This window comes from Malaclemys terrapin, chromosome 5 (genome assembly GCF_027887155.1).
Source record: "Malaclemys terrapin pileata isolate rMalTer1 chromosome 5, rMalTer1.hap1, whole genome shotgun sequence".
Lineage (NCBI taxonomy): Eukaryota > Metazoa > Chordata > Testudines > Emydidae > Malaclemys > Malaclemys terrapin.
The window spans coordinates 17,404,880-17,549,058 of NC_071509.1; the positions used below are offsets into that span (position 1 = coordinate 17,404,880).

A 144,179-nucleotide genomic window follows, 5' to 3' on the forward strand; every position below is an offset into this window, starting at 1 on the left:
CCAGACAGATGTGTCAATAGAGGACATTTTGGAACAAATTGGTCACCAGGACCAAATGGTATTCACCCAAGAGTTGTGAAGGAACTCAGATATGAAATTGTAGAACTACTAACTGTGGTACATAACCGATCACTTAAATCAGCCTTGTACCAGATGACTGGATGATAATTACCATAACGCTGATTTAAAAAAAAAAAAAAAAAAAAACACCACACACACACCTTCCAGAGGTGATCTGGCAATTACAGGCCAGTAAACCTAACTTCAATACCAGGAAAATTGGTTGAAACTGTAGAAAAGAATAGAATGATCAGACACATAGATGAACATGATATGTTGGGGAAGAGTCAACACGGCTTTTGTAAAGGGAAATCATGCCTAACCAATCTATGAGAATTCTTTGAGGATGTCAACAAGTATGTGGACAAGGGGGATCCAGTGGATACAGGGTACTTAGGAAAGCCTTTGACAAGGTCCCACACCAAAGGCTCTTAAACAAAGTAAGCAGTTCTGGGGTAAGAGGGAAGTTCATCTCAGAGATCAGTAATTAGCTAAATGATAGGAAACAAAAAGTAAGAATTAATGGTGAATTTTCACAATGGAGAGAGGTAAATAGTGGGATCCCTCAAGGATCTGTACTGGGACCAATCCTATTCAACATATTCATAAATGATATGGAAAAAGGGAGTGAACAGTGAGGTCACAAAATTTGCAGACAATACAAAATTACTCGAAGTCCAAAGCTGACTGTGAGGAGTTACAAAGAGATCTCACAAAACTGGCTGACGGGGCAACAAGATGGCAGATGAAATTCAATGTTGATCAATGCAAAGTAACGCACACTGGAAAACATAATCCCAACTATACACACAAAATGATGGGGTCTAAATTCACTGTTACCACTCAAGAAAGATCTTGGAGTCACTGTGGATAGTTCTCTGAAAATTCAATGTGCAGCCGCAGTGACAAAAGCTATCAATGTTAGGAACCATTAGGAAAGGGACAGATAATAAGATAGAAAGTATTATAATGTCACTTTATAATTCCATGGTACGCCCAAACCTAGAATATTGGGTGCAGTTCTGCTTGCCCTATCTCAACAAAAGGTAAGTTGGAGTTGGGAAACAAACTGAGAATGGCAACAAAATGTCTAAGGGTATGGAACAGCTTCCATATAAGGAGAGATTAAAAAGACTGGGACTGTTCATCTTAGAAAAGAGAGGACTAAGGGGGGATATGATAGAGGTCTATAAAATCATGAGTGGTGTGGAAAAAACATGTTATTTACCCCATCACGTAGGGGCCTCAGGATGTATTGAAAAGCCTCTTCCACAGAAACTTAAACATACAAATTGCCCAGGATCTGTATTGCTGGACAGGAGAGCAGGGTCCTCACTTTCGCATATGGCATGATTGCAGAGCTTGTATTCTTAACACCAGGTAGTCAGGAAGGAAATGCCTTGCAGGTAGTATGCCTGAGCACTGGCATCCTTCTCTGGAGAATTCTGCCGCCACACTCATGGGCTCTTAAACATGATTGGCAAAGAATTTTTTTCAACACTAGACTTATACCTCCTTTGGTTTCTGTCTCATGTTTACAGAAGTCCTGGAAAGGTAGGGGTGTGCGTGTGTGGGTGTGGGTGAATACAATTTCTTTTGGTCTTTTTCTGACAAAGGGGACTGGTGCTACTCGCAGACACAGCATACCCTCTTCCTGAATTTGTCACCCCATTGTCTTGCCCAAACTAAAACAACACTTTTATATTTCAGCCAGGCCGCACCCAAATCCAGAACTGTCAGGGTTTCCTCCCCACTCTGAACTCTGGGATACAGATGTGGGAACCTGCATGAAAGACTTCCTAAGCTTATTTCTAGCAGCTTAGGTTAAAAACTTCCCCAAAACACAAATCCTTTCCTTGTCCTTGGACGGTATTGCTGCTACCACCAAGTGATTTAGACAAAAATTCAGGGAAAGGGTCACTTGGAGTCCCTATTCCCCCAAAATATCCCCCTAAGCCCCTTCACCCTCTTTCCTGGGGAGGCTTGAGAATATACTAACCAATTGGTTACAATGTGAGCACAGACCAAACCCCTTGTTTTTTAGGGCACTGAAAATCAATCAGGTTCTTAAAAGAAGAATTTTATTTATAAAAAAGTAAGAGAATCACACTTGCAAAATCAAGATGGAAGGTAACTTTACAGGGTAAATAAGAAGATTTAAAACACAGAGGATTCCCCTCTGACTCTGCTTCCCAGTTATAAAACAGGAATGAAAATTACCTCTTAGCATAGGGAAAATTCACAAGCTAAAACAAAAGATAATCTAATGCATTTCCTTGCCCTTACTTACAATTTTTGTAATTTTATATGGATCATTTCAGGTATGTTTTCAGGAGATGTTTTACCTGCCTGGTCTCTCTCTCCATCCAGAAAGGGAACAAAGAGAGCGCAAACAAAACCTCTCTACCCCCCCATCCCAGATTTGAAAGTCTTTTCTTTCCTTATTGGTCCTTTTGGTCAGGTGCCAACCAATTTATTTGAGCTTCTTAACCCCTTACAGATAAAGATTCAGTACAGCTACCCAGGAGGGATTTTATGCTACCCTTATCTGTATGTATATGACAAGAACATAAATCAAAAATCAGGAGACAGACACACAGCATAGTGAAGGTAGCTTAAACTGGCAGAGGATGAAAATGGTGCAATATGAGTCCATTAACTTTGCACTCAACCTGCGTTCTGACCATTTGTACCAACACCATGATTCTTTTGGTGTGTGGATTATTTTAAAATAGAACCTTTCTCGGCACAGTGAAAGGATTTTCTGACAACAAACATTTTTGATGAGCGTGGAGGTGATACAACATTTTTGCTTTCAACAAATTTACAAACTTTGTGTTTACAGCATTGGGTGGGCTGATGGTAAGTTAAGGCAAATGGCAAGCCCCATCCAGAGACATCCATCATACAGTTTGCAGCTCTACAAGTAGCACTGCGAATAAGGAGTCTGAAGTTACAAAGCACAGCTTAATATTTCAGTCGGTAGCCCAGCTGGCTTCCTGTCTCACCACACATTTGCATAATTATCATTGGAGGAAAGAGTAGAGTGGGGAATTGAGCAGCCTCCTAATGGAACAGTTGGCCATTCTGAAAATGGATTATATAATTCTATTGTCCTGATGTCTGGCTTGCTTAGTTTGCATATTAAAGATTTCCCCACCCAGGCTTGTAGTTTGCTATAGAGCAGCAATGCCACTTGCATCTCTCACATTTAAGGCTGTCTTAAGCCATTCAGTTTGCTCTTGACACTTGGTATACAAACCCCTGGGTTGTGAAAAACAACAACAAATCAATCAGGGCAGAGACCTTAACCTGATGGAGATTAAAAGGAATGTGTGAAAGTTCAGCTTGATATTATCATTTGCAAATGAATTTAAGAACAGGCATCATGATGAATATTGAAGCATGTCACAACCTGGCAGCATACAAAAATCAGTGAAAAGACCCATTCCTTTCCCCTCTGGCTGTGTGTGTTATTACAGCCTATTCTACAGTTTTTTATAGTTAATGTGTGAGATACACACACACCTGGAGGATTTCAAATCTAGATAACTGCAAATGATTTTGTGTATGTGTACAAATCAGATCAAGCCCACAAATCTTTCCCCCATAAAGTTAAAATCACGTTCCTTTCCCCAAGAGTAACAATTTTTTTTTTTTTTAAGATTATGCTGAGTATTAAGGATAGAACCTCATGATCATCCCAGTCAGATCCAGACTTGCACAAGTGTGAACCTTATCAATAGTTATTTTTCATGTTTGCAAGAACTTCAAGGTGTCACCTTATGTTTGCCATAGCTCCCACATTGTACTAGGTGCTTTCCATTCTAACTAAAGAGAGCATACAAGGGATTTACTCATTAGAATTTCTCTCTCTCTCTCTCTCTCTATTGCTTTCTTCACAGTCTGTCTAGATTTGCTTCTGCTTCCCCTCCTCGTTTGCCCTAAACACACTGCAAATTCAACACTTGCATCTGAAGAAATGAGGTTCTTACCCACAAAAGCTTATGCTCCCAATACTTCTGTTAGTCTTAAAGGTGCCACAGGACTCTCTGTTGCTTTTTACAGATTCAGACTAACACGGCTACCCCTCTGATACTTGCAAATTCAATGACATTTGAACTCATGGATTTGTTATTAGACTTAGCAAGTTTGTCAATTCCATTACACATCATATTAGGCAATGAAGGTAGCACTGCCTATAGTTAAGGTTACCCACCACTTTCCATTATAAGACCTTGTTTTCAATGGCTTATAACTTTGCCAAACAAATCATTCAGGCTGTAATTTTCTAATGCCGATTGTTTGCCACTGCCTCCCACCCACCTGTTGTAAAGGAAATTTTTGGCTAAAACAATTCAATCATCTCTCAAAATGAGGTTCGGGGGAAAAATACATGGTTTTACCCATGTTAAACAAAAACCTCTTACAACTATTTTAGTTGAGAAGTTTTAGCATCTGCATGCTTTGTAGCAGATACTTGCCCTGGGGTCAGCTATGTGCCTTTTGCTGTCCCTGTGAAATCACATCTAAATTTGCCCATGTCTTAAGACTCTGGAAAAAAAAAAATCTCAGATTACACATGCTCAGTAGAGACTTTTGAGAGTTTAGCAAGCTAAATTCTCTGAAGACTCCATCTGCCCTGCGCAGGTGCCAGGCCCCCCTCACAGCTTCAAGGTGCCAACCAGATTGCAACTACACCATGCCCACATAGCAACTGAGCATGTTCCAGATCGGGGCAGGATTTGCTCTTCAATTGATGGATGCTCTTAGGGAGCATTGTGGCCTGGAGGAGGAGGGAGCAGCCTGCCTGGAATTTAGAGGAGTGAGGAACATGTGGGGAGCAGAAAGTTGGGGTGGGGGAGATTAGGAATTAGCTGCCAGAGGGGTTAGCAGCACGGGAGGGTACAGAGGCAAAAGGGCCTGTAACCACTATAGGGCCTGCCCTTACAGAACCTGCCATTGAACCCACCAGAAGTGGGCAAACTACGGCCCACAGGCCACATCCGGCCTGCGGGACCGTCCTGCCTGGCCCCTGAGCTCCCGGCCGGGGAGGCTAGCCCCCAACCCCTCCCCTGCAGCCTCAGCTCTCCTTGCCACTGGGCTGTGAGCTTCTGCCCGGCAGCATGGCTGCAGGAGCCGCCGGGGTGTTGTGTATTAAATTGCTGCCATAGGAATATGTTACTTATGGAGCACCAGGACTGGCAGCCATAAGTAGAACACCGTAAGTAGCACATTCCTACGGGGAGCAATTTAATACACTACACCCGGTAGGGAAGCCTGGCCCCCATCCCCTCCCACATCCTGCCCCCTGACTGTCCCCCTCAAAACCTCCAACCCATCCAACCCCCCCTTCTTGTCCTCTGACTGCCCCCTCCCGGGAACCCCCCTCCCCTCCGGGATCCCCCACCCCATCCCATCCAACCACCCCCCCCCGCTCCCTGTCCCCCGACTGCCCCACCCCCTCTCCACATCCCTGCCCCCTGACAGGCCCCCTGGCACGCCCACACCTATCTAGGGTGACCAGATGAGAGGAAGAAAATATCAGGACACATGGGGGGGGGGGGGGGTCATCACCGGCAGAGCAAAAAAAAAAAAAAAAAGCAGACTGCCCCCGTGAAATATCGGGACAAATTGTGTCCCAACCAAACATTGATCGGGACACAGGACAAACGTCCAGATATCGGGACGGCCCCCCCTACCAGGGCTGGCAGCAGTAAGTACTACAGCGTAAGTAGCACATTCGTACGGGGAGCAATTTAATACACTACCCCCCCTAGCCCTCCATACAGTTTCGGAACCCCAATGTGGCCCTCAGGCCAAAAAGTTTGCCTCCACGGTCTAAACATTCCATATTGTCTACCAAGTAGTTGTGAATGCCACTGTCAAAGTGTGTCTCATTCCCTTTCTAGTAGCAAATTCATATAGAAGATAACAGCTTACAACTGCTACTAGTTACTTCATTAGCAAAAGTGATAGAGGACTGTACTGTGGCTCTAAAGGCCCCGACCCTGCTGCTGCTATGTGCGTGCTTGAGGCGGGGATGTTCAATATGTTCCACATCACGAAAATTGATAAAACAAATGTTTTTAATGTAGAAAATTACTATAAAAACTGCATTAAAAGAATATTAAGTTTGCAAAGTCACGTACTTAGAAGTTAAGAAATGCCAGATGTATACGCAACCTGAATGGAGCCCCCTTGTGCATATGTAATTACAAGATCACATTTTAATCACATACTATGTATTTCAATGAGACCCCTGCCACACACGGTGCCTGGGATGTACCTGCTCTGGGAATGAATTAGGGCTGTGCAATGAATGAGGTTGTTGTCTGCAGTATATCTGCGTCATTTAGTGCAAAAGCTGGAAGGTGGGTGGTGAATGAAGCAGGGATCTGGGGAACTGCAGAAAGAGAATGGATGCTTGTCATTAAGGCTGCTGAACATCATCCTGGAAAACTGAATTCTATCCCTGCCTCTGCCACAGAGTTCCTTTGTGATACTGGGCATGTCACTTAAACCATTTTCACAGGTAATCAGTGTATGCCTTATCATCTGATTTGCAGAAGTACTGAGCACTTGCAACTGTGGTCACTGGGAGCTGTGATCTAAACATATAAAGTGCTGTAAAATGCTAAGTACTCTGAAAAAAAAAAAATCAGGCCCTAGGCTTCTTAAATTGGGAACCTAATATAGCGGATACTGTGGACAATTTTGTTTTTAATCTCTGTGTCTTGATTCCCCATGGGTAAAATGGTCATAATACCCTCTCTCGTCACAAGGGGGTTGTGAAGATGAATTCATTTATGCTTGTAAAGAACTAAGATGATAGGGCACCATAGATTAATTTCATCATGAGCTTTTCTATCTGCATTTATTTGAATAGTCTGCTGTAAGTAATGTCTGGGGCCACATGCTGAAAGAGGATAAAGAAATATTGCATAGTTACCCATTCAGTGAGCACGCTCCATCCTTTGCACTGAATGAGGCAGGGGTCCTGGGGAAAAATAGTATGAGATTACATAACTAAAGATTGTTCCCCTTGTGCAAATTCATTTTGACAAATCTTGCATGGGCAATCTTAAGTCTGGCATTTCCTAACTTTTGAATGCTTGACTTTGCAACTTTACAGTTCTTTTAACATAATTTGAGAGGTTATACGTACTGTGACAAAGTTCCTCCTCTACCTTGGTGAGTCCTGCGCTTATTGGTGGATTTGCTGTCTTCACAGATTCACCCTGTGGGTCAGGAAACAGTCCAGAGACCTTCCCCTCTGGTAGAAGCTATAGTCCAGGTCAATTCCTCCTATGTTTGATCAGGAGTTGGGAGGTATGGGGGGGAACCCAGGCTCACCCTCTACTCCGGGTTCCAGCCCAGGGCCCTGTGGACTGCAGCTGTTTAGAGTACCTCCTGGTACAGTTGCACGACACCTACAACTCTCTAGGCTACTTCCCCATGGTCTCCTCCCAACACCTTCTTTGTCCTCATCACCAGACCTTCCTCCTGATGTCTGATAACGCTTGTACTTCTCAGTCCTCCAGCAGTACACCTACTCACTCTCAGCTCCTTACACACCTCTTGCTCCCAGTTCCTCACACCCACACTTCCTCTCCTTAGCTCCCCCTGGCTTGACTGGAGTGAGCCCTTTTATAGCATCAGAGGGGCCTTAATTAGAGTCAGGTGCTTAATTGCCTCACCTGACTCTTAGCGGGTTAATTGGAGTCAGGTGGTCTATTAGCCTTGCTCTGGTCACTCAGGGGACAGAAAACTACTTATCCAGTGGCCAGTATATCTCCCTTCTGCTACTCTGCTGTTCCCAGCTGGTCTGGGTCTATCACAATACTGTTACAAACATGTACACATACATGTCACACCACATTTGTATTTCTATGGATTTATCCTTTTTGAATGAAATATTCTAAAAATATATATAATAAAAGAATCGCTTGTTTGAAAAATTTTAAACTTGATTGTAAGAGTATATAGGTCTATGACAATTGTTTAAAGTAGCTTGACCGAATTAATTTTTTTAAAAAATAATTTCAATGGATAATCATGTATATTTTGATCAATTAAAATTTTCACAAGTGCACAAAATTATGGGCTTTAAGCAGGTTTTGTTAGATTTTTTTATCCATTTGATTCTTCACAGTTGTGGGAAATTATGAGTGGGATGGTCAGAATATTTATTTAACAGCAGCAGACATTCAGAAAGTAAAAACTTTGTAACCGTTAAAACACAAATGATCAAAATCTCATGTCAAAATATAAGAAGTAACTATCTTTAAATCAGACTCTAAGAAGTTCTCAAGCAGCATTTTTCTTACTTTGCCTATGTGTAAATTTCAATCATCAATTGAAATGCACTTTTTCATCAATGTGCATTTACGGGGAAATCAAAGTTTACCAACATTTGCCGATAAAAATTTAATCCTTCCAAGCCTATTTATAACCCATGAACACTACATTATGCTTAATCATTCCCTACACAATTTTAGCACTTTCAGAGAGACCACAGTGACCAGATGAACCTAGCAAGTGAAGACAGTAAGAGATGCACCTGGAGGCCAAAAGGACTTGTGTCAAAACCCACTTGAAAAATGTGTCAGAACAGGCTATTGGACTATAAATGCTTCTTTGACAGTTCATTTTCGGTTTGCAGTGTTGTTGGTCCCAGGATATTAGGGAGAGAAGGTGGATGAGGTAATATCTTTTATTGGACCGACTTCTGCTGGTGCAAGAGAAACTTTCAAGCTGCACAGAACTCTTCTTCAGGTCATTTTCAGTGCATTTTAGTCCATCAGCTACACACCTGCTATTCAACTAAAATATGTTGAAAGCTCAATGATGCTGCCAAGCAGAAGACCCAGGGGCAGATTTTCAACCGGTGTAAGTTGTCATAGCTCCATTCAATGGAGCTATGACAATTTACACTAGCTGAGGATCTGACCCTGGATAATAGAGAGGCCTTTGGGTTCTCACTCTTCAGTCAGTGCAGCTTTGGTACATCACAGTGGTAACTTAAGGGTCTGATGGGGGGGGGGGGGGGATTTGAGTGATCGTGTTGCACGAGGCAGATTAGGAAGTTATAATCACCAGAGGATGAAAAGGCTTTTGTCTAGCAAAGTGCAGTTCTGTCCTGGGTCTCCTCTTACCTTACTGGGTGCTCCTTCAAGGTCTCATTCAGGAGCTACTTCTCTCCCGGGATGCATTTTGCAGCTTCTCTCTCTCTCTCTCTCTCTCACACACACACACACACACACACACACCCCTCTCCCTCCTGTGGCAATCTTAGCTGCCATGAGTAGAGAAACCAAAAAAATCATGTTAAAAGATTGTAAGATTGGGATTGTTTACCTTAGAAAGGAGAAGAACACTGCTATATACAATACAAATGGTCTAGAGAAGGTAGATCAAAAGCTTCTGTTCCCTGGGTCTCCAAACACAAGAGCAAGGAGACGTGCAAGGGAACTAAAAAATGGACAGCTCAAAACTCAAGGAAGCACTCGTTCACGCAGAGCGTTCATTGACAGGGATGTTGCTGAGGCCAAGAGCTCACCAAGATTCAAAGGGGGATCAGGTACAGACCCATTTCCATGGCTATGCTCTTAGAGAACACAGTAGCTGTCAGTATCTGGCTTTGCTATCTAACGATATAGATAGCGGACGTTTGCTGTTGTTAACCAAACAGTTTGTATTCAGTGCCAGAAACACATATCCACCAACCCTTTAACTGCAGATTAAACCCCAACGGTTCCAAAATCATGACATTGGTCCCCAAATCATGAGGTTTTTCCTAATTAAAAATACATTATATAGGTGTTTGTCCAGATTTTTGAACTCCCCCTGCCCCACCACTCCTCAACGTTGGAGACAATTAGTGCTGCTGAATCTCTCAAATTTATTAAGGTGATCTTGGCCACCACTGCAGGAGCTCTCCCCACCACATCTGCCCATCTCTTTGCTCAGTAATTAATTCTGCATGCCTCCGGCCCTCCACCTGCCACCTCCCAATCCCCCATCAGTTCTGTCTCCCCAGCTCCCACTGGACCAGGTCCATATGCATGAGGAATATAGAAGTCCAAACTGTCCTCAACTCTAGACTGCAGAGGGGGAGACTCTACGACCTCTAGATTGGAAAGGTTATGGTCCCAAAGTGTGCTCCTGGGAACCTGCTGCCCACGCCCCTGACTTGGTTTCATGAAGACAAACCAGGCCTGGTGCCAACCCAGAGGAAAGGTGCCCTTGACGGGGATGTAACGTAAGAAGCTGCAGAACTAGAACCCAGGTCTGTACAGCTTGGGGCAGCAAATGCTCCCACATTGCCAGTGGAAGGCCACATGTAGCCACATCAAAGGAGTCCTGTGGAGATTGGGTGCTACTTCCCGCAGTGCCTAAAGTGGCTAGTGCGACAGCACCCCGCAGCCTTGCACGGGCCCACCGCTTACTATTTAACCCTGAAAGATGCCGCAGAAGGTCATCTGGGCAACCACATAAGACTTCTGGCTTGCTGTGGCTCCAGACCTCACCTTGTTTTGCTCTGATCCTAGACTGACTTCAACCCTGACTCCCAACTCCAGCCTGGTAACTACTGAAATTCGATCTCTGACCCTGACCCTTGGCTACTGATTTTGGCTCCTGCAACTACCCAGATTCCTGCTCGCCAACCACTGCCTAGGGGCTGCCCCTTATCTCCATGACACCAGCCTAGCAGTAACCACGCTGTCTTGATTAAACCTTCTTTTATTATAAGTGCTCACAAGTTCACTGTGGCTTACAGGAGCGGTGGTTTAAGATAAAACTGGGGTACACTACACTTCTGGGGCACAAAGGATGGGGAATTAGCCCAACTCAGAGGCTGAGTATCAAAGGGGATTGATTCAAAAGGACTCAGGGATTGGGGTGCATTGTTAACCTACAAAGCAACATAAGGGTTGGTATGTCCCAGAGGAGAGTGCTTATGTGGTTGAAAGGCTGGTGGTGTTAGAGAGCAGACACCCAGCCAGGCACAGGCAAGACTCCCTCACCTTGGAGACAAGAGGCAACTCTCAGTCCTGGGCTCCCCAGGAACTGTCAACAGTGCACAAGTGTGGAAGTCAGACAATCAAATCCCATAATTTGGGGGGGAGGGAAGTTGCAAAAGCTGGCAACATCAACTGTTTTTTCAGGCTGTATCTATAATTTGGGTGCATACCAGAGCCCCATGGAACCTCCTGGCAACAGCAGAGTGAGAACCCAGTTGATTGTTTTGTCTTTACCTTGGACCGCATAACAGCAGCTTACCTGGTCTGCCATAAGGACAGATCATCTGCCTCAGTTTCCCAATGGGACAGTTGATGATTTAATGTTTGGGTCTTTCACAACACAGACCTTTCCTTTTGGGGTAAAGAAAGTACAAAATACCCTGATCACTCCTTCATCAGCCCTCTCCAGACTCAACAGCCCTTTTTGCCCTGGTGCCAGGGTTTCCTCACCATCTTTCTAGCTGTTACTACCCCGAAGTCTGGACCCTCCTCTTACTATGGAGCTCTGCCCTCAAGTTGCGGCCACATACTTCCCTAAACCCAAGGCTGCCCTTCTCAATGGTTTCCCAAAGCCATGTCTGTGGTGGCTGTTGCTATTAGGGCTTTCTTCTCTGGCTCCCCAGAGTACTTCTCTAGCCTAGCTCCAGGCCTCCTCTGGTCCTTTCCTAGCTTCTTCCATCCAGGGTTCTTTCACTGGCTCTCTGGCAGAAGGGAAGCACAGCCAAACTTTCATCTTATTCTGTTCCTACCAGCTCTTCCTCCTACAGAGGACAGGTTACTTTATATCTCTCCCAGAAGACCTGGGTCTCGGCCTGGGACCAAGCACAGCTGAGAGCTGAAATCTGAACCCTCTAAAGGGCGTAGCTCAGCTTGTGATAGACTGCAGCTAGTTGGCCTACAATGCTGTATGACTTCCTTTTTGAAAACTCCCTATTACACTTGTCCACTGCAGGTTATTAGGGACATTTCCCTGTTCACCTGGAGCACTTGAATGTAATACATAAATGTGGCAAGTTCATTATCTAATAAGCTCTTTTGGGGCAGGCACTATAATTTTGTGCATTATACAATGGCAGGATCACTGTCTGAAGTGACCATAAAATTGCAATAATTCCTTTAATTCCTAGCTTTCACATGGGATTATATTAGTCTGTAGACGTAAGTACACATGTTCCTCTTTCAACAGATTTCATTTGCCCATGATTTTGCAATTTTTCTAGCACAGCTGTTCAACTCATTTTCTTGGTCACCCTCTAATAAAAACCCACGCTGAAAAGTAGGTGGTTACTACGACATTTATTTTTCCATGAAATTTGTTGTTCTTTATCCAAGAGTGGCCCTAACTGCTTCTGGTACTCTCTTAAATAAAGACTGTTCAGCACTTCTACGGCGCTTCCTGTCCTCACAGCTCTGCATGTTCCCTAGTCACAGCACACCTGTGAGGGGGGAATTAATTGTTTGGGGGAAACTGAGGCACATAATATTGACTTGCTCAGACCACGGATCTGGATTAGAAATCTGGAGTTCCTGGTGTACAGTCCTCTGCTTGGAGCAGGTCTTTCAAACTTTGTTTCTCTAATAAATGTAAGGGTTTTTTTTTATTATTATTATTTTTAAAACACATCTATAATTTATTCACAAATTAAAGTTTTTTCCTTGCTGAGTCTCTCCCCTGAACTCCCTCTGTATACATGCCTCGAAAGACATTTCTCCTTTTATTTTAATTTCTTCTGTGCTCTCCTCTTATTGGTTAAGAGCCCCTGCTGTCACCACACCAATCTTCTCAAAACTATAAAACTTCAGGAAAAGAGAAGTGTGTGTTAAAATGGAAAGATTAGATTTTAAGTGATTCCAGCCATCCTACTGCCCTTGGCTATCACTCTGCATCATTAAGTTCATTCAAAATTTACTTGCCTTTATTGCTCCATTTAAAAAAAAAAGTGGAGAACATGGTTGTACTGCAACCACTAGTACCTGATTTTCAACCAAGGCACCTCTGGGACCCTCACTGTGGCTTACTATTCCACTGGCACATCCTCTACATTTCCAGGGAGATTGGATGCACTTAAGGCATTGTATCCTTGCACTTCAAAAACAACCATTACTTCGGAGTAGCTGTGTGTATTTACTTTGAAATGGTGTGCATGTGTGGATCCCTCCATCGTGTGCAAGATTTCATTGTCTTTGTACAATGATGTGCACAAACTGGTCTCTCTTGTATACATTATACCTTTCTAAACCTGTATTTGTTTTATTATTATTATTATTTTTTACACTGCCACATTTGCTAGAGCAGCAAGGTTGTCATTTGGCATACATTGTGTATACGAAGTGACTTTCACTTCTTGATTACCCATGCTTCTTTCATTTTGTATAGACACCCTAGACATCTCCATGGGTTAGCTATTTGGAACCCAATCCTGTGAAGTGCTGTGGCACTCAATGACACAGGATTAGGCTCTGTGTCAATGTTCTTTCCCCCACCACATTCACTGATGTACTCATTTCCCCCTATACCACTAAGGCAGCTTAAAATGAGCTCTAGCAGAGGGGACTGAAATCTCCATCGCAATGCACTGGCACTCCTGCAGAAACTGCAGTGGATTCAGCTTTATTTAACCAGTCTTACACAATCCACTACCTGAACGATTCCACAATTAAATTAGATGGAGTTGGGGAAGGTAGAAATTAAGTGTCCCCAAACTAATCCTCATTTGAGGAAAATTCCTTCACTTTAACAACATTAATAATGGTGTGTTGTAATGGTCAGCAACAATACAGTATTACATTTTAAAGAGTGGTGAATATACACTTAATTACCCTGTGAAACCCGCAAAAATATTCTCGATAATCTAAAACTACGACCCCTGTGTTAAAGAGAGATGCCACGCTACAGTATCTGCCAAAGACTTCATAGATCACTCAATAAAATTCATAAACACATGCAAATGCAAAGCAAAATGTCATTTTATTTAATTCAAGGACTAGTTTCCTTCTAGTATTGCTGAAGGGATCACCTCCTGGGGAATTGATCATTACAAAGTCCCTGTTTAAAAGTTCAAGTGCTCTTGTACATTCTTTTGAACCACAGAAAACATAATAATGACCAAGAAGGTGGGCAGCTACTTGCAGTTTCATCCCACCTAAATCAGCATTGCTTCTGGCTGGAAAACAATTCAAGTAGTAAAATCATGGAAAGTGTTAACCTTTAAGGTCACTACTATATTTTGCTCAAAAAGTCTTGAATGTATGAAAAACCATTTGTACATGTTCTGAAGTTTTATAACCACTCACTGTATAAGGAGACAGTTAAGTATTTTGGACCAGTTGTCAACCAGATACTTAAGCGTTCAGATCTCCAGATATCCAATGGTTTATTACCAATTTAATTATGCAACTCACTTTTCACATTAAGCTCTTTAACAAATGGAACATATACCCGCACCAGAATCACTGTAGACAGATTTTGTTTTATAGAATGCCCTTCTGAAAATTCATTTCAAAATAGAGATCCTTTCTCCAGAACTGTAAAAGCCATAAAAATGCAAAATATCTGTTAGGAAATTTGTAATCAAAGTTACTTCTTAATGTTCAAAATAACATTTAACCTCCAGTTGTCTTTTGCTGTTGTTCATATACTGATCAATAGACTATAAACAGGTAACAATGGTTCTTTTCCCCCCCCCCACCTGAAACATTTCTTCTAACACAGGCCCAAGATAGGCAATACAGAGATTCAGGGACATGGATTATGCATTGCAAAGGTAATCCACTAATCATTTTAATTTAGAACAACTCTGATTCTAGTATACAACTTTGTGCCTCAGTTGTTTTCAATCTGCTCTAGATCCAAGTCCCCGCAGTCTAGCGGAAAGATGCCCTCTTCAGTGCTGTCACAATCACTTGTGTCCTCGTCACTTTCACACACTGCAGCTGCCTTCTTATAATCCCTTACACTGAAGCCAACTTGGCATGGCCCATGATGCCTTACTTCATCCAGTTGCTCTTTCACTGGACTGGAACCAGGGGTGGTGATGTTCATAAAGTCATGTGAATCACATGGGGATGACACAATTGTCTTCATTTGTGTGTCGTCGTCGTCATCATCATCTTCTTCATAATCAAGGGAGCAAAGACTTTTTGAATTTTTTAAAGTCTGTAATTAAAAAAAATATATTAACCAAAAGCAACAGAAAAGACATCATACATCCTGCCCACCCACCCCTTCAAACATTTAGGGAAAGTGGTTAAGGAGGGAATTTACAGCAACTCTGCAAATGGGATCCATTTGGGAAATAAAGAAGTTATTTATTGTGCAATAACTGCAGTTTTCAGCTGTTTTGTCCAGGTCATCTCACTTACAAAGACTAGCTAGCAGTTTCCAGCTTAATACGAGTCTGACGTCCTAGCTACAGCTAGCCAAATAAGGATTTCTGAACCACTGTTCCCAATTTGGTATCTGATCTAGTCACCAAATCCAGGACATGATGTTTGGTAAAGGTATGAGCTGAGCTCCAAGTGGCTGCCCTGCAGATGACCCATACAGAAATATTTCTTAGGCCTTGGCTACACTGGCAATTCACAGCGCTGCACTTGCTGCGCTCAGGGGTGTGAAAAAGCACCCCCCCCCCCCCCCGAGTGCAGCGAGTGCAGCGTTGTAAAGCGCCAGTGAAATCAGCGCTCGCAGCGCTGCAAGCTATTCCCCTCGGAGAGGTGGAGTCCGCGGCAGCGCTGTGAATCTGCGAGTGTAGCCAAGGCCTTAGACATGCTGAAGACATTGCCTGGTCTCTAGCTGGGTGGGCCCGGATGACTGAGGGAAGGCCATATCTACTAGTTGGTAGAAGACTAAACGTATTGAGTGATCCATTTGAATCTCCAGGAAGAGATGATCTGATCGTTTCCCTAATGTCCCAAACAGGGTTGATTTCCTGAATGGCTTTATTCTACCTAAATAATAAAGAAAGGCTCTGGAAATATCTAAACTAAGGAACTTGATTTATCCCAGGCTTAAGTGATGCTTGGGGGGAAGAGAATAAGAGGTTAATTATTTGGTTTAAGTAAAAATCAGCAGCACACTGCTCCCCCCCCCCCCCCCCCCCCCCAGAGAGTAGACACTGATTTCCCCTCCTCAGTTAAAAGAGTGAAAGGCCTGACTTGAACCTGGAGGGGTTTAGTCTGGCCTTTAGGTGGAAAGGCACCTCAGCACCAAGTGGAAGAAAGAATACATTTTAAAGAAGGAGCAGCAAATAAAGTTGTTAGTAAGCTAAGCAAAGTAACTGAATGATTCTAAATTGACTCTGAAGGGTACTTTGGGGGATAGCACACAGCCCCATATGCCCTCATGTAGGGGGAGGGAGGCAGAACAGGGGAGAGGGGGAATGCGCACTGAGATATGCAGGGCACAGGCATGGCCCCAAAGGACACTGGTGTCAAAAGGTTCTGCTCTCCCATGCATGAGGTGCTCACACACCGTAAATTGGATCCACATGCACAAAAAGACGAAGGACCCCTCTAATTTTCTGTGTTTTTACAGTTGAGCTTTCATTCTTCATTAAAAACCTGGTTTTTAAAACACATCAATTATCAATATCATACAGTATATGCTAATTCCTCATTGAGAATTTTATACAATTTCCTTTCTCACTGCACACACAGTCATTATGTTACCAGTGTCTGGCACAGGAGGCCTTTTAGAAAGAACTGTACATATTTAAAGAGCTTTGCAGACATTTACTAACCAGCCCTCGCAACGCCACTGAGGAAGGAAGGTTGATATTCTTTCCCCTTTTTACAAGCAGGGAAAGAGGCACAGAGGTGAAGTGACTTTCCCAAGACCATATAAATCACTGAACTTGGGTGCTCCTCTCACATTCAACCCCCTGCTCACTACTACAAATCCGGTCACTTCCTAGGTGTGCATAACTTGAATCCAGCAACCTGCACCAAATCATATTCTATTTGGGGGGGGAGGGGGGGAGGAGAGAGGGGGGAATCATATAATGTGTGAGATGTTAGAATGATTTTACAGAGCAACTTGGATGAAAGTTAGCAGATTATAGTACTACTAAGATGAACATGCTTCACTGACTTGGTACTCTTAGAAAGGACTTCAATGAGATTTTGCTGCACAGTAGAGACCACTGAACTTCTATTGCTGTATCTCACGGCAACCTGCACCAAATCATATTGCTACAGTGGAACAAAACTTCAAGAGTAGGCTTCTGATTGCTACCATTATTTATACAGTGGGCTTGAGTCATTTTTCTCTGGCGGTAGTAAGTCTGCAGCAGTCAACAGCATTACACGGATTCTCTCTCCACATTGTTATATAGACTCACAGGTTTTAAAGCCAGAAGGGACCATTGTGATCTTTTAGTCTGACCTCTTCCATAACACAGCTAATAGGAATTCCATTAATTAATTTCTGCTTCAAGTCCAATAGCTGTGGCCGAACGAGAGCATCTCTCGGAAAAACATCCAATTTTTATTTAAAGATTTCCAGTGATGATGACGACGACGACGACAACAACTAGGCTCTTATCTAGCGCTTTTCATTGGTAGATTGAGAATCCATCATAACTGTTGATAAATTGCTCCAGAGGTTAATTACCATCACTGTTGCAAAGTTCTCTTATTTCTAGTACGAATTGGTCTAGCTTCAACTTCCAGCCCTCAGATCTTATCTTTGTCTGCGAGGCTGAAGAGTTCTCATCAAATTTCTGTTCCCTTTGTTGATACTTAGAGGCAGACCATGTGTATTTTTACATATCTGTATGAAATTTCCGTGAGCCACCCTCAGGTCTTTAATGGATCCATAGCAATCTGTATACAGAGTTACTGAAAACAAACATTTTTCTATCCTGTATACGAAGAGGGACTATGGGGTTCATTCCTATTTACACCGGATTTTAAAACAGTGAATTTCAATAATGCAATACAGCAGGGGCTCTCAACCTTTTTCTTTCTGAGGCTCCCAACAGGCTATAAAAACTCAATGGCCCACCTGTGCCACAATAACTGGTTTTCTGCCTATACAAGCCAGGGCCGGCGTTAGCGGGTAGCAAGCCGGGCAACTGCCTGAGGCCCCATGTCACAGGGGCCCTGCGAAGCTACATTGCTTAGGCTTTAGCCCCAGGTGGCAGGACTCAGGGCCCTGGGTTCAGCTTTCTACCGCGGGCGCCAGCAAATCTAATGCTGGCCCTGCTTGGCGGCCCTCCTGAAACCTGCTCGCAGCCCCCACAGGGGGCCCTGGGTTGAGAACTGCTGCAATACAGCAAGGAAATGGTGTTAAGGACACTTGAATCCTAGTTGTAGCCTACTGCTTTGAAATGGTGAAAACATTTCCTGCTATCTGTCTCCAGACAGAGAAAAAAAGTATTTTCTAGGTAGCCCTTTAAGTCTTATGGTAGATACTGGTTACTGCTCCTGTTCAAACAAGGAAACAAACTTATTTATGCTTTTGGAAAGGGATTCTTGAACCCCCGAATTGTCCTCCAGTCAGCTTTATTCAAGTTACTACTGCAGAGTAATCAAAACTAAGCACAGCTGTCTTTTTAGGGTTGTGTACATAAAACAGAAAATTGCCAGTTAGCTATACTGCACTGAAACCACTTGAATGGGAACTTTTGGCTGGTTTCAACACAACAGCAAGTGCATTCAGCTAGTTCTTTGTTCACCCACTTGTCACAACCACACCAAACTAAAAATAGGTGGATTTATTATCTCAAGCACAATCCCACTACTTTTCACAAAGCAAAAAAGGTAGACACTGAAATGCATTCAAAACCCGCTAACTAAAGCTTTACATGTTACACCAGTACAGTACCACACCTTTCAAGCACAATCATGCTCGGTGGGGAGTCAGTGAGTACTTGCTCAATGGTTCTCATTTTATAAAGGATGCTGGACTAACAAAACAAAAGAACCCACAGTTGGCAATGTATGGAACTCAATCAGCCAAAAGTATTCTTTTGTGTAAAGAAAGAAAGAAAAGAAGCTCAAAGGAGTTTTAGAAGGAATAGGGTTATAAAATGTTTGAATATTAAAACTCTGTGTAGGAAACAATGTTGGGGGAAGGAAATAAAAGAAAATATCCCTAGACCCTTGCTTTCAAATCAAATAAGCAAGTGAGGCCCACAGGAATTTGAAAACAAGCTGATGTGTGCGCGCTCTTCTGAATCTCTGGTTCAGAAATTTCACAGTAAATCATTATACACTTCTGAAGTTTTTTGTTTTATTAAAAGTGATTTCACTGGCCGTTTTGCTACATGAATTTACACAACACATTCAATTTAGCCATGTCCTTAGCGGTGTTTAAAAACCCCAGAGTGTGTATTAGAAATGTGTTTGTTACAGTCAATTCTCTCTGAAAGGCTAAATATAGTTTTCTCACAAATCCCACATGTGTACTTAGTGTCGCCAGTTCTCACCACTATCTTGCAGGTTTTGCAAGATGTGGTGCTTTTCTTAAGCCTCCTGCTCCTGGAGCACAGCACATATACTAAAATTGGAACGATACAGAGAAGATTAGCATGGTCCCTGCGCAAAGATGACATGCATATTCGTGATTACATGAGAATCTCAAACTTTCATTTTGAAGAAAAAAAAAAAAAAAGGTAGCTGGTTTCTAGCTCTGATTGATATGGATGGAAGCTTGAAAACAAACTCTAAAGGCTCAAAAACTAAGACGCCCCCTCACTCTTCCCAAATTATTTTTTAATCTCATGGTATTTTGTGGCCTGATTTGATTTTTGAATGCTTGGGATTGGCAATGCTGCTTTTTCCAAGCTATCCTCTCCTCTCTATGAAAGGCACCATTTTAACAAATTATTCTAGAAATTACTTATACAGCACTTAGACAATATCATTGTGGCCCCAGAAAGCTCACAATTTAAGTTTAGCCATAAAGTCTACACACCACCCACCAGGCTTGTTGTGCTCAACTGCACAGATCTCATCTTGCAAGGACTGTGGAAAAAGGTGTTCTTAAGGAAAGGTTGACAAATAAAGAACAAATGTCCACAGGGAAGCAAAGTGAGCCTGAATCCCACCACCATTACAGCATACCTTTTAATAAATATTTCCACCGAGTCACCACAGAAGGAATCCAGCATCTCTTTAAAAATCGAGCTTCAGTCGGGAAAGTGTTCCACTTTCATGAAGTCGTTTATGCCCCTAATTACAATTAGGGCAATTACTAATAAATGCACCTAAGATGCCTATAAATTATTGTAAGCCATCTTTATCATACATTTCACATTACCACAAAACTTGTTCTTTAAAAAGTTTCCATTTAAAAATCGAGATCAGATATGCACAAGTATTAGTAATTTATGTTGTGGTAGCACCCAGAGACCTCCATCATGTGGGGGCTCTGTACCAGTTTGTCTCTATTATGACAGACAAAACATAGTAGGTTGCAGTCTGTGCCCCAAAGTGTTTACAAAGATCTCTGAATTTTCCAAGGATTTCAGACATTTCAAGAAATATTTGATCCCATGTCATTCCATCACTGCAGCTTCTACTTTATACACAGTAGCAGCAATTTTTGCTCACACCACATAAAAGCAGATACACTAATTTAACAGCTATGCCACATTGCAAAGAATGATCGTGCAAAAACCGTATGCACACAGGTGGCCTGATTCTCCACTCTTACACCTGCATACTTATTGAAGCATATGAGGTTGCACTAGCATAACTGTGGAGAATAAGGCCTTTGATGTTTGACTCAAACGTAATGTCATCATCATCAGTGATGCACTCACAAAATGCTTGGCTCTGTGCAAAACAAATACAAGAGGCATTCTTGATCCTACAATCCGGCAGAAAGGTGGAACCATTTACATAAAGTGCAGAAAACAAGAAGAGGAAAAAATACAAACAAAACAATATTATCCATTGCAGTGTTGAATGTTTGGACCCTACTAACATTTGTTACAGATGCTCCCTGACTTACACCTTGCGTAACTCGAATTTTAAGTAAGTCGGAAACGTATTTCCAACCATTACGCAAAAAAACCCCAAACCCCTCCTATTTCTAGCTTACGGAACTTTTTCCATAAGCTCTGGATTTGCCTACGTTGGGTTTACGTAACTCGGGGAGCATCTGTAATTTAAAATTCCAAGAAAGTGATTTATAGCATCTGAAGATTCACTACAGGCTCAAAAGTTAAAATTAAAAACTTGAGAAAATGCATTTTCTCAAGTTTAAAACTTGTAAGACTGTTTTGGGCATAAAACTGCCACTTTGATTTGTAAGGCAAAGTTAGTTACTTATTAGTAACTTGAGATTCTTCAAGATGCGCGGTCCCTATCTGTATTCCACTGCGGTCAGGCATGCACTCCATGAGGAGATAGAAGGCAGGGTAGATCGACCGCCTTTCCAGTTCCTTCATCACAAGTCAGAGAAGATCTGAAGCAGACGAGAAGGAGGGCAGGTAGTGGAATACAGATCGGGACCACACATCTCAAATAACCTCCAGTTATTACCAGGTAAGTAACTTTCTCTTTTGCTTCAAGTGCTGGTCCCTATCTGCATTCCACTGTGGATGACTGGACAAGTAGTACTCAAGTAGGAGGAGGGTGCAAGGTCATAGATGGCAGAGCCAAAGGACTGCTGTTCCAAAAGATGCACTGGCAGGGGAGTACGGCACCATGGCATAGTGTCTAGCAAATGTGTGGATTGAGCGCCACATAGCTGCCTTACAAATATCAATTAGAGGCACCTTTTGAAGCAATCCATAGATGTTGCTTGTGCTCTTATAGAAAGAGCTCTTATCCAATGAATATGGGAAGGTTAGACAGCTGATAGCAGAGCAAAACAGAGCCAGAGATGCATTTCGAGATTATTTGAGAGGATATAGGCTGACCTCTGACCCTTTCCATTATGGCAACAAATAGTCTAGGGGATTTCCTGATTGTTTTTGTTCTCTGTAGGTAAAAGGCTAAAGGGTCACCAAACATCGAGAGAATGGAGCCTCTTTTTCTGAGCAGGTGTGAGGTTTTGGGAAGAACACAGGTAAGTGAATACACTGGTTCAGGTAAAAATCAGACGACTTTGGGGGTGAATTTAGGGTGTCAATGTACCATAAGCATAAAAAGTTTTGTAATCTAGTGTAAGGAGGATCTGCCATCAACACTTCAAGCTCACCAACCCTGCTGGCTGAGATGATGGCTATCAGGAATGCGACCTTCTTAGATAGGAGAAACATGGAGCAAGAAGCTAAATGTTCAAAAGGATGCTTAGTATGGAGAGAACAAAGTTCGAGTCCCACTGAGGAGCAGGGTTTTTTTTTAAATTTTTATTATAAATAAGTGGAAAGTTTCTGATTAGGCCTTTCCTGAATCTGTTAGTCAAAAGATGTATGAAGATCAAGAAGCCCTGGGAAGGTGGGTGGTATGCACTGATGGTCAGTTCCTTACGGGTCCACTTGGCAATAGAGAAATCTGCGGTCTTCAAGTCCAGAATGAGAGGAATATATCTGTGGCTTCTGGAGAAATCCATCTGATGTGCCCACACTGAGAAACTCCTCCACTTGGCTAGGTAACATTTCCTAGTGGAATCCTTCCTACTATTAGAAAGGATGTTCTGTACAGCTTCAGAACACGACTGCTTTAAGGACAATGCCAATCCAAAAACCAGGCTCTGAGATGAAGCAGCTATGGGTTGGGATGCCTGATGATCTTGCCATTCCCCTGAGTCAGGCGATTGGGAAACGTAGGAATAATGATCAGTGCCCAAAATGACATGTGAAGGAGGTTCAGGAACCAAAACTATCTGGGGCAGTGAGAATGACTCATGCCCTGTCCTGAGGAATCTTATGCAAAACTAGAGGCAGGAGTGGTAGGGGAGGGAAGGCATAGATCAGATGATCTGACCATGGAAGGAGTAGAGCGATGACCTGTGAGTGGTGACCCCGGGCTCCTCTGGAACAGAATGTTACACTTTGTTTGAGAAGTGAACAGGTGCCTGGTTGGGGTCCCCTATAGAGCGAAAATATTGTTTACCACAGAGTCAAAGCTCCCACTCACAATCAACTGCAAAGCACCTGATGAGGCAGTCTGCTAGCACATTCTGCTTTTCTGGGAGGTAGACAGCCGCCAGCGTAATCTGGTTGCCAATGCACCAGTTCCACAGATTGACCTTTCTGCACACAGGGGGACAGATGTCGCTCCTCTCTGTTTGTTGATGTAGAAAACAGTCATGATGGTGTCTGACAGTGGTTTGAGCATTGGCCTGCTAAACCCAGGGTTGTGAGTTCAATCCTTGAGGGGGGCACTTCGGGACCTGGGGCAAAATCAGTACTTGGTCCTGCTAGTGAAGGCAGGGGGCTGGAGTCAATGTCCTTTCAAGGTCCCTTCCAGTTCTAGGAGATAGTAAAGTAAAATGAATGGAGATATCCTTAGGGTCTAGTGACCTTGAATGAAAGGGAGAAAGGTTTCACAAGCCCTTCAAACTGCTTGTAGTTCTAGAACATTGATGTGCAACCTGTACTCTCAAGATGTCCAGGTGCCTTATGCTGTATGGTTGTCCAGGTGAGCTCCAAAACACAACAGGCATGCATTAATAATGATTGTTCTTTCTGGTGCGGAGGCGATGAAGGGAATGCTGATGCAAGCCTGATGGGGATTTTTCCATCATGACAGGGATATGGTACTACTTTGGTGGGAACACTCACTATGGTTCTCGTGGATTGTTGGTTTGGCAAGTACACAGTTTGAAGCTACAATCATAGGCAATGAAGGTGGAGTCTTGCAAAAGGCGTGACATAAATGCATGAGGACACATGGCTTAGGAGAGAAAGATTTTGAAAGGCATTCTGGGGTTGGTTATGATCTAGTCTAGGGTAACGTTCATAGCCTGAAACCTGACTCTTGGCAGGTAAGCCCTTGCCATGAAAGGTATTGCCGGACATTTGCAGCTCCAGTAGTGCTTGGGGGGCCAAACAGAAAAAGGATTAATAGACTCTGGATGTTCCTACAGCCTCATCCGTGAGACCCTACTGGATCTGGAAGAGTTGCAAGATGACCCAATGCACGTGTCCCCACTCATACCTACCCTATGGCCTGGGTGCATTTGAATATAGGGAACCAGGCTAGAACTCTTCGAATTGGAGTAATCCCCAATTTGCCATGGGAAATAATCTAAAGGGACTGAGAACACTTCTCCTAGCTACTATTGCGTCACCCGGGTACTGTTCCAGTCTGACTGTCTGACATCTTTCCAATTGCCATATGGGACCTTTGTGATGGCCCACTGCAACCCAAGACGACTTGGAAACAGGAACAAGCAGCCAGGAAGGCCTGGCAACGAGCAGCCGGCAAGCTGGATAGCTGGTAGCTCAACAGAACCACCTTGGGACAACACTTCTTGACACTGAATCAATGGTACCACCAGCTAGGACCTTTGATTTGGTTCAGGAAAATCACCATTAGAGAGGCACACAATTGGCATGTGGTGATTAACAGAATCATTGCATAGGAGGGTCAGGACTCCCAATTTCCCCACTTGGGACTACAAAATTATTTACTTTGCAACGTGGAGAAGAATTTCCAGACAGGTGAGATACATCACCGGTTGGGATGCTGGAAACCCACCATCTCTGGTATCTCATAGGAAGTGGCTGGGTACAACCCCTACAGGACAAGACAAAGGCCCTGAGGAAGACCCAGTTATCACCAAAAAGCAGGTGTGGGCTTTCCTGGGTCTAGCCAAGTAGTGCCAAAGGTTCATGCCCCACTTCATGACTCTTGCTGACTGACTTCAAGAAGGCCAATGCATCTCAAGCAGTCCAGGGGACAATTCAGGGTAACAAGGCCTCTACCAAGATAAGGATATTCTCAGACAACAGCCTGTGCGACAGTATTTGGGACTTCTCACTCATGTTTATATTACAAATGGATACTTCCACAGTTGGATCGGGAGCAATACTGTCCAAAAACATTCAGGGGGTGGAATATTCAATACTATGTATAACCCGGAAGCTGCAGCCACAGGAGAGCAGATACTCCACCATCAAGAATGTGCCGGGACATCAAATGGACTGTAGGGGCCTTACAATATTATCTTTTAGGGCCATGCACCCCTTTAAATGGTTGCAAGAGAGGAAGGGCACTATTACATTACTCAGTGGTATCGGTCATCACAACCATACGTCTTTTGTGTATGACACCGGCCAAGTTCACAGCTCTAGAATGTGGACTTCTTTTCCTGGGACTAACATTCTTGCAGAGGGGAAGAGATCAGAGTCCTGGGCTGTTCTAAGGGGAGGTGTGTGACTGAGTAAGTCAGGCCTTCTCTACCCCTCAGCTCTCTGCCCAAGGAAAATTCACTCAAACTGGACCATCACCGAGACAGTCCTCCAGAGGCCTGGAAGGGCCAAGAAAAAAAAAATACTGACCAATCAAGAACCAGCAGGCCAGTTAAGAAGGCAGGCCTGCTGTTGCTCAGGGATAGAGCTGGGTGAGACTGGACCAGAGCTCCTCAGGGCTAACCCAGACTCATACCAGGGCCTTGCCCTAAGCATGGTAATTAAGTGCTTGCCTTTTGCTGTCCCACCCCCTCCCCACCGTCTAAACGGGCACACGGCCAAGTCTTGAGTTGCCATTTTGTCTTTTGATTGTTGAGAGACTGACACCAAGCTTATGGCACAGAATACTCTGCTCCAAGCAGGTGGCCAAACCTTGCAGACTAAGATGGGGAGTGTCCACAGAACCATCTGTGGCCCAGAAGAGGGCAACGCAGAGCAGCCCCACTTCCCACCGTGGCCCAGGATAGCCACTGCTAATTTTTACCGCTCCCGACCTGACCAAAGAGTCCACCATCTGCAGAGCTCCTAAAATGATGGACAAGCCAAAAAGCTGGAATGTTATTAAACTATCTATACTGGGGACTGGGGCCTAACTACGTTGGGTGCTGTACAAACTTAGAAATGAGCCAGCCCTTCCCCTGATGGGCTCTGACAGAGGGTAAATGGCTTTTTTCTTTTAAAGGTTTCTGCTGCAAACAAATATAAGCATCTTTGCATAAAGGAAAATTATGCAGTCATTTGCTCAGTCACAAAAATCACATACGAAAAACTGTTCATATCCCACCACAGTGCCCTTCTAAGTTTATAGAGGGTTCCCCCTCTCCCATCTGATTTAGTAATTCACATCTTTCACTTCAAGTGTGAGAGCTTTCGCATTTATCATTTAAGACACTAACTTATGAAGATCATATTTCCAGTTTCACAGATGCAAAGAAAGCGTTTGTAGTGCTTCCTATTGTTAGCATTACACTTACATGTCTCTTTAAAATTCATATAAATTGACCTCTCTCCAGTCTATCTGCATTTCGTTTTTTTCTTTTTTTTTTTTGAATGGGTATCTTGACACAAAGGAGTATATTCACATTGGTTTGCATGAGGGAGTTATGCTAACAAGTCCCTCTACACAGAGAAGAGAATACACTACGGTTGCTCAGGTTGACATTTCTGAACAGTATATGGACAGTGATCAACAAGAGAATGACTGCTTGTAGCAGTAGTGACTAACAGTATTGGTCTTTAGGATCCAAAACCAATGCTGCCATAGTTTTTCACTGGTGCTGTATTTGTATGTTTTTGGCTCCCTATTCAGAAAGATAAAACTTTCAAACAATGTACAACACATTCCCCCTCATCCCCAGGCCTCAGAGTGCAGTACATTTCAGTGAATATAACTTAGCACATAATATAAGAATAGCTAACTCACTGAGAGAAAACTTGCAATGACGTAGTATTTTACTGGACACTAATGAATCATCTTTAACTGAAACTATTTCTAAATAAAAGGACAAAAAATTATAAACTTACAAATACTTTGTCAAAACTTTTTTTCATGTTCATACTGAACATTGTGTCAGATTTGGACCTCATTTAGCACTGATGTAAATCCACTGCCTTTGTCCTCTGACATGAGGACAGAATTTGATCCTTTATGTCTATGAAACATTGCCAGATGGTATTATTTCTTACCACTTACATTTGTCATCTTGACTTTTATGCAGGACTATGCATCTTCTACGATACCTGACACATTTAGCAACACTAATGGTCCCATGCACTCATAGCTGCAGCCATCCCATTCCTGCTCAGATGTCCATAGACTCACATCCCTATGCCTTATTAAAACTATCATTTTGTACTTTTTTGCAGAGTTTACTGAAGGGTGAGGTATAGAACAGACCAGTAAAGCTAGTTGTGTTGTGAATATTAAAGTGACATGTATCTGTTAGAAAGATTTAAACCAGATTACAAAAGTAAACGTTGAATTTTAAACTTTGAACTGCACTCATTACTGACAGATGTCAACCTCACCTACATTATTAGGTTGTGTTGGCATTCTATTATAACCAGCATTTTAAGGGGTTTTATAATTAGGCCATAAAATTCACTCCCAGTTGTGTGGGGGAGGAAGGGGGGGGGAGAGAAGGTCTCAGTCTGGAAGCAATTTCATCCCCTTTACTTATTATTATTATTATTTACACAAAAAAGAAAATCAGATTTATATATTCTTGATAAATAAGCATTAAAAAGCAAAGATGCTAGGAATATTTTGCTCACTTTAACTTAAAAAAAGTACGTTTTACAATGAATTCTTATCGGGTGTTAATCCAAACTACAGGTGCACCAGGGCCATTGATTATTTCCAGAGGACAGCTAAACTGAGCAAATTACATTTGTATGCGTAAAGGAAAAAATGCCCAATAGTCATGTCTAGTATGTTCGCTATATCTAGCGCCTATAAACTAAAATACAATAGCTGTTATATCTAATATTAATGCTTTCTGACAAGGGCTGTTTTGAGACAACTTAGTTAACATGAAGCCACAAAGAGACTGGCGTTTCAGTATCAGGTCAACCTGTTCTTTTTAAAGAAGTTTAGAACAACATTGTTTGGAAATATCCTTTCTTGGTTCAGAAGTCACAGGGTGCTGAGGGCGCTTGGCACCTCACAGAGAGGGATGTTTGGATACAGATTCCCTGGACAAGGTTCACAAATCAAGGCAAGTGGTCATTTATCCTTTGTGTTAGACAAATGGATACCATACTTGTTCATGGTGGGCAGGGAAAAGGAGGAAGGCAGGCAGGCTCTACAATAAAGATCCTGCCTATTTTGAGTGAACATTAGAATTCCTATGGCATTTCTCTTAATGGCAAGAGTTTGTCTCAGTTCCCTACTGAAGTGCAGGGTGCTGTGCACCAGCTGTCCAACTCCATGATTCCTCCCTCTGGATTGTAAAGCACTCTCGGAGCCTTTGGATGAACGGTTTTATGTAAAATGATAAATATATCACATATTTCATGTTTTTAAAAGGCTGTAAATAGTCCATGCTACCTACCAACTTTCATGCATTACTATTGGAAATGTCTTTACATTCTTTTATTGTGGAAAACAATGTAACATGAAAGAATATTTTACTGATTTCATCATTATCCTAACTTAAACAAAAGGAAACTAAATTTTATTAGTAAAAGCAAACTTATTTAAAAGTAGGAAGTAAGTCACATATTTGAAAGCCAGTTTTTCACCATACCAGTTTGCAACATATGACTGCAAACAGAATTCTCTACCAATCACCCTCAGAAATATAAATAGCTCATTCTGTTTATTCTCAAATACTTTGATATATCTGATTAAGGCCAATGCCAATGCTTAGAGAGTTATTTTTTGAAATAGCTAGGTTACTTTCAAATAGTAAAATTTGACTATATCAATGGGTTACATTTATTTAAAAGGAGTCGGTTTTATTAGTGTAAAAAAGTGTTTTTCAGGTTTGTACATTTTGAAGAAAAGGAATGTATAATCAGGAATAAACCAGTATTTCCCATTCTAAAAATCCAGTGGATGAAATCAAAATGTAATAAAGGCAGCTGGCATACTCAGCTTAATTTAGCCCATCTTCCAGTACATTTGAGACATCTGTTTACCTATGTGCCAGTATCTGTGTACAACAGAAAATGGTTTGTGCAATGCAAGTCTAGCAGAAAGACAGACTAAGTGACAGTTAAACTGATTCAGCTGAGGTATTTCCCTACAGGAAATATTTTTATAATCACTCCAGGCTTTGCAAAGCTTGTGTTTTATTTTTTTTGCACTTTCCGAAGACATTGCTCAGACAGTGACTTCAGTCAAAAACAAGTAAAGTACACCTCCTACAGTACAGTTTTACACTGAATACCTTCTAATGTATAAAAAAGACAACCTGATTTCAAAATGAAAAAAGCTCTTTCATTCTAGAACTAAATAACTGCAACACCACACCTCACCCAATACTTCATTCATAAACTGCAGAATTATTTAAAGAATTCCACTGAATTATTAACTGAATAAGTGGTACAATTAACTCATTTCTCTTGAATTTCTAAGGATCTTAATACTTGACCTTCATTCTGGCCAAATTACTTTTAGAAATCAGAAAGTGGTTTTCCACATTAATGATGGAAACTTGCTGAATAACTTCTTTACGTCCCAGACTCTGAGAGGGGGGGGGGGGGGGGGAAAGAAAAAAAAAAAAACAGTAATTCTCTCTGCCACCTCCTTAGCCCCAGATGGACTGAACCAGGACCATCAACATAGCCCTTTGGGTACAAGCTTGGAAACCAACAGAAAATCTCATAGCTGGCATATTGTACCACGATTCTTAACTTGATACTCAATAGTTATATTATAATATTAAGGATCAACAACAGGTTTGGCATGAACTTGTGTATCACTGACTAATTTAAAAAGCCCACAGCTGCCTGCAAGCTTACATGGGAGTTTATGGATAGCCCCTTTTCACATAAGGTCAGATGCAGCTGGTCTGGTCCTCATTAGCTATTTCAACAATGAATTCTTACTTGTACTTAAGCAACTTGCCAAAGAGGAACAGTAAATCTGCATCGGATATTAAGCTTCATCCTCTTATGAGCACACTTCCAGAACAAAGTACTGTAAGTTTAAGTACTGCTTTTCAGGGCTGGCAGAGGGCTACGTGGTGTTGAACACTTATGAGAAAGCCAGCTATCTGTAAGACATTTGTTATACAAGTGACATTTGTAAAAGGAAAAACAGTAACCTTAATGAGATTTCCTTTCCTTGCCGTCCCCAGATCATACACTATTGGGCTGTCCTTTGCAGTCAGAGCACAGGGAGGCCCGCAACACAGAGGCTTCACTTCATTAAATGCCATTTTGGGCCTAATTTCACATTGTGATCCACTCTGCTGATGCAAAGAAAGCAAAGCGCCAGATGCTCTCTGTGCCTGCCACCTCAGTAGTGCTTCATTCACGATTGCAAAAAACTTCAAGCCCCCATTCAAAACTAAGTACCCCCAGCCTGGTCTCTCCTGTCAGAGGACAAAGTGCTGGCTTGTCTTCAGCTCACTTTTGATGCTTGATTATCATCTCCTAGCCTGGCCTTCCGCTATCTCCTTTCCTTCTTCCCAAGCCTGCTGGAATTTGAACTTTAAATGGATGTCCTCCCTGGTAACAATAGATAAAAAGGGGGCCTTTGATTGTTCATGCGTTGCTGAAAAGAAAGACCCGAGCTTCATCCTGGCTGCAACCTAGCAGGATCTCATCAAGCACAGCTCCCATTCCATTCCAATGGGACGCTTTAGCCGTAGCTACTCATTCAAGCTCACCGTGTCTATGTTTCCATTCAAAAAGGATGAATTCTTCAGGTTTCCCATTAAGAAATTAAATGTTGATCCTGTGAATGAAGGGCAACACCAAGCCTGGAAAGCAGCCAAAAGGCTTTAACAACACTCAGTAGTTTGGAGTTAATTCAGGACTTACTGATTTTCAGCAGGATTTATAGTTGCATTATTTTTAAAGAAAAAAATTACATAATCATGTTTGGGGCTTGGTAATAAACTATTTTTGGCGCCATCTGTTTTTCTAGTTGCTTGTTCCCCAGTTAGTAGAATTTACTTTTATATGGCTCCTTATGACTGACCTACTTAACTTGCTCCAGTTACCAGAACTGAGAGCAAGGTGCAGGTTTGCATCGCATATTCTGTGGATAGCTATCAAATCTTTCCCAATCACCTTTTCGAAAATACCACTTAAAAGAAAAGCAGACTGGAGAGCATTCTGAGTTGGTGCAAACCGGACTGTCTTCAGTTAAAAAAATCTGCACAAGTTTGTAAGTAACAACGGGCAATACATTTCATACAAAGAATGTTACTATCTGGAAAGTAATAAATGCTCATTAACTGCGTTAAACCATCTGAAAAATGTTTACTCCTGGCAGTGTTTTTCTGGGAGATAGTTGCCAAGTTTCAACCTCATTAAACCCATAGATATTTTGTAACAAGTACATTCTGTCAGGCCACACTACCGTTATAGAGAGGGAAATGGAAAGTGGAAGCAGCTGCTGCAGGCAACTTGCCCCAGCAGAGATGAGATGGTTCAAACAGCAGCTGCCACCCAGGCAAGAGCCCCCCCAAACCCACCAAATTAACTCTTCAAATTCACATTTATATTCTGCTCTTAGCGTGGGACACAACACTGGTGGCCTCCTCAGCATGACAAGAGGGATAAGAGTGAAGGGGTTGCTGATTTCTCGAATTCTGATTCAAGTAATGCTTTGGATACTTGCATACTGATTAAGTTCTCAGAAACACATTGAGTAGGAGCATATGACACATCCAAGTTTCCTTTTTAACCAAAATAGCAGCAAAAATATTTAAAGGCTTTGCTCTTAATTATGTCAGATTTAAAAAATTCTACTTAAAGCGAGGGAGAAAAAATGTTGTTAGTATTGAACAAATGTTCTTCTTACCCTTTGTGTGGGGCAGCAGTGTTAAAGGTTATCAGGTTTACTGGACTTGCAGCATAGCTATGGGTGATGTTCCTAGAAAATAGGGGTTATGCTGCAAAAGCAAAGAAATGATCGCTATTATGCAATATTTAACTCACTTATGTACTTGGAACACATGATATAATCACATGTATGGCCACGTGTGCACGCACACACGATCTCTTTAGTAAACTCTAGACCTATAAATAAAATTCTACGGATTTCAAACCAACTCTTCAAGCAATCCATATTATTGAAATCAAATTCAATTGGTCCTGACAGTTGGGTTTTAGTCGCTTTCTGGAAGACAGCACAACTAGCATACATTGAGTGAACTTGGGGGGGGCGGGGGAGGGGGGGAGAGAAAAAGTTTAAACACTCCAACAGGAATAAGTTTTGTATGTCACTTAGTAGCCAATTAAAGGTATGCCTGGCAACCACAATTTTTTATTTTTTTTTTTTAGTAAAACTCAGCAATTGGCAACATGAATTATAACTCCCAAAGGCTGCTGCATGATCTGCACATGCATTTACAGAATGTGAATTACTGAAGAATGTGATGGCTGATGAAGGTTCTTGCCTGCAACCAGAGGGTTTGAGACTCACTGCTTTTATTAGCAAATTGTGTTATAGTTTCCAAACTTCAAGTGGCTGAGGAAACTTTACCTCCAACTTTCTGCCCAACACACCTAACCCCTGTAATCTGGTGTAACCACACACTTATTTATGGATTTTTAAGGACACTCACAGATTACTACAGGAACATGCCCCATCAGGGAAAAGTGGAGGAAACAAGTTAACAAATACAGCAGAACCTCAGAGTTACGAACACCTCAGGAATGGAGGTTGTTTGTGACTTTGAAATGTATAACTCTGAACAAAACGTTATGGTTGTTCTTTCAAAAGTTTACACCTGAATATTGACTTAATACAGCGTTGAAACTTTACTATGCAGAAGAAAAAAATGCTTCTTTTAACCATCTTAATTTAAATGCAACAAGCAGAGAAACAGTTTCTTTATCTTGTCAAATCTTTTTTTAATGTTTTCCTTTTTTTTTTTAGTAGTTTACATTTAACACAGTACTGTATTGTATTCGCTTGTTTGGTCTCGGCTGCTGCCGGATTGCATACTTCCGGTTCCCAATGAGGTGTAGAGTTGACTGGTCAGTTCGTAACTCTGGTGTTCATAAGTGAGGTTCTACTGTACCTGTGCCATAAAGCTTGAGAGTGTTTTGAAGTAGACAGGACTACTCGGACACAGAAGAACTGTAGGTTCCCAGAAAGCAATTGGGAAAAGGTGACTACGAGAAAGCCCAAATGAAACTCAATAAAGGAGCTAGCTGTCCTCTGACTGGCTGGCAGGCAGCCAGCTGACCCTTGTACAGGGCTAAAATACCTGGTTCGGAACAGATGGCCAGTGGAAAGGAAAGCCTGTCTGAAGGAAAGGCATTCTGAGATTGAGGGCCTGACTCCTCTATCCAGACTTTAGTAAGGCTGGAACTCTGGTATAAAGAAAGTCAGAAAAAGAAGTCTGTGCAAATAGCACTCAAGTGTGATTTTGGTTTGTTTTTTTTGTGGGGGCAAAAGGAGGGGAGTAGAGGAGAATAGACAGTATTCTACGGAATCAATCTGATCTACACATCAAGCACTGTGAACCATTTTCAGCCAATACCCATGAAACAGTAACTACTGTGTCAAAACGGCCCAAGTTCTGCTACAGCTACACAACCTTGCACATTGCCTTTCATCCCAAAAGATAATGAAGTACTTCACAAAAGCTACATACATGTATCTTTCCACCCTGCAGTGGGAGTGTAGGTGCAGCACCTGTAGGGGGGTGCAAAGGAACGTTCAAGAGGGCACAGTGGGACTGGGGCCAGCCCCCACGGCAGGGCGGAGAGGGAGTACCACCCACCCACTTCACTTCCAGCTCTGCTCTAGCCCTGCCCCCAGCCACGGTCCCAGCTCCATCCCCTGACCGCAGCTCCACACCCAATCCCAGCCCCGCCTCCAGCCTTGGCCCCACTCCTGGCCCCAACCCTAGCCTCAATCCCCTTACCTCTGTCCACATCCCCCATGCCCAGCCCTGGGGTGGGGGAGGGGGGTGCAGACAGAAGTAAGGGGAGGTGCAACACTGAAAAATTTGGGGACCACTGAATTAGAGGGAGGGGGCAAACCTTACACCGAGACATGAGGTCAGTGTCCACATAACAGGCAGAAGTTCTCTTTCTAAGGTCAAAAGACCCACTCAGTAGGAGTGCATGAAACTCAATCTTATTCTGCCAGTGTTCATCCTGTTGGGAGGTAAATCTTTGTAACAAGCAACTATGAGTGGTGAGTAGGGGAGGAGGGAGAGTGTAAAGTTATTATAGACTAGTTACTAGTACACTTATGAAGTCTAACTCTCACTAGCTACCTGACCAGGATAAATAACCTACCAAATTTATAAATTGCAGCTTGTTTTTTAGGTTTAAAAAAAAAAAATTATAGAAAGGACCAAATCACATGCACTTCTGTAACTATTACAACTATTTATCTTAGAAATCTTTTTAGCCAAAAATAGGATGTTTCATAATGCTCATTATCATGAACAATTGTTAATGCACTGTGACTCTATTTCCCCCCGCTAAACACTATAACAATATGCTGTTGGCAAAAACTATTTTACTGGGGGGGGGGGGGTTAGAGGGGGGAGAGACAGACATGGGTCAGAAAAGTGTGTAATTTAATTTTTGTAAACACATTCGTACCATCCTGGGATTAATTGTTAGACTGAGCATAACCAGACTTAGCCCCCTGCATCAAATTGGAGTTTAAAGTATGGTCACCTATTTTGATTTGTTCAGTGTTTAATAACTTCTCATTTGGATGTGTGTCAGCATTCATTAAAGCAGCAACTGATACTAGACACTGGGAAATTGATAGTCATGATGTATGAACAGCTCCACAGTTAAGTGGGGATTTTAAGGGCTCTTCTACACTTTAATATTACTGTATTTTACACCTGCCATGTTCTTGATGTCTTACGTTAGAGACATTTTAGCAGCTTCATAGTTAAATTTGCATTTAGTTTCAGTCAAAGCAGGGTTAAAATCCCTTAGATGAAAATAAGATGTGCACATCAGTTATACCGCTTACTTTTAAGGTTTTACTTACACATAAGTTTAAGTGCAACAACAAAGCTAAGTTAGATCTAAATTTACACAAGTCTCAAACAACTTAAATTTTTACCCAAAACTATTTTATACCAGAGAACCAAATGAAATTGTTTTAAGTCTTCAGGTAAGCCTACGTGAGATCTCATTACCCTGCAGAGTTCTTGATTCCAGCCTCCACAGATTTAGGAACTCTTGCAAGGCAGTATGAATTTTGCAGGGACAGGGTGGTAGCTTGGTAGTAGCCCAGGCACACTGGGGAGATTAGTGTGTTTCTTCAGAGCACTGGAATCTATTGCGCTCCTTACAGTTTTCTTGTTAAGCCACTTAAGCAAGAAGACAGTTTGCTGGTAGAAGCAAGAAATCTTAAACAGCTCAATAGTAACAAAAGAACTTGGGCTCAAGGAAGATGCTGCTACTTCTCTATGGAGTTTCCCAGCTGTACAGGAGGTATGTCTGGTGTTTATCAGAGGGAATGTGGGAAAGGGGCTTTCAATTCTGCTTTAAAACATCAAGGCACTTTGAGTGGCTCGGGAGATTCCAGGATTTAAAAATTAAAAATTCCACACTCCAGCAGAGGTCAGGTATCTTGTGCTCATTATATATTTATTAAATTCTACTCCACCCACCACAAACCCTCCAAACCATGCCCATATGTAGTACCTTCCATCACTCCAACTCCAGACTTCTCTCGCCCTTTGACTCAAGAGTCGGGCACCACACAAAGTTGTCAGGTGCACAGTTTTATGCACAAACTATTATAAACTTAACATATACAACAAACTTTATGCACCCAGTGCATAAGGTATGGGGTTCTAGTTTTAGGAGACGTGCGCGCGCACACACAGGAAATTCCCACTTCAGCGCCATCAGGTCAGCTCCTATCATGAATGTAACATTACAGTTAAACCTAAGCTTTAAAAAATTTGGAAGGTGAGTTTTCAACCATGAGCTATATAAAAATTCTTAACTGGTGTTCTGGTTCAGACTTTGGGGTGTGTCAAAATTCCCTCCTACTCATTACACATGCTAATAATATTAAACAATGCTAATAAATGCAAAGATAATGGAATATAGCTTTTTATACACAAAAGCTACCTTGGCTAATTATTTCCATAATTCTTGGTGTTTACGGTTGGAGTTCTCTTTTTAAATTATAACCTTGATACACTACATTTAAAATATAATATCAGCCACTTGTGACATCTTAAGTTTGTATGATAATAAATAAGAATTTTTAATTTCTATTTAGACATGCTGTACAGTTGGATCAACACCAACAAGCACATCCTGATTTAAAAAAAGAATGGGGAAACTAGTTTACGCATAGACATATAAAACACGAGAGAAAAGTCTGTGAAGTAGCACAAGACGGTTAAGCCACAAGACACCTGTGACACCAATATTGTGATACTTTCCAAATATGTACCGAAGACCCCAATTTTCGGATTGTGCTACAGCTCTCCTAGAATAAGAGAGCTGAAAAAAATGGAAAAAAATTCACTTTCTACCTCTACCCCAACCCTACCTAATCTAAAAAAAAGTCTTAAACAGCTTCTACTCTTTTATAATGTAATTGGCACTAAAGAAAAATGGTATGTTTTTAAAAGGTTAAAACCTATGTTTTTCATGAAACAAAAAGTTAGGTCACAAATACTATTTTTATTTAACTTAGTGTCTAGTATTTCTTATCAATATTTCATGCCCTAGAGCTCTTGTCCTCTTACTGCAATGATCTTCCACCTTTACCGTCAATAGGTGTCAAAGAAGGGTGGCAGGGTGCATAGTGATCAATGTAAAACAAGAAATTAACTTTGATATTCGTTTAATGAGAAATAGTTAAGGAAAAATAAAGCCATGTACTAGATCAATGATCTAGAATAGAAAGTAACTGGCTCTAAACGCTTTCCCAAAACATGGCTACACTACAGAGACTATACTGGGTTAGCAATCCAGCATAGCCCAGTAATATAGCTGCAACCTATACCACCTCCCTGAATGAAGTTAGCTATGGCAACAGAAGTTTGCTTCCATTGATAGTGGCATCTACGCTGGAGGTTGCGTCAGCACAGCTGTGTCAGTCCTGGGTATGTTTTACAATTCCCGTCCCCCCCCGCACACACACCCCTTGACCGACATAGCTATGCTGATATAACTTTTCAGTGTAGACCCAGCCTAAGTCTTCTTTAGAGGAAAGAGAATGAACAAGTTATAGACAATTCTCAACTTCATTAAATTCTGTCCAAGTAAGGGCAGCATAATCCGGTCCCACAGCATAATCACCTCTGAATTTCTTTAGCCTACAGAGCTTAACACTTTTACGTCTTGTAGGAAAGAAAATTCACGTGAGAGAGAAGAGGAATTAGGTCAATTTTTACAGCTGTACTGAGTCAACAAGAAAGATGGGCTGAATTCTACAAAATAAACATTTAGCACAGATGGCAGACAGTATTCCAATGCTGTACAAATACTTAAACAGTATACTACTTGTATATCTTAAACAGACCAAGAGGGTTTTATTTCTTAAAAGTATTACAATTTACATATAAACGCCAAACAGGAATATAGTCATTTGGATACTGGAAGCAAAGCAAATCCCCAATAGTGGAAAAAATTAAGGGTTTGAAACCCTTCCAGGATCTCAGAGAACACTTTCAACTGTGCTTGCAATTCAAGAAATATACATTTCTGATTACTGTTTCTACTGGACCAGTATCATAATCACCATTTGTCATTATCAAAGCTTGCAGACATTAATGAGTTTTGGAAACTAATTCCAAAGCTCCTGAAATGCTCTTCCACTTCTTGGATTCCAAAATTATGAGCGTTATTCAGCTATGCTGATACTGTACAGGTGGAATGAATGTTTGATTAAGTGCTTCTGAGGGTCTCTTGCACACTCCTACATTAGTATGTGTGACTCTTTCCTACACAACACATTCTTAAGGGATCAGGATTTCAACACCTCAACACAACTGGCAGTAATAAGAAACAACGAGCACCCAGCATACCCAAGTACTGGAAAAGCCTTAACTGAATTTATTTGCTTGCATAATTTTCAGTCAGACTCTTGGATACTGGAGACCAGAGAAAGGAGTGTTCAACATTTCTAGTCTTTCATTTCACTCCCTATCCCTCACCACATCTACTAGGGGTATATTGAACAGATCAATCCTTCTAGCCAATGACACGTCCTCCTTAATTTGTAGGATTTTAATCAAAGTGGTCCAAAGTAACATGTTCTGCACAAGCCCTTAGGAGGGAAGCTTTCCCTTTACCCCCCATTTTTCTTCTATCAGGGAGAACGGAGATAACTAAGTTTGTTTACATGGCCAAGCTGATCAGAATAGTTATTCCAGAATAGGCCCCCAGGTGGAGGCTCTTATTATAGAGTAAGAAAGTCCACACTGGGAACTGTTCCATAATAGCTACTGTGCTTTAAATTCACACCCTACCTTTTTATGGAATAACTTCTCCATGTAGACAAGCTCTAACTCATTCTTCCAAATTATATGTGGTGCCCCGTTAAGACTTGTCTGCTTAAAACAGGAGGTTTTCAAAGTCTGAATGTGAATAAGGGAAATGAAGAAAAAAAAAAAGAAAAGAGGATTTAAGTCTTATTTAACCGTATTGCAAAATCTTCCATGAGAAAGAATGCTAATGCTGTTTTTAACAATCACAACTGAGGGAGTTTCCCTTTGAGTGAGAGAGGCTTGATAGAGCAAACCAACAAAAGGTACCTTGCATTTAATTAGATTCTGTTTAATTAATGTAAGTCTGGTTCAGAGGAGCTCAACAGCATCCCCCAGGTAGAATCAAGGATGCTTCAAGTCCAAGAGAGAGAGGGAGATAGGGACACAAGGGTGCAAAAGAGCAACACGAGTTGCTTTTGCTTCACTAGGGTAAGAACTAGTATTGGCTTGGTATGTTTATTTTACAAAAAGGAATGGTCTGGTATATTTAGGTTTCTAGAACAAAATTCATGTGCACTGACAAAGGGATATAGCAATTTAAGTCCAGGCAATTTCCATCAGCAATTTAAATTACTGGTAGTTTTGAAAAGCCCCAACCTAATGAAAATTTGTAGTATTGAAATGTAGATTAAAATGTAAATTGAAATTAAAATTAAAAACAGACACTAATTCAGTTCAACTGTCCCATTTCAGTGTCATTACTAGTACGGTATCTTATTTAACGTCTGCAAAATTGTTGTTGGCAACGAACAAAAAAAAATATTAAAAATGAAGGCCTCAGTCCTTTTTTTTAAATATAGCTAAATTGCTGCAGGTAGGAACCCAATTCCATCTCCTACAAGCTTAAAAAAATCTGTGCTCTATCTTTTCGATGCCAAAAAAGGAGACTTTAAAAAACCCTTTTAATGAATCTGAGATTCAAGGTACTATTGAGGGGACGCTTAGGCAAAGAGGCAAGTTTTACATTTCGCTCTGCATGTGGCAAGTTTAGTGGCCATGCTTTTTTCTTCTAGTAGCAAGTTCCAAATTCTTGGTCCACTCTAACAAAACCTTTTTGTAAGTGTCAGAATATTAGCATAGCAACTTTTAAAAAATGTTTAACGGGAGTTTATAGTGGAAAGTCTGACTTAACTGTAATAGCTATTGAGATTATAAAACCATACGTTTGAGGCAGTGTCAAAATCTTAGCTGTGAATAAAAAAATGTCTTCTGTATTGTTCAGTTTTACAATTAAAAAGCAAATGCCAGTTCCCTCAGTAAAATCAGGATGCAAACATAAGCACACTTCCAAACAAACCAAGACAACTGACACAGAACAATGACACTGAATAATACACTTTATATGTAAAATCATCTGTTCAGTTTAACTAACTAGAAATTAAATTTCAGCTCAGACTGCTTTGTATCACACTACAGAGAATTAAGAGTTGTGCCATTCAGGAGCTGTGTTTTGGTTTCAACTACACTGTTATGGTTACAGACTTTACATTCAAGGTCCCTGGTGTCTGATTATACTAACAGACATCTTGTTTCATCTGTGTTGGCTAATACAAATATTTACTAGAGCTATTTTGTTTTGATACATTAAAGATAGACTGGTAGACAGGTGAAGCCTTAGTATTCAGACTTCTTTCTGAAAGTTAGGTAAACTACATAACAGCTGTTTGCATGGCACAGCAAACCTAAAAACTTAATGGTGTAGCCTCCAACACTTGAAACACTGCAAAGCAGCAGCAAGATGGACAAAGGATAGGGGGAAACCAAGGCAGAGAAGTTAACTGATTTGCTCAAGGTCAATGGCTGAGCTGGAAAGAGAACTCAATTTTTCTGACTCCCTAATCCATCATCCTAAAAGCAATATTTAGACAGACACATCCGGGTCATATTGTTTTAATTAATTGTATTACAGTGATGGCTATGGGCCCTGGCCAGGATCACGGCCCATGTGCTAGGCACTGTACAAACACAGACAGTCCTTGACTTGTAAGGCAGATTCCTCATAGCCTGATTTTAGAAATCTTCTGCCTGCTGCACCATGATTCACTGACCTCTCAAAGAAATTGTTCCTATGACAGAATGCACGTTTCCTGTAAGCTAACAACTACGCTCTTAATTTAAATTATCTAAACCCTGATCAATAAGGAAGTTAGCTGAAGGCCTCATACTGTTTTGGCTTCTGTATCATCTCTATGGGCTGTGTTACATACCTTGAAAGATCCTGTTTAAGATACTATATAAGTTCTAGAGAACAGAGAAAGACAAGGACCCAAAGACCTGAAGAAAAGCTGTATTTCAGGCTAACTTTGGGTCCCTGCTGTCACATCAAGACAGAGCTCCACCATCTAGCTACAGAACACAAAGTATCAATGTTAAAATGTTGTAATTTCATTTACTCTTCTTGACTTTTTACGAGCTTTATGTCTGCTGTGAAGAAAGATCCCTGTAAGTCCATTCCTGTATACAGCGTTGTTGAAACCGTGTTGGTCCCAGTATTTTAGAGACAAGGTGGGAAAGGCAATATCTTTCATTGGACCCAACTTCTGTTGGTGACAGAGACTAGCTTTCGAGCTTACTCATATCTGAAGAAGAGCTCTGTGTAAGCTCAAAAGCTTGTCTCTCTCACCAATAGAAATTGGTCCAATAAAAGATATCACCTCACTCACCTTGTCCCTGTAAGTCCAGCATTTTGTCCAGGTATTATCTGAAGAAAAGATCTTATAAGAACCCTGCTCATTTGACTCATTTGTTTGGTTAATGAAAAGAAGCCATGCTTCCAGAATAACTAACTTAATAAAATAATAATAAATAATAATGATGATGATGAATTGGTTAAGAACCAACTTTGTGCTCAGTGCTGTTAACACCCACGCCCTGCCCATGCTCTGATGTACTTCAAATCTAAATAGACAAAGATCAAAGAGATGGACTGGGAAGGCCAGAAAATTAACCAAAAAAGATTTTTACCCCAGTTTGATCATTATGGAAGAAGGGGGGTGGGGAAAAGAGGGAGAGAAGAGACATCATTTCATATAGTTAAGTATGCAACTAAGTTTCCATTATAAGCCTGATGTTTGTCACTCTAAAGAAATCCATAGAAAAGTAAATTCATCCAAGATTGGTACGTTACTTGTGGAGCAGAGAGAGAATTTTTCTACTAAATTTTAAGTGAATTAAACTGGGCTTCCCAAGTTGTGACACCCTACAGGACAGACATATTCAGAGGTCAAGTCACCACCACCATCAAAAGATACTGATTTAGTTTGCTCCCAGCTGAGATGTAGCACCCAGGACCATCAGGGCTTCCCTACCTTCTCCACCCAATGAACCTCCTGCAAGGTAAACTTGCGTAGAGTCAGACTTGAGAATGAGTAACGTAATACAATGGGGATAAAGGAACAGCCAAGTAATTATCTAAAATTAGTACATTACTGACTAAATACAAAACTAATTTAATTTCTATGCAATGATTAAACTAAATACAAAACAAAAAATACAGCAGCTCAAGAGACAAATTCAACTCTGACGCAACAATCGCTGTAGTTGAAATAGTTGTGTGGATCATGGGGGAGCACGGGCCGTTACAGTAGGGATAAGGGAGAGAAGAGAACACAAGGGGAAATCAAATTAGTATCTTAGATGTCTGTATACTAATCTGAGAAATATGGGGAATAAGCAGGAAGAATTTGAAATGCTAGTTAATAAACACTATGACATAGTTGGCATCACAATTGGGATAATATGCATGACTGGAATATTGGTATAGAAGGGTACAGCTTGCTCAGGAAGGACAGGCAGAGAAAAAGGGAAGAGGTGTTGTCTTATTAATAATGTACCCACTTGGACCGAGGTTGAGACGGAAATAAGAGACAGACTTGTTGAAAGTCTCTGGGTAAGGATAAAAGGGGTAAAAAACAAGGGTGATGTCATGGTAGGGTCTATTACAGACCACCTAACCAGGAAGAAGAGGTGGATGAGACTTTTTTTTATACAATTAACAAAATCATCCAAAGCAAACAAAACCGTCCAAAGCAAACTCATCCAAAGCAAAGTGGTGATGGGGGACTTCAACTACACAGACATCTGTTGGGAAATAATATGACAGGGCACAGATTATCCAACAAATTCCAGGAATGTATTGGAGACAATTTTTTATTTCAGAAGGTGGAGAAAGCTATTAGGGGAGAAGCCCTTCTAGATTTGATTTTGAGAAATATGGAGGAACTGGTTAAGAATTGAAAGTGGAAGACGTCTTAGGTGAAGGTGATCATGAAATGGTAGAGTTCATGATTCTAAGGACTGGTAGGAGGGGAAAACAGCACAACAAACAGAAGATTTCAAGGAGGCAGACTTTAGCAAGCTCACTGAGTTGGTAGGTAAGACCCCATGAGAACCAAGTCTAAAGTGAAAAATAGTTCAAGAGAGTTGGTAGTCTTTCAAAGAGACAATATTAAGGGCATAAGAGCAAACCATCTCACTGCGTAGGAAAGATAGGAAGACCAAGGACAGCGTAGGCCCGTCAATTGGGGGGAGGAGGGGGGGGGACTGAAAGAGTGGAAATGGCAGAAGTGCTAAATGACATTTTTGTTTCAGTTTTCACAAAAAGGTTAGTAGCAACTGGACGTCTAATAGTGAATGCCAGTGAAAATGAGGCAGGATCAGAGGCTAAAATAGGGAAACAAGTTAAGAATTACTTAGACAAGTTAGAGGTCTTCAAGTCAGCAGGGCCTGATGAAATACATCCTAGGATAACTCAAGGAGCTGACTGAGGAGATGAGCCATTAGCTATTATCTTTGAAAAGTCATGGAAGACCAGAGAGATTCCAGAGGACTGGAAAAGGGTAAATATAATGCCAATCTAAAAAAAGGAAAGTAAGGACAAACCAGGGAATTACAGACCAGTCATCTTAACTTCAGTACTCCCGAAAGATAATGAAGCAAATAATGAATCATTATCTTCCAGATGTTCGCAAATTAAGGTGATAAGTAACCGTCTGCATGGATTTGTCAAGAACAAATCATGTCAGAACAACCTAATAGCTTTCTTTGACAGGGTAAAAAGCCTTGTGGATAGGGGGAAGTGGTAGATGTGGTATATCTTGGCATCAGTAAAGCTTAATGTCTCGCATGACCGTCTCAAACAAACTAGGGAAATACAATCTAGATCAATGGTTCCCAAACTTTAACAACCTGTGAACACCTTTCACTAAAATGTCAAGTCTCGCAAACCCCCTCTTAAAAACGAATATTTCCAGGGATTTTCTCCTTTACTCGAGTATAAATTATAAAAGCAGTGATTTTGGAAATATAAGATTTGTTTTTATGACATGCTTATTACACACTATTAATAAATAATTATTACAGTATTTTTATTACATTCTGAAAACAGCAACACTCTTCCAAGATCTCACTTTCGTAGCTTGTATCACTTTGAATAAGCTTGTTCTAAGACAAGGCTCCTACGTTTCATCAAGGAGTATCAGATGTGAAACAGCAGGAAGATATTTAAGAAGCCAACTCAAAGAGTTCCTCCTACACAAGCATTCAGGTCTTGAGCAGTCCAGGCAAACAATGCACGTTACAACAAAGCTTAAACTGTTCTTCATAATTTTAAAAATACTAGCTGCCTATTTAATTTTAAAAACAGCAAAAAATATTCACCTCCCTTTCCATTTCTTATAAGGAGTCCTGAAGTTCAAATCTCCTCAGTGTGATAGATATGCTTGCTTTGATCTGCTTAGCTCTTGGAAATACAGGGGCTCTGGGCTGCTGGCCCCGTGCTGCCCGGGATCCCTAGGGACAGCTCTGTGCGCCATTAGGGAATTTTTTCCCCCCGACAACCCCCTATAACATTTCATGAACCCCAGTTTGGGAACCACTGATCTAGATGGAGCCACTATAAGGTGGGTGCATAACTGGTTGGAAAACCATTCCAAGAGAGTAGTTATCAGTGGTTCATAGTCAAGCTGGAAGGGCATATCAAGTAGGGTCCCACAGGGATCAGTTCTGAGTCCAGTTCTGTTCAATATATTCATCAGTGATTTAGATAATGGCATAGAGAGTACACTTATAAAGTCTGCAGATGATACCAAGCTGGGAGGGGCTGCAAGTGCTTTGGAGGATAGGATTATAATTCAAAATGATCTGGACAAACTGGAAAAATGGTCTGAAATAAATAGGATGAAATTCAATAAGGACAAATGCAAAGTACTCCACTCAGGAAGGCACAATCAATTGTATACATACAAAATGGGAAATGGCTGCGGAGTACTGCAGAAAGGAATCTGGGGGACATAGTGGGTCACAAGCTAAATATGAGTCAACAGTGTAACACTGTTGCAACAGCCAGCAAAGGAGAACAGTACACCCATGACAGCTGCAGTACGCAACACTGAAAATTCTACCTTACCCCTGAAGTTAAGGACTGCCAGATCATCACCACTATATTTTGTATGTTGTCATTTTGTTTAAAAAATTCACACTTGTTATGCACTCTATACACTCTTGCTTATAAAATACAATTGGGTCTTAGGAAAAAACTCATTGGTGGAGCCATCCAGAAAGACAGAAATGTTAACAAAGTTGTAAACTAGGATCAAACATCAAGAAATAAAGCAATATTTGAACTACAGAATAACTCATTATTCCAAGTCCTAGAATAAAACCACAAAGTCCATGTAGTGTTTTTTTTTTTAAATCTTGAGATATACAATGAGCAGCATGAATAAATAATTCTACAGCTACTATAGTTCCCTCTCGCCTTACCACTCCTATGTCTGTAACAGAATGGGACAATGCGAGTGACCTGAAAAAAAGACTCCTCCAAGCTACCTTGTTTTTTCTTTAGTTCTCTCAAGAACTCACTTCAGCTACCCTTTCACCACTTTTGCTGTCATATCTAGCCTCAATTCCAGAATGTAGATAATTTATATCAATCATAATATGGTGATGGTCCAGGAGTCCCAGTTAGGATTGGAGCCCAACTGTACTAGGCTCTGCACAAAAACATGTAAAAAGACTATTGAAACTCTTGGAGGGATTGAAGTTCCTCCATCAACCATTTGGTATTTCCGTCTTAAGTAGTACATCCAAAGAGCCACTGCATTAGGGAATGGGTGGCCTAATGAGACTCAGTTATATATTGTAATCCACGGCTACCTTCACCTTTAATACAGAATGACAGAACATAAGGATCTGTGGCATTCATGGTTCACATTTCTCCAAATTTAAGATTAGGGCAGCTACAGCAAACTGCCCCGTTTAGGTGCAGCCTTCAAGTTCCTGGTAAGTTACCAACATGGCCCTCGGTTAAGTAGAGTTTGGAGTCGATCCCAGTTTGCCTTACAAGTCTCAAATGTGGATTTACAGGATAAACTTATTTCTGCTGTTATTTATGGGTAATACAGCTATTTATTTACATATGGCAGATTCTTATTTCAAAATTGGATTTAAACACAGTTCTGAATACAGTGGTACAAGGAGATTTGAAAGAATACAGAATCTCAGTGGGATGCATAATTTTCCTGCATTACAAAGTACACAAATCCTTCTGCAATGTATCTACTGCAAATGCGGGGGGGGGGGGGACCCCATTGTGTAGGATAGTAGCTGAAACCCAAGAGTCCGTGTTCAGGAACATTAAGACAATATTTCCTGTAAGATAGACCAAAGTGAAAAAGGACTTTCATTATAATAAACACAGGCCAAATTAAAAGCACCCCAAATTGGTCACTCCGTTTGCTTGACAGACAGAATACAAGTTTGAAGCTTTTTTCCTGATTAGGTCACACTTTCTTCTGCTCTCAGACAAATTACTGTGATGTTCCATCATTACAGGAAAAGGGGAACTTTTCATTCACCATTAGTCTAGTTGGAGTACAGACATGTCAATCAGACAAGAAAGCAGAATTTAGTAATCTGACAGCTGCTTTCATTACTACCAAGGACCTTTAACAAAACCTAAAGTGGCTGGTGCTATTTCATGGATCTGTAATTAACTCCCACACTCCTCGCCCCACCATTGTAGAAGAATAAGATTCAGGATAACAAGAAAGGTCATGAGACTGCAGTTAAATAAATGATTATGCTGTAAATGGAAGCCATTTAAAACCCAGAGATGTCTTAATCATGTCAGTTTCACACTACTGTTGCTTGGAGAAATTATGAACAGAAGCAAAGGCAGGCACTGGAGTTATTCATGAGAGGACCACAAAACAATTTAAGACAAAGCCTGGGGAGGGCAAAATAGCAGAGACTTCTCCATTCCCCAATCTTCAACCTTTCATGCAGCAGCTAGCAGTCTCTGGATGGTGTAGAAGGGATATAGTACTCCTGTCCCTCTAGCTGCTTGAAAGTGTGGGAGCTTCCAGTCTGGCAGGGAAATACTACTCACAGGCTGGTAAGAAAAATGGAGTCAGCCCTCCTCTCCCCTTCTTCCTCCCCCCACTCCCTTGTACCCTCTTGCTGTCCATCAATGGGTCTCCACACCTTGCTGGTCAGATTCCTCCTCCATTGGGTCTTTCATGTTACTTTGACTAGCAGACATACCCCTCCAGGCAATGGATATATTTTGCAAGCCCTGACTAAAGTGTATCAAGGATACCACTATCCCAATTTGATTAAAAAATTCTACGGAACCTGTAATGAGGAGAGAGGTGAACCTAATCTTCCTGGAAACAGGCATAATCCACAACCAGCACTTCACATTCTGGACGATTTAAATTGAATCCACCATACTGGTACTAATTAATGAAGAAAGTTCTCCCTGTCACAGTGGAGCGAAGAATGTAAGATTTAAAGCCACTCCAAAAAATGCAAAGAAACCCAAAAAAGTGAGTAATATGCTTAGAATTCTCACTTATGCTAAAGCCATTTTACAACACTCTTGTGTCAAAGTGGCTGGTTTCTGGCCTTAACTGGCCAGTGGAAGATTCTCTGTGTACTGTATAGGGGAACTTCTCCTGTAAAGTAAAGCTAGCAGAGCAAGCTCCTGAAACAACACTACAACATAGGGCCAGTTCAGGGCAAGAAGGGACCAAGGTAGCACACAACTCTGCTCTGCCTGATCCTCCACTGGTGTAAGTCTAACTTCCAACGGGGCTAACCAGTTCAGTATCAGGGACCCACAAACAACTGCCTTCACCATCACTCCCCAGCTTCTCTAAGTGTCGCTTGGACATAGGGTGACCACACAGCGAGTGTGAAAAATCGGGACGGGGGTGGGGGGCATAATAGGAGCCCATATAAAAAAAATCCCCAAATATCGGGACTGTCCCTATAAAATCGGGACACCTGGTCACCCTACTTGGACACTACACAGAAATGAGCCCTTAAACTTTCACTGCAGTCAAACAAATGTCTGCAAGACAATGCAATGCAGCAAGGATTAACGTATATTTAAAAATAAAAATAAAAACAAAAAATAAGATTCAGAGCATTACCATCTAAGAAGCAGAACTTCTAATGGAAGAGGGAGAGGCATGTCATTTAAAATGATTTAATGCAACAACCACTCCAATCTCAGTTGACAATACAACCACTGAGTGGGAATTACTTTATGTTTTAAATCCAGATCCATTCTCTCCCTCCAAGTAGGGAAACTTTCAGCAGTAAATGCACATGCTGAATTTTTGTACTGGCATTTTGCACGTGTGCACACATGGTATGGAATTAAAGAACGACTGGAAGGAAAAAGGAATTGAATAACTATTTTTAGAATAAATGTATTGATTTAACAACGCATGCATTTCTGCACAGGTTTACCACTTTTTAAGGCGTAAAATACGTTCTTAGCTAAGTAGTACACAAGTTTCTGCCAGTCTAAGCCCAACAGTCAACATTACACAAATGTGTTGATTCACAGGAGGTAGTCTACCTCTTAGTTTAAATATTTAAATGATTTGAGACTAACACTAGAAAAGAAGTGAAGTGCCTACATTCTTTGGTCAAAAACAAAAACAAAACCTATTAATGAATTCTTTGAACATTCAAGAGCCCAATTTTTCTTTTAAAGAAGTCTTCTAATGCTTTTCACTTAACACAGAGCTGGGCCGGAAAAAAAAGTCGGTCCAAATTCAGCCATGAACATGAAGGCACAAAACTCTCCAAGTGCTCTCTATGCATACCATCCACAGACTAGCTCCCAGGCAACAGGATGTACAAAAAGGTAAGAAAAAAAATCTGTCTTTTGAAAATAACTAGGTTACAGACCACAAGGCCAATTCATAGCTAACTTTGATCTGCTCAATTGAGTAGGCTTCAGAATGCAATTGTAAGGGCTTGTCTACACATACAGAGGTTCTCCCATTACCATAGGTACTCCACTGTAGCGCTGTCTACACCAGACGTTAGATCACTACAACTGGTTGTTCGGGGTGTGCATTTTCCACACCCCTGAGCTATGTAGTTCTACCAACGTAAGTCTGACCAAGACTAGATTACATATTTCATATTGAAACACATTATTGAGAGCAAGACCAGTAAGGTATGAAATTCAGCAGGATTACAGAGGGATGAACATCTGTATCAACCTTCACAAGAAGGACTATTACACTACTAAACTGAATACAGAATACAATTCACTTCTACATCAGTACCATGAAAGCTATGACTATGGAGACCGGCCTTTTGAGGGAGAAGGAAGAAACAATTATTTGTTCTACACAGAAGGCTCAGCTTACCCAAGCTCCAGTGCACCACAGATTTTACTCAGGTGGGACTTGGGGAAACTCTAATTTTTTATTTCTTGGGGGGGGGGGGGGGGGGAGAGCCCTACGAGCTAATCCCACCATTTGGAATTTTTTTACTCTGTCCTTGAGCCTGGGGAGGTGGAGCTGCTGGAAGAAGTGCTAAAAATTCCAGCAGTGAATCTACACAGAATTTAAATATATTAAAATTATGCAGCTCTTCCAAATTGGATTTTGTTTGACCTCAAGGCAAAATAATTTTAAAAAACCCTGACAAACGGGAATCACTGACAAACTTTCAATAAATCAGGGTGTGAAATGTTTACTGACAAGCGCAACACTATAGTTGAGGGTCAACGCCCTAACATGACAAGTTGCCATCAGCCACACTGGTAGTTCTGAGCAGTAACAGTGAAATGGACTAGAGTCTTATCAGTTTTTATTATTTCTGCTTGGCAAAGCCATTGTATGAGCAGCAGAGACACTGAAGCCGTGTACGGACTCAGGAAGACAGCATTTAGTGATTGTGCTGAATGTAAACCAATTATGGGGCTAAAGATTTTTTCTCCTAAATGAAAAAGTAAGTTCTGTGATGACGTAAGCTTCTGGTGGCTGGTATGGAGGAGTTTAGTATTCACTACTGGCAAGTGGAATTTTCGAGACATGCTGAACTCACCAGTATTATTGCTAAAGTTTTGAAAATGGTTTAAAATAGGATTAAATTCAAATAATCAGACAAGTTAAATTAAATGAGTGAGGACCCATAATAAGACTAGGGTGATCCCAACTCTACTTCAGCTGACACATACCCTAACATCTCAAGTGACATTCGCTGGCTCATCGTTACAGGTTTAGAGCAATATTCAGCTATAGTGTGCTATACATATTTACCTCCATTTGGGAGACCAGTTATCAGATCTGCAGATTAGTTCATCTTGAATCCTTGCTGACTGAGAACATATGCCATTAATAAGAATTGAGAGACTAAACAGGATATCCTGTGAAAGAAATTCACATTGCCTGTAAAGTGGGACAATTTGTCATTTTAGACTTTATGTAGTTAATTCTGATTTATAATTTCATCTAACCATTTTCCTAAACCAGCCCGAAAAAACCATACCATGCAATTAATAAAGCTTAGTGGGTAGTGAGAGTAGTAATGAAAACTTATGTTCCCTCTCAGTCTTCTCTTCTCCAAACTAAACAAACCCAAATTTTTTCAATCTTTCCTCAAAGGTCATGTTTTCCAGACCTTTAATAATTTTTGTTGATCTCCTCTGGACTTTCTTCAATTTGTCCACATCCTTCCTGAAATGTAGCGCCCAGAACTGGACACAATACTCCAGTTAAGGCCTAATCAGCGCCGAGTAGAGCAGAAGAATTACTCTCGTGTTTGTTTACAACATTCCTGCTAATACATCCCAGAATGATGTTTGTTCTTTTGCAACAGTGTTATACTGTTGACTCATATTTAGCTTGTGATCCACTATGACCTCCAGATCCCTTTCCATAGTATTCCTTCCTAGTATGTGTTCAACTGATTGTTCCTTTCTATGTGGAGTACTCCGCATTTGACCTTACTGAATTTCATCCTGTGACATATTGTACCTGAAAATAGCACCCCGTAACCCGCACATGCACCACTTGTATATGGTTATGATATTTGTACAAAGAATGCCTTGTAAGGTATTTTATGAAAAGTCATGATTTATTGAAACTCACTGTTTTGTCAAAATATGTATATCATTATTGTATATGGAGTTATGAGAATGCTATATGGTTGTTACTGAAATATGTTGAGAGTCTGGGAGACGCCTGCAGCTAGCCCTAAATTGGCAACAAAGGGGGTGACCCACACCCAGACAGGTGTTAAGTGACTATCACCAGCCACCAGCAGAGGAATCGTAAACAAGAGATTTGCGATTCAGTAAGAGAGTTGCTCAAGCCCTACACAATGGGGATTGCTTAACTCCATGATTCAGTAAGATATCAGGACATTTGATGCTTGACTCCATGTTTGAGTCAGTATTTTTCCAGGCACTGGAACAGAGTATAAAATAAGGGACAGTGGAATCATGAGTCCACCTCTCTCCATCCCCAACCACTCTGAAGGCAACAAGAACGTTTGGAAGAAAAGACTTGGAACTTGGGAGATTGGTCCCAGGCTGAGCAGGGAATTCAGCCTGTGCATTAAGAATTGTGAACTACTTACAACATCTAGTGGAATGAGAAAAAACTGCTTGATTCAAAGCTTGCTTAGTCGGATAAAGTTTAGGATTTAGACTGTGATTTTACCTTTTATTTCTTATGTAACCAACTCTGACCTCTATGCCTAGCACTCATATAAATCACTTAAAATTTTATTTTATTTTAATGTTTTATCTTTACCGGTGAGTTGGTCTAAAAGCGTTTGGGGAATCTGCTTAGATTATAAAGGCGGGTGGCATGTCCACTCTCCTTTGATGAAGTGGCAAACTAATTAATGCAGTGCAAGATGGTAGATTTCTGGGCTGCAAGGCTGGGGGGGATTTGCAGTCTTCTCCCTGTGTATAGTTCAAAAGAGACAGAGCCAGCATGTAAACTTTGGGTGTGCCTTCACATGCTAGCGGCTGTGTAAGAGTGAAGCCTGAAGGGGCTGCTGGTCTCTAGTGGAGCATTGTGAAAGGAACCATAGTCCAGACTGTACCTCACCAGAGTGTCACACATCTTGTTTACAAAAATGTAATGCCTGCTTTGTACAGGGTTTGTGTTCTGAATTTTTCTTTATTCCGCTAGTCTTCATTGGAGCTGTACCAGTCTAGAGAACTTGTCATTATTTTCCATTATAAAACCTTACTTTCAGCAGTGCAAAACCACCAAAAATATTATCTATTCCCAATTTCTGGAATATTAGGTTGCAGAAAGAGCTACGGAAGACAAAATATTCTTACACTTTTTTTAAAAAAGGCATCAGCAGTTCCCTCCCCACTACCCCAATCCTAAAACTTCATATTTTGTTCAAGTCTAATGTTTTCAGCACTGGGTTTAAAAGAACAAACTGAGGCAGACTAGATGACTCACTGTTGTACATGGCGGAGCCAGAAACCAGCCACAAACAAACAAAAAAACATTGGGATGGTGGAGGACAGACAGACTCTGTTTGGGACAGAAGAACACATACCCTTCTCTTGCATCTCCAAATGGCTTGATACAGAAATGGTATTATCACTTTCAAAACAGATGACACACCATGAAACAGCTGAGGTGATATTCTGAAATTTTAAAATCTTAACTCTTGATTATGGGAGTAAAAACAAGCACATTTTGGACAGTGTATAAATAATAAATTAAGGACCTTGGACCAGCAATGAGATCTGAAGTGTCTACACTGAAAATATAAGGGCCCTTTTAACATGAACTTTAAGGGTGGAGGCGGCCTGGGGGAAAGGAAAGAATGACATTCTCTCAGTTTAAGTCAATTTGCATGGTAACTCATGAATTACTCTATTTTTAGACAACACAAACAGCAAGTACTACATTATACTTATAAAATGCCCAAGAATTTTCAGTTGTCTAGCATGATTTTCACATAAAACTAAGTTTTGGTCCTCTACTAAAGAGGAAGGACAGACAAAATGCTTAGTAGTTCTCATTACATCTGTCTTCAATGAAGTAGGTAAATAGTATCAGGCTGTTTAATAAAAACAAGTTAGAGGAAAATGCGTGAACAAGACCTCTTAGGTAATATGAATACTTTCAAACGAGGAGGAATAAACTTACATCCTCTAAAGTCCAGAATGGTTCCAACAGAAAAGCCTCATGGCATTCACAGCTGAATTACAGCCACTGTGAGAGCAAGGAGATTCTTGAGGGGGGAAGGAGAATGACTTACAAAAAAAAATGGAAATCCATCAGTACAGTTCAAAGATTTCTAGCACACCTCTAGACAAGGTTAGCAATGAAACTGAACAAAAAGTATACCTTTGTAGCAAAGTTACAAGTTATTCACAAGTACAGAAGCTTGCGTAAAAGGCCATTTGTTCTTTTCAGCTCTGGGGTCTCTTTGGCTTGTGCTCTTGGCTCATCAGTTGAAAGCAACAGAGGAGAGATACGTAGGTGTGTGGGTAGATCACAGGAGGATTATGAGCCACCAATGTGATGTGGCTGTGAAAAAGGCTAATGCAATTCTAAGATGTATTAGGGAAGGCATTTCCAGTAGAGATAGAGAAGTGTTAAAATGCCATTGTAAGATCTCATTAGCAATACTGCGTAGAGTCCTGGTCAACTACGTTCAAGAAACATGAATTTACACTGGAAAAGGTGCAGAGAAGAGCTACTAGGATGATCAAGGGAATGGAGGGCCTATATTATGACAGGTTTCAGAGTAGCAGCCGTGTTAGTCTGTATCCGCAAAAAGAAGAACAGGAGAGTACTTGTGGCACCTTAGAGACTAACAAATTATATTATGACAGGAGACTTGGAAAACTAACAAAAAGAAGGCTGAGAGAGGATATGATTGTTCTCTGTAAATACACTAGGGGATAAATACCAGGGAGAAGGAAGAGCTATTTAAGCTAAAGGACCATGTTGGCCTAATAACAAATGGAATAAACTAACCATAAACAAATTCAGGGGGAGAAATGAGAAGGCTTTTAACCATCAGAGGGGTGAGGTTCTGGAACAGCCTCCAAACAGAAGTTGTGGGGGCAAACAACTTAATTAATTTTAAGAGCTGGACAAAAATTTATGAGTGCAATTATATGGTAAGATTGCCTGTGATGGTAGAGGGATGAGCTCAGCAGTCCTGGGCTCACTCCCAGTTTCTCTCATGTTCCCAAAAATTCATGTTTCAGGATTTCCAACCGGCACCCAAAAGGGATTTTCCCCCTCCCACTAGTATTTTTTTTAAAACTCTTTCCCCTGAAGCATCAGGGGTGGCCATGGCTAGAGATGGAACATTGGAAGGGGAGGGCCATATGGTACCGAGAACATACACACTCAGTGCACAGCTGGCTGTTCTTGCTCAGATGCTTAGCGTTTACCAGATTGCCATTTGTGGGGTTGGGAAGGAATTTCCCCCATGTCAGATTGGCTGGGGGGGGGGGGGGGGGAAGAGGGCGGAGAGGAGGAGAAGAGGAGGTCATCTTCCTACAACATGTGGATGCAGGTAACTTTCCAGGATTATCTGGCTATATATCACTTCTTCATTTCCCTGCCACTGGTGCACTTCAGTTCCTCCTATTCTCTTCCTGTGACACACAAGTCTCATTTCCTATAATACTTTGGTTTCATTTCGGTTGCTGGGTTTACTGTTTGGGTGCTGGTGGCCCATGATGTTCAGGAGATCAGACAAGATGATCTGGTGGTCCCTTCTGGCCACCACTGATTTGGAGACTTCTAAAAAAAGATTCTCTTGATCTCTCAAGTTACCAGTTTTTCATTTCAGACTAAATTGTATATTGAAGTGCCATTTCCATACTATGAACGTATGAGAATGTTTATATGGGATTTACATACAACTATTCCCCCTGAGGAAATGACCTGTAGTTATTTTAATAAACTGTAGTTATTTAATAATCCTCCCTAAGGATTTTCCACAACACACTCCGAGCCCCAGAGCTCAGCATCAAGCTCAACACTTGAGCTTGGATCCCTTGCATCGTTAAACATAATAGCACTCCTGTGGTAGTTGTGGTGTTTGATTAACTTTAGGCATCCAGAGAGGCGAGGCGAGGCAAGGCATGCAAAGTTCTAAGCTACCAAACACTTCTACAAATACTGGGGCACATAACACTAAAATGAGAGGGACTGTTTTTGTACATCTTGTACAGTGCTTAAAACCTTTATCAGCAAATTTTTATCAAGTGATGCTGCTATTAAAATTGCCACACAGTATTCTCAGCTAGAACTTTAGCACTTCATATGCTAGAAATCTTCAGAAAAAATTTGCCTATGAAAATTAAAACATACCTGTTTTCAGCAACCGCAACACTATTCACAAGTAACAAGAGCTATACACATTATGGATAAGTCATTCATTTGATGTTATATTAATAGAATTACTCTTTGATACCATTAACTGTTCATTAAAGCTGTATTCTATAGTACATTTCCACCTTTCACACTACATATACGCATTCAACTTGTTCAGATTTGCCAGGGTAGAAAAAAATGCAGAAAACCTAAAAACTACAAAATCCAAGCTTATGGAACTGAGCTAGTACTGTTAGATAATAGCCCAACGCCCAATGGGAAATACAGATTTCCAACAAGGTCAAACAGCTGCTTTGAAAACTATCTGAACTATTACTTAGAAAGTACAAAAGCCTACTTCTCAAAAATAGTCTAGCATCTGCACTAGAACATTATCAGTAGTTATTTTCTTCTATAAAGGACACTGCTGTAGCTAAGGAACACAGCAGGATACAAGTTCTAGAAGATAGAAATCTTTACTGAAGAAAGTTTAAAAACAGTGTGGTTAGAGGTAGATAGGTTTTAGTTCATACGAGTTTGCAATTCAAATCATTTAAAGTTAAGTTACTTCATAAGTAACACAGCCAAACTGGAAGTGCACAAGCTCATACAAAGAAAGATAGGGTTTCCTTCCCCAAATCAGTAATCAACCTTAGCTTTTATAAGTCACGTTCCTGCTCGCAGTTTAAAAACAACCTGAAGCATGACAGGAAAATTCACCACATAACTGAACAACTCATGTTTTAAGAAACTAATACTAAGCACACTAATATTTTAGCTCATGAAAAGTGAAGTCAGCTTGATCAAGACAAGTCAAGGAACAGATCAGTTTCTTCATTTTGTATTTCTTCACAGCAGATAAGACCAATTTACTTTTACATGAAAACTTTTTACTGCTACAAGCACCTTTTACAGTGACCTGCTAAACAAAAATATTGTGTTTGCATGTGGTTTTCATTATTTTGTTTTAGACATTAGAAAGGTCTGTCTTGCCTACCTTATTTTACTGGCAGACTAGCACTAGGACTGGAGAACTAGTGACATGACATCACAAATGGCAAGAGATGAGAACCCAAGCAGTTGAGAGGGGCTGGGCAGTCTAAACTGCTTAACTCTAAAATTCCTGACAGGGTATGTCTACACAGCAACTAGACACACACGGCTTGCAGCCGACACGAGCTGTGGGGCTGTTTCATTGTTGTGTAGACTTCTGGGGTCAGGCTGGCTCCCAGGCTGTAGGACCCTGCAAGACACATACAAAGAGCCACCCACATGCACTCCATATTAGTGACCAAGTTAACATAGTACAGCTAACTTTTTTTTAATAAAGTGAACACAGGAGGCAAAAGTAGTCATAGTACACTGATTAGATATCAGTGAACTGAACAGGTTCATAGGATCCCACAAGTTAACTGGATTACATTCTGCCCTTTAGAAGAATTTGGTCTCATCTTCCATCCCTATTCGGTTTATAATCACGGATATAGCACTTTCCATACTAATCACTTCCAAAATGCATTATAAAAAGGTAGGTTAGCATTACTTTCCCCCCACCCCATTATTCAGATGGGGAGCCAAGACAGAGGTTAAGGATTTGGCTCAGAAGCCACATTTTCCAAATCCTAGCCTGGGATCCAAATCAATGCCCTTGTTCACAGCAGTTTTCTTCCATCTGCTCCCTTACTTTATTTGCAAGTGGGTTCTATATAGTTACAGTAGTTTGCAACTACCTTTGCTCTCATTTTCTTGATCAGGATCCTAGCCTGAACCAAAACAAAAAATCCACAACCTAGATATAAAAACAACAAGGAGTCTGGTGGCACCTTAAAGACTAACAGATTTATTTGGGCATGAGCTTTCGTGAGTAAAAACCTCACTTCTTCGGATGCAATAAATCTGTTAGTCTTTAAGGTGCCACCAGACTCCTTGTTGTTTTTGTAGATACAGACTAACACGGCTACCCCCTGAACCTAGATATAGACACTATAAATATGGCAAATCTTATTTTTAAATGTACAAGTTTGGCAGAGATCAAAGCAATTGTTCTTACAGACCCGCTGCACTCAGCCTTTGTAAATATAAATCCCATGTGAACAGACAAGAAACATGGAGGTCTTCTGCAAAGAAATTGATATAGTCATATTTTGGATGGAGGCTGGAAGACAAGTTGGGGTGAAAGTGGAGGAATTTATTAACCATTCAAAGCACTGCAAAATTTCACTTACAAACTTTTAGGCCCTTTGCCTCTGAATGAGCTTTGAGCACCAAGTTGTAGGCCACCACCACAGCTGATCTTTGACCTTGACTGAATGGGTGCCTTGCAAAAGTCTCAAGAATCGTCCCAGAACATCTCTTTAGCATACTTGATATGGCTCTCCATCTGGCCAGATAACTCCCCTTGCATTAGGCAAAAGGGGATGGGGACTAGCCCAACATTACATGACATCTGAAGTCCCATATCTCATATTTACACTCCCCATGTTTGAGTTTGGAGATATAATTGCACTACAGAATATTTTTTAAAGCTGCAATAGCGTATAGATTCCTGAAGTATTTTTGGGAGAAGAGGAGATAACCTGTCCATGAATTTCAATGCAATTATGGATGTATGATAGATGCGTACCACCAATATTGGCAACTTTTTGCTATTATGGATATACCTTGTGACAAGAGTTAAAAATTAAAAAAGATTCAGGACACTGTTTTAGATCTTCATTTTTGCTAAAGTAAGTAATGTAGGCCACACTACTGCTAATAATTCAACCATACATAACCCAAAGATCACAGGAAAGGACCAACATGACCTCATTTTAAGAGCCACAATGCATACCATGAGTGGAAAGTAAGGTTCAGCTAGCTGTTTAATTACTAAATACTACGCTGCTGAGCAGAGTAAGCATAGGACATTCCTCTCCCACTCTAAAAAGACAGTTCAGAAGCCAAACTGAGAAAGTTATTCATACCCCAGTGTAGTTATTATGTATGAAAGTTATTCATACGCCATTCAAAATATGTGGAGATACATTAACCTAAAATCTCTCCTAAACAATGAAGTCTCATTGGAAACAAAATGAGAAGTTATTGGGGAAAACTTAATTTACAGAAAAAAATACCATTTTTCTTACATAAACACATCTACAAGCATAGGTATACTTGGAAGAATTAGATTTTTATCAGTAAATGCCAATTTCACCATATGCACCCAAACCAACAACAAAAAATTTCCACCAATAAGTTTACAGTAGACAAAGAAAAAATGATGCTTGAGAACTTAGTTTGATTTAAGGATATTTACTTTGTATATTTTGACATTTGATGTTGACAATTTGCATTTTAACAGTCATAAAGCTTTAACTTTTTTTAATCTGAATGTCTGTCATTAAATGATTGTCTGACCCTTGCTGTCTGAACTCCCCCCGCCAAGTAGCTGACAACTGTGAAAATTCAGAATCAATTAAAATTGAAAAAGTGCTTTAAAACAAACAAACATCGATATTAGTCAAAATGATAAAGAAATACAAATCAAATTCTGCCAAGCCTAATATAGGTTTGTGCCACAAATACTATGACTATACCTCCCTCATAAGACCACCTCCTACAGCAAGGAGGCTCCTTTCCCCAACTTCCAGTCTGTTCCCTAGACAAAGGCCATTTGCTCAATGTGGTTCTGCTAATGATGCCAGACTTGATATTCCATTTGTCCCTTTCTCCAACAAGCATTTGACTTTATCCTGCCATCCCCCTATGCTTGGAAGGCCCTTCTTCCCATTTTGGTCCACCAAGCCATTACTCCCTACTCATGCAGGCCTCAATAGCAAAGCACTTAAGCACAGGCTTACTTTAAGTCTATGCTTGAGTCAAACGGACTTCATAAGGACACAAACACATTAAGTGCTTTGCTGACTTGGAGCCTTAAATGCCTTCTGAAAACTCACTTATTCCACAATAGTGTTAACATTCACTGATTATATATATATATATATATATATATTATATACATATATTTTCAGCTTTTACTTTATTGGGACTTTGTATGGGCACAGGGGTACATACTAGTAATGCCAAATGCAGTATGGGGACCATAGTTTGTTTCTTGCTTAAAAGGCTCTTATAAAACTTTGGCAAGGGACCAGAAAGCTCTTGAAATTAAAAAACTAAAAAAAAAATTGTTTTGTTTTTTTTGTTGTTGTTTAAGACCTATTATTTGAAATACATGGTCAGAAACTGGATTTTTTTCAAAGTTAAGTCATTTCCACAAATTCCAGTTGATAGTATCCCTTTTAGAGAGTTAAAAGGGCTAAACAATAACAACAAAAACCCCGCATAGTACACTATATTCAGTATCAATTCTTGAAAGAGATATCCGACCCATACCAAAAAAACCATGCAATATCTTAGTTGGAACCTATCCCAGGAAGCATATCAGCATTCCATACATACTAAAATTTAAAGCTATGGAGACAGATAAGAATACAAAGACTATTTGCATCAATCTCAAAATGCCTGCTGTACTGTCTATGAATAAGGAGTGGCAAAAATGTTTGCAGGAATAAGTTTCACTCTTAATAAAAGATGCCCAAACAAAAATCTTTACTTTAGAGTTCAAGCTTATTTAGGTTTTAAAAATGGTAATGCTGTTGTTTATTTTGCACAAGAATATATTGCACCTGTAACTGTCAGTTACTTCAGCTGATTTAACATCAAGTTAAAAAAAAATCCTCAACAAAATCTTAATTAATGTTTAAGTCCTAAAATGTTCAAGACTGACTGAGAATTTCTAAACTTCTTTTCTTTTCAGCTTCTTGCATCTTCCAGAGAAGGGCACACACCAGTTTGAATCTGTTATGTATGTTTATGTTGTGGTTCAACATTTCCTTATTAAAAGATTATTTCATCAGGTACCATGGTGACTGGCACCATGTAAGAATCTAGACAGATTTCTAAATACTATTCCCCATTTCAACAAGAACTATTTAAAATTGAAATGGGATCTTGAATATTTCAATGAGTTAATGCTGCACAAAATTTTTGGACAGTAAGAAAAATTCCGTAGCCACTTAGTATTTTACAGATATATATTTATTTAAATCTATTTTATTTTCTATTCCTTATTGGAAATAAGCCTGCTGGGCCTGTTGTGTGGAGGTGTGTGTATGATGGGAATGGACCTAAAATAAGGTTTTATTTTTCAGGATTTTTTCTTCTTTCATCTATTACAAATGTGTTTTATTTTTTATTACACCCATCTGGGGGTGGGGGAACTTGGCAAGTCAGTGGAGAACAGCATCCATTACAGTTATAGGCATCATCAATACTTATTATCGTTTAATACTAGCCTCTCGGTCACACAGGGAAATGAATGCAGAGAACCTGTGTAGATCAGCAGTTCTGTAGGATAGCAACAGCCCAAAGGAGACACAGACACACCAAATGAGCAGGATGACTTTTTTCTTGCAGCAGATAAAGGGACCAGGAATCCTCACCACAGTCCAGAAATGCAGTTTAGCTCATGATAATGCCACTATCCTAACTTGACAACTTGTATTGAGTCAAGTACCAGTATTTATTTTTGCCAATATTTTAAGTATTGTCGCCTCCTTTGTCCAGGAGATCTGGGCTGTCCATCATTGTGCATAATTGTTCAGACAGACAGTGTGCCCTTCTCCAGTGCACCACAGAGATCAAAACTCGTCTGGTGGTGCATATGCAGAGCAGATCATGTTATACTGGAGTCACTAACCCCCTTGCGGCTCAGCAAGGATACCCAGCCTCAGGTAAAAACAGGCCAAAATGCAGTTATATGTATATAGCTTTTATTCACAATACACACACAATCCCAGCAGTGAAGGAAGATAGAAGATTCTGGAGGTGAGCCAGTGGCTAGGTAAGTGGTGTAGGATGGAGGGTTTTGGTTTTGTGGAACATTGGTTCCCCTTCTACTCAGAAGGAGGCTTTCCAAACTATACAGCCACCTCTCTCCACAAAAGGTGGCCCAATCTTCTTGGGGACAAGCTAGCTAGAGTTGTTAGATTAACACCATCCTAACTAAGAGGAGGGTAAAAAGAAGGAAGATATGAGCTCTCAACTAACAAAACTGGAATTCTGAGAACACAATTAATCAAGGAACCAAAGGATGTGAAAATAATTGAATATACAGCAGTGCTAGGCACGTGGGTAACAGGCCACAGGAATTGGATTGCTCATTTAGCAGCATAAATGTGGCCTAGAGTTGGTATTACTGAAACCTGGTCTGATGATTGGCATGACTGGAACCTTGACATCAATGGTTATAATCTACTGATGAACGATCAGGTGGCAAAAGGGGAGTAACGCTTTCAAAAATGGCATTACCTGTTTCCAAGTCACCGATAACTCTGAAGAAAATGATCTCGAATGCTTATGGATGAACATCTTAACCAATAAAGCACAATATTCAGTATTGGTGTCTGCTACAGAGCACCAAATCACACTATGGAACAAGATGATTAGTTCTTTATGCACCTATCTATAACGTGTAGAAAAGAAAAAAGAAAAAAAGCTGTGTGATCCTGGGGAATTTCAATTAAAGTGACATATGCTGGAGGTCTCAGGTTGCCAATACTAAAATATCCTTAGATTTCCTAGATATTATAGATGACAATTTCCTAACCCAAAAAGTTAGGACTCAATCTGCAATCAACATGCGGGAATTGTATTGACAAATAAAGAGGAAAAAATTAATGACACCGTAGGTACAAGTAATCATGACTTGATCGAGTTTATAATATGCAAACAGAAAAAAGTCCAGACCAGTAATATATATACACACAGTTCTTTGAAAGGGGCAATTTCAAAGGTGAAAACAATTATGAACCAAATTAGCTGGGAGAAAATTTAAAATCAGAAAAAATGTGAATGACAACTAAGAATAGTTTAAGAACACTATTAGATCTCTCAAAAGCCACAATCTTCCAATGGAGAAAGAAGGCCATATTGGTTTAAAAAAAGTACCTCGTTTAGAGACAAAGTGAAGGAAAATATAAAAATAAAAATTAATATGTTAACAAATGGAAGAAAGAAGAAGTTGATGGTAATGAATATAAATCAGATGCTAGGAATTGTGGAAAAATTGACAATGGAATCAAAGGAGCACAAATAGAAATATATAGCCAGCAGAATTGAGGACAAGAAGATATTAGGAACAAAAAATCCTAACAATGGTATTGGTCCATTACTAGATGGAAATGTTAGAATTATCAATAGAAATAATGCAGAAAAGGCAGAAGTGTTCAATAAATATTTGTTCTGTACTTGGAAAAACAAGTGTAATGATATCATATAACACTTTTTCCTATTCCACTAGTATCTCAGGAGGACGTTAACCAACAGCCACTAAATTAGACATTTCTAAAACTCAGGAGATCCAAGATCTTGCAGCCAGGATTTTTTGAAGAGCTGGCTGAGGAGCTCACTGGATCATTCATGTTAATTTTCATTAAGTCTTGGAACACTGGAGACGTTTCAGAAGTCTGGAAGAAAGCTAATATTTTGACAATATTTTAAAAAGATAAACAGGATGACCTAGGTAATTATAGGCCTGGCAGCCTGATGTTAATCCCAGACAAGACAAGGATTCAATTAAAAAAGAACAAATCAACATGGGTTTACAGAAAATAAATCCTCTCAAATAACTTGAGAGCTTTTTAAAATGAGATTACAAGATTGGCCGAGAAAGGCAATAGTATTGACGTAATATACTTGAGACTTCTGTAAGGTGTTTAGCTTTATAATCAAATGTCATGCAGTACCAAGTCAGAGTAATATAAAATTAACATGATCCACATTAAATGGATTAAAAACTGGCTAACTGGTAAGTCCCAACATGTAGTTGTAAATGGAGAATGGTCATTGAGTGGGTTTGTTTTCAGATGGGCCCTGCAGGGATCGGTTCTTGGCTGTACACTATTTTTAACATTGTCAATGACCTGGAAGAAAACAAAATCACTGATAAAGTTTGCAGAGGACACAAAAATTGGGGAAGTGGTAAATAATGAAAAGGACAGATCCAGATCAATCTGAGTCACTTGGTAAACTGGACACAAGCAAGTGTGTGTTTTAATACAGTTAGAAACAAAGAATGCAGGCCATACTCATAAGACTTTTTCCAAGGAAGCAGTGACTCCGAAAAAGAAAAAAACAAACAAAGATGGGGAAGGTGGTGGAATCATTTGAACATGAGCACCCAGTGCGATGCAGTGGCCAAAAGGGCTAATGCAATCCTTGAATGCATAAACAAGGGAATCTTAAACAGCAGTAGAAAGGTTACTTTACCTCTGTATTCAGCACTGTGACAGGTGCTGAGTAAGGAGGACTTAATCAGCCCCCTGCCACTCCACCCCCAAATCAAGGGGAATGGATTGGGGCTGGTTGAAGAGCCCTGTGCTTGCCTGGCAACAAGAAACAGCTGCCAGCCTAATTAGCCAGGGGCTATAAAGGCTGGCAGGAAGGAAACCAGAGGAGGGAAAAGTAGGGAAGAGAAAGGCCAGGCACAGAGAGAGGTGGGGCCTTCTAGTCTGCTGTTGGCAAAATTTGGCTGTGAAAACCTATACGTAGATAGTAAGGTGGTGGTGGGAAACAGCTGTAAATAAAGAGCACTGGTGTTTGCATCAACCTGAGAAGTCCCTGACTGATTTGCAAGGGAAGCAGGGGCAGAAACCAGAGGGGCCCAGCTGCACCTTGCTACAAGCACCAGCACAACTGCTGCAGGAATACTGTGGCCCATTCTAGTTCTCATACTTCAAAAGATGTTGATACATTGGAGAGAGTTCAGAGAAGAGACAAGAATAACTAAAGGGTTAAAAGACATGACTTACTGTGATAAATAGATTGAGCTCCTTGAATCCTTCATTACATGGGGAAACAAATATTTGATAATGGGCTCTTCAATCTAGCAGAGAAAGGTATAACACAATCCAATGGCTGGAAGGTGAAGCTAGACAAATTCAAACTGGAAATAATGCATATTTTTAATATTTTAATTAACCACTAGAACAATTTATTAAGTCGTGGTAGATTCTCCATCACTGGAACTTTTTATATCAAGATTGGATGTTTTTCTAAAAGATGCTCTACAAACTATTTTGGGGAAGTTGTGGCCTTCGTTATACAAAGGAGGACAGACTAGATGATCACAAAGGTGCCTTCTGGCCTTGGAATCTAACTCAACTACAGCTGTTCCAATTTAAACATCCTGCAAAGATTGCATCATTTCACCTGAAGTCTACCAAATCTTTGCTGTACAGGCCCTCAGGGCGTGGAACTCATTCCCACATGGAGCTTGCTATTACTCTCAAACTTTGAGCACATCTGAAAACAAACCTTTCAAAAAGGGCCAGGGGATTATTTAGTTAGGTTTATGGTAAAAAACGACCATCTTATTTTGCATCTATCACCACAACTATTTTCAATTACTTCTGCAAGGCATTTGTAGGGGAAATCTGAAGGGGTTACTTTATCATTATGATTATGTGTATTTCCTTCATGAACAAAGAAACAAGACTGAATCTACACCCAAGATCGTCCTAATTTTTTAATATAGTAGTTAGATCATATTTATATATAGCATTTTAAGTCTACACACCACTTTCAGAACTAGGTGCATTTCTTCCCCTGAAAGGCTTATGGTCTAAGGTAGATCAGACACAGGACAGTTCTTCCAATGAATGGAGATAGAAGGAAGATTCCTATTAAGTTTTGAAGGACTGTGGGAGGGAGGGAGAGATAGAAAAAATATGACTGTGCTTGGTGGACTGGAAGAGGAGACTTCTAAGTACAACGAACAGCAGGAATAAAGACATTAAACAGAGTGCAGGAGAAGAGATACAAGGAGCATCAAGTAAGAGGTGCTGGAGTGGGAGGAAATGAGAACAACCATAGAGGCTTGGAGGCTAGATTATGTAAGGGTTTTGGAGAAAGGTGCTCAAATTTTTATATGCTTAAAATGCAGTGGTGAAACAGTCCTGGCTTTTGTACAGTTATAGATCCTTGTGTATTTACAGCAAACAAGTGGTTTAATTTGCAGGGATAGTGCAATAGTGTTAGCCCTATGTAAGAGTGCAGAGACACTACTAGCAGAAAATAGACCTTCACCATAAAAAGTTTCAAGAAATTAAAGCACACATTTCTCAGGGTTTCTTCCTTCCAAAAAGACTGCTACACCACATATGTATGTGAATATTATATACTTAAAAACAGTCATTCAAAAATTAGAAATAGATCAATAGTGGACAAAGTTAACTGAACCACTAGTAGTGAAAATGCAAATTGGCTTCAGTTTCTGAAATATTCTTATTTTAGACAATTTAAGCAGGTGCTTAGCTTTCAGTTTGGCAGACTATTCTAGACTAGTATGAGAAACCGAGGCAACCTTTGACTAAAACCAAGATTGCCCCTTTGGATATTTTTCTTACATGGCTCAGATTCATCAGTATTAGGCAAATCAAAAACTACCCAAAATGAAGCTTTTTGCAAATAATTTCCCCCAAATCCTATAGCCTATTAGAGGAATGGAATAAATTGTATTTTAATGAGTTAGCATTAATTTACCAAAAAAAGCTTACTGTAAATTAATGCTAATTCCATAATCTGTTTTAGACTTCTGCCAATCGTTAGCACAGAAAGATCTTACATGACTGATTAATCAAGACTCATTTGTAATAAGCCTAACTGCATATTTTAGATGAAGTTAAAATTAATAAAACACACCCATGTCACAATCTATTGATATTTTGTGAATATAATATCCTTAAAAGCCAGAAAGGCATGTAATAATTGAGAGTTCAACATGGAGCAGATTTTTTGGCTCCAATCCTGCATGAAGCCTTGTGTAGATACTGCCTGGCACTTGCTGCAGGATCAAGGCCCATGATCTCATTTCAAATCCAAGTCTTGTACAGTTTTTAACTAACATTTTTCAAAATTACTTCACGTGAAAGAGAACCAATAAAATCAATATAAAAAGAAGAGCACTGACTCACATAATACAAAAATATAGTCAAGGTCTTATCACAGAGAATCTTCAATTTATCTGGGGGATAAATAAAAGGACTAGCTTAAGATGTTGACATTTTAGTTAATGAAGGTTTGCTGAAAAAAATTCACTTAGTACACTAGAAATTTAACGATGAACCTCAAAAAAAAAATTAACTATTTACTTCCATTAAAGGTTCACACACTACAGACCTTTTAAATGGGCCAAGATCACATAACTGCAACTCTCCTACCCTACCCATATAAAATTCATATTATGATTCTCATGAACTAAAACTACCCATCTGACCAATGATCTGATCATCCCCGGAAAGACCAGTTTCAGAAGACTCTAAGACTTACTGTCTTAGAAAGGAAGAGGCGGTGTCAATTTTATTCACATCTGGCTATCCTACTTCTACTACTATACCTAAAGTTACCCAATTGTTCTTTTATTTCCCACCGGTCTTAGAGGTTACTCTGGGCTCAGACACAATCTGGGAACGAATACTACCTTTCTGAAACCAAGGAAATATGCCTATTTCGTATTTGATCTGCCAAAATTAATTTTGCTTACCACAATACAATAAAGGTAAGAATCAGTCCAGCTGAAAGACATCCAACAGTTAAAAGTTCATCCCACAGCACTTTACCAGAACTTCCCTATGTCCTCATCTAAAATTCACCAATAAATGATAACCACAGATTTCCAGGGTCCCACTCCTTTCAACTTGTTCCTTTGAAAGATTTGGTAGTTCTTACGCTAACATTAACACATCATTTCTCATCTTATCTCTCATGATCATCCTTTTACACTGTCTCCCTCACCAGGCTATCACTAGGATAGCTCTATTTTGAAGAGGAAAGCAGGTTACATGAACCTCTCCAAGGCTGGTGCAAATGAGGTTATGGAAGACGTGTTAAAGGGTGTGGATGATGCTGACCTATGACGACACCACAATGCCAGATTTCTTTCTATGGCCCAAGTGATAGTACTTGATATTGCTCCCATGGACACCAAACAATGGGATTCTATTTTTAACTGCAGCACATGCTTAAATCTACATCAGCACTGCATAGTTATGAAAATGTTAACCCATGTACAAAGTCTACACTTCCCCCAGCTCATGATTATGCAGATAATGGGGGGGGGGGGGGGGAGTTACTCATTCAAAGAAAATTCTCACACCCAGTTGAGTGGGGAAATTTTGCACAGCTGGTCTAAAGAATGCATTTTTCTAGTACTGTGGGACAATGTTTAGAGAAGCCCTATGAGGATACATCTGTTTCCACTGTTGTCTCTTTATTAGCAGTTTCTTTAATTGCATTCACCTAAAGGATTTTTTGATGCACATTTATCTATGCTATTGTAGTCGGCCAATATATGTTCTGCCTCATTTTTTCTTTGACTTACAGAGGTATTAGAGCCATAAGGGATTACTTAAACCAGAACACATTTGCACCACAATAGAATGTTTTACTACTGCACCTAATCCCATCTCATGGGAACAGACTTACTTAACTGACTACTTTTCCCTTCACTTCCTCCCTGAAGTTGCTGTGGCATTTCAGAAGCAAGCCCCAATTTTTTTTTCAGCCCCAACCTTGTTAAAGTGTTTTGATGCAACCCTTTGTACAGGCTGTAGAAACAGGCTGCAGTGCACAAGCTGGGCCTTAGTAGTAGAGAGTTATAGGTAGCTACAAGGCATGAAGTTAGCAAGTGGCAGAAGCCTTGTTGTATTGCTGGAATTACAAAAGCCAATATTAACACACCAATTTATCTGACTTTCACACCAACAGAAGAGTTTGATTTAGCCAACTATTTTCTAGGAATAGCCTACATGCAATAATTCATTTCTACACCCTACTGAAGAAAGTAAAATCTCACCCGTGTCATTTTAAAAAAGTCTAAAGATGGACGATTCCACCGTACATCCTCCTCCCGTCTGCGCTTTAGCCGGCTTTTCTTTTCATTCAGGACACAAGGCTGTGAGCGGCATCTCAGCAAGCCCTGACGCCGGCTGAGCTCTGGTGTGGAGGTGGGAGTGCTGTTGGCTGAAGGCAAGAGGTTTCCTGTCTCAGTGATGTGCTCCTGTGAGAGGGAGAGGCGACGCCTAGGGTTAAAGTCACAAGGTCCTCCAGAATTCCAACGGATACTTGAACTTGTGCTTCCCTCACTACTGTCCACAAAGCCGCTGCTCGCAGAGGAAGGTCGGGGTACTGGAGAAGTATTGAAGCTGGTGATAGTGAAGACGTTATTTAAGGACAGAACATTTTGTGGCAAGCTGATACTTGTGCTTCTCTGTAAGTTTGCACTCCCATGACTGTTGCAGCGTTGCAAGGTGGCACTGCCACCGCTGTTGCATCGTCTCTTTGATACAGGAGTCCAAACTTTTGAACTGCCAGGTTTCCATGGTGACCGACAACGAGCCAATTCATCTGGCTCAGAGAGTGACCTACAGTGGCGTTTGGTAGGCGGCGCCAATGGCTGCCCCGAGTTTTCATTAAGGTTTAGTTCACTTATCCATCCTGACACCATAGATGTGCTGGAAGATTCCTGCTGCCATTGCAGACTCACGTTGTTAGCTGTGCCTCTACTGAATGGGCACACTGGGAAAGGGTAAGCTGAATTTTTGGTCGCGTCAGCTTGGATTGGACAACCCCCATTTAAAGCTTTCCAAGGGCTCTCTTCTAAGAAAGAAAAATGTAAGGGACGAGAGAAAAAAAAATAGGATACAGTTAGCTTACATTAATAGAGATATTATTTGGGTGAAAACTAACAAGTTGGAAGTCCTAGTTCTCTCAGCTGTGAAGGGGACACTTAACTCTGCATCGTCACCAAAACCCAACCCTCTAACATGAGCTAGTTCTGAAGGGAAAGATTACTACTGGAGAACTCCGGTATTTCAAAGTAAAACAAAACAAAACAAAACAAAACCAAACAAAATAGTATACACAAATTCTCTTGAAGTCTTCCTGAAGAAACATTAGAACTCTGTACCCTAATTCCCAACCTTTGTACTTCAGTATGGCAACTGTGAAAATGTGAACTACTTTTGCACATTAAGAGCTCTGGATAGTTTAGCTCTAAGTCACTTACAAAGCATAGTACTCTCAGCACACCATTTTGTACATTCAAAACTTGCACAATAGAATGTGGATATTAATAAGCAGTAGTGGCAAAGTTACTGCTGCTCCAGAGACTACAAAAAATATATTGCCATTAAGACCAGTAGCACTGAAGCATGATAAGTAGGGCTGAACTGGTTCAACCAATCTTGTGAAAAATCTAGCAGGTTGGGGTTTTTGTTTTTGTTTTGCTTAACACCCATTAAAATCTAGCTGATAACTATGACCATTTTAAGTCTATAGGGACCACAGATAATTTTGTTTTCCTCCATTATGGAAATATACTTCATATGTAAAGCCCAATAGTTATAGGTTTGTAATGTTTTTTCCTTCAAGACACTACATTATGGAAATCCAAGGCTTATGTGATGTGTGTTCATTCTTTATAATGTGACTAAAAGCTTTAAAAATAAAGTACTGAGAAGTCTTATTTTTGGAACTGTTAGTTAAGATTGTTTTTTGGATAGTGAGACATTTGTCCCTCCCACTCATATCCATGACACAAAGCTTCAGAGCCCTAAATTAAAGGCCATTATTTCATTCCCCTTATTTTACACTTTTTAAAAACCTTATACAAATTTTACTGTGAATACAGACAGCCCATAGTGTACAACTTCTTATGATCTGAAGTGGCAATGCTGGGTTGAAGAAAAAAAGTCTGCCAGCCAAGCCTCACTCTTTTGTGAAGCTTTTCTTTGAGAACATTTTGCACATTTTACAGCTGCTCCCCTACATTATAGAGTGAAGCGTAAGAGGAACTACAACAGAGGCCTAGGATTTGCAAATTGAAAGGCATATCATTGTCCGGCTGGCCAGTTAACAGCTCTTCATGCTTGGTTAGAAAATTTGCTAATTTAAACCAATTAGCCAAGTAAATTTCACTCATCCGGAGGGTGTGGTAATAAAGGATGAATTAAAGTTTTGGGACACCCAAAGGTCTTTCCCAACTAAGTTTTTAAAGCCTGTAATTAGAAGATGAAGTTTTTATCTTCATTACACTAAAAGTATATTAGAGCAGAGTATTACTTTTAAAGCTGGAGGTAAAAAGTTGTCTAGGTTCCCTGATTAATAATATTTTACATATGGATCTTGAAGATGGTCAGGGATGCAAACCCATGTTGACAGGTGACCCTAAACCTCTGACTGCCAGAAGTCTGGAAGGGAAAACGGGGTGGATCACTCCCACTGCCCTGTTCAGTATGCTCCCCCTGAAGCTGTGATACTGGCCCATGTTGGGAGATAGGATACTGGGCTAGATAGACCATTGGTTTTACCCAGTATGGCAGTTCTTATATTTCCACTGCAGCTAGTCGTTTTTTTGTTTGTTTGTTTGGTTTCTCTCTCTCTCTCTCATATATATATATAAAATATATATAAAGTGGCAAAAGATGATTTGTTAAAATGCTTTGAGGGTTGTAAACCCAAGTAGCTACAAGATGTATATGCTACATGGCCAGTAGGGTCTTCCAATAGTTTCCACATTTTGTTTACTCAAAAAGACCCTTCCAACTTAAAACTATAACTGTCCAGACAGCTGGCCTATGCAAATATATATTATTAGAATTCCTTTGTCCTCCTTCCTCCAGTCTTTCAGATGGGTAAAGTCATATGTGTTTTGCCTTAATTAAACTATAAGCTCTTCAGAGCAGGAACCATCCTTAACTCAGTGTGAATAAAGCACTTAATACAGTGAGGCCCTGATCCTGTCTGTGAGTTTGAGACACTACTGTAATGCAAATTTTGTTAGCATCTAGTTTTAAGATCTCTTACAACGGCTGGTTCATGTAAAAAACAGAAATAATTGCTCAAAGTCACTGATGATTTTTACAGTAAATGTGCGGAGACTAGTGTTGTTTGTACGATGCTGTTGTAAGATTGTGTGACTGCTGTTCCCTTGGGAACCTCAAAGAAACAAAGATCAGTATTTCAGGAGACAATCCCACTGAGTAAATGAAATGTACCACCCCATATAAAGAAATTAAGCTGATGTAAAATGTCAACTTCTCATCATCAATAAATCAAAGATATATAAAAAAAAACAACCCATGACATGGCAGTAAAATAGCAGAAACATAGAACAGTAACCAGATATCCCAAGACAAAAACACACACACACACAAACCACCACATACATGCAGGTTTTCCTACATCAAAAGACACTGGACATGGCCTTTGATTGTTTGCATCACGTTAACAGATATTTGAGAGCGAATATATGGTTTATTCTATATTGCAAAGCCCTATTTTTATGAAGGTGTGTAAAGAAGTTAAATGTGTGGTTTTCTGCTCTGAAGAAAGCCTTGACAGGACAAAACGGTGTACATCACAACAGATATTGAACAAAAACATGTAAGAAGGGTTCTACTATGCAAAGCAGATGACAAGTACAAAAATTAACAACCAGTGATTCCCAGTATTGTTCCAAGACCCACATAAGCCAGGAGGCTCTATAAGAGCATGCTCCAATCCCCTCCACCTTATTTCAATAGAAAGGCTGCTTATTATAACAATTACTACAGTAAAACACCGTTATGATTTCGGGGGGGGGGGGGGGGGGGGAGAATACAAAAAACTTACCATTGATTTCGAAAGGGAACAAGCTGCCACTTTTGTTCAGCTTCTCAGATGAGTACTGAAATTAATCAGAAAAAAATTTCAACACCATACAACTATACATGGTGTGAAAGGCAGTGAGCACAAGCCTTAATGAAAATTTAAAATATTGTAGTTCCCAGTTTCCCTATATATATAATAATTAATGGAATGACCATGTTTCTGGTTGGGAGTCTTAAAAAAACCTATACTCTTCAGTCTAAGTTACTGGTAATTAAAAAAAATTAAGTTCATTTTTTTGGTACAACACTATACAAGAATCCAAAATATCTTTCAAAAAGCGTTCAAGTATTTCCTGGGTTGCAATATGAACCAAATAAAGTAATTCCAAAGTTGAATGAATCTATCCCTAACTCTTTCCCTCCCCCCCACCCCCCCCGGCAAAAAAATAGAGAGCTTTGGATCCACACCTAAAATTTATTAATCAAAACAGCAGGAAATTGAAATTTAAGAAACTGTTGTCTGAATTTTCATGCTTCTATGGTATTGCAAATTCAGCATACCTGAACAGCTTTACTAAAGCCATTCCAGTCTTAGGTAAACACAAATTTAGATTCAATTAATACATAACTAAGGACTGGATAAACATATTATGGCATTTATAGGAGAAAAATATTTGTTGCCCTTTAAGAGCGTATTTTGCTATGTTTTACTGATCTTTTAGTAGATCTGTGGATTTTGCCCTTTAAAAAGTAGATTTTTCACAATAAATTTTAATGGTTACCAAAGAATAGCTACATTTTTTCACACAAATCATTGCAAATATTGATCAGATACATCATGTTAACATGGCTTCTAAGCATGGTTACTATATGTGCATTCTATAAAATCCTTAGAAACAAGTCTAGTGCATAGTAAGGAGAGTTTGTACACGCTGCTTGTCTTCACTACTGGGGAGATCGACACTGCTGCTATTGATGCAAAGTGAAGGCCTGCTAAATTGATGGCAGAATGCTCTCAGGTCAACTCCGGTACTCCAGCTCCACAAGAAGAGTAAGGTAAGTCGACAGGAGAGCGTCTCCCATCAATGCAGGGCAGTGAAGACACCTTGGTAAGTCAACCTAAGCTATATCGACTCCAGTTACATTTATTCACGTAGCTGGAGTATCGTAACTTAAGTTGACTTACCCCGGTAGACAAGGCCTCAATGTTTTTCTCCCAGTTATCATAAATTTAGATGGAAAAGTGACTAGATTTGTATCAGATATGTAGTGTAGCTTGATATCGAGCCTCCTAATAACTAAAAGGCAAATTAATAACCTTACTAGAACTCAGATTGTTGTAGAGTTTTTCTAGGGATGGGGAGGAAGGACAGATTATTTTAAAAACCTGCCCTTTTTTTAAAAGCTGTTTTTGGACCTTGTTTTCGGTATTAAGCCAAAAAAAAGATAGTATTGTTCAGAGACTTCCTTCCAGATACAAGTTCAGTTTTAAGTAAACATCCTTGGGCAATGGAGCATTTTTGCTGTTTACCACCAAAGTGCAACTGGGAGCTTTAAAACCTTGAACTTCAAATTCACAACTAAGATACTGAGTAGTGCAAGGACAGTTTGCTTTCTTTAAAAAAATCCTTCCCCACTACCTACCACACAAAAATGCCTGCATGTTTTATAGACTTTTGTCTATACTTTTTATCCTATATTTTCTATATCTGCAGATGCATTTGGAACTAGGTACTTAATAAAGCACAAAATCTTTTTCCAGAAACAGCAAGAGTCTTAGGATCCCAGGACTAATTTAGGTTTCAAAGTTTTAATCTTGAGACTGGTAGGGAGCATTATGTCATTCATGTTCATCTTGTAAAACTGAATTTTCCCAGTTACATAGTCTATAATTTTATTAATGTATAATATAATCAATTGTGCTAAACTAAGAGTGAGGCGCTGTTTTATCCACTAATTTGAGATAGGAACTCACACCATTATTGTTTTGAGGAGCAAATGTGGATAGAGTGACAATATGACACAAATTTAAAGAGACTTTTAAATAGGTTATTTAAAGACCTCCCCTCCCCCTCCAAATTCAGATTACCACAGACATTTCAAGTATACTCATTATCAACTGACAACTGTGTGCTAGAGAAAATTACAGAACCAAGTTTTTGGGAAAACCATAGCTCAGGGGAGGAGGGTGTACATACACACAGTTTATAACATTATATAATGAAAACCAAGGTTTACTTCATGAGTTTCCATCAGCTAACAATTATACCTTGTCTTTTGCTTTAAACTGGAAAAAGTATTATCTGTATGCCTTGCAGTGGGATTGAGTAGAATCCCACTGGAAAACCAGAAACAATTGAAGATCTCATTTGGAGAAAATGTCAACCTGTGTCCCAAACCATCCCTTGAAAAATGACAAGTCAGTGGAATGTTCATTCCATTTTTATAAGTACAGTATTTGCATTTTAGGGCAGATTACAAAATTTTATTTTGTGAAGCACAATGCTATGGAAATTCAAACTATTAAGATATGGAAACAAGAATATTTAAATCTTAGAAAACTGTACATCTTCAACCACAAAAAGGGTAAAGGACTGAGATGTAAGTAAATCTTTAAACAGTCTTTTTTTAAAAATGACTGATTAAGAAATCCAAAAAACCTGAATCAATTGGATTAAGGGCTCAAATTTGGACCATATATTTAGAAGGGCCAAAAAACCAATAGCAAATCACAGACTTGATCCCAAATTTCTTGCATGGGCCATCATTAACTGAATGCCCAGATGATTCAAGAGAGATCTGTTAAGAATACATTTAGTTTTAAAATATTTGCAGTCCAGTTATTTGATCAGCTTCATGTTCTAACCAATTGTAAACCAAGCAATCTTAACCAGCCTATTAGATCTTTAACAGTTATAATGTAATTAAGAGGTGGAAAAAACATCTAATACAAATGTCTGGAGAACATGGTGATCATTCTTACACAGTACAATACAGATCAGAGGTCCTGTCTAATAAGTCACAGCTACCTTCATCAGTTCATCCTTTCTCTCCCCTGCAAACAACTCTTCATAGATGGGGGGGGGGGGAAATGATTCGACTGATTCTTTACAAGCATTCACCTCGGACACCACAAATCACAGGTAAATTACTTTTTTGCATAAATTACTTGCATTAGTAATTACTGTAATAGATACTCATTCTTTGCAGACCAGGGTTCAATAATTCTCTCGAAAAAACAAAAACAAAAAAGCCAACATATCATCTAGGAAAGGGAGAAGAAGTCATTGGGTCCTTTGTGGATGCACTAAGATACCACCATGATAAGACCTTTACTGTATGAACCTTCAAATGCACGTGCACGGTCAATGAACCAAGGGATATTTAATTAAGCCATCTCCCAAATCTAGCCTTCAAAGCTTTCCACTGGTGGTTGGGTCCAGGAGACCCTTCCACTGCAAATTTTTCTATACATACTAGCCTAAGTAGTGCTGGCTCGTTTAAAAGCCTTCTCCTACCTTGGTTATGAGTCCGAAGACATTCACACTCGCCTGTTAATATCTTAAAACCTGAAGTCATAGGTACTGCTATTCAGCATTTCCTTCCTTACTTCACATACCATAGCTCACTTCCATGGGGGGGGAGGGGAAAAAAAAAAAAAAAAAAAAAAAAAAAGCAGCCCCAACGTGAGAACCATCAGACCAAAAGCAACAGTACCAGCAGACAAAACCTGACGATTCTTACCGGCTTGGATAAACTTATTTTGTATGTCAGCCACATTTGCTCAAGGAAAAAAAGAGTTTACAAAGCTCCCTGGCCAAACCCGCAACCCAAGGGGACTGCAATGTATTTTCAGCACATTCTGTAGATATACTTTCATATCAGTCAGAAATGATCAAGTCTAATTTATAGCTCCAGATATAAAGATCACAGAACCCAGGCAGAGCACGCCTTTCTGACTCACTAGCATGGCCCCTAGTTTTATGGCTTCCTCTTCCTAAAGGACAAAAGGGCGAGACAATAAGACATCAATGCTACTAGTTCCCCTTTTGGCCCTTGAGTCCATGCTCTCTCCTAGCTACTGGAGGAGCTATCTAGTCTTCTCTTGAGTATTCCACTCACCAGTAAATCTACTTCAGGATCCAATTCTTCAGACCCAGCACGCCCAAAGTCCTCTTGAAACATGTGATCTGATTTTTAGAAGTGCTGGGCATTGAAAACTATTTCTGTACACAAATCAGTCAGTCTCTGAACCAGAATATTAGTTCCAAAAATTAAGTGGCCAGAATGTCATGACTAATCAAATATCTACCACCTTTTCCAGAATATATGTACGTATATATATATATATACACACACACACACACTTAAAGCACTTTTTTGCTATTTGTCTAAAGAAAGGTTGATTTTTACTGGTTGGTAACCATTAAAACATGTTGATTTAGAACCAATTATAACATTTTACATTAAATTTGGGGTTTTTTTTAGTAACCAAGAGGATAAACCACAACTATGCAAATTTATTTAAGCAATCACATAAGCTTAACTTACTTTTTTTTTAAAATATAACATTTGAAAATGGTGACTGATACAATTAGGACTGTATAGGGAGCCTGGGTAACTATTTATTATATGATGATTAATTTTTCAGTTGTGATTTGTGTCAAACTCTTTTGGATGGAAATTCAATTAAAATGCACAAGAGCAGCATTATAAGTTTTTTTAGCTAAATGAAGCATCTTAAAGATGCTGGATACACAAGAAAGTTTAAATGGAACACATTAATAAAGTTAGCTGATTTATTAAAGGAAGTATTACCTGTAGCTAGTGAACTGATTATTTCTCGCCACTATGTTCAAGATTTTTGAACTAATAGAGCTCATCTTTTCACACCTAGTTTTATTTGCATTGAAAGGGGAAAAACAAGTCTTCCAGCTTTTTCAAATCCCAATTGGTTTCTTAACTTGGGATGAACTAGTCACTGACCTGAACTAGTTGAATGAACTGAAATCAAGAAGATATTCTTCTGCAAGTGCAGAAGAGATAACTGCTGTCACAAGCTAGGTTAGCACTTCAACAATTTCTGGTGATAGGCGTGTAAGCCAGTGATTTCCACCAGTTCAATGGTTTGACTTTCTTTCAAACTTGGCAGCAAATATATACTACTAAATATCTTTTTAATTTAATTAGGGCTGTGAATTAAATTGCAGTTAACTCAAATGATTAATGCAAAACAAATTAATTAGATTAAAATTAGTCGAGACTCATTTAATCGCACTGTTAAACAGTAATAGAATATCAATTTATTATAAAGATTTTTGGAGCTTTTTCTACATTTTCAAATATATGTACTTCAAATACAAAGGGTACAGTGCTCACTTTATATTATTTTTTATTACAAATATTTGCACTGTAAAAAATAGTATTTTTCAATTCACCTCAATTACTATAGTGGAATCTCTATCGTGAAAGTGCAATTTACAAATGTAGATTTTTTTTTAACCTAACTGCACTCAGAAATAAAACAATGTAAAACTTTAGAGCCTACAAGTCAACTAAGTCCTACTTCTTGTTCAGTCAATCGCTAAGACAAACCAGTTTCTTTACATCTACATGAGCTAATGCTGCCCGCTTCTTATTTACAATGTGACCTTACAGAAAAACAAGTCAAACAAACAAAGCACCTTAAAAAAAAGTCATCTGAACATTTCTAAGGATAAAGTTGCTTGGAGGAATCAGACAACGACCAATCTCCATAGAGTAGAGAAGTATCAGGTGGAAGGGAGACCCGAGAAGGTGGAAATGGGTCAAATTTTTAATCTTTTCAGTGTACATCTTGGCCAGTGCTGTTCACTGGAATTTCTAGTGATACGGGCAGAGGGTCAAGATACCACCTGCAGATTAGTCTCTTGTCTATTAAAATCTAGCAGGGATACAATGGGCCCATAATGAATGAAGCTGATCAGCACCTTTTTCAGATACAGTAAAACATGCTAAGAGCAACCACTCATGGGAGTTAGCAGAAGTGGTTGCTTATAAGTAGGGCGACCATATTTCCCTATGCTTAATATGGGGACACTTGGTAAAATTACTCCTATTCAAGCGAGTTCAACAGCAATCAATCAGAACTATGCAGTACAAATAATTCAAATTAATATCATGTTGACTGAGCCCGTTAGAAAGAAATACTGTATAGTTGGATTCTTTATTTACCTTCTTATCTTTAAGGATTTAGGGTTCACATGGGCAGGGGTGACACACACCCCTATCCTCACACGAGAAAGTGACACACACTCCTGTACACCTCTCTCACATGGGGGGGGGGGAGGGGTGACCAACTGACCCAACCCTCCCTGCCCAGTAGTCTCTACCCTCCATGCCTAGCTGGGCCCGCCTCTCCTGGTACCGCATCTTCCTGACTCTATAAGTGGGGTGCATGCAGGGTCACATGTCCCCCCCTCCCCGATTTCTGCCAGGGTTCACACCAGAATGTGGCCAGCAGCAGCCTTGCAGAAGGGAAGGGATGGGAGCTGCTTATAGGAGAGGGGGAAAGAATAACTTGGCCCGTTTCTTTGCAGAGCTTATCTCTTCCTGCCCCCTCCTTCCCTGTGTGGCTGGAAGCAGCTTGTTTCTGTTTCATCACCTGCAAGGTGTAAGCTGATTTACAAAACCAAGTTTTGCTTACAGGAACCATCAAGATGTTTAAGTGCCAAAACCGAACAGCCACAATTACTGTAACCCTGGTTCATCCTCCCCATTTCCCCTAGTTCAAACTTGTTAAATGATCCCTTTATACAGAGCTCCACCATTACCTAATATACAAGGCTTGTGAACGTTGCTAGATGCATAGCACTGTCATCCACAGACCAGATACAGCCCTTGAAGCAGAGTATATGCTTCTCTACTCAACCCCTACAAGTGTACCCCTATTCCTAAATCTTCAGTGAGTACACCAGTAAGAGTGAAAAGCTAGCTCAGTCTTCAAACTCATGCAACCCTTAGTATTTCTGATGAAATTGTCCATGGCAGTCACCCTCTAGAATTTATTTCTCACAGAGCAAAGCACCATCAAAGGATAGCTACTAGCCAAGGAATCAAACCAATGTGCTAAAAATGAAAGTGTAGCACAGCGGTGGGCAAACTGGAGACAAGGAGCAGGGGGCGGTTGGTTGGGGTGGAGATTCTGGGGGGACGGGATAGGTGTGGGAGTCCCACTGGGCCTGTAAGGGGGTGTGGGTGTGGATAGGAGTCAGAGCAGTCAGAGCACAGGGAGGGTTGGGTAGGGGGTGGGATCCTGGGGGGGGGGGGGGGGGTCAGGGAACATGGAGCAGGGGGGGTTGGATGGGTCAGGAATTCTGAGGGGGCAGGGGCCAGGCTGTTTGGGGAGGCACAGCCTTCCCTACCCAGCCCTCCATACAGGTTTGCAACCCTGATGTGGCCCTTGGGCCAAAAAAAAAGTTTGCACACCCCTGGTGTAGCAGATTGCCCCCACTCAAAGACATACCATAATTCACCACAAAGCTGTGTGTTCTACACATCTTAAAAAAAAAAAAAAAAAAAAAAAAAAACCAACAACAAAAGTTTGCTGCTTTATAGTTCCTGCAGTATAACTAGGTGAATAAATGAAGGTCGCAATTGGGGCATCTCTGCTGCAAGGAAAGCATCTACTATCTTTGCAGACAAAACATTCTAGCATTTCATCATATCTTCTCAAGGCCCACCATAAGCACATAACCATGCCTTCTAACTAGTATTCATATTACTTGAGAAAGTTCTCTGAATAAATGAGGCAAACAAAATTTAAGGGGCAAATTTTTTCAGAAATTTAAAAATAAGATTCTCCTGATCTACAATGCACCACTTACCATCCTTGCTTCCCTCTAACCTCAAGCAAGTTACACACAAAACATATACACTAAGAGAACCTTAAAAGTGGCAAAGTCAAGCACTCAAAATGTTAGGAAACAGAATTACGGCTGCCTGTGCAACCTCAATTTGGCTCCCTTGCACATATGCATTATGATACAGTCTTCAGCTACATGACTACATATTCTTTTTCCACAGGACCCCTGCTTCACTTCCCTCCTACGTTTAGGAACCCTCACCCATTGTCCCAACATAAATCCATAATTTAATTCATTCCTCCATTCTTGGCTTTGGTGTGTATTTTATGAATGCTGCCTCTTTACTACCTACTACTTCAACAAGCTTACACGGTAGTTTGGCATGTCCTTACCAGGTGAATATTGTATGTTTTACATGTCAGATCGTCCAAGCTCTGGTTCTGCAGCTTTTCCGTTATTAGTGTTACCATGGTAGTTGTCCCTTTGCCACTGCTCACACTGAGACGTGTTGGAGGCTCCTCTGTGTCCTGTTTCAGTATTCGTGAGCCATTTCTGGTTCTGTTCTAAATCTCAAGATTTATGCTTCCATCTTACTGCCAAAGTTTATATCCAAAGGCCTTCAGTGTATCATGTCTGCTTTTCTGTAAAGTTGGAGGGGAGGAAGTAAAAAAAAAAAAAAAAGTCAGTTTTGTACCCAACAAATTCTTTACAATAACTGGATTTATACTTAAGGACCTTTCACATATAGCCAAAGATGTTAGTACTCCCAAATTTATCTTGCATTTTTTCCCCCTTGCCTCACAGATTACAGGTCTCATTTCACGAAGTATGGCTCCTACTGCTGTTATACTGATCGCTGACAATTACCACCACAAAGGCGGAAGTCACATCTCAGTAATTTTGCTTGTCAGCCCTTATTTTTCTCTCTTCCCACAAGACATTCTATATAGCAACCAGTATGCTCTATCGAAAGACTCCTTTCTCTCATTAAAAAAAAAAAAATCACTAAAGCAAAATTAGTGACAGGTGTGTGTAGAAAAGCAAGTTTATATAAGAGGAAGGACAAACAAATGTAGAATCTTGTTTCGTAAAACAGGAAAGATCTTCAGGCTATTCAACATAATGGATATTATGTTTCCCAAATAGGCCCCTCTGGCAGATCTAGCTGAAAGATTTGTATGTGTATGAACAGAATGGGATAGAGGTTTTTTTGAATACATTTTCTGCTTCCCTATATTTCTAGGTACATATGTATAGAGACCAATAACGCTTATAAAAATGTATATTTAACTATTATAATTACTGATCTTCAGCTAAAATTGGATCTTAGAGTTGTAAAACAGAAAGCTGACTGAAAGGTAAACGTGCATTCTAAATACACATTTTAAAGTGAAGAGAACATTTCCTTGGTGAGCAATAAAGAGAAACCAGCAGTAAGCTCACTGCTGTCCCTGGTCAGCCCTTACCTACCTTTATTTTTGCTATCCCTACTATCACCATTGCCCAGAAAGTAACCTCTCTTTCATCACGCCTCTTCTTCGAAGATCATTAGCTACCTACTTACATCAAGAACAGTCTTACCAAAGCCACCCCCATCGTGTTTGCTTGTTTTCTCTAACTCTCCTCTTGTTCCTTGCACTTCTCCATGCAATGATGTAAATCTCTCTTCTTTTTTGGTTTTCCATCTTCTACCTTAGACCCCTCTAGGCTTCCAAACTCACTTCTACCTTTGTCTCAGCAATAATTTCTCTACACCCAACCTTCAGTGAACTGTTGTCCCCTATCTTAGCTTACTTATTTCAGACTGTCCGCTTTTAAATGTAGGGACACATCACACTGCCTTTGTAAACACATCATGTAAATTTATAGTACCAAATAAAAATGATTAATAAGTGAGACTGATTCACTTTAAACCATGTGCTTTGTGAAGCATCAGGAAGAGATGCTACACTTGCATTTATACAAAACTAGAACAGAGAGCTATTTATACCCAAGCACATATTCAGAGATGCAAGTCAAATGTAAAGTAACCAAAGACTGTTTACTCTTCAAAATTGTTTTGCAATGTTGGGAATGGCCAAACAGGAAGAGACGCAACAAATTAAAAAGGCACCAAACCATCAACAAGTTTTGTTTGCATTCAACAGGATACTTTTTTAAAAAAACGTTTATATTTGAATTTGTGATAAAGAGACAAGGTGGGTGATGTAATGTCTTTTATTGGACCAACTTCTATTGGTGAGAGAGACAAGCTTACACAGAGCTCTTCTTCAGGTCTGGGAAACGTACTCAGAATGTCACAGCTAAATACAAAATGGAGCAGATTGAAATGTGTGTTAACCATGTATGGTAAACAATCTGTTCCATTTTGTATTTAGCTGTGACACTCTGAGTACGTTTCCCAGACCTGAAGAAGAGCTCTGTGTAAGCTCAAAAGCTTGTCTCGCCCACCCATAGAAGCTGATCCAATAAAAGACAATACCTCACCTACCTTGTCTCTAACCGACCGACACAGCAACAACACTGCATACAATTTGTGATAAAAACAGATTAATCTAAGGAATATTGGAAAATAAGTGATTATTTTGTAAGTTTATATAACGAACATACTTCAACATATTGTATTTATATTTTAAATATGTCTGGTATTTTCCACATATACTAATCAATTTCTTAAATAACTGCTAATAGTAAGCCAGAGGTTATTTGGGTACATGATTTAAGTTAAAGCCATTTAAAACCTAGGTATTACCCATACAATACTGCCTAATTATCTTTAAACCGGTCACCTAGACGTACATCCTGAGAATATAATTCCATATTATAGCCCTACATAACAGCAGATCTCTTTGGAAACAGTAAAATTGCTGGGATAATATAAATATGCTGTTGTCACTCTTCCTGCCCCTCACTCCACTCTGATTTTACTTGCCATGAAGTAGGTATTGTTTAGGATAACACTTGGATGCTTCCTAGGAGCACTAAAGCTTCACTGGTCTGTTTCTACAGAAATGCAAGCTAAAAGCACAATGCTGTCTTCGTTTATAAGCACCCAAGACTCAAAACGTTTGCCAATGCCTCTCCTGAAATCCAATCAAATCTCTGAATCAGAAATTGAAAAAAACTCCTACAGAGCACTGATGCACTCATCACTAAGAAGAGTGTGTTGTTGCTTTTTAAAAAAAGTAAAGTGTCTGCCATACCATACAACACAACTTAAGGCTGCTTTCATATTCTGTTCTTATATCTATAAATGCATGCACACAGCCAAATGTTATGCACAGGCAACCTGACTGACTTCACTGGAAGTAAGTAGGCATACCCAAGAAAAGGAGTCTGTCTCAAAGTCTAGAAAGCTGTAGCATTTTATCTGAAGTTGGGTTTTGCCATTCACTATGTGTCCATCAATTCAGAGGAGGACTATATTAGGGTTACCATTCGTCCGGATTTACCCGGACATGTCCTCCTTTTGTGTGCTAAAAATAGCGTCCGGGGGGAATTTGTAAAGCACTCACAATGTCCGGGATTTCCCCCTCCCCTGGCAGAGCAGAGCGAGCGGCTGGGAGGGCTGCAGGAAAGTCCCGGGCTGGACTCCGGAGCAGCTTCCTCCTCCCACCCCCCCCTCCCTGCATTCTGAGCCGGCCGGCAGCTCCTCCTCCTGCAGCCCGCTCCGGCAGCCCTGTGCAGGGCCAGGGACCGGGTTTTGTGTTGTGCTGGGGAGCTCAGCCATGTGTCCGGCTGGCACAGAGCCCAACACCCTGTTCTGAGCAGCAGGGTAAGGGGGGGCAGGAGAAGGGACAGGGAGGTTCTGGATGGGGCAGTCAAGAAACGGGTGGGGGCTTTTAGAGGGGAGTGGAGAAAGTTTTGGGCAGTCAGGGTACAGGTAGGGGGCAGGGTCCTGGGGGGCAGTCTTAGGAGGGGGCAGTTAGGGGACAAGGAACAGGGAGTCTTAGATAGGGAGTGGAGTCCCGGGGGGCAGTTAGGGGCAGGGGTCCCAGGAGGGGGCAGTCAGGGGACAAGGAACGGGGGGAGGGTTGGGGGTTCTGGGGGGGCGGGAAGTGGGAGGGGCAGGGGCGGGGCTAGGGCGGGGCTCCTCCCGTCCTCTTTTTTGCTTGTTGAAATATGGTAACCCTAGACTATATGTTATTAAAAGATATTTCATTTTGACATATTAATGCAAAGGCTTTGAGATTAAGAAACTATCATAGGACAATTACTCCAGAAGGGCAGCCACCAACTCCTGCTAAGCTTTTCAGCTGCAGTTTCATTCCACCTCCTTTCCCTTTTCTTCTGTAAGTAGAGTCGTTCAAAAACTTACAAAATCGTCTGCTTAGAAAGGACAGGTAGGCAAATCCAATCAAACTAGCAGAGAAAAAAGTGACTGATGATACACAAAGGAACATTTACATAATGGATATAGAAAGTACCTGCTAGAACAAGACTATATACTAAAGGTTTTTCTTTGCATCATATTGTAGAATCTTAAACCTTAGTTCAATTAATGCATCTTATTATGCAAAGTAAGTGGAATGGATAAGGCTATTGGATACTAATTTTTAATCAATTGGACATTCCAGACCACAACTTAAATCGAGAAAAAGAATTCTTGAACTAGCATGGCACACTATTTCAAACTCAGATTAAGCAACCAGCCATCAGGGAGCGGTCACCTTTATTAGTTCCAGATAATCACAAAGATGGATAAGTTCCTCTTTCCCCCCCTCCCCCCTTTTTTTTTTTTTTTTTTTTTTTTTAAGTGGAGACTCATTAAGGCAATTTTCTGCTACTGGGCAATTTACACGGTTTATATTTTCCTCCATATGTACTGTCATTACTGTACATGTACATTCACAAGACTGAACCACAAGCATAGATCTAGGTCTAGTTTGTATCTTCCCTCCTTCTCCCCCCACCCACTCCTTCACCCAAAGCTGATCCTACTGGGAAATTCAAAGTGAGACTTTAAAAAGAGACCCATGTTCAATACAGTTACCTGTGAGACGTTACTAGGTTTACCAAAGCTGTGGAAGATAGAGTATGTACTACAAAGATAAATTACATTAGTCAGACTAATTTGTTTAACTTTCTACTAGATTTCAGCTCCTGTCATTCCTGTTGGGAAATCCCAGCTTTCAGCACTTCGTAATCACAGAGTGAGAGACTGCAGTGGACATCTCAGTGTGGTTACGACAGCACTCAGACCACTGCTACAAATTAAAAATTTTCTTATAAAGGTAACTATTTTGAGGTAACCTGCATGTTAACTGACGTGTTCTCATACATAGGCATCCACAGTTCTTTATACCATTCATCGATTAGAGCGGTTCATTCCACCAAACCGAAGCTTCAACAATTTTTCTTTCCCCGTTTCAATTCAGACCTCCCCCTTTGCTGGGCAAACTACAGCACAGCGCTCTAATCCCAGTCTGCTTTGTCACTTCTTATACGGGCTACTGAGTCAGAATGCTAATGCCTCGGAAAAAACTAAATTGTTCAAGCTACCGATGGAGTAGTTTCTTCTTAAGCTTGCCAGTTAGTAGTTAGTTTATGCCATTAAGTATGAGTTTCTCTCTCTCTCTCTTCTAAAAGAAAAAGAAATCCTCCTAAAACATTACTGTAGATGGTCTCAATTTATACCGATAGACCATCTACCTAAATTGATACTTTTTTAATCCTACCAAAATCAGCCTCAATATCTTGTGGCAGCAAGTTCCACTGGTTACTATGAGTTACGCTTAAAACAAACAAACAAAAAAACCCACACAACCTATTTCCTCATATCTGTTTCAAATTTTGTGCTTTTAAAGTCCCTAGATGTGCCCCCCAACCTATTGTTAAGCCATCGGTAACTACAGTCCCGGTTGGTGGAGGATAAGCAAAGGATACACCCTTCCATACATTGTTCTGATCTGCCCACCACTCTAGGGACTCCAGAACTGCTGAAGGTACTCAGACTAGGCTGTTGAAACATTTCCCAAATCATCAATTTTTGAATTTCAGCTATCCTTGCAGAGTACGGAAGTGCAATCTCACATGCTGAACTACATAAGTACATGAAGCCATGAGGGCTAGCAATGTCAAGCATACCCAAACAGTGGTTGAGAGGTGAAGATTTGAAACACGGATATAGGCAGCGAATTGTCTGAAATGACTTGTGTGAGAGAAAGGCCCTCGCACTTAGTCTAGTAGGGCCCCAATGAAATCCATTTTTGTGTTTTGGAATTAATGTGGACTTCCCTTTGTTCAAAATCAGCCTCAGCCAATCAAAGAGACAGTATGAACCGGACTTGATGGTGAACTTGGTCTTTGGACTTGCCCCTCACTAGCCAATCATCCAGATAAGGGATGATGTGAATCCCTGTTTTCCTGACATAGACTGCTGTTACAATTATGCATTTGGTAGATACACACAAGGTTGAGGGCAGGCCAAAGGGAGTACTGTGTATAGATAATGTAGTGGTGGGTCAACAAATCTCAGAAAACTTCCTGGGGCTTCACATAACTGATACATGAAAGCAGGGTTCTTGAAGATCGAGGGCAGCAAGCAAGTCATTGTGATCCAATGCAGGAAGAATTAGAGCTAGGGTTTCCATGTGGAATTTCATATTTGATAGAATGTTGAGACTTCAAAAGGTCAAGAATACGTCTGACCCCTCCCTTGAACTTGCGAATCAGGAAGTAATGGGAGTAGAATCCCTTTCCCCAAATGATGAAGGGCAACATTTTCTATGATTTCCAAACCTGAGTCTTAAATCTGCTGAAGAAGCAGTAACTTATGAGAAGTATCCCTCAAAAGGGATGGGGCAAGGGAGGAGATGGTTTAGGAACTGGATGGCATATCCTGATCCCACAGCTCTCAGAACACATTTGTCTGTGGTTATTGTTTCCCCAAGTCTTGTAGTTGTGGAACAGCCTGTCCCCAAACAGGAAGATACAGTCAGGGAAGTTGACAAGTAGTATGCTGACCTCAAGAGAAGAGTTAAATTGACTACTAGCTCAAAGCTAACGAAGAATAATATGGTTGGTTTCCCAGAGGGCCTTCTTCTCTGTGACTTGCGTTTCCTTTTGGAGACATCTTGTTGCCTAACAAGAGAAGTTGGCTGTCTGAAATACTCCTGGGAGTATTGATGATACAGTCGTTGCTGTCCACTCTTAATAGCTGGGGTATAAACTCCCAATGTGCACTAAGTGGTTCAAGTGTCCTTAAAAGAATGCAGTGTTTCACTATTTTTCTTTTCGGAAAACAAGAACAGGCCATCAAAAGGTAAGGCTTCTATATTTTGTTGGACCATGAGAGCTACCCCAGAGTTCTGAACCCAAGAAGCTTCTCTCATTGTTACAGCTGAGGCCATAATCCTGAAGGAAGCATCTGCTACATCAAGTGCTGATTGCAGTGACATCTTACCTGCAAACCTGGACATCCTATTCCAATTTACAAAATCATATTTAGATAACACCTGCTGATTTGCAGTGTGCATCTGTAACAATGAGGTAAAATAAATCTCTCCCCATTAAATCTAATCTCAGACTTTGTCTTTAGCTGTTGCCTTGTACCTTCCTCGTCAAACTCATTTGCAACCATTACAATAAGAGTTATGGTCTCAATGGAAGTAGAAGCGCTCAAATCATTGCATACGTACATAGTACCACTTATCCGTATGCCCTACTGTGGGAGATAAGGAAGCAGAGGTATGCCACAAGGACTTTGCAAGCTCCAAAAGAGCATCATTTATAGGGAGAGCTACCCTCACCAGGGATGAAGAATGTCTACCAATTCATAGGTATTCTCTGGGACAAACTCAGCTTGGATACCCAAGGCATCCCAAAGGTCCCAGGGAGGCCTCCGCTGAAATGAACATGGTACAGGACACCAGTATGTACTGGGCCAAGAACCTCTCCCCCTATTGGAACTGTGCCAGTCCTCGTACCCACAGTGGATACCCCAGAGACCTAGAAGACTTCCAACCTAGAAGACTTCAGAAGGAGGCAGATAGATGACAACTCTGAGCCTGAGGAACCATTCAAATAATCTGCTACCCTGGGGAGCCAGAAAGCATTCAGACTGCCTTAGGTACAGTAAGAATCCCACAGTGCTCAGAACAGTACAGTAGCCAAACCTGTGAGTACCAGTTGCAATACTGATGTGGGACTAATGCTCAGGACCAGAATGGCCATCAGTGCTGAGTAGGTCTGTACCGAATCTGAAGAACTGGTCTGTACCAAAAGTGTAGAAGCTGCGATTGTCATCAGGGCTGAACAGGATATCAGTTCCGACAAAAGATATCTCAGTGCTGATAATCGGACTGGATTCAATTCTGTAACATGATTCTTAATTGGTCCTGCGGAAGACACCAGAAACAGCCTGTAGTCTGAAGTAGCCAACCCAGATGGTCCTGGGGTCACAGAAGTCATCGCCACACCTGAGGACTGCAGTATCAGAAGGAGTGTATGACAGAGAGGCAGAGTAAATCCACTGCTTCGTGGGGTCGATATAGTCAGTGCCAAGACTGAGGTAATCAGAACCGGATGCAACAGACATCCCACATTTCAAGGTTTCCCCTCTTTCCTCTATACCAGGAATTTTATACACAGAATAAAGAAGTTCCAAGCATACAGTAGGAGCCATAATCTCAGTACAACCTGAAGAAAATGCCTCCAAAGGTTATCTGTCAAGGCTATACATATAGACAGATTCTGTCCTCAGACTATTTAATAAAGGAAAGCAAGCTTCAGAATATACTGTTTACTATGACTGTCAACAAAAGCTCCTTTTAATCTTTTTTTGCACCACAGATCTCAAGAAGCGAGATATGATTCACATCAGATCTGGTCACCACTGATCACAGCTCCTACAGCTAAGGGAGAAACATTTGTCATGGCATAACTTCTCCCAGTTTTGTGCTCGCTAGTGTGATCTTCATAACCAAAACTGAAGAAAGAATATCTGAAGTCACCTTTGAAATGTAGACAACTTGTTGAGAATGAACTTCAAAGAAGCTCCTCTACATCCTAGTGCCTGCAGTGACTGATAAACAAAAACAGAAAGATGAAAAAGACAAATCCTTTCTTTGTATCACCTCTGAGTGTTACCCAGACAAGCTATAGCAGTCCTTATTTCCACCATTTTCCACAAGATTTCTTACCAACAGTCTCAGCAAGACTCAGTTCATCCAGGAAGTAACCTCTAGGTTTCTTCAGGTACTTCAGGAAATGCTTATCTTTTGATAGTCTGAGGAAAAGGAGAATTTGCTGAAGATTCAGACTTTGGATTAGGATAACAAGGGTCTCCAACTCTTATCTCCACTTCAGCAAATCGAAGCAGCCAGTCGCCCCATTGGTCTGGATTCCAGATCTAGACTTTACTTTACCAGCAGACTCCAACAACAGATCCTTGATTGTGTATCCCTAGGCTTTGAGAGGCTGCCTGGACACATCAACAAGTAATGCACCAAGTAGAACATCTCAGATTACTACCCTGCTTCCACCTACCTGCCCTCTCCCCACAACCCCCCAGTCTTGCTTTACTCCTACAACCATGTAAGAAGCCCATCTGGTATTAATTGCTAAAGTTATAAATGTATGTTTTATGCCATCGGAAAAGTGGTATTCCAAACCAGTTATCACAGAGAAGCCATTATGTGCTAGCTCCTTCTCTTCAAAGAGAGCAGCTTCCAAATTCAGATCAGAATTTCAGTGAAAGAGATATCAAGATGGTAACCAAAATATGTTTTTATAAACTCAAAAAGCTCATGGCCTGGCAGGATTAAAATTCCAAAGTACTTTAAGTTTAGCCCTGGGGTATTCAGGACACAACAAACAAAAACAAAAAAAACAAAATCAAAAGTCAGTTCCTTGGACCAGTATGGTTTTTTGGTTCAAGTCTAAGACTGACTACAGAAGTTCGAGACCTATGTAGTTTTCGATCCCTAATTGTCATTTTCTAATGAAGCCTTTACTACTACTATTACTATAATATTATTAGAGTAGTACATTTCCAGTATTTAGTTCTGGGGCCAAAGTACCAGAGAAGTACTACTGCTACACCAGGGGCATGATTCTCATGAACCACCAGGTCTAGAAGTACTACTGGGATCTTTATTTAATATGGGAAAGTCTCCCCCCCCCCCCCCCAAATGGTTATTCTCCTTTTACGAGACAGAAGTTCATTTCAGAAAGCAGTGGGACAGAACTGATGTCCTATCCATAGTTAAAAACAAGGTTTGTAGGCTCTATTTGTGCTGACCAGATATAGCGTTTAACATCTAGCTAGCAAATCCTACTTAAGCAGCAGTTACTGTTTCCCTGGCATGCACAAACACTGTATAAAAAAATTACACAAACATAGTAATCAAAAACTAGGAACTGAACCAAAAAATACAAGGAATCTAACAAAACATTTACGTTCCAAGGGTCTTCAGCTAAGAGAATTACAGTGACCTTAGCTACAAAAAGCTTCGCCAATTCGCCACACAATGCTTTCCAAAACATGCCACAGAATTCTAAGGTTCTATGCAGTGTTCAGCTAGGTATGCTATACATTAGAAGGGGAGTGGGGAGAAAAAAGATTTATAAATATTTGAAGAGACATTTTGTTTGTATGAAGTGAGAAATACTGAGTTTAATTTTCAGACAATATCAAGACTGGAGAAGCACAAAGCATGTGAATGACTTCAGAAGTAGGTCGACAATAGAAGAAGATATCTCAATTGCTCTATAAAATTCCCTGTTATCCAGTGGGTCAGCTACACTAGATTTGAAGAACTAAGACTCAGGGGGTCATTAGCTCCAAAAAAAAGGGATGAAGAGAATACATTAAGTGCACCTTTGAGAGCTAGACTCAGCCAAGTTGCCATGGAATCCAGAACCTATAAAGACTGCTAGGCCAAGACCCATTTCCTGTAGCAGAGGAAAGTCTGATCCTAGATCTTCACCAACCAATAGCAACAGATTGTCCACTTCAGCAACTGGAGAAAAGCAGCACAAAAAATACACCCAAATTAGAGATTACATCCTACACAGATTGGCAACTGCTTACCTACCTCCCACAGTCTGGATGGGAGAGTCTGCCTGCAAGAGAACAAAGCCTGTACCACCACACACAGGTTCATGGTACTGCTGTACTCAACAGGAGCTGGTGTTTTCTGACCTGGCCTTTGTACTCAAAGGGAGTGAAGTGCATAAGATCAGAAGACAGTGCCAGAGAACCATGCCACTAAGCCTCACCCAAAGCCTTCTGTGTTAGACAGGGAAAACCTACAAGTGGATGGGGGTGTGGGGGAGAGGAAGAGAAAAAATTATAAAATTTAAACCGAAGACAGCTTCCTGGCAGTGGAGGCAGCCAACAAACCCCTCATGTAGGAGAAGTGCCACAAGAGAAGGTTGGTCTGTTTTTCAACCCATCTCCCCCTTCTGTAAAGGAGGCATAAAACCCACTGCCTGTACTGGCACAGAGTCTGAGCAAAAACTCAGTCTTACATGGAAACTGAAATATTTCAGTACAGTGAGAAGATCTTTAAAATGTTCCTCAATATATTATTGCTTACTAAAAGTTCTATTCTTTATTTCTTCAGGCCACTGTCACAGATATAGCAATTCTTTCTAGGAGGATCACCCCCCTCAAGTTATTTTATAAGGTGGGACACAATCCTTTTTTTAATAGCACTAAACGGGCAAATTCGAAACCAATAAACGTAAATAAACGAGGAGTCCGACTGTGGAACTAATTGCTATAGGAAGTCATTAGCAAGATTCAAAAGAAGTTGGACATTTATATGGATATCAAGACTATCCAAAAGGTATAATTAGTGATAATTTTGGAAGAGATATTAAGCATCATTCTGCACTTACACCTAGCTATTAGAGACCAGGATGAAACACACCACCAAGATCAGATGTGACTATCCCACATCTTCATACTGCTGGGTTCTTGCATCTTCGTCTGAAACAGTGGTTCTCAACCTTTTGGGGCTCAGGACCCTTTTGTAAACCTTGATGGCCTGTCATGACCCAATGAATAGCTTTAGTATAAAAAGCATCTGGTTTACTAAGTATTTTTTTACCCATGATATAATATACACATTAACTTAGTAAGTACTAGATAAGTACACCATGTAACCCAGGGGTTCTCAAACTGGAGGTCGAGACCCCTCAGGGTGTCACAGGGGGTCAGCCTCCACCCCAAACCCTGCTTTGCGTCCAGCATTTATAATGGTATTAAATATATTTAAAAAGTGGTTTTAATTTATAAGGTGGGGGGGTCACACTCAGAGGCTTGCTATATGAAAGGGGTCACCAATACAGAAGTTTGAGAACCACTGATGTAACCCAATAAGTACATTTAGGTGACCACTCGTTGATAAAACCTGACCTGAAATATATGGTACTGGCCACTGTCCGAGAGAACACTAAACCAGATGAACCTTAGAGGCCTGATCCAATATGTAAACTCCTATATTACCTCTGTTCTCTTCCTTAAAAAAAAAAAAAAAAATCTATGAACACACTAGTGACTTTTTAAAGTCTACTTACAGCATCTAGACACAACTGCACCTGAATAGGATAAATCCAGTTCCATATGTGCCTGCTATTGACATTAGCTGCAGAAAACCTGGAGAAATAGCTTTTTGGAGGTTCTTTCTCCACCAAATCTGAATAAAGGTTTCTCCCACATAGTGTTACTGAACTAAACTGGTGCATAACTACACCATATCCTTTAATATTGTGCTATAAAGTCTGGTCTAGTAAGGCTTTCGTACATTGCTTTTACCATTATTAGAATTAGCTTTACTAGTTTGGAACTCAAGGAGTTTGGGCAGTGACTACTGATCCATTCTGTTAAGTCTCTCCATATACACATATTTCAAGGAAAATAGAGTCCTAGGCAGTTTACTGAAATATTTTAGTTGCCTAAAATATGTTTTGGGTTTTTAAAAAGTACTTGGCTAGACAGCCACCAGCTAATTTTAACTATTAAAAACTCTTCTTCAAAATTACATGAATCAGATAACAGCTAATTAAGTTTAGGAACAAGCCATCATAGGAGCAGATTTATTTAATTTCATCTGAACACACCCTCTTTTTATGAGCATGTGCCATTTAAAACAGAATGAAATAACTGTTCAAACAATTTAAGTCTCTCTAACAAGACACAAAACAAAGATTCCTGGGGGAAAACTGACATGAAACTCATAATTCATTAGGAATAAGAATTTCTACACATTAAACACTGACAGAATAATAGTGCCCTAAGCCCCTGAAGGTTTTACTGTACTCTTCAGAGAGGCTAGTGCTTGGGGACCTGAAGCAGAGATTACAAAGATGTAGCCCAGCTGGCTATGACACTCTGATGACCCTTCACTGCACTCAAGTGGTGGTGGGGAAACGGGGAGAGGGGAGAAGAAAAACCTGAGAACAGACTAAAGGCCAGCTGCACTGCTGGTCCCATCCCTCAAAGAGAGTTTTCTAGATGTTCTTTCTTCAGAAAAGTTTGTTTTAATTAACATTTAGAATAGAAAGTAAGATAAAACAGTGCATAGTGAAACCACAGGGCAAGCTAGGGGAGCCTTATAAAGGGAAATCCATGTCTCTCTGTGATTAGAAACAAGTAGATAAAAATTATTTAGCCCTTCAAAAGGTTTCTAAATACAGTCCCACACAAGAGGTTAAAAAGGAATCTTATTAACTACAGAGTGACAAGTCCTGTTATAGTTTAAAACTGGTTAAAAGACCAGAAGCAACAGAGTAGGAATAAACAGCCAAACTCTCACCATGGAAAGTGGTTAATAATGGGATACCCCACAGGTGAGTTAAGGTTGGTGTTCTCTGTATTGATTAATAACCTGAAAAAGGATGAATAATGAAGTGGCAAACTTTAACAGTTTTTTTTTTTTTAACACTTAAAAACAAAGAAGAAATAAAAAAAAACTAAAAACCTACCAAGATCAGATGTTTTTCCAGAAGATCTGCTCTAGGAATTATTTTGGGGAAGTTCCATGGCCTGTGTTATATAGGAGGTCATGCTAGATAATCACAAGGGTCTTCTCTAGCGTTGGAATCTATGACTCTAGTATGGATTGTAAGGATCTTCAAAAAGTCCCAACAAAAACAACTCGTGAAGTTTGGGGTCCACAAGGCCAAACTAGTAAAAACTGGAAGGAATAATTTCAGCTACTTGTATACAGTTATTGGTTCTGAGTTTAAGAAAGGGAGCTATTTATGTAGACAATTCAGTAGGCAGTAATGGTTACAGCAAATAAAGAGAGAAAATATATATGCATAGATTCCAAAATTGACTGCAAAGATTACAAAGGGATCTCACAAAACTGGACGACAGGGCAACAAAATGGCAGATGAAATTCAATGTTGATAAATGCAAAGTAATGCACACTGGAAAACATAATCCCAACTATACATACAAAATTATAGTGTGCAATTTAGCTGTTACCACTCAAGAAAGAGTCACTGTGGACAGTCCTTTGAAAGTCTGCTCAAGATGCAGCACTAATCAAAAAAGCTAACAATGTTAGGAACCATTCGGAAAGGGATAGATCAGACAGAAAATATCATGCCACTAAATAAATCCATCGCATGTCCACACCTGGAATACTTCTTGCAGTTCTTGTCGTCCCATCTTAAAAAAAAAAAGGATATATTAGATTTTGAAAAAGTACAGAGAAGGTGAACAAAAATTATTAGCGGCATTGAACAGTCTTCAGATGAGGAGAGATTAAAAAGACGGACCGTTCATCTTAGAAAAGAGATGACTATGAGTAGGTATGATAAAAGCCTATAAAATCATGAATGGTATTGAGAAAGTGAATAAGGAAGTATTATTTACCCTTCACATAACACAAGAACCAAGGGTGTCACAATGAAATTAACAGGTACAGTAAAAGCTGTGTCATGCAGCCCTGCACCAACAGAAAGCTCTATAAATGACATTTCTTATCTTCATAGAAAGTCTGATTTATAGTCCGGCCAATGGGAGCTTCTGAGCCAGACTATGAGTTAAAAAAAGCTTTTACTGTAGTAGGTTTAACAAACATAAGGAAGCACTTCAACATAGTTAACCTGTAGAACTTGTTGTCACGGGATGCTATGAAGGCCAAAAGTATAATTGGGTTAAAAAAAGAATTAGAGAAGTTCACGGAGGATAGGTCCATCAATAGCTATTAGCACAAAGTAGTCAGGGACATAACCCCATGCTCTAGTTATCCCTAAATATCTGACTGCCAGAAGCTGGAATTGGATGACGGGGATGGATAACTCAACAAGTTGCCTAGGTTTGTTCATTTCCTCTGAAGCATCTGGCCCTGACCTGTCAGAAGACAGGCTACTCAGCTAGATGGACTATTGGTCTGATCCAGTATGGCCATTCTTATGTAACATATAATAAAATGCATTTACCAAGTACCTTTGACCACCTCACCTACTCTGACCACTGACCCTTCTCCCAAGGACGATTCTAACATTCCACACTTCTCAAAAGCTTCAAACAGCTGTTCTGGTTACATAAATAAGCCTTCCTGAAAAGTTGTTTTTTTCTTACTCTCCCTAAAAGTGAAATTTGCCTGTTTAAGGCCTCAGGCCAGGTGGAAAACGTTCAGCTTAAGGTCTGATACGTCATGACCTTGTGTGGCTCCAAAAAGGAGCTTTATATACCTCTAACCATGGAAGCGCCCATAATATTTGACTGTGTGTGTCATGGAAAGCTATTAAGTGATTTTGTAAGTTTTAAAAATCTGTTATTTCCCCTTCAGTCCTGTACAGTCAGACCTCTGCATTTTAAGGCACTTGGCTTTATGGATAGAGAGATTCAAAATTTCACTGGAATCATTTTAAGACTAGTTTATTTCTACAGTAGTTAAATATTGTACATTAGTGGTTTTGTCAGCCTTATTCTTCAGGGCAAATCTGAATTTTTCCCTCCCACGGTATAGTTCTATTCAATTTAATGCAATAAAGAAAGTTTACACATCCTCCTCTGAAGGATCCAGATTTAGCTTCTACCTCTAGAAAGAGGATCATAGCCTGGTATCTTCACAGTCAATATGGTAGTCCTTATGTTCAATGCACCACTTTGTCACCAGAGGGTTTTTGTTTATTTTAAAACACACACACACACACACACACACACACACACACACACACACACACTAAAGTGTCCCCCAAAACACCTTCAATATATTTAACAGAAAAGCCAACAAGAGAAAAATTATGTGAGAACAAATGGATATAGGATTAGTTATGTAAGTGAACTCTACAGGCATACACGTGTCATTTAAAAAGGCTTTTTGCTGTATCATCTATCTTGAAAGTGCACAAAACAGATACAAGATACAGTGCACAACAGACAAGACAGCTCCATTCTGCAGCCCAAACTTACTCTCAATCAAGACTAAACATATGTAGCAGCTTATTACTAACAGTAAACTTTCAAAAAGAAAGTGTGAACTCAGGAAATAGGGAAAACACTTTCTAGATATTTAAAAAGCGACACTGCGAGGCCCGAAATTTAGGCTATTAAATTTAAAAACAGAACTATGTTTTTTACTATTGCATGATTGTGAATTTTATTTAGATTTAAACATTTGTCTGTAGCATTTGTAATCCCAAACATCATAGCATAATAATAGAGCATGGAAACCAAAAAGTGAAGTGACCCCCCCTTTTCATTTCTTTTGGGAAATGCAATGTACATGGTAGAAGCAGCATAAGGATTGAAGAGTGTGCATTTTCAGTTTTAATCCCAGAAGGCATTTGTAGTATAGTTAAGGCCACAACTCTTCCAAGTTTATTTTAACTACTCTCCTGTAAATAAAAACAAATTCAGCTGAGCAAAGCGGTCTATATTTCCAATTCAATTAAACCATAACTTCATTTATGTTTAGCACACGTAATAGGTGAAATGGTTAAACAATGTTCAGGTTGAACATGCAGCCACAACTCTGCCCTCCCTCCTCCACACTACCTGCTTTGTAACTGATGTCTGAAACTTAATGCCTATGTACACAGTACTTTCCGGATACAAAAACTAATTTCTTATCCTTCCATAAGTACACTAATTTCATTGGCACAATGGTTAGATACCTTTCCTTACAAACTTTATTTAAATTATAAAATTCTCTTCTTTATAACAATCATTTTGCCATCAATTTTCCTTTGCAGACATACTTAATAAAAATTACTGTTTGAGGATGTCTTGAGAAAGAAGTGTGCAGCTGTGGTCTTTTACCATTTCATACGTAGCCTGCTTGAATTTTTCATGCAATTTATCCTTCACCTGACTAAAGCTTAAAATACTACTTCCACCAAAAAAAATTTTTTTTTAAATATATGCAATAAACTCTGAGTGAGAATGTACAGGTGTTACATCTAGATACTATTGATTTGAGAATTAAATGAGTTACCAATCCTGCAAGTTGATCTCTAGCGGTGGAGCCATATACCCAAGTGGAGCCAAAACAGTGAAGAGGACTCCGCACTCCCCTATGCCATCAGGTCTTTACAATGCAAGTTCTTTTGGGCACAGATCCCATCCTCTTGTGTGCAGCATCTAACACAAAAGGTAATTAATGCACATGTTGTCTGGGACCTCTGAACACTATTGCAGTACATGAACAAGTTAATAAGGACTAGCCAGGTTTTTACTAAGGACCTAGATGAAAGGTCCTGTTTATGGAGAGGACCACCCCCCCCCCTTTTTTTTTTTTTTTTGGAGCTGAGAGGACTGGGAGGACAGTCAATCTCCACGTATGTCCGTATATACACGCTCACCCACACATTTATAGCACTAGCCCTTGGGTCCATCTGCCATTTGTTAAAGAGATTTTCAGACCCAAAAACCTCACATCCACCTCTTCCAGTCTAGAAACCTAGTATCCTAGCAAATCAAGTATCCATTCAACTGTATTTACTAAAGCTGATTGACTAAACTCAAGTAAGTATTTTGCCAGCCAGGGACTGCCAAGGAAATCAGATTTCCACTCCTCTCTTGTTGTTAGAAAAACATTCCCTGTATAGGAAACTTGACCATGACAGTTATACAAAGGATTCCAGAAGTCTGAGTTGTGGCTGAAATAGAAAAGTAGAAACTATTTTCAGACATTTACAATAATCCACTTGCTCTGCAAAAACCCATATGCTGAAGCTGCATCCCTTTTCATTCTTACATCTGGGTGCTGGGGATAACAGAAGCTGTTGCCTAGGCAAGCGATTGGTGGAGTGACGTGGATGAGGTGGAAAAGATAGCTTGGATAGATGGAATGTGGAGAAATAAAGGAGGTGGATGTATTCCAGGAAAGGAGCAACAATGAAAACGTTGGTAAGGCTAGAGCATACATTGCCCCCCTTCCCAAGGACCCCCAGGCAGTGGGGCTCAGGCTTTGGCTTCAGCCTCAGCCCCAGAAAGTCTAACACCAGTTTTGGTGACCCCATTAAATGGTGTCGCAACCCACAGTTTGAGAACCCCTGAAATAGAGGGATTTTATCCTTGCTGTAAATGAGGAGCTCAAGGCAATCTTAACTAGAGTCACTACCATAAATCCAAATATTTCAGTACCACAATGCACTCTCCTCACTTAGTCTCCCAACTTAGTCTTCCCTGAGCCTGTAACAAAACATCCATTAATTTCAACAGGGGAAAATTAGGGCCACAGTTATTGATTTAGTTCCAGAAACCAGAGTCAGAAATGCAGCCAGAGTTGGCTATAATTCCATCAAACTACCAATATTACCATTATTTCTGGCTCCCCAAATGGCTAGTAATGTTTATTAAAATAAAAGTCACCCTCTTGCCTTTCAAATGAAAACTTAAGTCATAAAATACCTAGCCTGATATTTTCAGGAGGACATACTTTATGTCATTACAGAAATCACAGCTGCCACACTTAATTTTACATCTGTACATCAGAAAGCATCAGTTTAACATCTTCCACGGCATTAAGAATTTGATCCCAACACTGAGATTTTTGCTTCAAAACAATAAAAAAAACATACATATTCCCCAAGATGGATCGATATAGATTTATCTTTCTAATACATCTAGTAGTGCTGTAGTTTCAGTCAGTGATGTAATATCTTACTCTCTGGCATAGGTTTGGGGGAAAAAAGTCTCCTCACAATAAAATAAAAATACATACCCAACCTCTTGGCTGTAATGTATGTGACTTCCAACTCTGGAAGTTAGCTGAACTAGATATTACAGAATGCTAGTGATGTAGCCCCATTTTACAGACTGAAACTTAGAGGAGAGTTTAAGCTTAAATTAAGTTCAAAGGCTAAAAAGAAGTCTGTGGCTTCTGTTCTCAACTCTGGCACATCTTTAGAGTCCCCCCTTCTCTTTAAGTGCAAGAAAATCATTCTCAGTTTTTGTCTTGCAGTCAGAATTTAAAACACAACAATGGAGACATTTAATAAAAACACAAGTGCTATGCACTTCTTGAATGATATATTTTAGGGGAAAGTCTAGTATTTTTAAGGTGTAGGAATTATTAATTTTTCAAAGTTAGTGCCTTATTTTTCAAAGCTCTTATCTGACTTGTCATAAGTGCTGAGTTTCTGAACAGATTTGTGTCACAAGGGACTAAAGGGTAGAGCACCCATTAATGGTTAAATCTTACCACTCAGGAGTTCAGAGAGACAAGGTGGGTGAGGCAATATCTTATTAGAAGTTCAGCAGTGTCCTGTCCAAATATTAAACAGGACGATCTAAAGCACAGTACTGGTGGGGGAAGAAGGCACACATATGCAGCCATCCAGATGTGCTCCCCTACAAGTACTGAGCAATACAGCAGGCCAATATTTTCAAATTTGTTTCTCTGAACAGTAGTTCTACCATTATACCTCCCAAATGCCCTTCATTCCAAGGAACAGTGAGTCTCTGTTATATACATGCCATACAAGTCTGGTCTCTCCCTTTTGTTGTTGGAAGTTTACATCAGAAACAAGGCATTGTGAAACTAAGTTTACAGAAAGCTTTAAGTATGTATTTTACACTAAAAGAAATTAATCCAACATCATTTGAACCAATGTAAGTATCCATGTGATACTATTTTCATTCCTCTTCTCTTTCTTCATCCTACCTTTTTAACTTGCCTCACTCAAGTCTTGCCTCAAATTGGACTGAAAGCACAGCAGCACAGGAACTGTCTTTTCCTACGTATAGCACCTACTACAGTGGTGCTCTGATCCTAGTTGGGGCTTCGGGCTCTAACATAATACAAATAGATAATGTAAATAACCAGCAAGTGTGTTAGACTTGGACAGTTGGGCTAAGTCTTTGACAAACTTTGGCAGGTGAACCGTGCAGTTCTTATGAATCTAGACTCAAATCACACACCCCTAAATATATATAAAAAACCCCGTTTTCACAAACGGCAGGAAGCAGCGTACAAAAGCATGTAGTAGCACTTTAAAGTTACTACAAGTTCTTATGAGGAAAAGTGTCCGTCCGAGTCTCCCTCCCACCCCCAAATGTTATGAAGGTAGATCTACTTTTTGGAAGTGTTATGATATCACACATTATATGAGGGCAAACAATTCACTAAAATGGCATACGAAGAGCCTGTGGCTGAATTGGGTTAGCCACATCTTTCATATGGAGTTATGGCCTATGGAGGCTACAGGACCCCGCTCCATTTAGTCTCAAGCAGACTTGATGCTCAAATTAAGAGAGAGCTGTACAGGTTGTATCCTGCAGTTCTCACTTGAACCTCCCTATTTAGGATCAGGATGGATACAAACTGCTCCATTGTATGCAGATTAGGGATAGTTCTTGAGCTCTAAAGTTGCCAATGCAGCAGACCTTTGGAGACCCATAATGTGATATATTATGGGTCCACCTATCCAAAATTTAAAAAGTTCAATGTCAACAGAAAACTTGAAGGCAGAAAGCCATTATACACTTCACAATCAAATTGGGAAATAAAAGATTTAAAAAGTATGACCTTTAAGAGAAAAAAGCCACATTATTTTGAGGGACTGTGGTGGGGCAGGGAAAATATTGGCGTTACATTAGCTATCTTCCAGTCATTGGGTACAGAAGCAGATCTAAAGGACAGGTTACAAACCATAGTTAATAGTTCCACAATTTCACATTTGAGTTCTTTTCAGACCTCTTGGGTGAATGCCATCTGGTCCCGGTGACTTGTTACTGTTAAGTTTATCAATTAATTCCAAAACCTCCTCTAATGACACTTCAATCTGTGACAATTCCTCAGATTTGTCACCTACAAAGGATGGCTCAGGTTTGGGAATCTCCCTAACACCCTCAGTCATGAAGACTGAAGCAAAGAATTCATTTAGTTTCTCCACAATGACTTTATCGTCTTTAAGTGCTCATTTTGTATCTCAACTGTTTTCCAGGGGCCCCACTGGTCGTTTAGCAGGCTTCCTGCTTCTGATGTACTTAAACATTTTGTTATTACCTTTTGAGTTTTTGGCTAGCTGTTCTTCAAACTCCTTTCTGGCTTTTCTTATTGCATTTCTACACTTGATTTGGCAGTGTTTATGCTCCTTTCTATTTACCTCACTAGGATTTGACTTCCACTTTTTAAAAGATGCCTTTTTATCTCTCACTGCTTCTTTTACATAGTTGTTAAGCTACAGTGGCTCTTTTTTAGTTCTTTTACTGTGTTTTTTTTAATTTGGGGTATACATTTAAGTTGGGCCTCTATTATGGTGTCTTTGAAAAGTGTCCATGCAGCTTGCAGGCATTTCACTCTAGTCACTGTACCTTTTAATTTCTGTTTAACCTCATTTTTGCATAGTTCCCCTTTCTGAAATTAAATGCCACAGTGTTGGGCTGCTGAGGTGTTCTTCCCACACAGGAATGTTCAATGTTGTTATATTATGGTCACTATTTCCAAGAGGTCCTGTTAAGGTTACCTCTTGAACCAGATCCTGCGCTCCACTCAGGACTAAATCGAGAATTGCCTCTCCCCTTGTGGGTTCCTGTATCAGCTGCTCCAAGAAGCAGTCATTTAAAGTATTGAGACATTTTGTCTCTGCATTTCATCCTGAGGTGACATGTACCCAGTCAATATGAGGATAATTGAAATCCCCCACTATTACGGAGTTCTTTATTTTGACAGCCTCTCTAATCAACCTTAGCATTTCATAGTCACTATCACTGTCCTGGTCAGGTGGTCGATAATAGATCCCTACTGTTATATTCTTATTAGAGCATGGAATTACTATCCATAGAGATTCTATGGAACATGTCGATTCATTTAAGATTTTTACTTCATTTGATTCTACATTTTCTTTCACATATAGTGTCACTCCCCCCAACCCCCCACGACCTGTTCAGTCCTTCCGATATATTTTGTACCCTGAAATGATTGTGTTCCATTGATTGTCCTCACTCCACCAGGTTTCTGTGATGCCTATTATATCAATATCCTTCTTTAACACGAGGGCACTCTAGTTCACCAATCTTATTATTTAGACTTCTAGCATTTGTGCTCAAGCACTTTAAAAAAAACTTGTCATTGTTTATTTGTCTGCCCTTTTCTGATGTGTCAGATTCTTTATGTGAATGTTTCTCGTCTGATCTGGCCCATACTTTATCCTCTTCCATCCTCTCCTCCTGACTGAAACCTAGAGAATCTTTGTCAATAGACTCTCCTCTAAGAGAAGTCTCTGTCTGATCCACGTGCCCCTCTGCAGCAATCGCCCCCCCCCCCCAAATCTCTTAATTTAAAAACAGCTCTGCAACCTTTTTAAATGTTAAGTGCCAGCAGTCTGGAACCACTTTGGTTTAGGTGGAGCTTATCCTTCCTGTATAGGCTCCCCCATCCCAAAAGTTTCCCCACTTCCTAATAAATCTAAATCTCCTTCCTCCCTTCACCATCGTCTCATCCATGCACTGAGACTCTCAAGCTCTGCCTGCCTACCCGGCCCTCCGCGTGGAACTGGAAGCATTTCTGAGAATGCCACCATAGAGGCCCTGGATTTCAGTCCAGTCTCTTGTTTTCCTCTGGACTTTCTCCAATTTGTCCACATCTTTCCTGCAATGTGGCACCCAGAACTGGACACATTACTCCAGCTGAACCCTTATCAGCACAGAGTAGAATGAAAGCACTACTTTTCATGGCTTGCTTAAAACACTCCTGCTAATACATCCCAGAATGATGCTTGGTTTTTTTTTGTTTTTTTTTTTGGCGCAAAAGTGTTACACCAGGGGTCCCCCTAAACATTTTCTGTCACGCCTCCCCTTACCCATAATGGAACTGGTGTCCCCCGCCCTTCCCCAGAACTGTGGTCAGAAGCCACAGTTGAAAGCAGGGCTGAGACCAGGGTAGAGCGAGACTTGGTGGTGCCCCCAAATCATTGAAGATCTCCTGGTTAAGGCATTGTGGTCTCTTGCCCTACTTCCTATCTTTCCTACGCAGTGGGATAGTTTGCTTTTGTGATCTTCATACTCTCTGAAAAACTACCAACTCTCTCAAACTGCTTTTCCCTTTAGACTTGCTTCCCATGGGAACTTACCTACCAACTACCTTAGCTTGCTAAAGTCTGCCTTTTTGAAATCCATTATCTTTATTTTGCAGTCTTCCCTATCATTCCTTAGAATCATGAACTATCATTTCATGATCACTTTCGCCCAAACTGCCCAGCACTTCCAATTTCTCAACCAGTTCCTCCCTATTTGTCAAAAATCAAATCTAAAATAGCCTCTCCCCTAGTTGCTTTCTCCACCTTCTGAAATAAAAAAAATTGTATCCAGTGCTTTCCAAGGACTTGTTGGATAATCTGTGCCCTGCTGTGTTATTTTCCCCAACAGATGTCTGGGTAGTTGAAGTCCCCCATCACCACCAAGTCCTGTGCTTGTTGTCTAAATTAATATTTTTCAGAGCAAGGTAAATGTTTAAATAAATATTTTAAAAAGCCAGACATTCTTCAGAGAAAAGCTATTCTATATTATATCCTGCCTTCCCACTACATAAACTTTGAGAAACAATGCATGTCCTTCAAAAAAAATGTATTCACGGTGCTGTAGTGGATTTCTCCATCAACCCTCCCCTGCTCAGTTTGGCTCAATCAGTTCAGGAACAGCCTGATAACTCTTCCTGCTATGTTACACAACTCTTCCATTGCTATGAATAATGGCAATGATGTTTTATCATTTTTGTTAAAACTTTTTTGCAAAACTAGCATCTAGTCTGTGTTTGCTGTTGCCAGTTAAGTAATGCAGTATGATTAATTTTTATAGTCTTTGGCCCTGATCCTACAACTGGATCTGTACAAGCGGAACCCTCTGCTCACATAAAGCCCAACTGAAATCAACAGGATTGGGTGCAGGGATCTGCACTTGTTTGAATTATATGTCCAATATAAGGCAGTTTAGACCTAGAGTTTTAGCAGGTTTAACAAAAAAGCCTTTATGAAAACAAAGCAAGTGTTGTTGACATATAAAGCAGTTATTTCAATGCAAGTATCCCCTTTCAATGGTTACAACTGTAGTGTCTTATCACTAGGGTAGCAGTTCCCAAAGTGAGGCTACCATCAGCAGATGGGGTCGCAGCAATCCCACGTGTGAGGTCATACAGTACAGATGAGGCCATTTTGTAAAGCAAAATGGCATCCTCCATGTTGCGTGACCTTTCATGTCTGGTGTGTGAGAGGTCATACTGCATGGAGGACACCATTTTTAAATGGCATCCTCCATGCTGTCTGAGATCATAGGAATCAATACATGTGAACATGATGTCATGTAGGGAAAGTGTTTGGGAACTGCTGCATTAGGGCATAAGAACCATTCGGTAAAAACCTCTTTCACTGTTTGAAGTGAGATATGAACAAAGTTCAAATGGTGAAAAATAAATCAGGTACAAATTCAGTTTTCATCAACGAAAAGGGTTTTTGTTTTTAAAAAGGACTTTAAGAGTATAGTTTAATCTGATTATATTCTTTAATATCACAGCTGAAAATGCTATTGATAAATTGACTGTCTTTTCATGTAAATAAATACAGTTAGTAACAAGCCTGCCTGAGCCACGCAACTCCCTCTTTAACAAATGAAAAAGTCAGGACAACTATGCTCTCATACATCAGTCTTTCTCAATATAAAATAAACATATAAACAGTTAAATTAAGAACTGAAGAATGATTGGAAGATCTTTTTAATGTATACATCAAAATCTAGCTTTTCCACTATTTGTGCAGTTTTAGTATTCCATGCAACTGGTTTTCATTGTCCAGAATAGTCCATTTCACTTGATTCTTAGTTATTTTCCATCTTTTGGGTTTTCTTGCATTAGCATAATGCCACAATATTTGATTTGAATACTGTAGATCTTCTTTAAAAAAATTCCAGTGGATAGCCTAAAGTACACACATACTTCATATTTGGGCTTATGCTCAGTAAATTTGCCTTTAATTTAAACCCACCACCAAAACTTATTTTTTCTGCGAAATTTGACTTTCAGGGTCCCTCTAACAAAGTTTTAGAATTAAGAAAACAACCTCATTGGCTTTAAGATTTCATAGAATTTTATATATTTTTTAAAAAAATATGGACTGCATCAACGTTCTGGGAAAAGGAGTAAACAGTGAGGTGGCAAAATTTGCAGATGATGCAAAATTACTCAAGATAATTAAGTCCAAAGCAGACTGTGAGGAATTACAAAGAATTGCACAAAACTGGGTGACTGGGCAACAAAATGGCAGATGATAAATGTTGATAATGCAAAGTAATGCACACTGGAAAACTATACATACAAAATGATAGCTAATTTAGAGCCTGTTAGTACACAAGAAAGATTTGGAGTCATTGTAGATAGTTCTCTGAAAACATCCACTCAATGTGCAGCACTGGTACGCCCACACCTGGAATACTGTGTGCAGTTCTGGTAGTACCATCTCAAAAAAAAGCTATATTAGAATTGGAAAAGGTTCAAAGAAGGGCAACAAAAGTGATTAAAGGTATGGAACAGCTTCCATATGAGGCAAGATTAAAAACACTGGGACTGTTCATCTTTGAAAAGAGAGGACTCAGGGAAGATATGATACATGTCTATAGAATTATGAATGGTGTGGAGAGTGAATAAGGAAGTGTTATTTAACCCCTCAACACAAGAACCAGGGGTCACATGATGACATCATTGGCAGCAGGTTTAAAACAAACTAAAGGAAGTATTTCTTCACACAATGCACAGTCAACCTGTGTCAAGTATCAGAGGGGTAGCCGTGTTAGTCTGGATCTGTAAAAGCAGCAAAGAGTCCTGCGGCACCTTATAGGCTAACAGACATATTGGAGCATGAGCTTTCATGGGTGAATGAAAGCTCATGCTCCAATACGTCTGTTAGTCTATAAGGTGCCACAGGACTCTTTGCTGAGTCAACCTGTGGAATGCCTTGTGAAGGCCTAAAGTGTAACTGGGTTCAAGGAAGAACTAGATAAATTCATGTAGGCTATAGCCAAGATAGTCAGGGATAGTCAGTCCACACTCTTTCTTTAGGGTGTCCCTAAATTCTGACTGCCAGAAGCAGGCAGTGGATGACAGGGAATGGATCACTTGAAAGTGCCCTGTTCTGTTCATTCCCTCTAAAGTACTTTGTATTGACTGCTGTCGGAAGACAGGACACTGGGCTAGATCAATCATTGGTCTGAACCAGTATGGCCACTCATATTCTTATGCAATATTTTGTTTCTTTTATAATATAAATGTATGAAAGAATACTTAATAAACACTCACAGCTAAGATGTTAACCGCATAAGCCTCAAGACTTGTACTGACTTTTTTGGACATATCACTGCTTCTCAGGTATGTATCCACTTTACTAATATAGTCCACTTATCCACTAATATCAACCACTACAGATATGCAGTATTAGGAGCTACATATTCAGCTAGCACAACATCATTTTTCTCCTCATAGTTAGCATAGACTATCTTGTATCAAATGACTCCCCCATAATCTCCCCAATAACAGAAGCACCCCTTTTTTGTTTTACAATATAATAGACATACTGTCATTTACTGTCATAAACTGTTTCCTTCAGCTGGATAAACAGAAATGTTCTTGGCCACACTGTAAAGATGCTACAAGTGTGCCTGTGAAAATGTAGAAGCTAGATATTATAGGAGGGAGACAAGAGGCAGGAGCCATTTACATAATCTGCCATGCTAGATTTCTGATATTTTTGAATTATCCCATTGTATCTCTGCATGAAATGGATTGAGGCATTGTGAAAATATTTACATCAAAGTAGCAAAAATATCTTACAGCAAACACTGGACAAAATCTAGTGCCATAAAAGTAAGAAGAGCATGATAAATTACATCTTTATAACTAAAGACTTCTAAAGAGAATATTTTAGATACTAAACAAGCTTTTTTTTCATAGAAACATAGGAAAATTTAAGTTAAACTTTTAAAAACTATGAAATACTATAATTCAGATCCCTTAACAGAGAAAATTTGAACTTATTATAAACTCATGCCCAAACAGAAGAATTCTTCTATGTTTTAAGTGTTCTCATCACCTCCCTCAAACATGCAAAGAATGCAAAGAACAACTGTGTGTGTTAAAGTCTTAAAAAAAAATGAAAAAACAAACCCACGATCACCTACCTTCTAACATGGTCTGACAAGAGATTTATCTTACTATTAAAAAAAAAAAATCAAAGTATAAACAAAAAACAGATTCCTCAAATACAACTCTAAGTGGCATCATAAAATTTATTGCAGGAACAAAAATCAGGGTTGGAAAGTTTTAAGTACACGTTTCTAAAGGGAATAATCTATCAAACCACAGGAGGTGACCAGAACTGCCATCATCATTGCTGTTAACACAAAGGAATGTGTTTTGAGGGGGGGGGGGGGGGGGGCCAAAAACCCAACAATGGCTACCAGACTCCAGAGGAATTCTTGGGGATTGGGGGGAGAGGGGGGGAAATTACCCCTCACAACACACAATTTTGGTTTAAAAAAATTTAGTAATATTACTATGACATTACTTTAAATTACTACATTAAGCTTTCCAATCACATCAACTAAATTTCCCACAAGTTCTGACATACAAACTGGATTTCTAAAACTTAATGTAGAAAAAATGAAAGCACTATTCATAATACTTCTCCCTTCCCATCCAAATCATAATACTTTGCACAAAACTTGCACTCAAGGAGAAGAAAAGTAGAATATTGGAATTCAATATAGTTTTTGAAACATACTAAGCGAGCTATATTATATTAAATATTTAAGATATGGGGAGTTACAGGTTGGGCTAGACACAAACTGCTGGTTTTCTGCGATTGAGGCCTACAGAATACAGTCCGGTTATTCCAACATCAAATTTTGTAGAAGTTTACCACCATATGGCTCATCCAGTCATCACTGAGCCAAATATTAACAAAATAATTATAGCCAGATATTTTATGTTTATGTCTCATACACAGAATGCACTTGAATATTCTAGTGAAAACTGTAGTTGAGTAGAAGTTTGTATTTCACAACACAGAGAACAGAAAAAATAAACAATTTAAACAAAAAATATGGATGAATGCTTCCTAGGGAATCTGATATAAAGTAGCAGCAATCCTATTTTTAAAAAGTCATTAGAGCAACATATAATAGTAATTTAAAATAGACTTTTTTTTAAATTAGATTTAAGGTACTGTAAACTGCTGTTATCTGCCTACACTTCACCCCAAGCACATGTCCTCCCCATAAGCAAATCTTTAAGTTACATTCCCATTCAAAAATGGGATAGTTATACAGGGATAAACAAAAAGTCCTCGTTGGCTTGATCATGCACTCATGCCTGAAAAGCTTCAATAATCATTTAAACTTTTAATATAATCCCAACTTAAATCCCATGCTTCATTAAGGAGACTTTTGGAATTTTGTGCTCTGAACATTGAGACTCCAATTCACAGCACACATACACAAAGTATAATTAAAACATTTCCCTTACCAAATACTCTCAAAGACTTGTGCTCAAAGCTATTTTTATAAGATTAATCACATTTTAAAGCTGCAAAACACAAAAATTCAGGGCAATGTACAGCAAAGCCTGCAACAACAGCTCACGAGCTAATTTTAATGTAAGCACAGTGGACCAGAAAATAGATTTGACCAGCTGGCTAAACTCATCCTGAGGCCTACAACTCAGCATGCACATTTAAAAAACCAAAACAAAACAGTATCTATCTGTTCTGATTTCCCACGAACAGTTCAGGCTCCTCTCCATCACACGACATAAAGTACTGTTACTACTATAAAGCATTCTATTTTTCAAATAGCTATTTATTGGCACAGTTAGGAAAGATATGATGTACATAAAAAGAGGGTTTTATTTTTAGAACTCAGCCAAAGTTTAGAAAAAGATATGGGATACTAAAATACAAGGCCATCTCCAGCAAAGTTCCCCCTAATCTTAAAGTTACCTTTTTAGAGTGTGCAAGGTTTCCAGTACAATTTTATTTGACCTTTAAAGATCTCCTCTCCTAGGCACCTTAGTTTTGCTGGTCACTTGGGTGATTGCAGAGAACGAATTTCACTGCACTTAAAAAAAAACCTCACAGTTTGGAAAAAAGATACAGTCAATGTGAGTTTGTCATAACAACAATCTTACACTTACATCACATCTTCTATCCCAACGGATCTTGAAATGCTTTAAGCTATACATACATGAGAATTAGTTCACCAACCACAAAGGCATTTGTTATCAAAAAAACAACATTTTGGAATGAATTGCAAAAAAACTAATATTGATATTGTTGAAGATGTGTAGCTATATTAACACAACTTGGTTCCACTACATATGCCTCAACTGCTGGAGTAATTATTTAGCTCTTAAAATATTTCAGGATCTATATTTTAATGACATAATACAAAATCATGTGCTAAGAGCTAGTGTTTACATGAACACCAAAGAAATTTATCTTTGCAAAATTCATATACAAACATATATACATTTACATAAGGGCCAGAGAATTCTTTGCCTAGAGGAGCAGCTTTATCTTCTAACCTATAACAGTGCAATACATAAAACCTAATTTTAATCTAGGCAGCAATTATTGATGTTACTACATTTCTATTCTGCCAAAAGCAAGGTTGTTACCACTCCAACTATAAAACAAATGTAAACAGCTGAAAGGGTGGTGGGGAGCGAACATTTATTCTGAGCCTGCATTACCCGACACCAAATACAAATATTAAAAATTATTATAACTAAAAATTGTTAATCGAGACAAGAGGTTATCATGTTAAATACAACTCCATTATAGATATTGTCACCAATTTACAGCCATGAGTGAGGAATCACACCTCCTCAAGCAAGTAGTGCTCAGTGGTTTTCTGTTACACTAACACAGGTACTACATGATCACCTCCACTTCCATACCAACACTAAGCCACCCTTCAGTGTACATACTTACACACACAATCCCACCCACTATCCTATATATCAGCACTGCACAAGTCCCTCCTTCCCCACTCACACTTGGTGGAGGGAGGGGTGCTCAGTACCCATACCGTCCCAAGAGAATAGGGCCCTTCTGACCAGCCCTTTCAGCCAGCACTTGTATGCTCTCCCCAAGGGAGATCCACTAAGGCAGAGGAACCAAGGTGCCTTGCTACCCTGACCTCGCTGCCCATCAGCCGGTACCCAAGCCCTTGTGTCTACAAAGCCATGTCCAGCCCCTCCACCACCCCTTGTGAAAGATATCTGAGTGGCCACTCCCCCAGCTGATCCCCCAAATCCCACAGCCAATAGCTATGCCCAGCCCCGCTGCATGCCCCTTCCCCCCCTTCCCACCCACAGCTAGTAGCTGTGCTCGCCCCTCTGCCCCCCCCACCTCACACGCCTATGGTACCTGTGCCTGGCCCCATTGCTTGTGCCCCCATCAGCACTACACACACACACACAGGGCCAGCTGGTACCTGTGGAGGCCTGGCTAACTGCCTCCCCCAGTACCTGTGCCCAGCCTAGCAAACTACTCCACACACCGCCAGTACATGTGCCCTGCCCCTTCTCACCCGAGACTTACACCTGTCCCTGCAGCCCATGCCTCCAAACCCCTGCCCTGCAGCTGGCACCCCTGCCAATCCCCCAGACCTGTGCCCGGCCCCACAGCTCGCTCGCTCCCCCGCCCCCCCAGGGACCTGTATTCGGCCCCACAGCTCACACACACACGCGCCACCCAGGGACCTGTCCGCCCCCCCTTCCCCCAGGGACCTGTGCTCAGCCCCACAGCTCCCCCCTCCCCCCAGGGACCTGTGCTCAGCCTCACAGCTCACCCCGCCGCCCAGGGACCTGTGCTCAGCCCCACAGCTCCCCCCTCCCCCCCAGGGACCTGTGCTCAGCCCCACAGCTCGCCCCCCCACTCCTCCCGCCGCCGCCGCCCAGGGACCAGTGCCCGGCCCCGCAGCTCGCTCCCCCACTCCCCCCCCCCCCGGCCAGGGACCTGTGCCCGGCCCCGCAGCTCGCTCCCCCACTGCCCCCCCCCCGCCAGGGACCTGTGCCCGGCCCCGCAGCTCGCTCCCCCACTGCCCCCCCCCCCGCCAGGGACCTGTGCCCGGCCCCGCAGCTCACTCCCCCACTCCCCCCCCCGGCCAGGGACCTGTGCCCGGCCCCGCAGCTCACTCCCCCACTCCCCCCCCCGCCAGGGACCTGTGCCCGGCCCCGCAGCTCGCTCCCCCACTGCCCCCCCCCCCCGGCCAGGGACCTGTGCCCGGCCCCGCAGCTCACTCCCCCACTCCCCCCCCCGGCCAGGGACCTGTGCCCGGCCCCGCAGCTCACTCCCCCACTCCCCCCCCCCGGCCAGGGACCTGTGCCCGGCCCCGCAGCTCACTCCCCCACTCCCCCCCCCGGCCAGGGACCTGTGCCCGGCCCCGCAGCTCACTCCCCCACTCCCCCCCCCGGCCAGGGACCTGTGCCCGGCCCCGCAGCTCACTCCCCCACTCCCCCCCCCCGGCCAGGGACCTGTGCCCGGCCCCGCAGCTCGTCCCCCCCCCCACGGCCAGGGACCTGTGCCCGGCCCCGCAGCTCGTCCCCCCCCCCCCCCCCGGCCAGGGACCTGTGCCCGGCCCCGCAGCTCGTCCCCCCCCCCCCCCCCGGCCAGGGACCTGTGCCCGGCCCCGCAGCTCGTCCCCCCCCCCCCCCGGCCAGGGACCTGTGCCCGGCCCCGCAGCTCGTCCCCCCCCCCCCCCCCGGCCAGGGACCTGTGCCCGGCCCCGCAGCTCGTCCCCCCCCCCCCGGCCAGGGACCTGTGCCCGGCCCCGCAGCTCGTCCCCCCCCCCCCCGGCCAGGGACCTGTGTCCGGCCCCGCAGCTCGTCCCCCCCCCCCCCGGCCAGGGACCTGTGCCCGGCCCCGCAGCTCGTCCCCCCCCCCCCCGGCCAGGGACCTGTGCCCGGCCCCGCAGCTCGTCCCCCCCCCCCCCCCGGCCAGGGACCTGTGCCCGGCCCCGCAGCTCGTCCCCCCCCCCCCCCCGGCCAGGGACCTGTGCCCGGCCCCGCAGCTCGTCCCCCCCCCCCCCCCCGGCCAGGGACCTGTGCCCGGCCCCGCAGCTCGTCCCCCCCCCCCCCCGGCCAGGGACCTGTGCCCGGCCCCGCAGCTCGTCCCCCCCCCCCCCGGCCAGGGACCTGTGTCCGGCCCCGCAGCTCGTCCCCCCCCCCCCCGGCCAGGGACCTGTGCCCGGCCCCGCAGCTCGTCCCCCCCCCCCGGCCAGGGACCTGTGCCCGGCCCCGCAGCTCGCTCCCCCACTGCCCCCCCCCCGGCCAGGGACCTGTGCCCGGCCCCGCAGCTCGCTCCCCCACTCCCCCCCCCGGCCAGGGACCTGTGCCCGGCCCCGCAGCTCGTCCCCCCGCGGAAGCTACTTGCGCCCGGTACCTCCCCCCACTGCAGCTGGTACCTGTGACCCCCCCACCCGCGGCATCTGTACCGGGCCCCGTTGTCCTTGGCTCCACTGCCGCCCCGGCTGATAGCGACACCGCTACCTGTCCCGCCGCTCTCCCGCCCGGACTCACCCTCATTCCCCGTGCCCGCCCCGCTGCCCCCACCAGCTACCTGCCCTCCAAGGCCAGCCCGGGCCGCCTCCTCCGCATATGTGAACAACGCTCCTCAATGGCAATTGAACAAAACACAGCGAGCTCCGCCCCCTCCAGCCACGATCCTCCCATTGGCCAGGTCTGCAAGCCGCTGACCTCTCACCCCCGCCGCCATAGGGCCGCACTGCACACTCACCCCGCCCACAGGGGACGGACTAGCCACAGGAGCGCTTATACAGCAGCGATGCCCCAGTCAATGCCCCTTTCCGGACTACAACTCCCAGAAGGCATAGCGGCCTCACGGCGGCATATACCGTGCACATGCGCATGCGCTCATGCAAGGCGCGGAGGGGAGGGAGGTGTCTGTTAAGGAAGTATTGCTCTGTTAAGTATCGCGTGCTCTGGCTGAGATAAAATGTCAAAATAGCCCCGGCTGAAACTGCAAAAGAACAGCCTCTCCCGAGCCTTTGCCCCTCTCGCATGTGTATTAATTCATTAGCCTGAGGTGAGATGTGGACGCGTTACAGCGGTGAACGCATGCGCAGTGGTAATACGGGGGTTAGTGAGGCGATCCTTGTTGGGAAATGGGCATGCGCGCTTCAGGGAGAGTGGGGGTGAGGCCCGGTGCCCGGCCTACCCCCGCCCTCAGTTCTTCGGGTTTGTTGTGGCCATTGCAGTGCTTGCGCCTCAGAGGTGGGGAGGGGCTGGGAGACACGCTCCACAGAGCCTCTGGGCGCAGACAGCCTGGGGCAGGGCAGTTGAGACACACACGCACACCCAGTGCCAGTGGCCTCAGAGGGGCTGCTGATGCTGGGTGAGGGGATTGAGACACACGCACACACCCAGTGCCAGTGACTTCAAAGGGGCGGCTGATGCTGGGTGAGGGGATTGAGACACACGCACACCCACTGCCGATGGCCTCAGAGGGACTGTGGGATACCGGGTGAGGCGGGTTGAGACACACGCACACCCAGTGCTGAGGGCCTCAGAGGGGCTGGGGGATACCGGGTGAGGGGATTGAGACACATGCACAACTAGGGCCACTGGCCTCAGAGGGGCTGGCGATGCCAGGTGTGGGGGTTGAGACACATGCACACCCAGTGCCGATGGCCTCAGGGGGGCTGGCGATGCCGGGAGAGGTGGGTTGATGCACACACCCAGTGCCAGTGACCTCAGCCTCAGAGCGGCTGGCGATGCTGGGTGAGGTGGGTTGAGACACGCGCACAGCCAGAGCCTTAAAAAACGCTTGCAATGCTGGAGAGAAGGATTGAAGGATTCTCCTCATCCTTCCCTGCAACTCCAAGATCCTGAAATGCTGATCCAGGCCCATTCTAGATGGTGAAAGGTACCTTGCTGGCAGCAAGGTCCAATGCCGTCTTCATAGAGAGCAGCCTTCTGTCCCTTCTAAAGTACAGCAAAGTCCCAGCCAATCCTCAGGAAACCTTTCCAGCTCCTCTGGTGTTAGAGCTCCCAGTTTTGAGTGATTAGCCAAGAACTGCTTCCATTACAGCTGGACCTGACCCATTTGCACTTCAAGCAAGGTCACACGCTTGAGACAGTCCTGGTATTGCGGGTAGAAGATCTCCTATCTGTGGCTAGCAGGAGGATTTCATCCTCCAGGGTCCATCTGTAGCAGTTGATACCGACCATGGTAAATTAAATTGCTAAATTAATGGAGATATCCCATCTCCTAGAACTGGAAGGGACCCTGAAAGGTCATCAAGTCCAGCCCCCTGCCTTTACTAGCAGGACCAAGTACTGATTTTGCCCCAGATCCCTAAGTGGCCCCCTCAAAGATTGAACTCACAACCCTGGGTTTAGCAGGCCAGTGCTCAAACCACTGAGCTATCCCTCCCCCCACAGTCTGTGACTTGACTTCTCACCTCAGAGATGTAGCAGAGGTTGACAAGAAAGACTGAAAAGTCTCCATTCTTTTCTTTAAGGATGCCCACACAGATGGATGAAGAACACTAGTCTCCATGGGAACCATTGGGGGAAATTGTGAGTCACTGTGACCTCAAATGGCAGCAATATGCAGACTGGATGACATTGAGATTCTCCCCTCATTACAAGATTTTTTTTTTAAACTTTTAACATTCTTGCTATATTCTCCATAACTAATTTCACTTGACTTCCTGAATAGATGTGCACACTTACTTTGTGCTGTACTGCACGGTTACAGTTGAACTGCTCTCTGGTTGTCTTATCCCACAGTTCCCAGCCCTCTGGCTTCTAGGAAAACCTTAGGGGAACCCAGGGGAATTGTGGGAGAAGGCATCAAATACTTCTGGAAAACTCCCATCGTTCCACATCCCCATTTTCTAGTCTCTCAAAATGGAGGACAGGATGGACTGGTTTTGTTTCTTATTATACAAGAAAGGCTTCTATTGGAGTGTTTGAAAGGCAGTTCCAAGGCAGCTACAATAAGAAGTGGAGGGTGTTTGTTTGGACAGCACTAAGACTGAGAACCCAACAGGGCAGAGATTGTCTCTTATACAGGGCCTGGGATAAAGCAATTTCAGGGGCCCCTTCCATAAAAAAAAGTTGCAATACTATAGAATACTATATTCTCGTGGGGGCCCCTGTGGGGCCCAGGGCCTGGTGCAAATTGCCCCACTTGCCCCCCCTTTGGGCAGCCCTGCTCTTATATGTCTGCATTTATAGCTACTATTACCACAATAATGAATTACAACTACCCTTAATAGAATCATAAATTAAAATCCTTTTAATAGATTTTTGCTATTTCCACCTTCCAGTGCTTGTAGATATTTATAGTAATATAATGTTACAACACTACCTTCCTCCCAATCTTTCCTATGTATTGATTGTATCTGACTACACTGTAAATTTGTGATGCATCATGAGACTGCAGTGGCGCAAGAGCCAAACCTAACAGATTCCGATGCAGAATCAGGGCCCAAAATCATCGCTATATGTGTCCATAGGAAACCTCTATTTCATACTGTTTGTTTTTCATGTTTTTAATTCTAGCACTAGCATATGGCCAAATCAGAATTCATTTACCCCCCAACGCTATTTCAGAATTTCCTTTGTCAGGTTTTGCTTTTCTTCTTTGTAAGCCCGATGACACCCAGTTTGTTTAATTTATCCCCTGTATTTTTAATGTCCATGTTGGCATTAAAACCTTCCCAAACAATTTTGTCAGGACACCCTTCCCATATCATCACAGTATAATAAGTTATCTTTGAAACAAATGACCTCTTTGTACACTACCTCTTCAGGCACTAGTTTACTTCCAAGATTTTCTGAAGAGATTACCTACAGTACACAGGTCTCTCCTTCAGCTCCTAATGCTGGTCCTTGAAATAGTTTTTGGTTGTATTCATCTTGCTTCTGGCCTTATCCATTCTAAACACATGAGAAATTGTATTCCATCTGTTTTCATGATCCTGTCCATGACCTTGTTTGGCAGTGATACAGCCATATCCTGCAATCACTTTTGTACAAATAACTCCCTATTGAAGACAACTGATCCCTGGGGCACTTCACTACTAACCCTTTTCCACACTCAGAATTGGCCATTTAGTCATACATGTAATCAGTTTTTAACACTTTATAATTTTACCTTTCATGCCATAGTTACCAAGTTTCTTTAGTAGATTCTTCTTGTGAGGGACTTTATCAAAAGGCTTTTGACAAGGTCTCTAATCAAATTATATCCTTGGGTTCTCTTTTACCTATTGGTTTAACTTTTTCAAAGCATCCTAACAAACTTGAGACAGTATGTATGCTTAGTGCTGCCACACTGCTTTGTTTCTATCATGTTATAGGGAGCAAAAGTCTTTGCAGTAATGATTTTTTCAACTCTTTTTCCAGGTCCTGTAGTAAGGTTCATCGTCTATACAGATCTTCTTTCAGAGTAGCAGCCGTGTTCCACTCTATATGCATCCGAAGAAGTGGGCTGTAGTCCACGAAAGCTTATGCTTTAATAAATTTGTTAGTCTCTAAGGTGCCACAAGTACTCCTGTTCTTTCTTAGATCTTCTGTCTCCTTCCCTCCTTTAACTCTCACACGTCCTTCCTTCATTTGCTCCCACTCCCTCCGCTGACATCTCTTTCTGCAGCTCTCCCTGTCTGTTTCCCCTGTCACAGGTAGGAAAGGCTTCCAGTCTATTTTTCCATTACCTCTGATCGGCCCACTCTTCTCTGTCTAGCACATGAGCAGGTGGGGATCTGAGCCACGAGCAGGTAATTGTACCAGGTGGCACACTCCTCCAATCACCTAACGGCTTCCTATTCTATTTGATGTGAGGCACCAACAAATGGACAAGCTATGTGGAAGATGCCTAAGTAGCATAGGCACCGACTTTTACTTTTCTCCAGGGGTGCTCACCCCCACTTTGCCTGGGGCCCTGCCCCCACTCAACCCCTTCCCCCAAGGCTCCGCCCTTGCTCTACCTCTTCCTGCCCCCACTCCGCCCCTCCGAGGCTCCCGCCCACCCGCCGCTCTCTGCCCTCCCCCAAGCCCTTTGCTAACAGCAACGCCCCCTAGCAGCTGTTTAGCAGCGACGCAGCCCCACGTCAGCTGTTGGGCGGCAGCAGCAGGACCCCCACACTCACATCAGCTAATCAGTGGGGGTGGGGAATAGCAGTGGCCAGGGGGTGGGCTATTTTTTTCCGTGGGTCCTCCAGCCCTGGAGCACCCACGGAGTCGGCGCCTATACTAAGTAGCACTTCCACATTAGCAGGGGGCCCAAAAACTAGAGACTAGCTTGGAAGTGAGGGGTTAAGAATCATATCCCCAGCCTGAAACAGGGCAAGTGGCAACTTTAACAAGTGGCATCAAGTGTTCAGCTATGGTCTCTCCCCAGCTTCTATACCAACAAGAGTAGAGACCCGGCAAAGATCTAGGTTATAGTTGAGGTCTTAGAAAGTGTGGACCCAAAGTTCCTCTGCGACAAGGTTCAATAGTAATCATCTAGCACTATACAGAGCTACTGTACGAGATGACTATTCTAAAATACCATTTTCTGGATTATTTTATTGGATCCCACCATATACTCAAAGTACCGGATTAAATGGGAGTGTATTTTGTTTATACAGATAGATACCAGTTTAACAAACATTATCTGGGATGATATAAGTATACTCGATCATGCCTCTGTGCTGGGGGCTGGACTAGATGAACTACTGAAGTCCCTTCCAGCTCTACATTTTGAAGATTCTAGAATATATATTAAAAATATCAATCTATACATTTTGGGCTAAATCATCCCTTGCCCTGTATGCCCATGCAGGAACGTTAGATGGAGTTTAAAACTCCCATAAGCCACCTGGATCTTGGGTCCCGTTGTACAGTGGTACACGGGTACTTCTCCCTCCTTTGCTGAAAGAGGAAAGCGAGAGCCTGTGCTTTGCCTCCTGCTGACTGGTGTGGTGGAGGAGAGCTGAGTTAGGGTTAGAATGTGAGGGAGCAATTTGCTGCCACTATAGGCCAGCAGTGAATTATTACCAGCAACTAACCCCCCTTCCCCACCCCTAGCAAGGAGAGAAGCAGGGAGGACATTGTGCCAATCTAACCCATAGATTTTTACATAGCTTCTGGGTTCATCGTGGAATCGAATCTTATCTTTAAAAAAAAAAAAAAAAAAAAACAAGCAGTGGCGCTGGAACAGTTTTTAGAGTGGGGTGCTGAGCTGTGCCCCCCCTTGTCCCTATCCACGACCCTCATCGCCTCCCAGAGCTGGGGCCAGCAGCAGGGAGGGCGTGGGTGCGGACAGGGGTAAAGGGGCTGAGGCTGGAGCCACAGGTGGGGGTGGAGCCCGGGGGCACAGGGTTGGCAGCCAGGATCCTGCATGTGGCTGGGAGCCAAACGCCCGGGCATGGGGCAGGCAACTGAGACCCCATGCAAAACCTGCGGGTGCTGCAGCACCCCCCACGCACCTACTTCCCACGCCTATGCAAACAAGAGAGAAGCAGTAAAGTGAATGAGATGCCATATTTATCCACAGTGCAGAATGTTGTTAAATTTCAGGTGTGCGTTTTGCATTAACTAAAAAATATTTTGAACCATATAATGATGCAGTAATCACATTTTAAAGTGTGAAGTCATTAACTTTACTAATCCAAAAGCAGCTTGAGCATATGCATAACTGCTCCACACTGTTTCTTGTGTATCTTAAGAGCTGAGAGAGTAATGCAGGTAAGCAGTCTAGAATTTTACTAGCAAATTTCAGTTAAGTTACATAAAATCATAATATTCCTCTTCTGGCCATTCATCTGTTCCCCTGTAAAATACTTATGATACAAGTGGGGCCTCTGTTTTCAGAGACTGGTGAAATTTATGAAGCCCTGTCAGAAAAATTCCAGACGCAATAAAACCCTAGCTGATCCTCTTTGTATCAGGGACAGTTTGCAACCCCCCTTAGCTGGCAAGCAATCAACCTGGATGCCATCTCCTAGCCCATGAAGCCCAGGCCGGATTTAGGGGCAGGCGACCCAGGCAATCACTTGGGGTGCTGGGTTTGGGGGGCACCAAGCTCAAGGTGCTCTTTGTTGTTAGCGATAAAAGGGAAAAAATGTTTGAGGTAAAATGTTTCAGGTATTGATGTTTGTACATTTCAGTTATTCTTAAAATTAAAAAGTTTCTATAAGCTTAGAGGGGGGGGGAAATTATTTGCTTATCTATCTTATCTAGCGTGCAAATGTATCATCTTATTTGACGGGGTAAATCATGCATCAAAGTTATGAAATGGGCTACAAATGCAATAAAAAATAAGGTAGTCAAAAGTTTAACAAATGAGGAGGGGGGGAAGAGACTGAAAATGCTCTTCGTGTGGGGCACCATTTGGTTTAGCGCCAGAGCTGATGGAATCTTCTTGGGTGAAGAAAGAAACCAAACTGGTTCTGTAGTCCTACTTAGAGCAGGTTCTGCAATATTTTTGAAGAGTCCCATGACATCCCTCATATTCTAGTGGGATATGGGAGTGGGAATTTTTAGCATGGCCTAATTTATCAAACTGGCTTTTCACACTTCCCCACCCAAGTCTATTTGTTTGGCAATCCTACAGCTAAATGTCTGGATTCTGATGGTATGGGGAAGTCCTGACCTAACTGTGTTTGCCTTTTGGTGGGTTCTAAAGCTAGTTTAGCTCTGACTGTTCTAACAGATTAAGGTTTGCTTGTCTGTAAACTGCTTTCCCTTACTGTCTGTTCTCTGGAGGAGTTGTAGTGAGTAAGATAAAGCAATAAGAATGCTAAATAAAAGAATCTGAAACTGAGAAACAAGGCAATTTGCAAAGGTCATCTAAATATAAAGAAACATGGGGCCAAAATTTTGCCCTGAAAAGATAATGTCAGGTGCAGATGCCTTGTGTATGCAGACAGAATTTGGCTAGAATAATTTTGATCCTAGAGAATCTGGAAGGATGTCGAAAGATAAATTTGTTGCAAGCAGCTCAGTTTTTGGGGACGCTTTTGGTAATTTCTGAGGGGATATGTGACATGAGTCATAGGTAAATAAAGTTAGGTACAACTACCCAGAGTATGCTTTCCCAAAACATCACTCTGACATTTTTCACCACTATCCAAGATTGAATTATGTCAAATCACCAACAGCCATTTCTCCTCTGATGATTTTTATTAGCTAAAATATTTTAAAAAATGAAACCATATTTTCCAACTTTTTGGTCTCTTGTTCTATAACTAGGTTCCCAGAAATCTATTGGGCACAAAAGAAATGGACTAATTTATAGTAGCATCCCTATGCAGGATAATTTTGGACGGGTGGGGTACTCACAGGATGGGAATTGTCTTGAATCACACAACTATGCATTTTCTTTTGTTCTGTTCAGAAATCTGAGAACTGTGGTGAGCATGGTGTGCTGTGGCAAGGAGCTTTATGTCAGGCCTCAGTAACTTTTACCTGTTCCCAGGAACCAAAGTTCCTTCAAACTTGAAAACTTTACTGGAAATAAAGAAGAACAGGAGTACTTGTGGCACCTTAGAGACTAACAAATTTATTAGAGCATAAGCTTTCGTGGACTACAGCCCACTTCTTCGGATGCATATAGAATGGAACATATATTGAGGAGATATATATACACACATACAGAGAGCATAAACAGGTGGGAGTTGTCTTACCAACTCTGAGAGGCCAATTAATTAAGAGAAAAAAAAACTTTTGAAGTGATAATCAAGCTAGCCCAGTACAGACAGTTTGATAATAAGTGTGAGAGTACTTACAAGGGGAGATAGAGTCAATGTTTGTAATGGCTCAGCCATTCCCAGTCCTTATTCAAACCGGAGTTGATTGTGTCTAGTTTGCATATCAATTCTAGCTCACCAGTCTCTCTTTGGAGTCTGTTTTTGAAGTTTTTCTGTTGTAATATAGCCACCCGCAGGTCTGTCACTGAATGACCAGACAGGTTAAAGTGTTCTCCCACTGGTTTTTGAGTATTTTGATTCCTGATGTCAGATTTGTGTCCATTAATTCTTTTGCGTAGAGACTGTCCGGTTTGGCCAATGTACATGGCAGAGGGGCATTGCTGGCACATGATGGCATATATCACATTGGTAGATGTGCAGGTGAACGAGCCCCTGATGGTATGGCTGATGTGATTAGGTCCTATGATGATGTCACTTGAATAGATATGTGGACAGAGTTGGCATCGGGGTTTGTTACAAGGATAGGTTCCTGGGTTAGTGGTTTTGTTCAGTGATGTGTGGTTGCTGGTGAGTATTTGCTTTAGGTTGGGGGGTTGTCTGTAAGCGAGGACAGGTCTGTCTCCCAAGATCTGTGAGAGTAAAGGATCATCTTTCAGGATAGGTTGTAGATCTCTGATGATGCGCTGGAGAGGTTTTAGTTGGGGGCTGAAGGTGACAGCTAGTGGTGTTCTGTTATTTTCTTTGTTGGGCCTGTCTTGTAGGAGGTGACTTCTGGGTACTCGTCTGGCTCTGTCAATCTGTTTTTTCACTTCAGCAGGTGGGTATTGTAGTTTTAAGAATGCTTGATAGAGATCTTGTAGGTGCTTGTCTCTATCCGAGGGATTGGAGCAAATGCGGTTATATCTTAGAGCTTGGCTGTAGACAATGGATCGTGTGGTGTGTCCTGGATGGAAGCTGGAGGCATGTAGGTAAGTGTAGCGGTCAGTAGGTTTCCGGTATAGGGTGGTATTGATGTGACCATCGCTTATTAGCACAGTAGTGTCCAGGAAATGGACCGCTTGTGTGGATTGATCTAGGCTGAGGTTGATGGTGGGATGGAAATTATTGAAATCATGGTGAAATTCCTCAAGGGCTTCTTTTCCATGGGTCCAGATGATGAAGATGTCATCAATGTAGCGCAAGTAGAGTAGGGGCGTTAGGGGACGAGAGCTAAGGAAGCGTTGTTCTAAGTCAGCCATAAAAATGTTGGCATATTGTGGGGCCATGCGGGTACCCATAGCAGTGCCGCTGACTTGAAGGTATATATTGTCCCCAAATGTGAAATAGTTGTGGGTGAGGACAAAAATCACAAAGTTCAGCCACCAGGTTAGCTGTGACATTATCAGGGATACTGTTCCTGATAGCTTGTAGTCCATCTTTGTGTGGAATATTGGTGTAGAGGGCTTCCACGTCCATAGTGGCCAGGATGGTGTTTTCTGGAAGATCACCGATGGATTGTAGTTTCCTCAGGAAGTCAGTGGTATCTCGAAGATAGCTGGGAGTGCTGGTAGCGTAGGGTCTGAGGACAGAGTCTACATAACCAGACAAGCCTGATGTTAGGGTGCCAATGCCTGAGATGATGGGGCGTCCAGGATATCCAGGTTTATGGATCTTGGGTAGCAAATAGAATACCCCTGGTCGGGGTTCTAGGCATGTGTCTGTACGGATTTGTTCCTGTGCTTTGTCAGGGAGTTTTTTTAGCAGATGGTGTAGTTTCTTTAGGTAATCCTCAGTGGGATCAGAGGATAATGGCCTGTAGAATGTGGTGTTAGAGAGCTGTCTAGCAGCCTCCTGGTCATATTCCAATTTATTCATGATGACGACAGCACCTCCTTTGTCAGCCTTTTTGATTATGACGTCAGGGTTGTTTCCACTAACCCAGGAACCTATCCTTGTAACAAACCCCGATGCCAACTCTGTCCACATATCTATTCAAGTGACATCATCATAGGACCTAATCACATCAGCCATACCATCAGGGGCTCGTTCACCTGCACATCTACCAATGTGATATATGCCATCATGTGCCAGCAATGCCCCTCTGCCATGTACATTGGCCAAACCGGACAGTCTCTACGCAAAAGAATTAATGGACACAAATCTGACATCAGGAATCAAAATACTCAAAAACCAGTGGGAGAACACTTTAACCTGTCTGGTCATTCAGTGACAGACCTGCGGGTGGCTATATTACAACAGAAAAACTTCAAAAACAGACTCCAAAGAGAGACTGGTGAGCTAGAATTGATATGCAAACTAGACACAATCAACTCCGGTTTGAATAAGGACTGGGAATGGCTGAGCCATTACAAACATTGACTCTATCTCCCCTTGTAAGTACTCTCACACTTATTATCAAACTGTCTGTACTCGGCTAGCTTGATTATCACTTCAAAAGTTTTTTTTTTCTCTTAATTAATTGGCCTCTCAGAGTTGGTAAGACAACTCCCACCTGTTTATGCTCTCTGTATGTGTGTATATATATCTCCTCAATATATGTTCCATTCTATATGCATCCGAAGAAGTGGGCTGTAGTCCACGAAAGCTTATGCTCTAATAAATTTGTTAGTCTCTAAGGTGCCACAAGTACTCCTGTTCTTCTTTTTGCGGATACAGACTAACACGGCTATTACTCTGAAACCTGGAAATAAAGAGATTTTATTAGCAAACGTTGTAGGCCAGTAATCTGTTTATTTCACTTTATCTGATACAAAATATTCAGAGCATTACTATCATCGATAAAGGAAGAAACCATTATAGTTTATGATGATATTCAAAATTATGATTACGGGCCAAGTTTTCACACAATCCTGAACTCAGTTGTCTAATTGTGGGTATAATAATGCATGCCCAAAATACTAGGCATACAATCCTTTACCTAGAGTTTTGCATGCAAAACCTCTTTTCTATGCTCCCACTGCATCTTCTCCCTTCACACATGATCCCTGAGTAATCTCATCCGCAAACACACATTCAGCTACCATCTCTATGCTGAGGACTCACAGATCTCTCTCCCCAGACCTGTCTCCTTCTGTCCAAACTAGCAGCTCAGCCTGTTTCTCTGACATCTCCGTTTGGATGTCTAGCTGTCAGAACTCAATCTCTCCTCCGAGCTCTTCCGGCTACGTCCTCTCTCAATCACTGTGGAGATCACCACCACTCAGGTCTGTAATCGGGAAGTCATCTTCAACTCCTTTTCAGGCTATGTGTATATCCTGCCAATTCTTTCTGCATAATATCTCCAAGATCAGACCTTTCCTGGACATCCATACAGCTAAAATCTTCATCCAGGCGCTCATCAATTTACTGCAACAGCCTTCTCTCGGGCAAATGCCATCTTGCCCTGCTCAGATCCTTGCAGAATGCTGCTGCAAAGATAATTTTCCTCGCTGCTTTGACCATGTCCTCCCTCTTTTTGCATCGCTCCACTGGCTCCCTCTTCTCAGACACAGCAAATGTAAGTTGCTTGTTGTCACTTTCAAGGGCCTTCACAGCCAATCCCACACTATCTTTCATTCCCTGCCTAGGCATAAACTCCCCTCTCTACTCCGCCAGTGATGTCAGTCCCATCACCTACTGGTTAAATTTTCAAACAAGCACCTGTGCGCTTTCCTGTATGCTGCCCTTCACGTTTGGGAGGAGTCCCCTGTAAACATCTGCAAAGCCACTCGTTATCCTCCTTCAAAACCTTCCTCAGAATTCTCCTTCATCACGACGACAATGATTAGTCCACTGGTACAGTGATAACACTACCTACCGTGCTGACCAGTAGTGTTTCATTGTTTTCTTGCGCTCCACCATGTCTGTATCCATGTGTTGTTTCTTGTCTTCCACTTAGTTTGTTCTTTGCTCACCTTTTTGTTGTGTATATGTATGTACCCAGCACAATGGAGTCCCAGTCCATGAGTAAGAATCCTAGGCATTACAATAATAATCTTGTGCATGCAAAAAAGTATAGTTACATGTCTAAGTATAGTAACTATACTGCTTACTGCAAATATGCAAATCAGGGGTTACATGCAAAAAATTGGATGCAGAAAAATATTGGACATGCAAAATTGCACATGTAACCCACATACCTCCTGGGTGTGGTGTTCTGTCCCATCTAGTGGCACCGAGACCACTTAGAGCGAGATTAATGAGTTTTCTCTATAGCCTTAGCTAAGAGCTATATGGGTTTAGCTCATGCGGTAGAGGCTCATGCACTGAGATCCCAGGTTTGATCCTGTCCGGAGTCGGTCGGTGTTACACACACAATTTTAGAGGCCACTACAAAAATAAATAGTGCTTGGATGTTTAAAGTGAATCATCATAGATTTTCTTTGTCCGAGGAGCGAGGAGCAATTTCTGAATTTATATTTTCTGCTCCAGTTCATTTTGAGCTTTTAAACGTAAAAATGTTGATTTATAGCAAGAAAAAAAAGTATCTCAACACCAAATTTTGAGAATGTGGCAGTCTGATGTTTGCTGTATCAGTAGAGTATTGTTATATTCCTATATGTAGGCATAATATATTAAGAATAAAAAGCAAATCTCAAAACAACAGCGTAAAGCTCTGCCTTGGTTTTTTTCATAGTTACTAGTCCTATACAAATTAAAAGCACATTCGCCTTTCTGAAAATAAATCCGACTGCAGTTCAACCTTTTCTCTTTGGAGCCTAAGTTTGCAGATAGCCATGGCATTCCACTGGCTAAGCCACTGGAGTGAATTTCCTGATTTTGCTTGGTTGCTTAATTTCCTGTTGGGCTCACATTTTGCCTAATTCAAGACAAAAAGACCCCTATAAACAGGATGAATGATTGAAACTGCAGAACTGGACATAGTAATTTGATTTCAGTTCAGACTTCAGTATGTGCCTGCCTGAATGGAGCTAGAGTTTCAGAGAAGTATATATAAGTGACTCCAAACATTGCCTTAATTCAGCATTTTCCCCCTTATTGAACTACAGTCCTGTTTATCCAGATATCTGCAATTTAAACTCATTTTCAATTTTCTAGATTCAGATTTTAATTTGTGCCAAAGACAAGTGTCTTCCATTCCATAGCAAGCAGCCACAGGTCTTTAAAAACTGGTTGTCACAGGTCAGGCCCGCGGTCACTCCTGCACATCCCCAGGCTCAGGGCTGCACAGCCTAGCAGCCAGTCAGTCACTGTCAGGATAGGGGGACCCAGGCCCTCCCGCTTCACAGGGTCCCAACCCAGGACCCTGTCAGTGGCAGGGTTGCCTGCCACCAGCTTGGCAGGGATCCAGCCAAAACACACCAAGCTAGCCTCCCGTTGTCCAACCAACTCCCCACAAAGACTCCCTGGGTTACTTCCTACCCACTTCTCCATATCTCGTGGCTTCCTAGTTCCCCCAGTTCCTTCTCCTTCAGTAACATCCAGAGCCTAAGGGTTGCTGTCAGCTGGTTGGCCTCCACATCACAAAGTGCCCCCAACCCTTCAGCAGGGGGCCAGCAGTACACCTCCTTCCCCTACAGCAGCCAGCCCAGACTGACCCAGGCTGCTCCCTCTTATACTGGTGTTGCACTTCGAGCATGCCCAGTAGGGCCATGGGGGCGTGGCTTCCTCAGCCCACAGTCAGGGGTTAACCCCCGCTGTCCCAGTGCAAGGCATGGAAGCCCCATCACACTGGTAAAGAAAATAAGGAACTGGAAGCTTTTAGTGAATAATATATATGGAGTATTAACACATATTGCTAGAATGCCTTTGGACTAAAGCTGCATAATTTGCATCATTATTGCAGTCTTTAGCCTCTCATTCAGCTGTTCAACACATGGAAGTGTGTAGGGTTACCATACGTCCGGATTTTCCCGGACATGTCCGGCTTTTTGGGCCTCAAATCCCCATCTGGGGGGAAATCCCAAAAAGCCGAACATGTCCGGGAAAATAGGGACGTGCTGGGCCGGGGGCCGGGCCGGGGCCGGCGGTGCTGGGCCGGGGGTGCTCGGCTGGAGGCTGGCCCGGGGCTGCGGGGCCGGGGGCCGGGCCCGGCGGTGCGGGGCCGGGGGTGCTGGGCCGGGGGTGCTGGGCCAGGGGCCAGCAGTGCTGGGCCGGGGGCTGGCCCGGGGGTGCGGGGCCGGGCTGGGCCCGGCGGTGCTGGGCCGGGGCCGGGGGCTGGGGGTGCTCAGCCCGGGGCTGGCCCGGGGCCGGTACCCCAGGAGCCAAGCCAGGCTAGAGACACTGGGGCCGCGCCTCCTCCCTCCACCCCCCCGCAGCTTACCTGCTGCCTGCTTCAGGCTTCCCACGAATCAAATGTTCACGGGAAGCAGGGGAGGGGGCGGAGTTGGGGCGGGGGCATGGGCGGGGCTGGGGTCAGGGCCGGGCCCCGTGGAGTGTCCTCTTTTTGGACACTTAAAATATGGTAACCCTAGAAGTGTGACTATGGTAAAGTAGTTCTTTGTCTAAAACAAATACAGAGGGAAGAGTTAGGGACATATACAATTCACATAAGGTCTATTCTGATTGTTCTACATCTCTTAGGCCTTGTCTACACTACGAGAGTAGTTCGATTTTACTTAAATCGAATTTTTGGAATCGATATTGCAAAGTCGAACGTGTGTGTCCACACTAAGGACAGTAATTCGACTTTGTGAGTCCACACTAACGGGGAAAGCGTCGACATTGGAAGTGGTGCACTGTGGTCAGCTATCCCACAGTTCCCGGAGTCCCCGCTGCCCATTGGAATTCTGGGTGGAGCCGCAAATGCCTTCTGGGTAAAAAAAATGTGTCCAGGGTGCTTTTGGGTAACTGTCATCATCCGTCCATCACTCCCGCCCTCCCTCCCTGAAAGCGCCGGCGGGAAATCAGTTCGCGCACTTTTCTAGTCAGTGACAGCGCGGACGCCACAGCACTGCGAGCATGGAGCCTGCTGCAACCATCACTGCAGTTGTGGCCGCTCTCAACGCCTCGCAACTTATCATACACCTTTCCCTGAGGCAGATGCAGAAAAGTCAAGCGAGGAGGCTACGTCAACGCGGTGATGGCCTGAAGTCTGAGAGTAGCACAGACCTCTCAGAAAGCAGGGGACCCAGCGCCGAGAACATCACGGTGGCAATGGGTCATGTTGATGCCGTGGAAAGGAGATTCTGGGCACGGGAAACAAGCACTGAGTGGTGGGACCGCATAGTGCTGCAGGTCTGGGATGAATCCCAGTGGCTGCGAAACTTTCGCATGCGGAAGGGAACTTTCCTGGAACTTTGTGAGTTGCTGTCCCCTGCCCTGAAGCGCAATGACACCCGGATGCGAGCAGCCCTGACTGTCCAGAAGCGAGTGGCCATAGCCCTGTGGAAGCTTGCAACGCCAGACAGCTACCGGTCAGTCGCGAACCAGTTTGGGGTGGGCAAATCTACCGTGGGGGTTGTTGTGATGCAAGTAGCCAAGGCAATCGTTGATGTACTGCTGCCAAAGGTAGTCACCCTGGGAAACGTGGAGGCGATCATAGATGGCTTCGCAGCGATGGGATTCCCAAACTGCGGTGGGGCCATAGATGGAACTCACATCCCTATCCTGGCACCGGAACACCAGGCCAGCCAGTACATTAACAGAAAGGGCTACTTTTCCATGGTGCTGCAAGCACTGGTGGACCACAGGGGACGTTTTACCAACATCTACGTGGGATGGCCGGGCAAGGTTCATGACGCTCGTGTTTTCAGGAACTCTGGTCTGTTTAGACGGCTGCAGCAAGGTATTTACTTCCCGGACCACAAAATAACTCTTGGGGATGTGGAGATGCCTATAGTCATCCTCGGGGACCCAGCCTACCCGCTAATGCCCTGGCTCATGAAGCCCTATACTGGCGCCCTGGACAGTGAAAAAGAACTCTTCAACTACCGGCTGAGCAAGTGCAGAATGGTGGTGGAGTGTGCTTTTGGACGTCTCAAGGGGAGATGGAGAAGCTTACTGACTCGCTGTGATCTCAGCGAAACCAATATCCCCATTGTTATTGCAGCTTGCTGTGTGCTCCACAATCTCTGTGAGAGCAAGGGGGAGACCTTTATGGCGGGGTGGGAGGTTGAGGAAAATAGCCTGGCTGCTGATTACTCACAGCCAGACAGCCGGGCGATTAGAAGAGACCAGCGGGAAGCGCTGTGCATCCGGAAGGCTTTGAAAGCAAAGTTCCTGAGTGAGCAGGGTAACCTGTGACTTTAAAGTTTGTGTATTGAGAAGCTAAACCTGCCCCCATTTCTTTGCCCAGTTAATGTTGACTATCCTATCCAGTTACATACCCCCTTCACCCCACTTCCAACACACGTTTCAAAATAAAAATAGTTCTACTTTGTTAAAGCACACCGTTTTCTTTAATACTGTATTCGCGGGAATTTTTTAAAACTGGGACGCAGACTGTGGTGCGGAGCGGGTGTACTGTAGTGGCGCGAATGCAGCTTCTAAACTCAAGGATTGACAGGCTCCGCTGCGGTGGGATGGTTGTTTCAACGGAGCCTGTCACCCCTCCTGATAGGGACTGTGTGTATGGGGGGGTCTATGTGACTTTGTGGCAGGGGGAGGACGGTTACAGATCCCCTGCTGTGTGGCTCTGTGATCCTGCCTAAGGACCGCCGCTTAAGATCTGTAACTGCCCTCCCCTGCCACAAAGTCACAGAGCAACCTACCCCCCACCACATAACATGAAAACAACCTCCCAGACTAACCAGGGTAACTAGTCACTGCATCACTGCACTATGTATGTGCCCTGCTGCTGTGCCTGCCCCCGACTATATACCCTGCCAAAGGTGACTGTCCTGTCGAATTACCAACCCCCTATCCCCCCCTCCTCCAAAAGAACATGATGGAAACAGTAGTTAACAGAAACGTATTTTTTATTATCAACCAAACATGGAACTGGGAAAGTGAAACTTGGACGGGGGCTTGTGTCAGGCGGGAAGGAAAGAACTTGTCAAATTTTGGGGAATGAGAGCCTTCTGCTGCTCGAGCTCTCTGCAGGGGTGGAGTGAGAGTTAGCAGGGACTCTGCCGCCTCTCCTTCTGTGCACTTTGGGTGAGGGGAGTATGGGACTTGGTGGCGGGGGAGGGCGGTTAGAGATGGACTGCAGCGGGGCTCTGTCCTCCTGCCTCCGTTCCTGCAGAACATCCACAAGGCGCCGGAGCGTGTCCGTTTGCTCCCTCATTAGTCCAAGCAGGGTTTGAGTCGCCTGCTGGTCTTCCTGACGCCACCTCTCCTCCCGATCCATGTTGGCTTGGTGCATTCGGGTCAAGTTCTCCCGCCACTGGGTCTGCTGTGCTGCCTGGGCTCTGGAGCAGGCTATAAGCTCCGAGAACATGTCCTCCCGTGTCCTCTTCTTCTTATGCCTAATCCGCGCTAGCCTCTGGGAGTGTGATGACAGGCTAGGTTGTGAGACAGTCGCAGATGGGGCTGTGGGAATGGGAAAAAGGGAGTGAATTCCTCAGAAAGATAAATGTAGTTGTGAACAAAGAACATAGTCTTTCTCTGTTAACAAGACCATGCACAGCACCTATCACATGCGCACTCAGCACAAGGTCGAATTCTCGGCCTTCGCATTCAGTGCCTGGGGTCTTCTACAGCACATTTGAGAAGCCTCTCAGGAGAACGGAATTTCTGTTGCAGGCAGACATGGTAAGCCGTAGACTTGTGGCAGCTTAAAACTTTAATATTAGCAATGGCCTCATTTCACATTGAAATCAATGTCGGTCCCTGCTGCCAGCAATTCGGCAAGCAGGAAGTCTGCTCCTGTCCCACACCCTCGCGGCTGTCCCCGGGAACGATCCCTTTCGGCTGCCCCTCTCCCGCCTCCACCGCGTGGCTGCAAACCAGCGGTTACAGTTCTGTAAAGGAACGGCAAAGCAGTCCCAACACTAACATTCCCCTACCTCATTCAAAGCAGGTCATCATGAGCGACATCACCCTCATGAGGATCTCTGACAGCGAGAAAGAGAGAATGCTCCGGGAAAGCCTGCAAAGACCAGGGCCGTATGCTGCCATGCTGTGCAGAGCAATGATTCCAGAGTACTTGATAGTCTCGTGGCGTGGCAACGTGTCCTACTACGGAGGACCCAATAAGGCCGCTCTCCCCAAGAACCTAATGCAGCGGATTTCCAATTACCTCCAGGAGAGCTTCCTCGAGATGTCACAGGAGGATTTCTGCTCCATCCCCGGACATATAGACCGCATTTTACTGTAGCTGCTGTAGCAGTGACTAACCAGTAGAGCGGCTTGGGCAGGACAATCATGCAAAACCGGACATTGCTAGATTTTTTTTCAATAGTTGCACTGCCCATGACTGAACCGTTAAGCTAATCAAACTAATCATGAGAAACCCATTTTTTAAATTGTTAATATTCCTGTTCTGTTACAAATAAATGTTTAGATTTTTACAACACTTACTGGCTGATCCTTCCCCAGATTCTGTGTCAGGGGTAACGGCTGGGGAGGGTTGGTAGGGGATCTCTGTAAGGGTGATGAAGAGATCCTGGCTGTCGGGGAAATCAGCGTTGTGAGCGCTGTCGACTGCCTCGTCCTCCTCATCTCCTTCCTCATCTTCCCCGTCCGCTAACATGTCCGAGGATCCAGCCGTGGACACTATCCCATCCTCAGAGTCCACGGTCACTGGTGGGGTAGTGGTGGCGGCCGCACCGAGGATGGAATGCAGTGCCTCGTAGAAACGGGATGTCTGGGGATGGGATCCGGAGCGTCCGTTTGCCTCTTTGGTCTTCTGGTAGCCTTGTCTCAGCTCCTTGATTTTCACGCGGCACTGCGTTACATCCCGGCTGTATCCTCTCTCTGCCATGTCTTTAGAGATCTTCTCGTAGATCTTTGCATTCCGTCTTTTGGATCGCAGCTCGGAAAGCACGGACTCATCGCCCCACACAGCGATGAGATCCAAGACTTCCCGATCAGTCCATGCTGGGGCCCTCTTTCTATTCTGAGATTGCACGGCCATCACTGCTGGAGAGCTCTGCATCGTTGCCAGTGCTGCTGAGCTCGCCACGATGTCCAGACAGGAAATGAGATTCAAACTGGCCAGACAGGAAAAGGAATTCAAATTCAAATTTTCCCGGGGCTTTTCCTGTGTGGCAGTTCAGAGCATCCGAGCTCGTACTGCTGTCCAGAGCGTCAACAGAGTGGTGCACTGTGGGATAGCTCCCGGAGCTATTAGCGTCGATTTCCATCCACACCTAGCCTAATTCGACATGGCCATGTCGAATTTAGCGCTACTCCCCTCGTCGGGGAGGAGTACAGAAGTCGAATTAAAGAGACCTCTATGTCGAACTAAATACCTTCGCGGTGTGGACGGGTGCAGGGTTAATTCGATGTAACGGCGCTAACTTCGACATAAACGCCTAGTGTAGACCAGGCCTTAGGTTTCTGTATTGTGCCTATCACCATGGTATTTATGTGCTGCACAAATTTATTAAACTATAAAAGCCTGGAACAAAACTGTGTTTTTCTCCGTGTTCCTCTCTAGCAGAAGAGCATGACTTTGTCTGCGTCTGGCTTTTTGCAGATCAGTTCAGGGAAGACTATCAAAAAAGATGATCTGAATACCATCAACCTTGATCTGAATACCATCAACATAGGGCTCAGTTTGATCTTTTCTGGCAAGCAGTTCCACAGCTGGAGGCCTGCTGCTGAGAATGCTCTGTTCCCAGAGCCCAAGTGTCAGAACCTGGATCTATCCAGCTGCATCATCTTTACAGAGCACCGTTGTTTGGGGGATCATGGAGGCTAAGATGGTCTTTTAGGACCAGTACTTTGAACTCTGCATTGATGTTCCATATGGAGGCAAGGATTAAATAAATTAAATTAAATTAATGGAGATATCCCATCTCCTAGAACTGGAAGGGACCTTGAAAGGTCATTGAGTCCAGCCCCCTGCCTTCATTAGCAGGACCAAGTACTGATTTTGCCCCAGATCCCCAAATGGCCCCCTCAAGGATTGAACTTACAACCCTAGGTTTAGCAGGCCAATGCTCAAACCACTGAGCTATCCCTCCCCCCTGAAAACTAAGACTGGGCTTAATGCTTGTGCAAGTTAATGAAAGTGCTGTGTCTTCTTCCTGGCAAACCTGATGTGCTTATTAAGCATTACGTTTGTGTCTGCCTTTTCTTTGTCTGCCTCCGAGCTCTTGTCAGCTCCTTGGAGCACGTACTGTCTTTAGAGGTATGTCCAGTCTTGGTTGAGAATATTGTCAGTGCTTAAATAAAGTTAGTTTTTAAAGGAACTAAGATCAAGGACTAAGTCCTTGGAGTCAATGAAAGAAGCTCAGAACCAAGTATATCACTTGGGAAGTGAATAGAAGGCTTTCTATTTGGGAGGACTATATTCTGCCCTTGAAGAAGGATGGACCTTACCTAATAAGTTGTTTCCATCTCAAACTACAGTAACTCACACACCTCCTGAGTGTGGTGTTTTATCTCCTCTAGTGGCACCAAGACCACTTAGAGATTAATGAGTCTGCTCTACAGCTTTAGTTACGGTCCCGTTGGCTTTTAGCTTACGCAGTAGAGGCTCATGCACTAAGCTCCAGAGGCCCCAGGTTCAATCCCACCCACCGACGAGCAGAGCCTGTCAGTGTTGCACTACTATGGGACAGACCCTATGAACTTTATGTTGACAAACCTAACATTTAAAATTACCTCAACGATTACTCAATGATTTTTTTGCCTCTGTCTTCATGCACAAGTTCAGCTCCCAGATTGCTGCACTGGGCAGTACAGCATGGGGAGAAGGTGACCAACCCTCTGTGGAGAAAGAAGTGGTTCGGGACTACTTAGAAAAACTGGACGTGCACAAGTCCATGGGGCCGGATGCGCTGCATCCGAGGGTGCTAAAGGAGTTGGCGGGTGAGATTGCAGAGCCATTAGCCATTATTTTTGAAAACTCATGGCGATCGGGGGAGGTCCCAGATGACTGGAAAAAGACTAATGTAGTGCCCATCTTTAAAAAAGGGAAGAAGGAGGATCCGGGGAACTACAGGCCAGTCAGCCTCACCTCAGTCCCTGGAAAAATCATGGAGCAGGTCCTCAAGGAATCAATTATGAAACATTTAGAGGAGAGGAAAGTGATCAGGAACAGTCAGCATGGATTCACGAAGGGGAAGTCGTGCCTGACTAACCTAATTGCTTTCTATGATGAGATAACTGGCTCTGTGGATGAGGGGAAAGCAGTGGATGTGTTATTCCTTGACTTTAGCAAAGCTTTTGATACGGTCTCCCACAGTATTCTTGACGCCAAGTTAAAGAAGTATGGGCTGGATGAATGGACTGTAAGGTGGATAGAAAGCTGGCTAGATCGTCGGGCTCAACGGGTAGTGATCAATGGCTCCATGTCTAGTTGGCAGCCGGTTTCAAGCGGAGTGCCCCAAGGGTCGGTCCTGAGGCCGGTTTTGTTTAATATCTTTATTAATGATCTGGAGGATGGTGTGGACTGCACTCTCAGCAAGTTTGCAGATGACACTAAACTAGGAGGCGTGGTAGATACACTAGAGGGTAGGGATCGGATACAGAGGGACCTAGACAAATTAGAGGATTGGGCCAAAAAAAACCTGATGAGGTTCAACAAGGACAAGTGCAGAGTCCTGCACTTAGGACGGAAGAATCCCATGCACTGCTACAGACAAGGGACCGAATGGCTAGGTAGCAGTTCTGCAGAAAAGGACCTAGGGGTCACAGTGGACGAGAAGCTGGATATGAGTCAACAGTGTGCTCTTGTTGCCAAGAAGGCTAACGGCATTTTGGGCTGTATAAGTAGGGGCATTGCCAGCAGATCGAGGAACGTGATCGTTCCCCTTTATTCGACATTGGTGAGGCCTCATCTGGAATACTGTGTTCAGTTTTGGGCCCCACACTACAAGAAGGATGTGGAAAAATTGGAAAGAGTCCAGCGGAGGGCAACAAAAATGATTAGGGGTCTGGAGCACATGACTTATGAGGAGAGGCTGAGGGAACTGGGATTGTTTAGTCTCCAGAAGAGAAGAATGAGGGGGGATTTGATAGCAGCCTTCAACTACCTGAAGGGGGGTTCCAAAGAGGATGGAGCTCGGCTGTTCTCAGTGGTGGCAGACGACAGAACAAGGAGCAATGGTCTCAAGTTGCAGTGGGGGAGGTCCAGGTTGGATATCAGGAAAAACTATTTCACTAGGAGGGTGGTGAAACACTGGAAGGCGTTACCTAGGGAGGTGGTGGAGTCTCCTTCCTTAGAGGTTTTTAAGGCCCGGCTTGACAAAGCCCTGGCTGGGATGATTTAGCTGGGAATTGGTCCTGCTTTGAGCAGGGGGTTGGACTAGATGACCTCTTGAGGTCCCTTCCAACTCTGATATTCTATGATTCTATGATTCTATACCTATATAGGACCAAATTAGTATCTGGTGTAACTCCATGTGGCCTATGTTGTTTTTGAACTCATATGCCCGTCTAAGGCCATCTCTACACTAGTGAGCTTACAGCAGCACAGCTGTACTGATGCAGCTGCACTGATATAAGATCGCTCATGTAGCTATGCTATGCCAATGGGAGAAAGCTCTCCCATTGACATAATAAAACCACCTAAAAGAGCTGCGGTAGCTCTCCCGCCGACAGCGCGGTGCACACTACCATTTTTTTCAGTGAAACTTTTGTCGTTCGCGGGGGTGGGGTTTCACACCCCTGAACGACATACATTTTGCTGACATAAGTGGTAGTGTACACATGGCCTAAGTCTTGAAAAATCTGCTTCCCACAGCAAGGGCTGTCACATTGATTTTAATACTCTGCTAGGCAGCCCTACAGTGAAAACCCAAGGCACCGGCTTCCTTCATGAGCAAGGACACTCATGTGCATGTGAAGTGTTATACTATCCTGTCTGGTCTTGTAAGCAGGAAGAGGGCAGAGCAGTACAGAGAACAGGATTCTCATTTAGTTCAAAACCCCAGCCTGCTCAGAAAGGTGAAGCACACAGAGGGAGTGTCAAACAGGCACAAAAGCCGCATAAAACTATAACGAACTGGGTAAATCTGAATTTTGGCCTTGAATTTCACTCTGTACAACAGTGTATTTTTAAAGGTATTTAATGTAAATAGGACAAATAATATGTAACTAATGTGGGCCATTTATATAGACATTTTAAACTAGTTAATAGCAGATCTTCATTCTCAGCTGGCTTAAATTAAACCTTTTGCATTCAACATAACTGAAGGGGGATTACAGAAGATGTGGACACTCTTAACACCAAATGTTGCACATACACAGAATGAGAGCTGCAAATTATAGTTACTTTGTGATCCCACATTGAGCACCACAGAGGCAGCAATGGATCAAACTCTTTCCCCTTATCACTTTGTGTAAAGATACTTCTTTGTGTTTTGTTTTAATGATAAGGGAACTTGGATCCTCTGAAAGGCCTTAGATTTCTTTTGTATGCGTTCGTCAGGGCCAGCGAGAAGCTGAACTGCTGTGTCAATGGTCCCCTGCCTAAGGCTTGGTCTATACCATCCCTTACGTTGGTATAACTTATGTCGCTCAGGGATGTGAATAAGCCACCCCCCTGAGCGACGTAAGTTACGCCAACCTAAGCACCGGTGTGGACAATGCTATGCTGGTTGGAGAGCTTCTCCCGCCAACTTAGCTACTGCCTCTCGCGGAGGTGGCTTTGTTATGCCAATGGGAGAGCTCACGCCTGTCGGCACAGAACATCTTCACCAGATGCACTATAGTGACACAGCTGCCTCAGTGCAGCTGCCACGTTGTAGCGCTTCTCTTGTAGACGAACCCTAAATGACAGCGGTTCAGACAGCTGTTGAGAGGTTTACTCAAAACAAGAGCTGCGACCACTGTTGCTTTCCACCAGTACTCTGAGGGAGTGCTCGACCCCTGCTCCGCCCCAGGCCCCACCTCCACTCCACCCCTTCCCAAAAGCCCCACCCCCGTCCCACCTCTTCCCACCCCATTCCGCCACCTCTCCTGAGCGCACCCCACCATTGCTCCCCCCTTTCCCTCCCCGCGCCTCCTGCCCACCACTGAATACCTGATCTGTGGCAGGCAGGAGGCGCTGTGGGGAAGGGGGAGGAGCTGACTGGTGGCGCCCACCAGTGGAGCACCCATGGAGTTGGCGCCTATGCTTTGCAGATTAGCAGTAGTGTTCTGACTGATCTGGTCTCTGGTTACAGCTACAGCACATTCTCAACCAGCCTGTGAGATACTACTGAGGGAAGTGGAATATCATTTTTCCATCCCCTTATTGTTGTCATGATAAAGAGTGGCCAAGTCATTTTTGTGCCTGGGCTGGTAAGTTTTCAAGGCTGCTCTCACACCCAGTGTCAGGTAGTTAAAACCATGTGGGCAACAAACAACTTAATCCATTGTTCTCATCCACTCCAACGTCCATAGGGACTTGTCCTAATAAAACCATGCACTGAGTATCTGATTGTACACATGTGGGGGCTGTGCTCATCACCAGCCTGCAGCTACTGTCACGAGTAATTAAGGGAAGGCTCAGAAACCACCCACATCTGTCCCATTTTCTTTTTTCTTTCTTTTTTTTTTGGTATGCAAACAAAAGATCAGCTGTTATGCAATGCTTTAAACCCAGATGTCCCACTCAGAAGATCATGCTGTAACGCTCCATGGTTGCACAGACACCAGGGTAGTCACCTAACCATGCGGCATGGGGAACAGAACTCAACTGTCTGCTGTAGTAAACACAGGCCCCAACTGGATGGGCAGCTCCAGTAGTTAATCTTGTAGAGGGAACATGAAAAGACAGGTGAGCAGGTCTGTCATTTCATGTAGTAGGGAGCAGTGGTTCCCAGCCACCCAGCTATACTATGGGCCAAAATGTTTAAATATGGCTGCCTAAAATTAGGCATGTAGCTCCCTAATTATGCCTCTAAATTAAAGTGGTCTGGTCTTCAAAGGTGGTGAGCACCTACAATGCCAAATATGAGATGTGGATGCTGAGAACCTTTGAAAATCAGATCCTTTGTGTTTAGGTGCCTAGAGCCTTGCTCCTGTCATTGGACCCACATGAGTTGACTTCTTGCCTCCACATGCAGCCCCATTGACCAATGGTCTGCCTGTGTGGATCTGATTGCAGATCAGAGCCTAAATATGGCCATGGACATTAACTCCAGGTGCTCCCCAAGTTTGAAAATGTTGGCCAGAGTTCTCTGCCAGTTCTCATTTGCACGAAGGTGCAGTACTTTGGCGTGGGCATTTGACTGATGGATTGTTTATCTGGCACTGACGCGTGGAAAGTTTGAAGAATGTTATAATCCACTGCCTCTGTTTTCAGGAAGTAGCCAGAAGGCCTTAAGTTTCTTCTAACCTACAATTTTTTAGGCACCATGCAATACCATTACCACCAGGGCGTTTCATGGGAAAGTTTGCTTTTTATTAGTTACATGTTGCAACTTGCAGATGTTTGTCTATATCTAGAACAACCATCCTTTCAAAATGACAGATGCAAAAAGTAGCATGCTGTGAAAACATGCAGCACTAGAAGTTATAATGAAAATCTCTCAGGAGACAGTAAAACAAACTTAGGGCCAAAGGTCCGCCCCCCCATCACTTGGTTTGCCAAACCACCTCCCTATCTTGATTCAAACCCCTGCCAATGACTCACCTTTTCCACCTCCATCCTTGTGGGCATTGTTGTAACATTTTAAAAACCAAAACACCAGTTTTCTCTCTCTTGGTGGTTTCTGAACATCTATGGTCTGTCTTTTAAGACTGTAAGCTCTTGGGGCAGGGACTTGTTTTGTACAGGGCCACGCATGTTTTCAGTGCATAGTGATAAAACAGAATCACAACTCCTGGTTCCACTGGAGCCAGTACTGAACTCCTATCAGTTTCAGTAAGGCCAACATTTGGTCCTTAGCAAATAATAGCAGTGGCACTAATTACTGGCTCATTGTGGGTGTTCCTTTGATTTGAATCAGCTGATTTCATTATCATTCCTATACCCTCAGGTCTTTCATCCAAAGGGAAAAGGAGCTAAGGTTTTAAGAGAAAGATTTGAAACTCTCTGTTTATTCTGTGATGGCACCCGCTGATTAATGGATACTAGAAGTTAATATATCCAAAGGACCTTCACAGAGCACTGCAGTCAGCTTTACTGATATTTATATTAGTGTAATTATTAAATGTATTTCACTCGGATTCTAATTTAGAGTCCCAGGATTTGTCACATAAATTAGATATGTCTGACGTGAGTACTGCGTGACTATAAGAGGTGTAGCGTGCATTAATTCAGTGAATATAGTGTCACAACTAGAAAATGAAAATATGATGAGGAAGTACATAGAAATGTAGGGCTGAAAGGGACCTTGAGAGGTCAAGTCCAGCTCCTTGCAGTGAGACAGGATTAAGTAAGCCAAGACCATCCCTGACAGATATTTGTCCAACCTGTTGTGAAAACGGGGATTTACACAACCTCCCTTGGGAGTCTATTCCAGAGCTTAGCTACCCTTAGAGTTAGAAAGTTTTTCCTAATACACCTCTACCCCGATATAACATGACCCGATATAACATGGATTCGCATATAACGCGGTAAAGCAGCGCTCGGGGGTGGGGGGTCCGGCGTTCGATATAACGCGGTTTCACCTATAACGCAGTAAGATTTTTTTGGTTCCCGAGGACAGCGTTATATCGTGGTAGAGGTGTATCTAATATCTAACCTATACTTTTTTACTAGGAGGGTGGTGAAGCACTGGAATGGGTTACCTAGGGAGGTGGTGGAATCTCCTTCCTTAGAGGTTTTTAAGGTCAGGCTTGACAAAGCCCTGGCTGGGATGATTTAGTTGGGGATTGGTTCTGCTTTGAACAGGGGGTTGGACTAGATGGCCTCCTGAGGTCCCATCCAACCCTGATATTGTATGATTCTATGATATCTCCGTAGGTGCAGATTAAGCCCATTGCTTCTTGTCCTGCCTTCAGTGGACACGGAGAACAATTGATCACCATCCTCTATAACAATCCTTAACATATTTGAAGACTGCGATCAGGTCCCCCCTCAGTTTTCTTTTCTCACAACTAAACATGTCCAGTTTAGGTCAAGTTTTCTAAATCTTTTATCATTTGTCTTGCTTTCCTCTAGACTCTCCCCAATTTATCCACATCTTTCCTAAAGTGTGGACCCAGAACTGGACACAGTACTCCAGCTGGAGGCTTCCCCAGTGCCAAGTGGGACAATTACCTCCTGTGTCTTACATACGACATCCCAGCATATTAGCCTTTTTCGCAACTGCATCACATGGTTGACTCATGTTCAATTTGCGATCCACTATAATCCCCAGGCCCTTTTCAGCAGTACTGCCATCTAGCCGGATATTCCCCATTTTGTAGTTGTGCGTTGGACTTGCCCTTCCTAACAAAGCACTTTGCACTTGTCTTTATTGAATTTAATGTAGCTGATTTCAAACCAATTCTCTAATTTGTCTAGGTCATTTTGAATTCTAATCTGTCTTCTGAAGTGATTGCCACCCCTCTCAGTTTGCTGTCCTCTGCAAATTTTATAAGCATAAAGTTATTAAAAAGGTCTTGGCATTTAAAATATTAAAATGTATAGTCTGCAAAGTGTTATGTCCCCTTGAACAAAGCGTAGGCTGTTGGTCCAAATTTTAAATGTTCATATACAAGTACTATGCTGTCCATTCATTTAGAAGAAAATCTTAAGAAATGGCTTAACTTGCACATTGAAGCCCTGATTTTGTGCCCATTGACTTCAAAGGCAAAGTATCAGGCCCTGAGTGAGAGTGCGCATATAGTAAGATTAAGCCCAGACCAGAACACTGGCTCCAAATCTTTCACCTCACAAAGTCTGGGAAAGTTTAGACCTAGATCTGGTCAGGAACATTGTGCCTCTGACCTGATGCCGTAATGTGGCATATATGGTACATGAGATCAATTGCCCTGAACACCTGCTCCAATCTTTGCCACTTAGGATCCGTTGAAGCATGCAGGGTCATAGGTCAGCACCTCCATGAATAAGTGGTCAATCAGGTCTTTATCAACACCTGGAGTGAATTGTTATGGCGGAGATAGGAATTCCAGGTTGGAATTGGATATTCAGGGCTAAATTTTTAAAGGGCCTCTACCTTTGCACAGGCAGTTTGACACACATCAGCACTTATGTATTCTTGAACTGTGTGCAGATATCTAAAATAAGGCCTATGCACCACTTAAAATTCATTGGCACCTTAAATGGTGCCCACTTCTTGCACCAGCCCAGGAGTGAATAATGAAATATACACATCTAAGCAGGATTTGTGTGTACAGCTTGGTTAGATATCCCTCTGTCCACTTTGTGTACACAAATCATCACTACTCATGCAAATTCTCAGTTGCGTGCTCAGGGTTGTTGGTAGTGGTTTTTTGTTTGTTTGTTTGTTTGTTTGTTTTGGGGGGGTTGGAAAGTAGCAGTAGTCCTCCAGTCCCTTGAAATTTCCCCAGTTTTCCATGATTGGTTAAAAAAAAAAACATTGCTAGTTCCCTTATGACTATTAAGACAATCTCTTTAAGACAATTACCCAGGGCTGTTGATCTGAAAATGTCTAGTTTTAGCAGAAGCTTCCCCACATCCTCCTTTGTTATAGATGGAAATCCTTCTGTGGCATCCCCATCACCACATTGGATGAATACACCTCCCTACTTCATTCCAAATACAGAACAGAAACATCGATTGAACATTTCTGCCTTTTCTACATCACTATTTATAGTTTTACCATGTGCATCTAGCAGGGAACCTATATCTGACCTAGGTCTCTGTTGGTTTGTTCCTAATATATATATTTTAAATGCCTTAATGGCTTTTAGCCTATAGGCCATTGATATTTCATAGATTTCTTTATTTTCCCTCATCAGTCACCTATATTTTTTTAACTTGTAACTTACATTCATTGCCATTTACTTCCCCTCTCCCCCGTTTATATTCATTTTCCATTTTTGATCACTGCTTCCACATCTCATTTTAACCTGGAGGGTCCAGCATAACCTTTTTTTGTGTCTGTGGAATCGTGGCTTTTGGGGCATCCCATAGGATAATTTATGTAGAATTAAAGCTATAGGACTAGGCCATTGTCATTGAGGCTTTCAAGACATGCCTGGCCTTGTTTTTCTTCTTCTTCCTTTGCAAAACATACTGACAAAGTCATTTCTTAGGGCCAGATTTTCAGAAGGGCTGAGCGGCCACAATTCCAGGGTAAGTCCCTGGGAGCTGGAGGTGCTCGGCAACCTTGGAAAACAAGCCCTCATCTTCTTTTTTGTAATAAACTGACTACAGGAAACATATTGTGGAAACTTTAGAGCACCTGAGCCACAGTAATTTTCCTATATGTTTGGATCATGATCATGTTGCATTAAGGAACAAGAACATTGCACGGGACGAACACAGCCTGAAGCCATGATGTTTTGGATCAGGGTGTTGTTTTAACAGGCTACGTTACAAACATGAGGAACGGTACAGAGTCTGCATGAGAGAAGCGAAGAACTGAAAGTACTTTCTGTCTGGTGAAAACTGTGCATTCAAAATTAATATGCCTGTTTACCAACAAGCACACTGCAGAGTCTGTTACAATACCAATCCAGAAGGGAATCCAGAGACATTTGAGTGGGAAACGAGTTATATTCTTAGACCAGAGGCCATACACAAGGTAGTTTTGCCATTGACTTCACTGGGGGCAGGATTTCACATCAAGGGCTTAAGTGGGACTTAAATGGTGCATAAACGTGACCCAGGGCCCTCTTGTTGCCAACTGGCAGAGGGCACAGGATGCATAAGGGTTACAGGGATCCTCTGGGTCTGGTATCTACATCCTCGTTTACCAAAGCACATCATTTAACGTCTCTACTGAAAGCTTGTGTCACAGTGGTCATCATAATCATTGTGCTATGTGTGTATGGATAATATGTAAGGAATTATGTATATATACTAAAAATGATGTTCTTAAGGTCTGTGACTTGGGGCTGTTCACCAAAAGGTGAGAAATAGGTTTCTTTCAGGCAAGCGATGTTTATCAGTCTGTCTCCATGTACACTGAGAATTGCATACTTCACAATGAACTCCTATTTAGCCTGAGCAAAATGTAGGGCGACCAGACAGCAAATGTGAAAAATCGGGACGGGGGTGGGGGGTAATAGGAGCTTATATAAGAAAAAGACCCAAAAATCGGGACTGTCCCTATAAAATCGGGACATCTGGTCACCCAAAAAATGCTACCCAAGTGATTGCAACGTCTCCAGGGGAGGCTATTGACAGGAAACCCAAGCAGTGGGCTGAAAGTGAAGACAATGGATTTTGAGGGACTATAATTGTAGGTACTGAGATTCAATCTGTATCTTTCATCTAGGAAGTAAGCTGAGTGTGGGCTTGCTTCATGAATGGACGATATCACAGCCAAGCCTGGCTGTAATATGCTGGAAAGATTTTGGGGGAGCTTTTGTTTTGTATGACATGACAACATCTTGGTGGTTAAGTTTAGGCTCTACTATGCGTGTTCTGATTTTGTTTTATATGTAACCCTTTGTTTCCAATATTTCTGCTTGCCATCACTTGAATCTCTGTTCTTTGTTAAATAAACTTATACTTGCTTTCTCTACAAACAACTCTAAGTGCTGTGTGATCAGCAGAGCTATGGTGTAACTGTGCCTTTGGGACCAGAGGATCTGGGAATTGTGGGAGTCTCTAGTGATCAGGAGCTGGGCACGCTAGGGAGACATTCAGAGGACTGGGAGGATGGGATGCACCTCTGACTGACCTGTACAGAGAGAGCAAGGCCTGCAGAGGCCTAGAGGATAGTGCTTGTGTTGCCAGAGGTTGGTGGAGTTGGGGAACTGACCCATAGCAAGCACAGCCAAGGCTCATGCTCAGGGCAGGTGGTAGCAAGGTGCCTCACAACCCTGGGTACCCCGGGAAGCATCCCGAGAATGCTTGGGCAGGTCCTGTGCCCAGGGGTGAGTAGAAGTACCTGAAATGATGGGGAACCCGCTGGAAGAGACAGAGCCTTGCGCATTCAGGCAATGAGAGCGTCTGGATTAGAACATGAAAATAAACAAAGAGACTAAAGTAAATAACTTGTACTGGAAAAATCATCCAGAATGAAATTAACAAATTAGTCACACATAAAAATCCACGTATTGCACCTCTCTTGTACCGAAATGGCAGAAAACCATTGGTATATTTCATCATGTGAGGATGGGTATTAATCTACATCCTGCTAATGATTCATGCTCAACATTCCTCTATACTTCAGTGGGAGTTGTGCACACAGCGCTGATGGTGTAATTTTACCTTTCAGGTGTAATGAAGTAAAGAAACTTTAAAGAAAGTTAAGCTGTAAAATGTGAGACGGAATAAAACTTCAGACACCCT

At 42.1% G+C, this 144,179-nt stretch overlaps 2 protein-coding genes, 1 long non-coding RNA gene and 1 other non-coding gene across 11 annotated transcripts; 2 read left to right on the top strand and 2 right to left on the bottom strand.

Annotated features, from left to right (window-relative positions):
• Positions 1–14,036: 14,036 nt before the first annotated feature.
• FAM53A (family with sequence similarity 53 member A) lies at positions 14,037–112,803 on the bottom strand. Of its 8 annotated transcripts, none has more exons than XM_054030600.1 (6): positions 112,714–112,803; positions 80,088–80,336; positions 71,874–71,928; positions 68,056–68,855; positions 38,509–38,616; positions 14,037–15,243 (listed from the first exon to the last, which is right to left on the bottom strand). In XM_054030600.1, the coding sequence occupies exons 2-6, from the start codon at positions 80,163–80,165 to the stop codon at positions 14,911–14,913; spliced, it is 1,374 nt and encodes a 457-aa protein (XP_053886575.1). In that variant the 5' UTR covers positions 80,166–80,336; positions 112,714–112,803; the 3' UTR covers positions 14,037–14,910. The 8 variants fall into 8 exon arrangements, with proteins under 8 accessions (XP_053886575.1, XP_053886571.1, XP_053886572.1 ...); XM_054030596.1 differs by having other exon boundaries at positions 68,056–68,858; XM_054030597.1 differs by lacking the exon at positions 112,714–112,803 and adding an exon at positions 112,589–112,608 and having other exon boundaries at positions 68,056–68,858.
• Positions 19,563–19,670, top strand: LOC128838757 (U6 spliceosomal RNA). The gene has a single exon (XR_008445261.1). It is a non-coding gene; the product is annotated as a U6 spliceosomal RNA (small nuclear RNA).
• Positions 112,804–113,103: 300 nt separating the features above from the next.
• On the top strand, positions 113,104–116,583 carry LOC128838453 (uncharacterized). The gene is made up of 3 exons (XR_008445187.1): positions 113,104–113,199; positions 114,638–114,695; positions 116,532–116,583. It is a non-coding gene; the product is annotated as an uncharacterized LOC128838453 (long non-coding RNA).
• A 13,105-nt stretch (positions 116,584–129,688) lies between these two features.
• Positions 129,689–131,504, bottom strand: LOC128838452 (uncharacterized). The gene is made up of 2 exons (XM_054030641.1): positions 131,222–131,504; positions 129,689–130,231 (listed from the first exon to the last, which is right to left on the bottom strand). The coding sequence occupies exons 1-2, from the start codon at positions 131,391–131,393 to the stop codon at positions 129,756–129,758; spliced, it is 648 nt and encodes a 215-aa protein (XP_053886616.1). The 5' UTR covers positions 131,394–131,504; the 3' UTR covers positions 129,689–129,755.
• Between the last annotated feature and the right edge of the window lie 12,675 nt (positions 131,505–144,179).

Excerpts from the sequence above, each read along its gene's own strand:
- FAM53A (XM_054030596.1), bottom strand. The coding sequence starts at position 80,165 with ATGGTAACACTAATAACGGAAAAGCTGCAGAACCAGAGCTTGGACGAT. Across the intron at positions 71,929-80,087 it reads AAACATACAATATTCACCTG|TACTCATCTGAGAAGCTGAA; the intron begins GTAAGGACATGC and ends GATTAATTTCAG. Across the intron at positions 38,617-68,055 it reads ACTTTTTTAAAATGACACGG|ACTTTGAAAACCTCCTGTTT; the intron begins GTGAGATTTTAC and ends ATTCACATTCAG.
- LOC128838452 (XM_054030641.1), bottom strand. The coding sequence starts at position 131,393 with ATGTTAGCGGACGGGGAAGATGAGGAAGGAGATGAGGAGGACGAGGCA. Across the intron at positions 130,232-131,221 it reads ATCTGGGGAAGGATCAGCCA|CCCCATCTGCGACTGTCTCA; the intron begins GTAAGTGTTGTA and ends CCATTCCCACAG.